We start from the raw sequence: 119,959 nt of genomic DNA, 5'->3' as shown, positions 1-119,959 counted from the left end.
CACCAATGATGAAGAGCTCCTACCCTTCAGGGTTTGCAAAAAGACAAAAAAAGAAAGAAGAAGAGGAAAAACGCCAACGACACAGCGGTAAGTATTAAGTAAACCATTGTTTTCTCCAAATAGGCCACAACTGTGTGATATGTTTGAAAGTGTGCGAACAAAAGCCCTCACATCAGTGACCAAACACACAGATAGATGTTAGCATGAGAGGGGGAGGATTCAGTTCAAGAACTAATCATATACACACAACACAACTGTGTTCTGTTGGAAGAATTTAACGATAGAATAAACACAACTTCTCCATCGCCCTTTTCTACTGTTGTACAGCGTTCCAAAACTTCTTTTGAGCTAAATAATTTGGATGTGGAGGACCGAAGTACGACAGCATTAACAGTATTTAGTCCTGAAAAGCCAAAGCTAAGCCTACTGAAGTGTTTTCACTTACTCTGGACGGTTGTCTGCCTCCTGCTGCGGTCACCCACACAACTTTATTCCAAACTAAATCGTCTGGCCCTATGAATCCCATCCAGTTTGGCCTAATAATCCATCCAGTTCAATGGACAGTTTCGGTTAGCTAGCAATTTCCGTTGGTGATCTGTCCATCCCATTAGGAGAAAAATGTCCCTTTTCCATTGCGTTTGTCCGTCTCATCCATACGTCTGTTCCTTGTGTGTCAGCTGGTTTAGGCACAGAAGAGGACTAGAGGAGGACTGCAGCAAAAGTTTGTATTTTCAAGCCAACATTTGTTAAAGTCCCTCACATCAGCTCTGTGCCCTCACTGCGTTTTTTCTTCACGTTCAAGGAAAGCACACGTAAACAATACATGAGGCGTTCAGGAACAATTAGAATAATTAGGAAATTACAACACTTTTCAAAATCGTCAAATATTCAGAATATTCAAATACAACCTCAAAAAAAATGAATGGCGGTGTCTGTGAACCATGTCTGTGAACCATGTAATCACAATCATCAATCACAATCACAATACATTTTAAACTCTGTAATTATCTATATTTCTCACACTTGCCCATCAACACATCACAACACTTTGCACCACGTGCTCAGGTAGTTTTGCCGATGAGGTCTGACGTTACATTTTGGTGTATTATGGGAAGTGAAGTTCTTCTCCTGCAGAGTTACTATCAAATCCTCTGCACTTCAATCATATGCTTCTAGAATAAGGACAAAAGTATGCCTACTCACCAAATGCCTTTTTTTTTTCTTTTTCAGGCACTATGCTTAAATTTCTGTCAGCGCCAATTGATAGTGACAATTTGTTTCATTCCCATCAACAATGCCTAATTGAAGACACTGTGTCCTTTACTACACTCTGGTGGATACTCTGTGTTGCGTAATACAGAGTAATTCATGACTCATTAAATGCACCAGAAAACAGGAAATCGCATCTGGATTTTATTTTTCTTCTTCGGTGATTCAACCACCACATCTTTGTGTATTAGGGGCCTCACTTTACTTTCTTGCCTAGGGCCCCCAGATATCTTGAAACGGCCCTGCACAAGACATACATGTAATATATGTAATTTTCCAGTTTCTGTATCTAGTTTGTAACCTACAGATATATACATTTAGGCTACAGGATGTTTTCTTTGAATATTTACATGTAGTCATATTTGAAGATTCATTAGAATGATATACACTGCCTGGAGAAACAAGTTCCCACCTGGAAAACAAACAAAGCAAATAGTCCAGATCTTTCCACTGAATTATTGTTTCAGTGCTTAATATGTTTCAGCTGCTACCAGTTTTGTAACCCTAACTGATGCAGTGAGTAGCTTCTCATTTCTTAAACAACTGTCAGTTTGATAGAGAGCATAAAGATGTCTGTGTTTCAATGGAAAAAGGTCATGTGGTCTGATGAGTCCAGACTGACCCTGTTCCAAAGTGATGGGCACATCAGGGTGGGAAGAGAGGCAGATGAAGTGATTACCCATCATGCCTAGTGCCTACAGTACAAGGCTGTGGGGTTGTTTCAGTTGGTCAGGTCTAGGTTGAATAGCGTTATGTGTCTATAAAATAAGGTCAGCGGCTACCTGAATGACCAGATCTGAACATCGGTGGATTTTTTCTTCCCCGATGGTCCAGGTTATGACAACACCAGGATTCATCAGGATCAAATAGTGAGAGAGTGGTTTAGGAACATGGGACATCATTTTCTCACATGGAGTGGCCACCACAGAGTCCAAACCTGAATCCCACTGGCAATATTTGGGATGTGATGGAGAAGATTTCACACTGCATTCTGAATCTCCATCGTTAATATGAGATCTTGGCCCATAACCGATGTAATATGCATGGAAATTAACTTGCATGAGCATTGCACAGCATTGTATGGGTAATTGGTTGGACTGTGTTTATTAGCATGAAAGTAGTTTGGGAAAAACTTAATTAACCCATAAAGACCTAATGATTTATGTAATACTTTTTATGGCAGTTTCCAAATAAATGTTTCCACTCTATTTAACCTTCTTGAGTGATTCATCACCACTTATTATAATATTATCTTCTATATTTTGTATTTTTAACTGTAAATCATGTATTTTCCTATATTTAACCCTTTCATGCATACTGGTCACTCCAGTGGACAGTTCTTCTCCAGCTGTTCTGTTGTATATTCATGGATTTTATTGTTTTAGTTCCATATCAGTCAACACAGTGGACACTTATACATCATCCCATACACTGACATTCATACCATTAGTGTAACTTTGCTGTTCTTGATGAACCTGATTTGCAGTAACATGTTTGCGTGTTGAAGGGGTGGGATTAAATAAATTATACTTCCTCCACTCCTTTTAGAATGTGCAAATGAAGTCATGTATAAGTTTGGTTTTTGTTTTTTTGTTTTCTTCCATGACCTCTTACTACCTGTGTTTTTTTCCTAAGGACTAAGTAAGATTACTTTGTCTTGTTGCATATTCAAAATAAACTAAACTAAAAAAGTAAATAAATTTTAAAAAATTGCTTGTTATTGTTAATAAACTGCAATTAACTTTTTTTTTTAGTTGTTTTTTTTTTTTTTTTTTTGCATATTATTTCCATGAAGTGAGTAATGACTAGTATTAGAGTATGTTAAAATGTGAGAAAACAGCAGATTAGCAGCATTAAAAAGGTTTTTATTTCATAGTTTTCACATGATATATCAGTAAATCCATGTTTCTTTGCTTCCAAAATTAAACGCATGGTGTCAAGCGGACATTTTTTTAACTCCATGAAAAATAGGTTCATAAGAAAATTTTCTGTTAAATTGTTTTTTTCATGCCTAAAGAGGAATAAAAACACTCAGGAAATAAATGTTGATTAAGGTTCTCATAATTCGTGCATGAAAGGGTTAATTTCATATATTTGATTTAAGTGTTCGTGAAAACTCAAGAGTTAATTCAAAGGTTAATATATCAAAACAGAGAAAACCAAACAAAAAGTTAGTTTTTCAGCAAAGATACCAATAACTAGATACTAGATATGTAAAGCCCGCAAAAACTTCACCCTGACCTGGAGTCCCTTTATAGAATTTGTCGAAGATTTTCCCTTTCATACATACATACATCTTGATGGTTTTAACTTTTTACAATATGCTGAAAACATCAATTCACCCATGATATGATGAGAAGTTCCTGTCAGACTATTTTTTTTTATATTTGTTCTTGTATTTTTTTGGTTTATTTAATTTTATTTTTTGTTTAAGAGCCTTGAGGGTGGGGGTGGGGTGGGGGATACATTTCTTTTTGTGTCTATGTTTGTAAGTTGTATATGTGTTAAAGAAAAACTGCAAAATAAAGTTAAAAAAAAAAAAAAAGATATTAATAATTGAATATAAAACAAATGTTTATCCACTGTCATTTATCAAACTCCATTGATTTTACTGGTGAATTAATGTTGTAGAAGATGACAGTGTTTCCATGTTCACTCTGGAGCCTCTGAACATCCAAATGGGTCATATCTGATGAGCACGACAAGATGACAAACTGCATTTTACACCAATTATGTACATTAATTGATAGGATTAGTGGATCAACAGGTATTAAACAGTTTTTGTCATTAGGTGGTTGTGGTCACCAGTGGAGGTTTGGGTCTTTATGGGTTAAAACAGTAAAAAAACAACAAAAAACAAACAGCTTAATAAATACAAATAGAGAAAAAATAAGTTCAGGAGTATATGAATCTTATTTCTACAGAAGAGGATTAGGGATACTGGAAAAAAATAAAAAGGTCCAATATTTTATTATTATTATTATTATTATTATTATTATTATTATTATTATTATTATTATTATTATTATTATTATTTTAAAAAAGTCAGAATTCTGAGATTAACCCTTTCATGCATAGTGGTCACTACAGTGGACATCTATTCTACAGCTGTTCTCTTGTATATTCATGGGTTTCTTTTTGCTTTTTACCTCCATGGAGTAATAACTAGTATTAGAGTATGATAAAATGTGAGAAAACATCAGATTAGCTGCATTAAAATGTTTTTATTTCATAGTTTCCACACAGTATATCACTTTCTGATGAGGGGTTTTAAATACATGTTTCTTTGCTTCAAAAATTAAATGTATGGTGTCCAGCTGAGCGGACATTTTTGTAACTCATGAACATGAAAAATAGGTTCACAAAAAATTTCAGTCGGATTGTTGTTTTAATGTCTACAGAGGAATAAAAATACTTGGGACAAAAATCTCGACTAAGGTTCCCATAATTCATGCATGAAAGGGTTAAAGTCAGAATTCTAAGAAAAAAGTCAGAATTCTGAGATGAAAGTCAGAATTCTGACTTTCATCTCAGAATCCTGACTTTTTCTCGAAATTCTGAATTTAATCTCATAATAATAATAATAATAAAAAATATTGGACCTTTTTTTTTCCAGTGGCCCTAATCCTCTTCCATAGATTTCTATTCATGATAATAATGAAACAAATAACATTTAAGATTTAGACCAGAGGTGTCAAACATGCGGCCTGGGGGCCAAATCCGGCCTGTCAAAGGATCCAGTCCGGCCTGCGGGATGAATTTGCAAAACGCAAAAATTATGCTGAAAATATTAATCATTTTAGTTCAGGTTCCACATTCAGACCAATTTAATCTCCAGTGCATCGGATCAGTAAAATACTATCATAATACCCTATAAATACTCACAACTCCACATTTTTCTCTTTGTAAATGTAAACATTTTCATGTCATTTTACTGTATTTACACTAAAACAAACTATAATTTCACAAAAACGTGAAAACCCCGAAACAAATATGAACATTTCGTAATGTCTGAAGTGCAAGTTTACCAATATTCTGCCTTTTATTGAATGTTTTGTGTAATTGTAGATCCACTGTGATCTGTAAATTATAATTCACATGTGTAAATGATTAACTGAGACAGAATATTGTTAAAATTGCACTTAGTTTTCTTAAGAAATTTCAGTTCATGTTCGTTGTGTTCACATTGCTTTAGAGGCTAGTTGGTAGATGTAAACATTTTCATCATATAATTTTACTTTTTCGCTCTAAAACGTAGAGGAAAGTTTGGAGCTGACATTATTTATGTATTATTATGCTATTATTTTACTGGTCCGGCCCACTTCGGATTGAATTTGGCTTAATGTGGCCCCTGAACTAAAATGAGTTTGACACCCCTGATCTAGACATTTACTCACACCTGGTAACACTGGAGTTGAATTCCCTGTGGTGTTTTGGCGCCACCTGCTGGACATTTACATCCTGTCTTTACCTCGGGAGCGTGTTTTTTTTTTTTTTTTTTTTTTTAACCCTGGTGGTGTCGTGACTGATGTCCCGCTTTAAGCCTTCTCGGGTAAGGTACGAGAAGTTACTTTTAAATTGATCCATAGATGTTATCCGGTGAAGACCTATATGATTAAATATAAAAAGAAATATTGATACTCTTTGTTCTTTTTGCAGCAACGCAGAGGAAACAATATATCATTTATTTTGAGATTGCACCTACACACATATATTTTGGATTGATTTAAATAATTTTATAAACACAAAAATTGACTCTTCGTGTAAATTGAGCTTTCAACACATTTTATTTGACCTATCACACAGTGATAAAATAACTCCAGAAAAAAGATATACTATCGACCTTTTGATTATTTTTTGCCAAATTTCACATTCATTGCTCCAAATTTGCACATCAACGTCCAAACATCACTGTTTTCAAAGCCCTTTTTTCCAATTACGTGGACAATTTGAGAAACAGTATAAATTCTAAAGCAAATAAAACAAACAACAACAACAACAACAACAACAACAAAAAAGTCAAATATATAATCTTATACAATTTGTATAATTTCTATTTATCCCTCGAGCAATTTTTTTTTTTACATATCTATCTATCTATCTATCTATCTATCTATCTATCTATCTATCTATCTATCTATCTATCTATCTATCTATCTATCTATCTATCTATCTATCTATCTATCTATCTATCTATCTATCTATCTATCTATCTATCTATCTATCTATCTATTTTCTTTCCTCATATTTTACTTACATGTACTTCTCCATATAATTGAGAAGTCCATGTCGCCCTGAAGTTGTGGAACCAGTTGCCCTTAGTTGTTAGACAGGCTCAGTCTCTGCCTGTCTTTAAATCATGTCTAAAAACGCACTTTTTCTCATTGGCTTTTAATCAATGAGTGACATGTCTGTCTTTTTTTATGCTGTTTTGGACCGATTTTAATTTCTCTTTGTTTTTATGATGGTTGTATTTTGTTGTTCTTAGCCCGTTTAATATCTTGTGTTATCACTAGTTTTATTTACTTATTTAATCCCTTGTTTTATGTTTGGTGTACGGCACTTTGGCCAGTTGTAACGTTCTTAAAGTGCTTTATAAATAAAATTGGTATGGTATGGTATGGTATATAATGTAAAAGATTTTGTGAATTATGGAACTTTCTACCCTTGTTGTTGTATACTATTATGTATATTTACCGTTCAATGTTAATTGTTCAAAAAAAAAAAAAAAAAAAAAAAAAAGCCCTCCCGGGTAACTGTAACCAGGCCAGATGGTACAACATAGCCATTAAACGATATATTGATATTTCCTTATTGTCCGTGACTCCACATGACCCACTGGGGGGGTCACCCGACACCCCAGTGTGCTGGAGTCAAACCCAGACAGCTGAGAGTCACGTGACATGACGTGTAAGCAGCATGGCGGCGTTGAGCTGAGGTAGCGACTCACTGACACAGATAGCACTGGATTTCGTTAGCTTTCCGTGTCACCTGCCTATTCGCAGGGCCGGGCCGAAGATGACGGCCTGAGAGCGGGACGGGAACGTCACCGAGAGATGCATCAACCACCACAGCGGCCACCACCGCAGCAACAACACGCACAGTCGAAGGCGGAAAACAGTAAAACCAAGAGCATGTTTCTGTCCAGGGCGCTGGAGAAAATCCTGTCCGATAAGGAGGTGAAGAGGAGCCAACACAGCCAGCTGCGCAAAGCCTGTCAGGTGGCGCTAGGTACGTGGGGTTGTTTTCTATCCTGTCTATCCGAGCTGGGTATTGTTGTGCTTTATTGGCTGAGTGAAACATTACGTTCGTTTGTGGCTCAAAAGGAAACAGTTAACTACTTAGCTTAGCTAGCGATAGCGTTAGCTCTTGAATGGCCTTCGTCGCTTCAGCTGTCTGTTGTCGTCTACACGTAGTTTGCTTAAATGTGTGTCTGTATCACTTTCACGGCTTCACCTTATTTCTATATTGTCAACGTGTTGAATTCACAGCAGCACCATCGCTGTCACTAACAAACAAGCTAGCAGGTATCAATGGTTAGCTTGTGAGGGCTCGGTTAGCTAGCCAAACAGACCTATCCCTGCGTTGTACGTAGCACTGTCATCCAGCCAGACAGCCCAGTCCTGCTCTGCGCCCACACAGGCTACCTAACTCCAGGATACACTGACACTCAGGCTTTTCCACACGGATAGTATTACACACACACAGGTCTGTTCACCTCTTTGTGCTGCTGCTGTTTACTTTAGAGTTAACTCGCCCTGCCCATAGCTGTCAGACTGTTATTGTGAACGACTGTTATTGTGGGGACTCAAATGTGTGAAAAGATGGTGCCCTAGTTCCTGGTCTTATACACTTTTATTCACTGATGATCATTGTCTGCCCCCCCCCCCCACACACACACACACACTTTCAGTCATATTTAAACTGACACATTAATTGTCCCTTGTCATTAATGTAAACATAATCACCACAGAAAGATGGAGAAAGAGGTTGTGTTATTTGCTTTGTCTACTGTCTTTTTCTACTGATGACCCTGACTCATTATTCATGATACCAGGAGAACACAACACCACACTTTGAAACTTTTGGACTAGTAACGTGGGCTGTTTTGTTCTCTGTCTGTTTGTTGATGTTGAATACAAGTTGTGCTCACCAAACTTGACATATTTTGTGTAGAGCTCTGTCGTTACTCACCTGTACTTGTTCTTACCATTAAATTTGCAGCTGTGTCCATTTTGGATCTGCAGATGAAGTCATCATCTTCCCATACAATAGTAACTGCTTGTTTTTATTGAGGTTTTTCCTATTCTGCTGATCAGCTGTTTTTAAAGAGAATTATCCGGTCAAAGGATGTATCGTCTGTTCCAAAACAAATGTCTCTGTTCAGATAGCTGCACTTGTTGCTTGATGAATAATCAGACACGGAATGGCATGAGCAATTAGGCTAGACATTGAAGATCTATGAAGTAAAAGGAAAAACCCAGCTCATGTTTTGTTATAGTTGAAATTGTAGATCATGCATTTCTGATAGTTTCTAATAATACATTAAAGTCATCACTGTACCGGTGGTTTTGACACTTCTTGTGAGTATTGCACAAGTTGATTTCCTCTATAGCTCCCTGATATGTCACTTTTTGTGAGAGTTGAGTGTAGTGCTTTTTTCTCCTGCACCTTATGTGTGAATTGAGTCCATTTCGTTGATTGTCCGGACCTCAACAGACACTATTACTCACTGTGTAGTAGCTAAGGCGGCAAGATCCACTGATGAACAGGGTAGTGTTTCAACAGTTTTGTCAAGATCAATTTGAGAGAGAAAATATCATGAAAAGAAAATCGATTTAGAGAGAAAGAAGCAGCTATGGCATTAAACTGACAGAAAAGATCTGTAGTGATGCAAGTAATTAGAGATGAAGTGAAGATCAGGTGGAGGCTGCAGGTTAAAGGCTGCTCTCTGTTTACAAGGATAATTTACCTACTAATATTGCCTTTCTGCCACCTTAAATGCAAGAAAGCAACAACCAGAACAAAAGCAGTCCTGTAACTGTCAGATCTACTGTCAGTTCATGCTCCACTGCTTTGAGCTGCAAGGGTCAAAGTCCAGACATCAATAACATTGGATGTCCTATCTCTTCTTTCATAGATGAAATCAAGGATGAGCTTGAGAAGCAAAAGTAAGTCTGCTTTTTCACGCATTCATTCCTCCAAGTGACTACATGCACACCAGTAGATTTCTTTTTCTTTATCTTTTCCTTTTCTTGTAATGCAAGAAAAGAAACTGTGGTTGGACAGTTTGTTGTAGATATCAGCTTCTGCTCACTTTGCTTCACTGCTTTTCTAGAGAAGTTTCAGGCAATACGTGTGCTGCCTGAAAACGTATCTGGACTACACAATAAAAATGTACATTAAAACATTCCAGTTGGTTTTATTATGAACCAGACTTACACAGGACTGTTACTGTTGCTTGATTTGCTTGTGTTCCTCACGTCTTTGCAGAGATGGTACCGTGGTTCCGCCCAGAGCCAACTACATTGAGGCGGACAAATATGTGCTGCCCTTCGAGTTGGCCTGTCAGTCCAAGTCCCCCCGGATAGTTAGCACTTCTCTGGACTGCCTGCAGGTTCGTATTTATTCAATCATATACACTGACTTGTGCACATGCTCTTAAATGAACCCTGCATGCCACCCTGCCTTGACTTTCTTACAGCCTCAGGGGGGTGAGGGAGGTGGATCCGTTTGTAATCCTGCTTTACCCGTTTCATTCATTCCATGCATGTACAACAGTGGTTGTACATTCTTTAGACACACACCTGTTTATCTCCTTTTACAGTTTTTTTAATGATTTAATTATTTGTCTCCTTGTAACTTCACTTATGTCCCCTTTTTAATCCTTAATCGTCCATGTTTGTTCGGAAAATTTTTTAAATGCGTGCTCAGATAAATTAAATGAACCTTAAACAATGCAGATAGAGTATTTAAATTATAAGTAGGGATAGGAATCTCAGTGGAAGTCACCATATAATACGTTTACCATGATCATGAAAGTATTAACAGTACAGCCTTTCTGTGATACTTAACATTTGAAGGCATCATCTATTGTACATTATAATGTCTGTGGTACTGTAGAAGAAAAAAAACAGCCTTAAAAAGAGGTATTTATGAATAATGCACTGATATATCAACTAGTATTGACTGATATCTGAAATACAGTAGATCTTGGTTTATTAAAGGATATTTCATAAATTTGTATCATTGGATTAGCCTTCATTCAAAGACAGTTAGAAAGACGGTTAGAAAGACGCAAAAGCCGTTATTGGGGTTTATTTTTTGTATGTACATGAAAGAGTTCACTGGTGAAAATGGGGCATAAATAACAAAAAACACAAAATAAACATCAGAAATTGACATTGGTATCAGTATCGAACCAGAATTTTGCAGTTAGTTAAATTGTATTTATTCATTGCATTGTTTGTTTATGAAAGCATCTTAAATGATTTAAATGTTTGGTGTCTGTTTAACACACACCGACTGCAACTTCCAAGTCCATACGTGGCATCAACATTAGTAGTGACCAATTATGATTATTTGCAAAGAACACCTGCATGTTTTGGCACTGAAATATACTGCCACTGCATGGTTTTAAACAATAGCATATATTCCTGTATTAATGTTTTTGCCCATCACCATTGTTTTCTTATATATTATTGTTTTAGTATTAGTTTAGCTGAAGGTGGTCAGATTTTGTTATTAAAAATTGATTGTGATTTAATTGAATCCAAATGTGAGGAATATTCTATAATGATGTAATATATAACATGTACTGAGGTGTGTGACATATTTCATGATTTGGAAAAAATACATACTAGATTGATTTATTTTTTTGTTGTATTAAATGATGAAAAGATATCTGTAGTAACAGAGAAAACTGATGAAGGTATTGAAAATCCCTGAAAGGTAAAGCTTAATCAAATCAAACTGCGAGGCCAGTAAAGATTAAAACACTCAAATTTACACAACACAGCATTTTATTACTCACACATGCATCCGTTTCTGTGCATCCACATCCCATCGAGTGACTCCTGAATGTCCTGCAGACCTGAAACATCTGTCTGTGCTGCTCTGACCTGTGCTCTGTCTCCTCATGATAGAAGCTGATCGCGTATGGCCACATCACAGGCAACGCCCCGGACAGCAGAACCCCAGGCAAGAGGTTGATCGACCGGCTGGTGGAAACCATCTGCAACTGCTTCCAGGGCCCGCAGACCGACGAGGGGGTCCAGCTACAGATCATCAAGGTATGTCCCTCTGCAATCTGGCAGCCTTCAGATCCTCCAGCTGTTACTGTTTTTGTTTATTTCGGCATCAGGCCAATGAGTACAACCTGTCAGAAGATGTAGATACTCTATGGCTCCACACAGAAGAAAGGACTGGGCCAAGGAATTTATTTTTTGCAGTTTTTAGCAATGAAAAAGGCCATATTTCCTGGTTATAATTGAATACCTAATGACCTTTCTGAACAGGATTATCATGGTGAACATTTTTTAAAAACACCTCACATTCTGAATTTCCAGTTTTTCAAGGTGGAGATTGAAATGACTAGCACAGGCTTTAACTACCTGTTGGAAAATGAGTTACATTTATGCAATTTTCTCCCCAGGTTTCCTTGATTAAATGCTTTGTACTGTCGATTCATTACCTGGCCTCACTCATGTTTTCACGTATTGAATGAATGGAACCACATCCTGGTTACGTGAAAAGGGCAAAGTCTCTGCTGGAGCACACAGTTTTATCACTGTTGACAAAAGATTTATAGGGCAGATTGTCTACATCTGTTTGGCTTCCATTTACTGTTAACAGAGAGCCTGAATGTCACTTCAGCCTTTTTGCAAAAACCAACACAATAATAATAATAATAATAATAGAACTGTTTATGTGATGTAGCCCTGTATTCTCCTCTGAAGCCTACAGCTGCAGATGATGACCACTATTATAATTTATGTGAAAAGCAGAAACCGTTGTGACTCAGCAGGTGCAGCAGCTACATGTGCTTTTGCAAATCACCCTTTCTCGGTAACTCTTTTGCTTCCTGTTCTCCACGTGTGCAGGCCCTGCTGACGGCGGTGACCTCCCCCCACATAGAGATTCATGAGGGCACGATTCTCCTCACCGTCAGGACCTGCTACAACATCTACCTGGCCAGCCGCAACCTCATCAACCAGACCACTGCTAAAGCCACGCTCACACAGATGCTTAATGTCATCTTCACACGCATGGAGAACCAGGCTGTTAGTCCCGTTTATCTGCGTTAATTACATCATTGTTTGTGCAAGGAGTCTCCATGTCTGTCCGTTAACATGGCTTCATGTTTTTAGAGTTTTAAAATTCTAGATTTGATTTCTACATTCAAGGCTGTATGGCCCAAAAGGGAGTTTAATTTAAAGTCGTAACCCTTTAGGCACCAGTAAAAAAAAATAAATAAATAAATTTTGATATCAAAATTTCAAAAACCGTAGCTTGGAAGTGGTTAGAGATAAAGGCATATTGTAAATGAGAAAAATATTGGATATAAGCCAAAGTTAATGATGGAAGTAAATGTACTCATCTAATTTGCATATTGTGACATCACAGGGTGGCCATATTGGATTGTGTAACTTTTAGTAAAATTGAACTTATACATATTTACATGGAAGTTTTCTTTGTGTTTTTTTGTCATCTTATCCTAAAAATAAATTAACTTAAACATTAGTAGAAAGTAAAATGCAGTAAGTTTTAGTAGCTTTCTAATCAAAGCAGCAGAGTAGCCAAATCGGTCCTTATCTATCAAAACAAAAACTAAATAAACTTTACTTACTAAACCAGCTCGGGACCACACCTTTCAAACTGGATTCTTTACTTTGAATAGAAACATGCCCTGAAATGGTGTTAGGATTGAAGGGGCGCATGTCCGTCATTTATTGGTGGGTGGCGATGACAAGATTTGGCAACTCTATCTGGAGCTATGGTCTGTTTCATTCAGTTATTTTGCTTGTCTCAATATTGCAGCTTTGTCGCTTAAAAGGTTAATATGTGGAATCATTAGTCTTTGTCGAAAACCTGCTCTTATTTCCTGTAATTTATGGGTTGGTTTTCTGCCTCTTTAGGCTCTGGAGGCCCAGGAGCAAGAGAAGGACCGTTTGCGTTTGCCTCAGCAGAACCCATCCCCAGTCCCGAGTGGACGGAGGTCTGGCTCACCCCGGTCTGATCGGACGCCCACCCCGGAGCCCCAGAGTTCCCCGTCCCCAGCAGCCAGCACTCCAGACCTCACAGCTACAAACACCACTAGCTCTTCCACCCCCCCACCCCCAGCCCCAGACCAGGACAGAGCATCAGAGGCGCCATCCATCAATGGGGATCCTGAGTGCAGCGGTACTCCAGTAAATGGAGGAGCAGAACAGGTCACACCATCGAGAGGTACATCAGTAGGGCGTTTAGATTTAATCAACCGTTAAAGGTCTGTGTCCGCATAGTGAGTGTTTTTTCTAATTACCAGCCAACTGTGGCAAAATAATAGAAAGTCAAGATAAATCATAAATGTATAAATAAGTGCTGAAATACAACCTAAAAATAGTTACTGTTTCTTAGCAGTTATCAAATGAATATCAAAAGGTCATGTTGAAGGAATGTTATATTTTTTCAACAGAAAATCACAGATGGTCTAATATTTTTTCCCAAAGCTGTGCAGTATTTAACAACATATGGTGACTTAGAGAAGAAGCTCAGCATCCAGAAACATTTTTCACAGCACTCCAACTTTTTTCTGTGTGATCCTATTCGAGTAGCTCAGAACATTGTCACTATTTTTACTTGTAAATCTTGTCTATTCATTATTTTGCTTTTGTGTTTTTCTTTTTATTTTTTCTTGTCATTTTTTTATAGTCTCACATGGTTGAAATAAAGGATCAGTCGATCAATCAGTCAGCTTTTCTGAAAGATAGTGATGTTACTACTGGTAGTCCTTTTAACCCTTTAACAGCGGCAATGTTTCTGGCGCTGCATTTTTCATGTTACAGCAAAAAAAATTACTGTAACTGTTGAATTGTTTGCACTATCCATAAAATTCAAACTGCATTGGAAAGCTGAGACCCTGAGGTTTCTGACACTATATAGGGCAACAGTGTGGGACTCTATTACAAGCAGAAAGGAACTGTTTCAGACTAAAAAAACTTGCCTGGAAATAACAAAAAATATGAAGCCATAATATGGATACTGAATGTTCAAGACCAAAAAGCATGTTTGAGCAGATGTAAAATAGTTGAAAGTTTATTTCTTCAGTCTCAAAATGTTCCATTATAGACATTTACTGTAGTTTCGGATAATAAATATGCTAAAAACTTCAAGTCCGTTTTTTTTCCTTTTTACTAAAACGCACTGTTTTAAGTATTTATTATTTAAAATAATGATAATTAATGGCCAGATATTGAAAGTTAAGTTCTTCCTGAAAACAAAGGTGCAAAAGAATTGGCAAAAAACACACTTTCTGACACTTTTATTACAAATAAAACACCTAGGTGGCCTGTTATGGCTTAAAAGGGTTAAAGTAGCCAGTTAGATTAGGTAATACCTTAGTAACAAGGAAATTGAAGGAGAAGCTGATTCTGGTTGTATCAGTTTTCCAGAGCTTAAAAATAATCAGGGACAGAAAAACTAGTTTGTGGGAGGCAAATCAGCTCAAGACTGTACGCTGATGGTGACTTGTTCTTTATCCTACTAGTCGTCAGCTAGTCTGTCAAACAGTGTCAGTCAGGAAATCTGATGTTATGGTTATAATTCTGTTTTTTTCATTCTGGTTGGAGTAATAAAGCCTTTGTTCAGTGCTGGATGCTATGTGGACGCAGGCCTTAAATGTTGATCTTGTCATTTTAATTGAAAATCTGTGTAAATAAGATCGTCCAGCTTTCCTAGACTTGATGTTTTTTGTGTTTTATGTACATCAGACTCCGTTTTTGATGATGAAGGTGCAGACACGCCTTCAACAGTGTCTCAGGCAGCTAAGGACGTGGATAGCAATCAAAATCCAGCTGAGTCAGCGGAACCTGAAGGGCAGGGGGATCCTGCACAGATGAATCCTAACCCAGGTGAAAACCTAATCACCAGTGCTGTTTTTTCGTTTGATTGTATCTGTCTTTTTGGCAATCTAAATGTTAAATACTAAAATATTTATTGGTAGCTGTTTATTTATATATGTATGTTTGTCACCCAGCCCACCCTGTGACAGAGCAAACCGAGGTGGCGCCTCCAAGAGTTAGAACAGAGGGGCAACAGATGAACGGCATCATTGAAGACCGCTCCTCTGTTTCTTCAACTGATATGCTGGTGAGCCACATTAATAACATTATAAGACTGTTATTAATGTCTTATAATGTAACAGTCTTATATAACATTATAAGACTGTTATTAATGAATTACAGTTTAGCTGATGATGTGGTTTTTGCTTTTCATAACTGGTAAAAAAAAAAATGCAACAACAGACTCCTCATCTCAGTTCACAGATTCGTACATAAAAACAGTGGTGTTGAGAAATTGTGCCACAAATTTCCAAATTTTCTTTTAATGCTCATGTGTTAATTGTATTGAATGTTATAATCATCAGGAATTGGACGATGAAGCACATAACAGTGGGACTTAATATGAATATAGTCTTTTTTTGCTTAATCTGTCCTGAGCCTGTCTGTATTTTATTTGTCTAAAGGTTTAACCTCGACGCTCTAACAAATGTGTGGATTTTTTTGTTTATTTGTTTGTTCTATATACTGTAAAATTTGTGTATATGAAAATAAAGCATAATTAAAGCCGCAAGCGGCATCTAAAGGCCCTCGCCAAGGGCACGTCCAGTGGAAGTATGCTCATCGTTCAGCAGGTGGCACTGTAGCCCCAAATTTTGTGTCTTCTAATGAATGGGTTTAGGCCTGGGACATTGACAATTGATTTGAGACAAATCAGTGTTCGTATGTCCGAACTGAACAAAATTTTGTATATATAAATCTGTAGGGGGCGCTATGAGCAAAAATTCAATTTGTTCCATTGAATGGGTGTAGGCCTGTGAGATGTACCACTGAGTCAAATTTGAGCCAAATCGGTGTTCGTATGTCTGAACTGATGCAATTTTCGTGAAGGTAAATTTGTAGGGGGCGCTACTGAGCGAAGTGGCAATTTCTTTTGATAAATGGGTGTAGGCCTGGGAGATTGACAACTGATTCAAGTTTGAGCCAAATTGGTGTTCGCATGTCTAACGTGAAGTAATTTTCGTAAAGGTAACATTGTAGGGGGCGCTATGGCGCTGAATTTAAAATTTTTCTGATAAATGGGTGTAGGCCTGGGAGATAGACGTCTGAGTGAAATTTGAGCCAAATTGGTGTTCGTATGTCCGAACTGAAGCAATTTTAATAAAAAATATTAAAAATTTTTGTAGGGGGCGCTGTAGTGCAAAATGTCAGTTTCTTTTGATAAATAGGTGTAGGCCTTTGAGACAGATGTCTGAGTCAAATTTGAGCCAAATCGGTGTTCGTATGTCCGAACTGATGTCATTTTTGTAAATGTACATTTGTAGGGGGCGCTATAGTGTGAAATTTAAATTTCTTTTAATAAATGGGTGTAGGCCTGGGAGATAGACGTCTGAGTCAAATTTCAGCCAAATCGGTGTTTGTATGTCTGAGCTGAAGCAATTTTTGTAATGGTAAATTCACGGAGAAACTTTGCAAAGTTTGCGACGTTGTCACACAAAAACGGTGACACCTATCCAAAAAATTCAGCTAACTTTTGATGCCCCACTTCTCTAGATACTGTACACCAATTTTGAGCTCATTTGGCCAAACGGCCAAGGAGGAGATAGTTAAAATACAACGTCAGCGAAAACGCTGACTCAGCATTTTGGAAATTTCAATCCAATATGGCCGACTAAGGGTTGGTTTAGGGGCATGGCCATAATAATATTTTTTGTTTGTCTCCTCATGATGAATCTGTGTACCGATTTTCGTGGCTCTACGACAAACTTTATGTTGGACGCGCTCCCATTGGCGCAATGCATTTCCACTTTTCAAGGGGGCGCTGCCGCAACATTTCTTTACCGACATCTACGAAACCTATATGTAAATTCAATTTCTCACTCTTCTGAATTTTAGGCAAAATTTGGTGAGTTTTCGTAAATGTTCAGAGGGTCAAAATTGAGCTCAAAGCGCAGGAGAAAGAAAAATAAGACAAAAAAAAAATTAAAGCCGCAAGCGGCATCTAAAGGCCCTCACCAAGGGCACGTCCAGTAGAAGTATGCTCATCATTCAGCAGTTGGCGCTCTAGCACCAAATTTCAATGTCTTCTGATGAATGGGTGTAGGCCTGGGAGATTGACAATTGACTCAAATTTGAGACAAATCACTGTTTATAAGTCCGAACCTAACAAATTTTTATATAAATAAATCTGTAGGGGGCGCTGTGGAGCCAAAATTCAATTTGTTCCATTGAATGGGTGTAGGCCTGCGAGATGTACCACTGAGTCAAATTTGAGCCAAATTGGTGTTCGTATGTCTGAACTGTTACAATTTTCGTCAAGGTAAATTTGTAGGGGGCGCTATTGTCTGAATTTTCAGTGTCTTCTGACAAATGGGTGTAGGCCTAGGAGATTGACAATTGATTTGAGACAAATCAGTGTTCGTATGTCCGAACTGAACAAAATTTTGTATAAATAAATCTGTAGGGGGTGCTATGAGCCAAAATTCAATTTGTTCCATTGAATGGGTGTAGGCCTGTGAGATGTACCACTGAGTCAAATTTGAGCCAAATCGGTGTTCGTATGTCTGAACTGATGCAATTTTCGTGAAGGTAAATTTGTAGGGGGCGCTACTGAGCGAAGTGGCAATTTCTTTTGATAAATGGGTGTAGGCCTGGGAGATTGACAACTGATTCAAATTTGAGCCAAATTGGTGTTCGCATGTCTAACGTGAAGTAATTTTCGTAAAGGTAACATTGTAGGGGGCGCTATGGCGCTGAATTTAAAATTTTTCTGATAAATGGGTGTAGGCCTGGGATATAGACGTCTGAGTCAAATTTGAGCCAAATTGGTGTTCGTATGTCCGAACTGAAGCAATTTTAATAAAAAATATTGAAAATTTTTGTAGGGGGCGCTGTAGTGCAAAATTTCAGTTTCTTTTGATAAATAGGTGTAGGCCTGGGAGACAGATGTCTGAGTCAAATTTGAGCCAAATCGGTGTTCGTATGTCCGAACTGATGTCATTTTTGTAAATGTACATTTGTAGGGGGCGCTATATCGCGAAATGTCAATTTCTTTTAATAAATGGGTGGAGGCCTGGGAGATAGACGTCTGAGTCAAATTTCAGCCAAATCGGTGTTCGTATGTCTGAGCTGAAGCAATTTTTGTGATGGTAAATTTTCGAAAAAACTTCGCAAAGTTTGCAACCTCGTCACACAAAAACGGTGATGCCGATTCAAAAAATTCGGCTAACTTTTGATGCCCCACTTCTCTAGATACTGTACACCGATTTTGAGCTCATTCGGCCAAACGGCTTAGTAGGAGATAGTTAAAATACAACTTAAGCGAAAACGCTGACTCAGCATTTTGGAAATTTCAATCCAATATGGCCGACAAAGGGTTGGTTTAGGGGCGTGGCCATAATAATATTTTTTGTTTGTCTCCTCATGATGAATCTGTGTACCGATTTTCGTGGCTCTACGACAAACTTTATGTTGGACGCGCTCCCATTGGCGCAATGCATTTCCACTTTTCAAGGGGGCGCTGCCGCAACATTTCTTTACCGACATCTACGAAACCTATATGTAAATTCAATTTCTCGCACTTCTGAATTTTAGGCAAAATTTGGTGAGTTTTCGTAAATGTTCAGAGGGTCAAAATTGAGCTCAAAGCGCAGGAGAAAGAAAAATAAGACAAAAAATAAATAAATAAATAAAAATAAAAATAATAATAATCTGAGCAAGAACAATATAGCCGTTTCTATGGCAACCACGTATTTGCCCTTTTTTGAAAGTTCTCGAGGTCCCCCACATGTCTGTGGGGTCAGAGGTCACGTGTCGTGCACTTACACCCACATGACTAACCCCGAGTGGGCGTGTCCCATTGACTCCCATTCATTCTGAGCAGGTGTAAATATGTGATTTGTGCACATGTCATATACATCGTCGGAAAGGTCTCAGTGCTGTGAATGTGAAAATGTGTGAGAGTGGCGACAGTGGCGAAAGGCGACCGCGCCACTGGCGATTTTGTCCCCATGCGCCCACTGCAGACTCAATAGGCCCTGCGCCGGCTTTACTCGGCTCGGGCCTAATAATAAAAATAAAAATAATAATAATCTGAGCAAGAACAATATAGCCGTTTCTATGGCAACCACGTATTTGCCCTTTTTTGAAAGTTCTCGAGGTCCCCCACATGTGTGTGGGGTCAGATGTCACCTGTCGTGCACTTACACACATGTGACTGACCGCGACTGGGCGTGTCCCATTGACTCCCATTCATTCTGAGCAGGTGTAAATATGCAATTTGTGCACATGTCATGTACATCGTCGGAAAGGTCTCAGTGCTGTGAATGTGAATATGTGTGAGAGTGGCGACAGTGGCGAAAGGCGACCGCGTCACTGGCGATTTCGTCCCCATGCGCCCACTGCAGTCTCAATAGGCCCTGCGCCGGCTTTACTCGGCTCGGGCCTAAAAAAAGAATGTAGATAGGAAGCAAATATGGTGCCAGTGAAAGAAGCAATAAAATGACGTGTTTACTCAGCTAACCACGTGTCCAATCCCCCCCCCCCCCCCCCCCCCAAAAAAAAATAAATAAAAAAACCCAGACTATATCTGTCTCTTTGATCCTGATCCTCTGCTTCAGTTGTTGCTTTTGCTTCACCGTATTTGCGTCTGTTCTGGTGCTGTGACCTTTACAATGTGACATGGCACTTCAAGTCTTGCCCTTGCATTCTGTGCACTGGTACTGGGTGGGAGCCGCCCCCCCACACACACACACACTGTCTAGAATGTTGCAGTGTAGAAACATCCAACAAAATATGTAAATACAAGAGGTGGGTAGAGGTGGTCTGGACAGATAAATACACCATTTACTTCTGGTCAGTCATCAGTGATGACTAAGAAGGATTATTATTACTTGAATCTGACATATAATTTTAGGGATATCCTGCATGGTATACATTTTAAGTGAGACTGACCTGTTTCTCTTCTGCTTTAGGATGCTGAGACCCTGCAGGGACCCCACAGTGCTGCCCGATTCTCTCACATTCTACAGAAAGATGCATTTCTAGTGTTTCGCTCATTGTGCAAACTCTCTATGAAGCCCCTCGCTGATGGACCCCCAGACCCAAAGTGAGTTTTATTCTGTCTCCACCTGTAAACCCACTTATATACACACCTTATTTCACTTTTACCACCTTTCATCATCATCATACTATAACAGTGTTTCATAGTATGGTTGTTGTATTCATACAGCATAAAGTCGTGCTCTTCTACGTCATATCTTCTGATTTTGTATTAACATTTTGCAAGGTAAATATAGCTGCCATAAGCTCATGTTGGTGCACGATGCTTCATGTCAGACTCCACGGGTTAACTTGCCCTTTTCCATCCTGGGGTGGCCGTATCATCTCTAATTACTGTAACATTAAACTCTGGGGCAGACAGTGTGAATAGACCTGAGAAATCTGAACCCAGGAAGAACCTGCCAGAAAAGTCTGATTGGTCTACAATGATAAAACATTGTCCTACCATATCATTTGTACTCTTCAGCTCTTAATCGACCGAAGAAGCTATTTATATGTGACATTTAACATGACTTGTACAACATCTTTTTACTTCTATGTTCATATACAACCTAACTGGATCACCTCCTCCCCCTTTCTCCTGCAGGTCCCATGAGTTACGGTCCAAGATTGTTTCCCTGCAGCTGCTTCTTTCGGTGCTGCAGGGCGCTGGGCCAGTGTTTCGTACTCATGAGATGTTCGTCAACGCCATCAAACAGTATCTGTGTGTGGCGCTGTCCAAAAACGGTGTGTCCTCTGTGCCTGAAGTCTTTGAACTCTCACTGGCCATCTTCCTCACTTTGCTCTCTCACTTCAAAGTTCACCTGAAGATGCAGATTGAGGTACAGAATGAGAGCAACAGGAAAGACGTATCATTTGTTGAGTCAGATGAACTACCAGTAAAAATGACTAGGGAATAATGTTGCTGCCGTGACGTTAAAAACAATCTCACCTGCACTGCATCTCTCCTCTTTTATCTCCTGTTCTGTGCACCAGGTGTTTTTTCGAGAGATTTTTCTGACTATCCTTGAGACATCGACCAGCTCCTTTGAGCATAAGTGGATGGTTATTCAGACTCTGACACGCATTTGTGCAGGTACATAAGATAATAATAAGATAACATGTACTTTATTGATCCCCCAAGGGGGAAATTCAAGTGTGTACAGCAGCACAAGATAGTATGCATCAATACAATAGAAAAATAAAGAGATAAAAAATATAAACAAGTTTGTTAAAGTGGCAAAAATAGCAATAATAATAATAATAAAGTAGCATATTTTCATGTCCTTTAATATTAGGCCAAGCATTCATCATATTTTATCGTGGGAGAGTCTCCCATGACTTAATTAGTGAAGCTGTATATCATAATGAGTCTACTTTAATGCAGGGCTTCCTTAGTGAAAATAAATATAGTAAATGTCAACAGTTCCCTGAGGACTGTTCGAGCCCTTCAAAATATTGGAACCTCTTTTGTTCAAGTACCACAATTCACACACACCAAGAATACAATACTGATATTAAAGTTGATTTTTGTAACATCAGCTGTTGGCTAGCACGTGTTTTAAAAATAGCTAAAATGTGGCTTTTGTTGGTGGTACTAGCATGTGATGGCTTTTCTATTAGTGCTCCGTGTTTTGTTTTAGCTCAATCTAGCAATTATTGTGATGGATTTACATCCTCAGTATTATTTAAAAGATTACTTGTGTGTTAATTGGATATCCAGATTTCTAATGCAGCTCTTCTTCTTACCCAGATGCCCAGTGTGTGGTCGACATCTATGTGAATTACGATTGCGACCTAAATGCTGCTAACATCTTTGAACGTCTCGTCAATGACCTCTCGAAGATTGCTCAGGGTAGAAGTGGACAGGAGCTGGGTATTACTCCTCTGCAGGTACGAACATTTTAGTTTCCACGAGGTTTATGTCCATGCGGTATATGAACAGACGTAGATGTAACCTAACTAAAAATAAAGTGGAAATCTGTGTCATCTTCGTTGCCCTTGCTTTTGTCGTCTTTGTCAGCAATTTCTTCCAACATTTTCTCTGATGAAACTACTGGTTGGATTCAGTATCTACAAAGTTTGTTCTCAGTTTTGAGAAATTTTGATTTTGTCATGAATTTTTGAAACATTAAAGAATTACCTTTACTTATAATGGTCCATATCTTGATGGTTTATAAAATGGAAATGGTTAGAAAGGTACAGGGACATTGGTCCTATTTTTACATTTTCATTTTAGCACATCTTTGAAATGACTGAAACATTGTTAAAATTTCAGTTTCAGAGCAGCATACATACATATACCATATGATGGATTTTCGTGGAAAAATTACAAAATAAGGAATAGGTGTACAGGATCTTTCTTTTTACATGTGAGAACCTTTGTCTGCAGTCGTGGAAAAAAATTATTAGACCACCCTTGTTTTCTTCAATTTCTCGTTCATTTTAATGCCTGGTACAACTAAAGGCATATTTGTTTGGACAAATATAATGATAACAGCAAAAATAGCTCATAAGAGTTTAATTTAAGAGCTGATATCTAGCCATTTTCCATGTTTTCTTGAAAATAACCAAAATCACTTAAGTTCTTACATTAATAGCTATGGAATTGTACTGCCAAAAACAGTGCTGTTAGGAATTTCATGTTTTCTGTCTGTTTTAGTCACATGGTACACACAGGAGTTAGTACTTGATGGCATAACCATTATTTTTGATGACTTTTGATGGTCTGATAATTTTTTCTGCGACTATTTGAATTCGATATCTGTTTTGAGTCTAAGTACATTTCTAAATTATAATTTGTGTAAACCCAGTTTGTCCTTTTAATATCTACAGGAGCTGAGCCTACGTAAGAAGGGTTTGGAGTGTCTAGTGTCCATCCTCAAATGTATGGTGGAGTGGAGTAAAGACATGTACGTCAATCCAAACCTGCAAGCTAACCTGGGTATGTGTAGACCACTGTAGTGTACACCACCGCTGGACCACTTTTTAGTCGAGCTCATTATAGCCTTATTCATGTCATTTGATGAAGTAAGAAAATGTTTTAGGGGTGCATGTGTAATTACCCCGTATAAATTATTGACTGTGTGTTTTCAGGCCAGGAGCATCCGTCTGATGGCGAGGGCAGCGAGCTGAAGCTCCCAGAGCCGCTAGCGGGACGTCGAGACAGCATAAGCTCGCTGGACTCCACCGTCTCTTCCAGTGTTCCGGTTTCTCAGGCGGACCACCCAGAGCAGTATGAGGTTATCAAACAGCAGAAGGACATCATCGAGCACGGCATTGAACTGTAAGCACTTTGCTCAGCTTAGCTTGGATTTATATCAGGATTAGTTAGGATCAGCTTGTCAATGGTTCTAGGGGAGTCACCAAGTGTGAGATGGGCATTTATATACACTCAGCATCAATGAAAACTTTACACTTGATTTATTTATTAATTGTTTTTTTGGGGAGCTTAAATATATTTTTTTCAAATCAACTCTGCTTTGTTTCATTGGCTGTACAATTCAAAACATGAAATTTAATGAAAGCTGTGTATTTATTGCACAATCAAGGCCAAAGAAAACAATACAAAATTGAAATCACTGCAGTCAGTATCTGGTATGACCACCAATGAGCGCACCACATGTCTGATATTGTCCTTGGCGATGTTCTGCCACTCCTGCTGCAAGGCTGTTACCAACTTTTGGTGATTTGTTGGACTAGGAGTACGTCTGGATACACATAGTCCCAGCTGATCCCAGATATGCTCAATCGGACACATGAGGTGAAATGGGTGACCATAGCAGAACATCAATGTTGTTTTGTGTCAGGGAAGTGTGGGGACGCGCATTATCCTGTTCCAGGATCCAGGTTTCTGGGTGGTCATTGTGGACCCAAAGCATGGTAACGTTGATTCTCAGATAAGCATGGCGTCATTCTTGAGGTCTGGCTATTCTTCACTTTTGGGGGCATTTTATGGGCAATATCAGTCCCAGGATTATAAGGACAGGATTGGCACTGACCACTGAGGAAAATCACCTTATCCATTTTTCAGCCAATCACATGGCAGCATACCAAGGAGGTCAAAAATGGTCAGAATTCAGTGGTCATCAACATGCCTTCAACTGTTACAGTTAACTCAGCCAGAAAGCAATTCTCAAATAAGTATTTATAAAAAAACAACAAAAAAATAAGTGTCAAGTTTTCGTTGATGCCAAATATAGATTCAGTTCTTCTTTAGAGAAGTGAAAATGTTTTCTTCTGATTGCGCCATAGATTTAATAAGAAGCCAAAGCGAGGTATCCAGTACCTGCAGGACCAGGGCATGCTGGGTTCCACAGCCGAGGACATTGCCCAGTTCCTACACCAGGAAGACAGACTGGACACGGTGAGGGTTTTTAAATGCTTATATGATAATAAGTTTATTCTTTTATGTTAAGTCTTTAGCTTTTGAGCCAGATTAGATTTTAAATGAGTAAATCCAGATTAAAGTTGATCTCTGTTGCACATCAGTAGCAACATCAGTCATAAAAAATCTTGGTATGTTGACTTAAACCAAAATGTACTTTAGAGTGTTTTCCTAATAGACACATTTAGAGAGCCACTTCCAATAATACATCCATGGTATTCATCACCAAAAATTTGCAGTGTTCACCTGTTTATTATTACTTGGGCAAAGAGGCTCTAATCTCATCTTCTCTGAGGAAAAAACTGTTTGAATACACTGATAATAAGTTATAATAAGATGGGCATTAGCTTTCAACAGAGCTTCAAAACTGAGCTTTAAATGTAATGTTTCAGAGTAAAACTATGATCTTATGTTGTTTAAAAAAAACTAATCTGATTGGAGCAGCCCCAGCCTTGATTAGTAATGACCCTGCCTGCTTTTCTTTTTCATCCACAGACTCAGGTGGGAGAGTTCTTGGGTGAAAACATCAAGTTCAACAAAGAAGTGATGTACTGCTATGTGGACCAGTTGGACTTCTGTGGACGGGACTTTGTCTCAGCACTCAGAGCGTTTCTGGAAGGCTTTAGGCTCCCGGGTGAGGCCCAGAAGATTGACAGACTGATGGAAAAGTTTGCTGCCAGATACCTGGAGTGCAACCAAGGGTAAATTTTACACTCAGACAGTAAAATAAAACAAGGAAAAAAGCACAGATGTTGCCAAATGTCATCTAGCCCTTAATAATTGTTGTGATGTGTCTTCCTTTGCAGTCAGACTCTGTTTGCCAGTGCAGATACTGCTTATGTGTTGGCTTATTCAATTATTATGCTCACCACAGATCTACACAGTCCTCAGGTGAGAAGTGTTATTTAATGTCTGATCATCATATTTTGCTCATTGTTTTGTATAATTCCTTCTTAAATATTCATTTCTACTGTCTTTTTTCATCACCTTTGTTTACATAGGTAAAGAACAAAATGACAAAGGAGCAGTACATTAAGATGAATCGTGGTATCAACGACAGCAAGGACCTACCTGAGGAATATTTATCCTCTATATACGATGAGATCGCAGGCAAGAAGATTGCCATGAAGGAGAGCAAAGAGTTTTCTATCACTCCAAAGTCCACTAAGCAGAGTCAGTTCTCACTTCTTTCACTTCATTCATATGCATTTTCTGTTAATGAGGTTCAGGCTCAGAGCCATTCTAACTTTTATGGTGTTCCACATTCAGACGTAGCCAATGAAAAGCAGCGTCGCCTGCTGTACAACATGGAAATGGAGCAGATGGCAAAGACAGCTAAAGCCCTGATGGAGGCTGTCAGCCACGCTCAGGCTCCCTTTTTCAGTGCTACACACCTGGAGCATGTCAGGCCCATGTTCAAGGTATGATAACACAAGAAGTTATGATTATTTGCACTGAATATTGCACTTATTTATTGCACTCATTTATTTTTAGCTTGTTTTTAAAGTTATATAGACTATATTTTAATTCTGTGGAATCCGGAAGCCAAGCAACGACATTTCGTTGCCAAAATCTCACTGCTGTGTTTCTTTTGTGCAATGACAATAAAGGAAGTCTAAGTCTAAGTCTGAATAATGTGTCTGATAGGCTCCTAAGGTCACAATTACTTTTTTTCAAAAAGTACAAATGTAGATGTAGTAGATTCTGCAGGGATGGTGCCAGGAGCAAAACTGGTAGTAGTACATGAGGTCAAAAAAACGTGAACAAAATGAGATTTAATTTATCCAGTTTCAGACACATCAGAACTTGACACCTGAAACAGCCAAGCTGTATTTCAACACAATAGTCAATTCACACGACCTACTGCATGACCAGCTAGGTAATGGCATGCAAAACTAATCTAAAACCAGTAGAAACAGCATATAAACGAGCTCTGAAAATTTAAGATTAAAAAACCAAAGACTCATCATCACTGCAGTATCTTAAAAAAAACTTAAGCTATTGAGCTGGGAAAATTTAATCAAATATGCAGACTGTATCTTGGTCTTTAACCCATAAAGACCCAAACCTCCATCAGTGACCAAAGACACCCACTGAACTGAACTGTTTAACATCTGTTGATCCACTAATCCTATCAATACATGTAAATAATTGGTGTAAAATGCAGTTTGCCATCTTTTCATGGTCATCAGATATGACCCATTTGGACATTCAGAGGCTCCATAGTGAACGTGGAAACACCATCTTCTACAACACTGATTCACCAGTAAAACCCATGGAGTTGGATTAATGACAGTGGACAGAGACGCTGACTTTATGTTCAGTTGTTGATATAATTACTGAAAAAAAAAAACACTTTTTCATCAGATTTCTCTGTTTTTAATATAATAACCCTCAACTTTAAACTGAGTTTTTGTAAACATCTACATGATCAGTAAATTAAATATAGGAAAATTCATGATTTTCACTTAAGAATGCAAAATACTGAATATAATATTAGAATAAATGGTGATAAATCACTTAAGAAAAGTTTGAAATACAGAAAAAATAATTTGGGAAGTGCGACAAAAGTAGCACTGGGTCTTTATGGGTTAAAATCCTTTGTGGGTTAGCCCTTTTATATAGATAACTCTAAACAGCTCGACCAGGGCTAGTTCCAGAGGTGACTGTATATTTCCTCTAGAAGAAGCGCCTTTGGACAGGCTGTGTTTTCATACTGTGCCTCTCAAATCTGGAGCACATTACCAACTGTTAACCAAGACCTGCTCACCCTCAGCTCATTCTCTAAACATCTAAAATCATGGCTATTGGACAATCAAACCTGCCTCCACAATCTGATATAAAGTCATCTGGCACTCTGTAATTTTGTTTACACGTATATATGTGTGTGTGTGTACTCTAGTATAAATGTATAATATGTTTTACTTGTCTGTTGAATGACTCTGGACTGAACTGTTTTATATGAGCTATGTTGTTTTATGTAGGGACTACAGATGGAAATTAGCCTTGGCTATAATCTTGTGTATTGGCACATATTGTGTTAATTAATATGCACTGTCCCTGGGAAAAAAAACCCAACAACGTCTTTAACAGTCAAAGTAAGAAGGAAGGAAAATAACAGGGTTGTTTGTGTGTTCCAGCTGGCGTGGACCCCACTGTTGGCAGCGTTCAGTGTTGGACTGCAGGACTGTGATGACCCAGAGGTGGCTTCACTTTGTCTGGAGGGCATCCGATGTGCTATCAGGATCGCCTGCATCTTCAACATGCAGGTCTGGGGATGTTTTGTACAGAAACGTTTTAAATCGTCTTTAACTGTCAGTGTTCATCTTAGTTTCTAGAGATCCTTGGTGCTGTAATCATGTTGGGGGGAGTCATAGTTTGGGGATTTTAAAGTATTGTCATTACTGTATTTATTAAATAGACACACGCAGGTTGTAGATTTTCACAAAAAGTCAAGGAATTACACTCATCGAAAAGATAAGAATGACATCTTTTATTAGTCTGTTCAGTTTCTGTGAATGTGTGCAATACAAATTGAGTTGATTGATGTCTTAAATATAAATTAATATTGTTTCTAAAACTGAGAGCAAAGCCGCTATATACTCAATAATATCTCAGTGAAGTTCCCTTTTGTTCAGTTAAGATTCTGCAAAAGGATGATTCTGCACCAAAATGGAGAAAATTCTGACATTGTAGTTACTTCTTTAATTTTAGTTAAACCAGTACTTCACATGTAGGCATGGCTTCCTCTGTTTGTTATTAATTTGTTGGCTGTTTAACTGATCCGCAGTGTTGAGTACAGGCCAACAGAACCACGATGCCAGTAATAACAACATGTTTGCGTTCACACTATCTGTTCTGATGGTGTTTCTCTGTGTAGTTGGAACGGGACGCTTATGTCCAGGCCTTGGCCAGGTTCACCCTGCTGACAGCCAGCTCCAGCATCACAGAGATGAAGCAGAAGAACATCGACACCATCAAGACTCTCATCACTGTGGCGCACACTGATGGAAACTACTTGGGCAACTCCTGGCACGAGGTGACGACAATATTTTTTTTTAATCTTAGTTCCCTCACATACCCTGATATGCTTTTATTTTAACCCTTTGGAGTCTGAGTGGATTTTGACCATTCTTGCATACTGCTGATTTTGCCTTTATAGTTCTCATTATAAAACTATCTACCTTGCCTTGTTTGGTGTCATTTTTTTCAGCACAGCCTCACCTGTGTGGCTTTACAGTTATGTTTTTTCATTTGACGTGTGTATGAACATGCTGAACCTAAAATCACACAAAAAACATGAAATCCGAGTTGGAAAAAGTTACATTCTGTACTGTTTTTCATGAAAGACATGTTTAACGAATCGTTTTGATAACTTTGAATGAACACATAAATTGAAAACTTCAAACCGAACACGCACAAAATGTGATCGCACTGTTGCCGAAAATTATGGAATTATATTTGTGCCAGTTTCTTGAGCGAGCAATGATAGATTCTGAGCACACAATTAGAGATTTTGAGCACATAAAAATATATTTTGCGAGCACATCAGTTATATTTCAAGAAGAAATTACGCTTGAGCAAACAAATATTGATATTGTGCTCCATAAATGCGTTTGCATGTTAGTTTTACTCATAATGTTCTCTCACAAATTCTTTCAATTCCATTCCAAACAGACCGCTGCGCTCGCTCACTTTCGCCTTCCTTCTCTCACTCAACCTCCCTCTCCCTGCGCGCTCGGGTTGTCATGTCCGCATGCTCAACTTGACACGCACGTTACAATTGTGCCACAAAACCAACCAATCGGAGAGCTTGCGGAAGTACACTCTGATTGGCTGTTGGCTCTCCAATTAGCTCGCTAGTTACATTTACCTGAAAAAAAAGCACTCGATGAGACAGACACGGACCGGAAGGGGAGGAATTGATTCTACACAAACTTATACAAATAAATAGATATAATGTAAACCCAGAAAACGCAGCCCTAACGTTACGGCACTATAGTACAAAAACTAAACAGAGTAGTGGTATGACATGAGACAATAATCATAATAATAATAAATACTGACCGAAATTTGTATAGAATCAATTCCTCCCCTTCCGGTCCGTGTCTGTCTCATCGAGCGCTTTTTTTTCAGGTAAATGTAACTAGTGAGCTAATTGGAGAGTGAACAGCCAATCAGAGTGTACTTCCGCAAGCTCTCCGATTGGTTGGTTTTGTGGCACAATTGTAACGTGTGTGTCAAGTTGAGCGTGCGGACACGACAACCCGAGCGCACAGGGAGAGGGAGGTTGAGCGAGAGAGGGAAGGGGAAAGTGAGCGAGTGCAGCGGTCTGTTTGTGCGCCACGGAAATAATTTGTGAGAGAACATTATGAGTAAAACTAACATGCAAACGCATTTATGGAGCACAATATCGATTTTTGCTTGCTCAAGTGTAATTTCTTCTTGAAATATAATTGATGTGCTCGCAAAATATATTTTTATGTGCTCAAAATCTCTAATTGTGTGCTCAGAATCTATCATTGCTCGCTCAAGAAACTGGCACAGATATAATTCTATAGAAAATTATGTTTTTCTTGTGTCTCATAAGTTTGGTTTTACTAGGCCTTCCAACACAATTGACTTCATAGTATTAGTTTAACATCTGCACTTTCCACACAAGTTGAATCAGACTCAGTGAGGCTCCATCTTGCTTCTACATCATCATAAATTGGTTGTGATTAGGACACACCGACGCATCCAGGGACTCCTAAGGGTTAAATCAGTTAGGGTGACCTTATAGGTGGAATAAACAGTGTATCCATTATCATTACTGTATAAATGGCTATAGTTAAAGTGTGAAAAATATCATGTCATGGGTTTTTCGTTTTCTTTTGTGTGCTATAGATTCTGAGGTGCATCAGTCAGCTGGAACTTGCTCAGCTGATCGGGACAGGAGTGAAGACACGCTACATCTCAGGAGTGGTCCGGGATAGGGATGTGGGCATCAAGGGCCTTCCCTCTGGCACAGAAGAGTTCATGCCCCTGGGACTGGGTAAGAAAATCACACACATGTCCTTCTGAGCTTCACACATAACATCTATTACCATTATAATACCCAACACCTCTACATGAAACATCTGTTGAATCCACACTTAGAAGACACCTTTAAGACTCCCTATGCACTGCTGTTGTCCTTGTTCAGTTTTACTCAGTGTCAAATTTAACTAAATTGCTACAAATTTAATATAACATCTTAAACTGTATGGGTTTTTTTTGTCAATACTTTTGGTGTTACAGGGAACCTGGTGGGAAGTCAAGACAAGAGACAGATGGCTCACATCCAGGAGTCTGTAGGAGAAACCAGCTCTCAGAGTGTGGTGGTAGCTGTGGACAGGTGAGATGACATACTCAGTCCACCTTCAGATCCTTTAATAACACTTTTAGACCATGCTCTGACTTTATATTTTTTACAATTGTAAGTAAGAATAGAATAGGACTTTACTGTCACTGTTACAGGAACCATGAAAATCAGTTTAGCAGCTCTGTGCAACCAACTTATCAGTGTATCTGTGGCCTTCAAGTACTAAACATACTTTTATTAATGCAGGATCTTCACTGGTTCCACCAGACTAGATGGAAATGCAATCGGTCAGTATACCATTTCATAGCATCTCCTCTTCAGCGTTTTTTTTTTTTTAATGTTTTTTACTCAGTATTGTTGTTGTGTTGCTTGCAGTGGACTTTGTGCGGTGGTTGTGTGCCGTGTCCATGGATGAGCTGGCCTCAGCGCACCAGCCGAGGATGTTCAGCCTGCAGAAGATTGTGGAAATCTCCTACTACAACATGAACCGGATCAGGCTGCAGTGGTCTCGAATTTGGCAGGTCATTGGAGACCACTTCAACAAGGTCAGTGGGGCATGAGTCTGTGCCTCCTAGAAGGTGATAAAGTGTCTCTTTCAGATGTGATGTCTACAGTCCATTGGTTACAGGTGCACTGGTTTGGGTCCTATTTTAGTGAATTCTACTAGCACCATTGAATAAAGACACAAACTACCCTATTGCACTAAAAAACAAAATTGTAAAGTGGTGTTGACTGGGGTTTGTAACAAGCAGCAGCTGAATGACACCATTATTTTTAGTGGTGCTTCTTACCACTCAGGTCGTTTTATTTCACTCTGTATTTATTATTGCTACAGAGACAACTGAAGGCCTGTTATTTACTCTGTCGCTATTTCTGTGTGTTCGCTGTGTACTGCCAGGACATTTACTTGAGTGTTTCTAATGTAGGGTGTGTTGTGTCTGAAATTCACTCTGCCTTCCACCAAAGTTTTCTATTAACAATGCTGTGTAATTAAAAACACAGATGGATCGTTTATTATGTATTAAAAGCAGAAAAACTGTATTTTGTCAATATATATAAAACAAAGATATAATCATCTGTCTACTTGTTCCAAAGAAGTTCATGAAGTGCTTTTCAGACTTTATGAATTCTGCCCTGGTTTTCATTCTGTACATGACCAGAATCTCACAGCACTAAGTTAATAATAGTTTCAAATGGTATAACTTTGCTCTATTTATGAATATATTATGTCTCCTGCAGGTGGGCTGTAACCCTAATGAGGATGTGGCCATCTTTGCTGTGGATTCACTAAGGCAGCTCTCTATGAAGTTCCTGGAGAAAGGAGAGTTGGCCAATTTCCGCTTCCAGAAAGACTTCCTTAGGCCTTTTGAACATATCATGAAGAAAAACAGGTTTGCAATAGTGGAGAAAAATGGATCACTGTACTTTAAAGATAAAGTATCTAATGTACCAGTAGATTTAAAAAAAAAAAAAAGGCAACTTTTGCATGTGTCTGTATTTACATTGTTGCAGTCAGATACGTTGTATAGCACCTCATTAACACCAGCCCCTCCCCTCAGATCCCCCACCATCAGAGACATGGTGATCAGGTGTGTGGCTCAGATGGTAAACTCCCAGGCGGCCAACATCCGTTCAGGTTGGAAGAACATCTTCTCGGTGTTTCACCAGGCGGCGTCTGATCATGATGAGACTATAGTGGAGCTGGCCTTCCAGACCACTGGGCACATTGTCAGTAAGTAGTGACTGCAGCTGCTTCCCTGTAGCTTAGCTGAAGTGAGTCATTTTTAGGCTGATTTTTCCTCTGTACACTATGCATTGTAAATTTAAAAAGCTTGTCAAAAATTGGAAACAGATTGTCATTGTAATGTCAGTTCATTTTTCATCTTTTTGTATTTTATAGTCTGGGTGATCTGAGGCCTGTTAAAGCAGCCAGACAACATATGCAGTCTGGGTTCCCACTTCATTTTCTGTCTCTTTTCCTGCAGTGAACACCTTCCAGGTGCACTTTGCAGCAGCTATCGATTCATTCCAGGACGCAGTGAAGTGCCTGTCAGAGTTTGTGTGTAACGCAGCTTTCCCTGACACGAGCATGGAAGCTATCCGACTCATACGACACTGCGCTAAATATGTCTCTGAAAGGCCACAGGTAGGAGATACTCCTTTGTAAGAATTTGTTATAATGTATTCTGTACTTTCATATATCACCAAATATCATACTGTGCCTCTTGAACAGGCCCTGAGGGAATACACCAGTGATGACATGAATGTTGCCCCTGGTGATCGGGTTTGGGTTCGTGGCTGGTTTCCCATCCTGTTTGAGCTGTCCTGTATCATCAACCGCTGCAAATTGGATGTCCGAACCAGGTAACAAAAACTTAAAGTGTCCTTTCGATGGTAGGATTTTAGGGACCTTCAATTCAAAATCACCATAATTTGCTGTTACTATTAACCCATAAAGACCCAAACATCCACTCATCTAAACGGTTTAATACTTGTTAATCCATTATTTCTATCAATACACGTAAATAATTGGTGTAAAATGCAGTTTGTCATCTTTTCATGGTCATCAGATATGAGGCTCTGTAGTGAACATGGAAACACTGTCATCTTCTACAACATTAATTCACCAGTAAAACCCAAGGTGTCTGATAAATGACAGTGGATGGAGACGCTTGTTTTTTGATCAGTTATTGATATCTTTGCTGAAACTGTCACTTTTCTTCAGTTTTCTCTGTTTCTGATGTAATAACCCTCAACTTTAATCTGAGCTTTTATGAACGTCTACATGATCAGTGTATTAAATATAGGAAAATACATGAAAAAATGCATAATACAGAAGATAATATTTTAAGAAATGCTGATAAATCACTTAGGAAAGGTTAAATAGGGAGAAGGATTAATATGGGAAGTGTGACAAAAAGTAGCACTGGGTCTTTATAGATTAATTATGTTTACATGCACAAAATATCCCTGTTCTTTCCCTCATATTTCCTAAAAAGACCATGTTCGTACAGTCTGTTTCTATGCCTAATGAGAACAATAATGCTACATGCTGCTAATATTCAAGTTTACATGCAGCTTTGCAGACACTGATTAACAGACTTACTCAAACTTGTGAATACAACCATCATCTTTAATCATTTTCATCATTTTGAAAATGTTCCTATATTTGCTCATATCTAATAATTTATTAATATCTAAGTCTTTACCCCAGCTGTGTAAAGTGTCAGCTAGTCTGTTTATGTCCAGTGCAAAGATTTGTCTGTAAACAAAGAGGCTGTCATGAACTTAAGTAAATATCATTAACAGTGAGTATCTTTGTCCTGCTTTTTCCCTTCTCATAGAATAGAATAGCCTTTATTGCCATTGTGTGTATAATGAAATTAGGAGTGCTACTCCAGTTAGTGCAACAATATAATAATAAAAAAACAAACAAACATAAAATTACAAGTATAAAATTACAAAAACTAAAAACAAGATAAGAAAATGGAATATACAATTTTACAAAAAGTAAAATAAAGTAGAATAAAAATAAAAATAGATGTCAATTATGAAAAGACACAGTAGTAACAGTATGTATATCTATGAACTCAAGTCTATTAGAAATAGTGCATTTATGATTGAATAAATATTGCATTGTTGTTGCGAGGGTGATTATTGCATGACTTATGGCACATAATTCACATTCTACAGAATTATGTGCGATAATCCCCCTTGTCTTAACCGTCTGTTTCTTTGTCTCACAGGGGTCTCACAGTTATGTTTGAGATCATGAAGAGCTACGGCAACACGTTTGAGAAGCACTGGTGGCACGACCTCTTCCGAATCGTCTTCCGCATCTTCGACAACATGAAGCTCCCAGAGCAGCAGACAGAGGTCAGAGGTCACCGTTGAGAAGCCTTCCACTACTTATGTCTTGATAAGCTCTGTTCATACAGTACTTGCATGGTGTCCCTCTGTAATGTGCAGAAAGGCTCACAGCGGGGATTTGTCTGCCTCGTCAGAAACGTCAATATTGAAATGACTTTATTTACATCTGCTCATGTTTCTTTGGCACCCTTGCGTTTGCTTCCAGAAAACCGAGTGGATGACAACAACTTGCAACCATGCGCTCTACGCCATCTGCGATGTTTTCACCCAGTTTTATGAGCCTCTCAGTGAAATCCTGCTGGCTGACATTTTCACACAGTTACAGTGGTGTGTGAGGCAAGGTGGGTGCCCAGATCATGTTTACAGGTTTATTCATGCAAAGAGCAAACAGTGTCTATAAACAGAGAGTTTAGGTGTTTCATCAACAGAAGATCCTTAATATTAATTTAAAAGTAACAATGTCCACATGCATTACACACCGGAAAAAATCAAAATCTTATCTTCTTATTTCTAGTCAGAATATCTCATCACACTTAAAATAAGACATAATCACCTAAAGAGTAACTTTTCAGGGAGATATAAGAACTTATTTTTAGACAATAGATCTTGAAAATCTTATTTCAAGAAATCTTACCAAGGTAATTTTCACTTTTTCCATTGGCAGATCTTTTTTTTGCTTCATTCAAAATTTGTTTTTTTGCTTCATTCAAGCAAAAAAAGTCAGCAAATGGAACAAGTGAAAATTATTTTGGAAAGGTATCTTGAAATAAGATTTTCAGGATCTATTGTCTAAAAATAAGTTCTTATATCTCTCTGAAAAGTTATTCTTTAGGTGATTATATCTTATTTTAAGTGTGATGAGATATTTTGGCAAGAAATGAGAAGAATACACTTGGTAAGATTTAGATTTTTGCAGTGCAACATCATAATCTGAACTAGGGATGTAACGATTACCAGTGTAACGATAAATCGTGGTACAATTCCCAATAGTTAGTATTACCGTTTAAATTCTAATTATCATTAAAACGGTCTTCAATTACCACACTTTGAAAACTCATGGTGGTACTGCTCATTTCCTGGAGAAACAGCAGCACTCCAGGTACACATGCGCTGTTTGCAGTGTTTGGCCTGCGAAAACATGGCTGAAGGCACCTGCATGGACAGAGCTTCAGAGATTCGGGGATAGCGGGCTCCAAGTGCACGGATCCAGTCTAAGTGCACCTCCGTCCCATACATCTTTCTCTCTCTCTCATTGTGACATTCAGAATGATTTGATATGGAAAATGGTCAAAGAAGCTCCACTATGACCTGTCCAACTACTATTTTTCCCACTCAAAAAACACTCAGGAATCAACAGGAGAATTGATAAGGAATTGGATTGGTAAGCAGAATTGACAATGGCATTGATGTTGATAAATTCCCACCCCTAGTGCAGATATCTCTTATGGCCATAAGGTACTATCTTTAATGCACATATATATGTTTGATGTTTACATGTTAATATTTTAATGTTTCTGCCAACAGAAAGTACATTGTGTGTCTAATTGTATTTGTTTTTGGTTTTTTATTTTCAAAATACAATTTGGTTAAATTATTTCAGTGTGTGTATAAGTACTTTGTGAACATTTCAAGCACATTTCAACAACCGCAATAATAACTGTGATAATTTTGGTCACAATAACCGTGATATGAAATTTTCATATCGTTACATCTCTAATCTGAACATTTAGATTTTTATTTTATCAAGAACAGTTAATGTTCGTCATTGTTTGCCTGAATCAGTCTTTATCTGATGTTTTTCCTTTTCCTCCACAGACAATGAGCAGCTTGCCCGATCAGGAACAAACTGCCTGGAGAACCTGGTGATTCTGAACGGGGAGAAGTTCAGTCCCGAGGTCTGGAACGTCACCTGCTCCTGTATGCTGGAGATTTTCCAGACCACCAGCCCTCATGCGTATGTGCTCAATCAATGTGTCAATCTCCTCTATGTAGCTTTTAGAGGGATTCTTGGAAAGTTGTTGCTGTGACAAAATGGTGATTCCCAGGCTTACTTTGTTTGCCTTTCATATCAGCTTATTGACTTGGCGACCGGCTGGGCAGGAAGAGGAAGTGGCTGATGGCAAGCACTTTGTAAGAAGATTTTATTGACACTTAAACACAGCAGCTCAGCAGATGCTTCATGTTTTGTTTTTTTTTGCTCATATTCTTTAATAGCTGTGATATTGTATTTCCACTGCTCTTAATGTTTTCTAGTGAAATACAAAGTCATTGGTTAATAATCACCTTTAAGTCTGTAATATGCATTCTGGTAATTTACTAACCTGTGATTCTTGTTGCTGTGTGTCTACAGGATGCTGATTTTGACAGCCAGTCCCAGAGCAGCTACGACAGAGCTCTGTCTGAGAGAGGACACAGCCAGATGTCAAGTGACGACACCTGGAAGGGCAAGTCCAACGCAAGTAAGCACACAAAAAACACATAACATTAGATGCCATTGTTTCCACCATTTTGATCACTGTGATGTTTTTTAGTTTGTCTTGAAATTAATTAAAGTTAATTACTCCCATCAGGGGTTTCAGACCAGAAGCTGTTTGCTGGGCTGCTGATTAAATGTGTGGTACAGCTCGAATTGATCCAGACCATAGACAACATTGTGTTCTACCCAGCAACCAGCAAGAAGGAAGATGCTGAAAACATGGCTGCTGCACAGGTAGATCACAACAACTCTCATAACCGTTTAACGCAGTGTCTTTCAATCTTGGGGTTGGGACCCCACTTGGGGTCGCCTGGAATTCAAATGGGGTCGCCTGAAATTTCTAGTTATTGATAAAAATAATAAAAAAAAAACTTACTAATAAAAAATGTATGGTGAGTTGAGAGACACAATCATAATCCATAAAAGACATGACAAACTCTGAAGCTGAAACTGAAGCACTGTGGTACTGTTTATCTTTCAAATGTTCATTGTGGTCGGTTTAAGATGCTGCAGCTCTTTCATAATTCATAGTTGGAGCTATTGTTTGTTCAGTATTAAAAAAAAAAAATCACATTGTGCCGTAATCTCAACCTAGCTTTTCTGCCTCCGTTCATAATAATATACATTATATAGACTGAATGTCATCTAAAATTAACATTTATTTGCAACATAGTATAGCAAACTATTACATGATCAAAACAAATTAATTTTAGAAAAAAATGTCTCTGTTCTGAATGTCTGGGGTCACCACAGATTTATGACATTAAAATGGGGTCACGAGCCAAAAAGGGTTGGGAACCACTAGTTTAAGGTCAGATTTTATTTCAGCAGGATACAGGATCCTGTGCTGACTTATATTTGAAGAAAATACAGTATTACAGTCAAAATGGAAACATAAAACAATGAAAGATATGAGTTTTATTTATAATGTTGCTCACTATTCTGAATTACAGGGAAAGAAATCATGCCGATTAAATGTCAAACCGCTACTGACAGTATTAAAATCCCAAATAACGCTCCTGTGTCACTGTGCTTCGTCAGCGAGATGCTCTGGAAGAGTCGGAGGCTGAAGGAGGCGATTCGGCTCCAGAACAGGGTATGTACAGATACCTGACCTCTGCACACCTCTTTAAGCTGCTCGATTGTCTGTTGGAATCGCACACCTTCGCCAAGGACTTCAACTCCAACAACGAACAGAGGACAGCGCTCTGGAGAGCAGGTAATCGAAAAGTGATATGTTCTGTTGGGAGTTCTTTAATGTTGATGTGTTGTCTGTTGTATTGGACACTCTCCCAGGGGGGGCGCGAGCACATGGGGTGGGGTGGGGGAGCAGGTCGTGAGTGACATTGTCATGTGTGTGGGTGTGTTAGTGCCTACTGTTGTACATCACAACATTATAAATCACTCTGCAAATACTGCCCCTGCTCACATAATTAGACTGAGGTCCGTGAGTAGGGGGTGGACATATTGTCTGGCACATTATTGAGTCCCCACCCCAGTCCCAAATTTGTTTTCGAGGGGCAGCAGATAATCAATGATAAGATGAGGGGAGTTCACTTTCACTTTCTCACAGCTTTATCTACACATCCTCCACATACAGGTCTGTCGCATTACTTGTAGAATTACGTATTGAGGTTCTGGACTGAGGACAGATTGAGGTCCATGAGCGGGGAGGGGGGGCATATTGTCCGGCACATTGTCCCACTCCATTGCAAATCAGTTTTCAGGGGGCAGCAGGTAGTTAATGATAAGGTGAGGGGAACTCACTTTCACTTTCTCACAGCTTTATAACCCACCACGTCCTCCACACACAGGTCTGTTGTGTTACTTGTAGAACTACTTACAAGGCTTTATACCAAACATTGACCAAATCTACTTCTCAGAGGAAATTAGAATGGAAGCTTACATCTACTACAACCTCAAGTCAAGTAAATGGCTATTTACTTCTTCTCTCTATTTATAGCTGACCTGTATAAAGTCCTTTGTCACTATTTAATAAAATATACTATGATCTAAAGTCCTAGAGTTGTATTAAAATCATTGTTTTAGTATTGTATTGTATTGTATTGTATTGTATTGCATTTATTTATTTAGCAGAATAAAAACAGTGCAGGGAGAGAACGAAGCCCAAAGGGCTTGTACAGAGTTCCACTCCCATCATCTACTATAAATAAAAAATAGAATGTACAAACATAAGAAAACAATAATTAAACAACAAATAACAATATAGAAAATACTGAAAAAGTCAGGACAGGAGATGTTTTTTCAGTGAGTTTTTGAAAGATGTAAATGACAATATAGACTTTAGAGACATGTCTAGATTGTTCCACAATTTAGGACCTCTAAATAAAATATTAAATTGATGTCCAGATGTTCGACAGAAGGGTAAATGAAGATTGTCGCTATGTCTAGTTGAGTATAAATGTAAATCGGATGAAAAACTAAAAAAATTATGCAAAGTGTCCAGAAGATCTTGCTTATTATTGATAAACTTGTGCACAAATAAACATGAGTGATAAACACTGAGTTCATGAACGGGTAGTATTGAATATTTCCTAAAAATTGGTGCAGATAGTATTCTGTATGTCTGTTAAATATCTGTTATGGTGCCTTCAGGTTTTAAAGGGAAATCAAAGCCCAACTTGCTGAAGCAGGAGACCAGCAGTCTTGCCTGCAGCCTGAGGATCTTGTTCAGGATGTACTCAGACCCTAAACTGCAGGACTCATGGCCTGACATCCAGACCCGCCTGCTGCTGTGAGTACATGACCATGAGGATGTTCATACACTTATTACAATACATTACATTTGACACTTACATTTATATATGGACAGTCAATAGAAACTTTGAGGTAGAAATATATGCATATTTCTACTTGTAGGGGGGTTGTGGATCTACTTGTAGGATTCATTGTGGATTTATTAATGACTTAGTGCTCGGGTAGTTGAGATATTGATGAGTTTTCATGTTGTCACGGTTCATTGCACATGGGTTGGTCTCTTTGCAAAAGTGGACCAAATACACATTGAGCAATACTCCGTGGGTATCTCTACAATTTGAGGATTGGTTTTGAAGGCCTATATAAGGCCCAAAAAAGGCCACCATTGTTAGTCCCGTGAACAGCATCATGCCACGTCTGTCACGTGAACAACGTCTCCGTGCACTGGGTATGGTGGAGGCCGGTTTGAGCTACAGTGATATAGCCAGGCCTATGTATGGGCTGTTCCCAACCCACAATCAGAAACCTGGTTGAATGCCACAACACCACAGGCCCTGTTGACGATAGACCGCGTCCAGGGCGAGAGAGAGTGACAACTCCTGACCAGGACCGCTACTGTTGTGACTTTGTGTTTGGCAGGTGCCATTTTGTTTTGTTAAGTTTTTTGTTTTGAAATTATTCTTGAAACTTTAGATTTTTGTTTCCGTATGCCAATATCCTAAACAAATGATTCATATGAAAAAATGCCAGTTTAGGGTTACAAAATAAAAATTATGTCGAAAAATATGGTCTCAAAGTTTTCATTGACTGTGAGTGTACAAACAAACATGCAGATACCTCTCTGTTCTCCCCACATCTATGACACTGTTAAGTAAGAAACCTGCTATGATTAATGGGCCCTGAGCCCTCTTCTCTTTTGTCTTGTTCAGCCTTGTTTATGGGCTGTATTTTTTTTTTACTACTCCTGTTCTTATTATTGTTTTTATTTGATCTTACTTTTGTTCCTATTGCTTCTATTCGATTCAATTGATACACTGCATATCGATGTTATAGCTACTTGATTTCTTGTATCCTTGGCCCAGTGAAAACGGAGAAATGTTTGTTTACGCTCATCAAATTAAATTAATTGTTTTATTGTATTTTATGTGATCCATTTTACCTTGGAGAGGACAGTGCAATATGTAGATTAGGTGTATTACATAATTGTGATTATGCTGATTCCAAATCCTTGAGACTTAGTGTGTTTTGTTTATTATATGTGTCCGAATGTGAATGTAGTAACACGCAGCACAGTTGTCCAAGGCAAATTTCCAACACAGGACAATAATAAATCCCAAATGTCATAACATTAGCTCATTTCTGCCACGTCAAAACATTGCCATCATGTCTTTAACTAGTTAAATGTTAAACCTTGGATAAATAAGCACCAACTGTTGCTGTAGGTTCCATCCTGGTGTTTGTTCCTTGGTGTTTGTCACTGAGCAGCTGACTCATATATCATAATCACAAAGTGGATGTGTTGTGTTTGTTATTGAATGACTCCGATGCACATTAAGTGTTGTGGATACATCTGTCGGTTGTCGTCTAATGTGTGTGTATTGTGTTTATCTTTTTCAGGGTGTGCAGTGAGGCTCTGGCCTACTTCATCAGTCTGACCTCAGAGAGCCACAGAGAGGCGTGGAACAGTCTGCTGATGCTGCTGCTCACCAGGACGCTACGGCTGACTGACGACAAGGTAAAGACACACAGACCTTTACACAAATGACTATTCTCCACAGATGGTACTGGCTCCACCTGACCAAATCATGTGGATAGTACAGGGTGTCCATCAAGTCTCTTTACAATTTAACACATTTCTTACAAAAGCAAATGAAGAGACAAATGTATGGAAATTATTACAAAATGAAAAGTAGATATTGAAGTTTTTTTTCTTCATTTAATCCACCTCTATATGGACACCATTAATTACATGAAGCACACTCAGAAGATACTGGATTTGTTTCCATGTTAGTTGTATCATAGCCTTATCAATGGTGTCAGTGACTTCAGTGATCTTTTACTTCAGGTCGTTGATGTCCTGTATCTTTGTCAGATACACGATATCTTTAACATAACCTCATAGAAAGAAATCCAGGGCAGTGATATCTGGTGAACAAGGTGTCTAGGGAACTGGACCATCCCTTCCAATCCACTGGTCTGGAAATGTTTGATTTAGGAACCCACCAACATGCAGTTCCCAATGTGGTGGTGCACCATCTACCTGGAAAATGCTGATTGGTTGAAGGTCATCCAGTTGTGGTGGTGACACATATTCTTCAGTCAAAAGGTCAAAGGTCGACATTTGCACTAATTGATCTCTCATTGACGAAAAACGGACCAATGATTGGTTGGTTGAAGGTCATCTAGTTGAGGGGCGAGTGACATCGTTGGGCTTGCATGTGGGTGCGTTAGCGACCACTGCTGTACATCACAACATTATAAATCACTTGGCAAATATCCCCCCACTCACAGATCAGATTGAGGTCTGTGAGCGTAAACTGAAGTAGGTATTGCCAAACTTCATTTCTTTGTCATTCACTGAAAAATTGTGATTTTGCTCTTTATCATAACATGGAAAGTGACAGAATGACAGTTTGATGTGTTTAATGGACTCAGGGACGTAATACTGCAACAGACTGAATACAGAGGAATGAACAGGATTGGAAGTATGGAGTGACATCACCACTTAACCTGATTGTTTCATTCTAACATCATCACACAGTAACAGATCTACTTCTCTGCTATTTTGGACAGAAAGTGACTCACAGAAGCACAGTTTCTTCTCCTTGTCTATATTCTTTGCTACCGTCCAACAATTTCTATTGACAAGGAGTGAAAGCTACTTGTTTGCTCCAGCATCAGTGCATAGCAGCAGAGCTCAGTCTCCACCCTGTCAAACTGAAAGCTGTTGTCAAAAGAGAAACTCTGAAATTTTGTCTTTGTGCCTTCACAATCTTTAGTATTTCCCCAACTCTTGTTTTTTTTCCCAGTTGTCTGTCCTTGTACTGTCTGCAGACTCTTCTGTTACAAAAATGTACCAACTTATTGTAGCAAACAGCTATTTGCCAAAAATTAAGAACATCTTTCCTTCAACATACTCTGTTGTTTCTATTTGTGTCAGTTTGAAGATGATATCACTGCAGTTTCATGTGCTGTTGCTATGACAATTATTACATTAAGGGGTGTGGCTATACTAGAAAATAAAGTGTAGAGTAAAGTAAACTCACTAGTCAACCTACTGGACAAAACATGAATGCAAATATGAATCCAATCCAACATACATCTAAAACCTGTTTTCATCTTCCTTACTCTATTATAAGATGTGTTCCTTATTCCTATGTGAATTAACATGAATCATACAATATGAAGTGAAGCCACAGTTTGGTAAAATGAGGAACCTTTAATATCATGTTGTGCAGTTTTCCTTTTTTTTTATTTTTTTTTTTTATCTATTTCACATTTTTCTTCTGCCACCTATGAGTCATACTCTCTCTGTGAGTGCATGAGTCATGGTGATTCACAGGTCCATGACTCAGGGTTTCTCTGCAGTGCATCTTGGACCCAAACTGTTGCAATTACAGTCAGAAAACAACCCTGTACGAAGCCCGAAACAGAAGGAAGTGTTGGCGCCATGCTGTCAGCTTTAGAAGACAATGCCAGCACCACACAAACCACTACATCAACAAAAATCTGAACAGTGTTGTAAAAGCCAGACCGGTCAGCACAATTTTGTTGTGCAAGGCTTCTGGTGAATTCTGTATAGTGGGAATTTTGTTAAATGTAATCTTGGTGGTACAAATAGTTTATTTATCTGAACAGAGTTTCATGCTGTAATGAAATTGGCCTCAAAAACACTCATAAGTGACAGACGTGGCCTGTAACAGAATATTTGACCAGCCCTACCACTGGTCTTCCAAGTGGGCCCCACACATCCTAGAATAATGGCCCTTTTACCCCCGCCAAGGAGGTTATATTTTTGCTGGTGTTGGTTTGTCTGTCTGTTCATCCGTGTGCAAGATAACTCAAAAAGTTATGGTCGGATTTGGATAAAAATTTCAGGAAATGTTGATACTGGCACAAGGAACAAATAATTAAATTATTGTGGTGATTGGGGGGGGGGGGGCACTGATCTGCCTTGGCGGAGGTCTGCGTTCTCTGAGTGCTTTTCTAGTCATATATATATATATATATATATTTTACTGAGGAAAAAACATTACATACATGTAACATCAATTCACAGTTGTCCCCTGTGTTTTTTTTCCCCCATCGTTTTTCAAACCAACAAAGATGACGTAAACAAATAATAAACTAGAAGCACTCGGAGAGTGCAGATCTCCGCCAAGGCCGATTAGTGGGCCCCCCCATGGGCCCCCCCACCCCCAATCACCACCAAAATTTAATCATTTGTTCCTTGTGCCAGTATCAACATTTCCTGAAATTTTCATCCAAATCCGTCCATAACTTCTGGAGTTATCTTGCACACAAACAGACAAACAAACAAACCAGCGCCAACAAAAACATAACCTCCTTGGCAGCAGTAATAAAGATGGGATAAGGTAAGATATGACTTTGTTTATCCCACCGTGGGGAAAATTCACAGTCAACAGCAGCAACATACAACAAGCAAGTGCAGAGAAAAAGGCAGGAAGAAAAACCACAAGTGAAAATGAAAAATAAGAGATTTGGCATTTATATGAATACAGAATTAGAATTAAAATTAAATATTTACATTTTTGCATTATATTAAATAAATAATAATAATAATAAAGAATAAGAATATTAGCAAGAATAGTAGTAATATAGTAATAATAGTAATAGTAGAAGAATAATACCTATGTTGAGTAATCCTAAAATAGAAAGAGAGACAAAAAAAAGGTGTGTTTAAAGTTTTCAGTGATTTACTGTATCTCATAGAAGTGCCACATTTCTGATCGAAGGCTGTCAAGTTGCCCTTGGTTGTTTTTAAGTGTATTTTTTCTAATTTAATGAATGATGACACATCCCATAACCAGGTACTTTAGAGGATTGAATAATGGCCTTTCCTTCTTCTGTTGTTGTTACACTCTGGTTCAAAACACTCCAACTACATCTGGGACGATTACTTAAGTCAGTCGAATTTATCACCTGGCTCAGTTTTGGTTCTAATTGACATTTTTGTATGTCTTCATTCTTTTCCAGTTCAAGCCCCATGCGTCCTGTTACTACCCCCACCTGTGTGAAATGATGCAGTTCGACCTGATCCCAGAGCTGCGGGCCGTACTCAGGCGCTTCTTCCTGCGCATCGGCTCCGTCTTCCACATCGCTGCCCTTGAAGGAGGCCTGTGTCAGCTGCCTGCGTCCTAGACTGTCTTCATGCAGGGACGGGCGGAGGGAAGGACAGAGGGGACAGAGATGGAGCTGACAAGTATTAGACTTTTCACCCCCTCTTTTGGATTGAAGTGGTTTTTCGAGGGGATACGACATCGAGGACGAAGATGATGAAAACTGTAGCTTTTCTGTCTCAGTTCAGGACTGTGGTGTTGAGCTTTTCTACCAAATGATTCATGATGTAGAAAAGTCTGTTTCCTGTCCTTCCTTTCCTCTTTCTCTCGGGGATGAACAGCACTGTGATCGGCAACCTCTGCTGACTGTTGTCATTCATCACCCCCCACCCCCCCCATGACCAGAAAGAACTGTAAACAAATAATTTATTGATATTGTTCAAACCCTGTACCTAATTCTGATGTATTTCTGTTGATCTTTTGTTTTTTAATACTTAAAAAAAAGTTTATCTGAATGCAGAGAGTAAATTATCAATACCATTGAATTGAATGAACCTTATCTTTGCCCTTTGAGTAAATCTCATTTGGCCACCTGTGCCTGTTAGAAAACCCCCATACGACACCCATATTGTGAGTTTGGTGATCTTATCATTATCTGTTATATTAACTGAACCCTCTGAGAGTAACTCCCTCTCTAAAGCATTATTTCACTTAAATTTTATGTTCCCAGTCCTGTCTGTGTTGTTCGATACCCAGTTACAGCCACTGTTTTAGAGACTAAAACTCTCTGTGCAGGTGACCACATCGTGCTCCTGTTACAACACATAATATCAAAGATCCAACACACCTTTGTGGCGTCTCTGCTCTTGGGGACACGACCGTCCTGTCATGTTTATTTTTGCCTGTGGATGAGATTTTATGTATTTATTATTTCGCTTATTTGCTTTAATTTGTTTTATGATTATTGTTTTCTAATTAAGTGCTGGTTTACAATGGAAGGGTTGATTCAAAGACGGTCTACTCTGCTTCTATCTTGCATTCCTACACGTGTTGACCCAGTAAGCCTTACACTACAGGTGTAGAAACACAGTCGACTCTCCTGCCTCCCCCCCCTTCCAGCTGGCTCATAAACCTTTAAGTTATCCATCACTTGTCCCCGTATAATGACTTAGCGGGTAACTATCTCTTTGCACATCTGTTGCCATCTGTGTCGAGACAGTTTGCTCATGTATTAACACCGCTCAGTGTACAAACTTACTCTGGATGGCTGGAATGCCTGTCAGTGTTGTGTTGCATCAAACAGTAGACTTCAACCACAGAGGCTTTCAGGAACGGAGCAAAACCAAAGCTCACCTCTTCAGAGATACCACCACAATCTCTGCATCCTGAATCCTTTGTAGGTTAATTCATGCCTTTTTTAAAAGAAGGATGTATGTAGTTATTTAAAGTGCATTTAAATATTTTTTGAGAAGCATTCCTTCCCTTGCAACTATGGATGTCTACTTTTCTTCCCTAAAGCTTAGGGGATATATAAATATATATATGTATACAGTAAATGAAAAAAAAATTACAGACTGTAAAGTTTTCAATGTAAGATACATAGAAATGAAAGTGCTCTACAGTTCTATACATAATATTGTGCTGTAATATTCAAAGCATTTGGTGAAGTAATCAATAAACCTGAATTCTGATCCACGCTGCTGACTTCTGATTAATTTATTGTTGGTGATGCTTTGCAGGTCAAACACAGGTGATCATGTGTATGCTGACTGGTAGGGCTTACTGGGGAAACTAAATGGAATGGACTATAAAGCCTAGTGATTCATCCTGCTGTCAAAACACATAATATCTCCTTTGAGAAGGATGTTTGTTATGTGTCTTTTGTTTGATCACATGCTACCTCATGAGCTTAATTGGAAATTTTAGTCAGTCCTATTGTCAGTCTGCCTTGACTAAATACTAGGGGTGTGTATTGGCAAGAATCTGGCGATACCATACAAATCACAATAGTAGGATCACGATACAATATATCACGACCCTGTTAAAAAGGCAATTTTTTGTTTCTTTTTTTTTTTTAACAATTATTTCCTTGAAGAATTGAATTCCACCAGAAATATGCCCAAATACTAAAGACATTTTTATTTGATCAGAACAGGATCTAATGCTATATCACCAAATGTTCCTGTGTTCAAACTTAAATTATGTTTTACAGACATTACAGTTTAAGATCCTGTTCAAATGGTCATATTCTATTAGTTCAGAACTAATATCAGAACATTATTTTTGTGCAATTCCAACAAAGGAACCAACATTATTTAATAAGAGTGTTAAATAAGAATAAAAATATAGACTCAAGTCCAGACTCAAAACGCATCTGTTTAGGACCTCTTTGTGAACAGAATTGCATTGTCCAATTTTTTAACCTGCCTTTTATTTTTTACTCTGCTTTATTGCTTGTTTTATACTCTCCTGTTTTACTGTACGGCAGGGGTCACCAATCCTGGTCCTTGAGGGCCGATATCCTGCATGTTTTAGATATTTCCCTCTTCCTGCACACCTGGCAGTTGTTATCAGGCTTCTGCAGAGCTTGATGAAAGGCTTATGGTTTGAATGGTGTGTTGGAAGAGGGATACATCTAAAACAAGCAGGATACCGGCCCTCGAGGACCAGGATTGGTGACCCCTGCTGTACGGTGTCCTTGAGTGCCAAGAAAGGCACCTATAAATAAAATGTATTATTATTATAAACAAAAATAAAAACTAAAAAACAAAAAAGAACCTCCACACTATCTGCATTGGAAATAAATACCTAAAAATATTGATACAGTACGTTTTAATATCGATACAGTATTGTGAAATTAAATATTGTGATATACTGCAGAACCGATATTTTCTTACACCCCTACTAAATATACTAGTCTGCAGTATTTTTTTTTTTTTTTTATTATCTGCTTCAGAGATTGAATGTGTTAAATCTTACACTCTTTAATAAGATGAATTGGAAAACAAATGACAAAAGTGCTGGTTAGCTGATGTTTTCAGTGTATATGATAAAGTGTTAATAACCACATATATTAGTTTATATACATTTATATGTTAGCTTTATAAATCTTCCACTAGTAAAAACCTGAAAGGTGAATGTATTGAAATGCACAAACAGTGTTTTGTTGTAGATCTGGAAGCTCTGAGACAAACACTCCTTTTGAGTAAAACATATTATCATTAATTCCCAGAATTTCACCCTTTGACCCAAGACTGTCTGGGAAACTACAGCCAACCAACAATTTTGACTTAAGTTTTCTTTTCTTTATTAGAAACTTAAAATTGGTGAAGTTTCACTGCTTTTATTCTGGAGGTATTGTACTTGTAAACCAGTGACATTTACGTACAATAGCAATGCGCTTTTCTTCCATGTAGTTCACACAGATGTCCACAGGGGGGCACTCACAATGTACTCAACCTATTAATGAGCACGAGACGCGCTGGATTTTGGGGTAACCGTAACAAAGGTTACCATGGAGACCTCTCACATCCTTTGTTTTGGCAAGTACAGTGTGTAGCTACCTACAACCGGCTGCAGCATAGATATGGCAAATCTCCATTTAAAGAAAACATAAAAATTATAAACCAAGTAACTAGATAGGCAGACATTCATGAAGGTGATAACTGAACTCAACCAGCACTTGAATAATTGATACACTTCTCCAAAACGACGCTCAGACAAACATAAAGTAGCTCACTTTAGCTAACTAGTTAGCATTAACATTAGCCAAGCGAGCACCTAGCTAAACTCGTTTTTACTAAACTACTTCTTAAGTCAAGTCAGCCAGTAACACGCCAATATCGAACCACGACAATAATACTTCGTATTTAACACGACTGCCAAAGACTTTCCACAGTAGCTGAAGCTTTTGTGCGTTTATCTAGAGCGAGCAGAGTCAGCTGGCACAGCGGACTTACGTAGCTAACGTAGCTGTGGGCGGATCTGAGGTAGCCAGTAGCTGGATAGATGATCTCCGGCGTCGTTAGCCAGGCGGGCTAGCAATGACGGATACGATTATTCCAGCCGGGGTCTGGATTTCAAGATACCAGACATGATTTTATGGACACAAACCTGCAAGTAAGAGCTTTAATAACGCAGTTCTAATGTGTTGTGCTCGAAAATTTGGTGAGTTTGTGTGAAAAGGTTGGTAGAAAGGGTGGATTTTCCTCCTCTGAATCTAGCTGGAGGAAGGAGGTCGGCAGATTGGAAAGAATGCGTTGCGATAATTTTGCTTCCAGCTCGCGTTTTTCGCCTTTTTTCCACCAGTAATAGTTATATCTGTTGAAAATTATGTCGCCATTTTGAAAACGCGTTTGTGATTAATATTTTATACTAATACTTGAAGCTTGTAAATGACAGTGACAGCCATATTCATAATGTGTCCAGTGGCCGTCTACAGTAACGTTGGTATAGGCGGAGCTGTGTGTGTGTGTGTGTGTGTGTGTGTGTGTGTGTGTGTGTGTGTGTGTGTGTGTGTAATGCTTTGCTTAAGAAATACCGTTAATTGTATTTTGCTGAATGTGAGTGTGGGGAAATATATGTCCAGAGCCAGAACAGAGGGTGGTGTCTCAGGGTTCCATTTAAATGCTCTGATTAAAGGTCCTAACCCATGGTTTATGACAGCAGTACGGACTAGCTGGTGCTGCCTTCAGGTACACGCACTAAACCGGTTTATCTAATTAAGTGAATTACATTCTGTGAGTGTTCATTTAATTGGAAATATCTATTGAATAAAGCAACCGGCGAACTTCATTTTAAGAGCACTGACCGTGACAGATAAAGCCTACACGAAATGCAAATACTCCTGTATGTATGTATGTTTCCCTATCAGATATGGACATGCTCTGTTTGTAGATAGTAGCTCAGGCTGGTGGAAAAACCCCCAATATTTTTGCCTAAGGTTGGATAGTATCTTATCGTAGCCTGGTATGTGAGCACACAGGACGTGATTGTGGATCCCAGTGATATTCATGAAGGCGTCTTGTTACGTAATAGAAAAGAGGGTTGGGCGTGAGAGGTGGTGGGAGGGGGCGACGTGGGAGGATACGTGCAAACATACACTCTCCTGCACACAAAGTGGCAGTGTGACATTCGTGGATTTTGACAGCTTTTGTGCGGAAAGATCGACACACGAATTCGTGGATATATTTTTTGTTAACAGGGGAGTTAAAGGGAAACCGGACAGAGGATTGATCACAGCTGTTTCAGTGTGGTTATCCTAGTATAGCTGGTAAGAACATCATTTCCCGTTTATTTCAGTATCAGAGAGACTATATAGTACATAATGTGATTTAATGTGAAATTTGGATGTATATCGCTATGCAGATGATGTCGTGCTGCGTTCAGAGGCACCACAGTATATAATCGCCTGTTCCCTTTACAGGCGATAATATACTGTTGCTTCATATTTAATAAGTTACAGTCCAGATTCCACTCGTATAATCATTTGCACGGCTTTAGTCTTTGGCTTATTTGAGTTAATATTTGATCGGATCGTGTGTTGCGTTCAAGTACCACATTAGGTGGTGAGACGCTGTGAACCCAGAAGGATCTGGTGTTTACCTCAGCGCTGGGCTATTAAAATCCGAGCCACGTGCTGGTAGCTTGGGACCATGTGGCCATTGTAAACACTGCTGCCTTACGAGGATTTATTCCCTTGACCGACTATGCTTTTGGTTTTTTAAGAGCGACTTTGAGGCGAATGTCGTACTAAATGTGCCACTTTGACAAGAAAGTTGTGCCTGTTTGGTTTAATGATCAGATAGAGGCCAGTAGAAACAGTCGGGCTTCCATTGTGCTGGGAGGGACTGTACTTATGTTCATGACATTATGTAATATCAGCTCCAGTATTTTGCATGAGACTTCCAGTCTGTCTACCCTGCACACAATCATAACAGCCTTCCATTTATCAGCTTTTCAAATGTCAATATTGTTAAGGAAAGGTCAGCTTCCCACATGATAAGTAGCAGACAGTTTGGGATCATCGGCGGGTCATGTTCCTCCTACGTGTTCTGGGGTGCTATTTAATGGGAAAAGACAACAGAAGATGAGGAAATTGCTTTTTTCCCATCCCAAAGTGTCTTTTGTTTTATCTTTAAACTAATTTCACTAGCCACAGAATACTGATAAAAAAAAAATACATTGTGACATGGGTGTGTCCCCTATGTTAGATCATTACATATTTGTCATATCTAGACCATTGTTCTGTGTTGAGTCAGTGTTTCAGCAGATACAGCGTTCTAAATGTGTGTATGATTAACGTACTGTATATCTGTACAAAATTCAAAGCACGTTATTCTCATGCACTTGCGGAATGAGTAGCCTAGGTATACAATGATTTTTTATTCTCTCCTTTATTAGACTTTGCATTATTAACAAAGTAACTGAAAAGTATTTAGATGACATTTTAATTATTTAAAGTGGGCTTAAATTGGAAATGTCAACTGTTTTCAGAGTCTGGCTTGACAATTATGTGTGCGCTGTTGTTTTTTTCTGTAGAATTTCATAGTGTTTTCGGTCACTTGTTTCAGGTTGTTATCACACAGGAATTGATCATTTTTTCAGAAGTGTATTTTAAATGATTATCGGATTAAATGAGCATGTAATTATCAGGTTGCACATTGTCATTAGTGAAGATCCTCTACCCGTCATTCTTTAAAAAAACATTTTCAGATGTTTAATTTGACGAGGGAGTCATCAAGTCATCATGTAATTTTGTCTCACAATATCATCACAACACTCTGCATTCAGTCATAGTTCATACATGTGAGATAAGCCAGTATATCAGTATTCTATATACTTGGGTCTCAACAGGAATTACAGACATTGAAGGAAAACAATAGCTCAACAGAAAACCTGGATTTTGCACGGCTAACATCCAACTTTGAGCTTATTCTTCAGTTCAACAGTAATCTATTGGCCACTATCTCAGCTACTATCAACCAGCGTTTATTGTACACATTGCTTCAAAACCACAGAATTGCTCAACCTTTTTGTAACGTACATTTTCTAAGAATCTGAATTCGTTGAATAGTCACTGTAATGCTTACACTGGAAATTCACAAACTGTGCAAAATGATTGGTGTTAATGCCTAGTTTTCCCTTTTAAAGTTATTAAAACTGTCATGTTAACACCTCTTAACAGACAGGATTTTGCTCTTCAAGACCCAGGGCAAAAGCAGTGGAACTAAAGTTTTTATCCTGTTATGATAGACCGATAGTAGAACAGTGTCTGGGTAGTATGAAACCCATATGTAAGACATGATGTGAGGCCTGCAGGCATGATAATAAAGCTATAACTTTTAGATGGTGGAAGTATTCATTAAGTCAGATTTTCATGGCCACTAAAGGATTTGTTTTCTTGTGACTGTATGCAGATTAGTGTGGATATCGCAAACAAAGTGCCCAATAGGCTAGACTCAAAGGTCAAAGAGCAGCGATTAGGACATGGTAGCTGTCTGTGTGGAGCTGTCCCTCTGATCTTTACTCACCTAAAGCCTCACTCCCCTCTCTCTTTGTCTCTCTCACCATCTTTCTCTTTTACACATACACACTCATTTAGTCTAGTATTGTCTCATGAATATCCTAGCCATCTGCTCCATATGTAGCAGCCCAATTAGAGGTGCACTTTGACCCTAACTGTCTAAATTTAATTTGAAAGTCTTCAGCCCCTTCCCACACACTCTTCCTTCATCGCTCCCTCTTACACACACATAATCACAGCACACTAAAGGCTATCCACACTTTGACCTTTCATTGTTGTCCCTCTACAGGACCTGAGCTGAGTTGTCAGCCTTGTGGAGGTTTGGTTTTTACCCCCTGAGTGTCCTCTCTGGATATCAGCTGACCATGGTGGTCTGAACAGAGGGAACAGCCCGGCACAGTGTGTGTGTTCACTCTAACACAGCAAGGCTCGACCAAGAGAGGAGCGGAGGCGACGGACAGCAGAGCAAAGAGAAAAAGCCCATTTAAATTGACAATGTCTCAAAACAGAGAACTGGTGGTTTTCTACATAAACTATAAACTCTCCCAGAGAAACTATCCCATCAACCACATTGGACTCATAGAACCCCCCAGCAGGACTGATGGTGGAGAGGCGGGGTTGGGTGAGGAACAGCGGGTAAGTACGCATGCCAACGGGACTTTTAATGGCACAAGTCCTGGGACCCCTCCAGCATCTCCTGTGCGGCAGCGTTTACCGTCAACGACAAACCTGGACTCGGTGAAAGAGGCCCTCCGGGACTCGGCCAATGAGTTTGAGCTGCGGTACGCCCGCGCCTTCAGCGATCTGCACAACCAGCTGCACATCACACCAGCCACTGCATACCAAAGCTTTGAAAATGTGATGGATGAGGTGTTTCGGGACGGTGTCAACTGGGGCCGCATCGTAGGGCTTTTTGCATTCGGCGGGGCGCTCTGTGTCGAGTGTGTGGAGAAGGAGATGAGTCCACTGGTGGGCAGGATCGTAGAGTGGATGACGGTGTACCTGGATAACCACATTCAGGGCTGGATCCAGAGCCAAGGAGGATGGGTGAGTCTCACACACACAAACACATGGACACACACACTCTGAGGAACATCCTATTGAATGTCTGTAGTGTAATGTTGTTGCTTTGTGTAGCCTTCTTTCTAGGGCTGTAAAGATTCTCCAAATCCACAATTCAGTTTAGACCTCAAATTTTGGGTTCTGCTTGGTTCATATCACTTCACACCTTGTTGTTTCAATTGCTTTGTTCTTATTCATTTATTGGTTTTGGGTGGGATTGAATGAATAAGATAAAATATGGGCATTTTATTGTAATCAGCTATGGTTTGGACCTAGATCAAAAATATGACAGAACCATGACACAGAAAATGGAATCAAATGTGAAAACCATGGGTGATTGTGTCATGGATTTAGTCTCGGTTTGGTTCGACAACTGCTCTGTTACACTCAGGATCTGAATGAATAATCAAAGAAAACTGAATGCAGGTCAATAAAATGCTATTCTGAGAGTCTCGAAGACAGTTTGGGGGAAAAAATAAAGCCTGTAGCAACTGTTAGGCTAATTAAATTGCTTTTATGTTGCAGCTTTTAGGAGTAAAGGCTGCTTCAGACTAGATTGCCAACCACAATGGATCTAATAAACGTGGATGTGATATATAAATAGACAGTGTGTGGATAACACATAATTGTCAATGGTAAAGCTATGCTAATGACTACACTGCTACAGTAGTGGAGCTTATGTGTTTGGAGAAAAATCCAGTCTGTAAAGGTATCGGTGCAAAGGACGAAAGGCAATATAGGACCTTATTATTTTTGTCCAGTGTGTATAGAGACCTGTATGTTTAGCACATAGAAGAAGAAAGCTCTATGAGAAAGGGAGGTTTGGTGATAATGGAGTAGTAAACCATATCAGGATTAAATGAAATGTAAGAAAAGGGCTTTGGTTTTGTTTTGGCTGCTTGGTTGGTGGATTTTTTGTCTAATATTATCCTTGACAGTGAGTTAAAAAAAAAAAAAAAGTTAATCTCACACATCCCTACTTCTGTCAAAGAAAGATCCTTCATAACTGTTTCTAGTGGTTTAGCAAACTGAAGTCACTTGTGTGGAAAATTTCCCTGTCAGCTCTTCAGTGTTGGCATGGCATACCAGGCATGTTGTCGATTCTGTAGTCAGCCAAGGAGAAAAGAGACCAGATTGGATGTTATGGGGAGGAAACAGATGCAAGGTGGCAAACAAACAATTTTTTAAAAAGTCTGTTCCTTAAAACGGTAAAAAGAGAACATTTGTCTGGTCAGCAGCTGGTTCAGCTGTTCTCTAATTGATCAGCAGCATGGAGCTCAATGAGCTGAATCGAAGAGGGGGCTTAACAGGCTCCATCAGGGCTTTGTAGGCTCTCTGCAGCCCGCCTGCCTGGGGATCGAAGTTCTCTCATCAGAGGCCGGGATGAAGTCCGCAGCTTTTACAGATAGCCCTTTGTTTTACGCGGGTCAGTTGATTGGTACTGTGCTTCGCCCTTTGTTTCTTCCACTATCTGCCCATGTTTTCCTTTGTAGCTCCACTCCTCTGCTCTGTTACACTCTTCACCAACCCAGCTGCCTCTCTCTGTGTTTGACTAGAAGTCCTGGTCCTGACATGCAGAGTGTGTTAATGTATATGTGTGTGTGTTACGCCTGGGGTCGGTTGCGGTCAGCTCTTTTCCTTTGTGATGCTCTACTGGCCGTTTGATGGTATGAGGCAGAGCAGCAAGGGGAGGGGTTGTTTATATGCGTGCTGGCACTGTATAAGTCCAGGTCGAAGGTCGATCCTATGGAAACCGACATCTTGGTGACTGAGTGGTGTGCCTAGACGAAAATCCCATTGGACACAGCAGACCTTTAATTTATATATTGATGTATTTCCACATGATCAGGCTGAAACCTGGAGGTAATGCAGAGGAGAGGGGGTGACCCATGATGAAGTCACTGAAACTGATGGCATGTTGAATGTGAGGCTGGTTGTTCCTTTGTTAAAGGGAGGCTGCGGCATTGGCACCGACGCTGCTCTCAATTAAACACCTCTGGTCTAATTGTGGTTGCTGATTTTTTTATTTATTTTTTCTGCATAGGGCTGAACAACATACAAAACATTGATCTCAAAAAATTTCCTGCAATTATTTTGACAAATATTGCTTTAATTTTTCAGGGGAAAAACTTTTTTTCACTTCTATACCAGACAAGCACCTTCTGCTGTTTGGTGAGTCTAATTTGTAGACTAGGCCATCTGTTTGCACTTCATCAAGAACTTTCAGCTCCTGTCATGTGAGTATTACACTTAGGTAGAACTACATGATGTAGAAAAATATTTTGGACAAATTTTTGATTTCAGGACTTTCCCTACCATTATTACCTTTAGGTGCTACACCCAAGACATTTTGGGAACCACCTAAGCCAAATGTATGCAAAGTCAACGCAGAGCGCCTGATACCAAATTAAATAAATAACTTCAATAAGTTTCCTTTTCAGCCTTTTTGGGGGGTTTTTTTGCTCTTGTGGTGCCACTTTTTTGGCTGCAGATCTTGTAATAATAGTGGTTAGCAATTATACAAATTGTAATATAATTAAGTAATAATTTAATTAAAAAATATAACACATTCTTTCCCCACTCATGCTGTCATGTTGGTAGCAAACTTAGTGAAAACCCAGAATCTGAGTCTGTTTGCTTGGTTATAAAACATGATCTTTTTTTAAGAAAAAAAAAAAACATTAGAGTCAAACTATAAATAGTGCACCCTCCCACCCCCCAGCCCCCCTCCAAGAAACCCCAAAAAACAAAACAAAAAACTCATGTTAAGAAATGTAACCTTCAGCCTTCAGCTACAGTCCTTTTTTGATTGTATAATTTAACAGTCTGACATTATTGTGATTTGATTAATTGTGGAGCTCTACATTTCACTTCACTGCAGTTTCAATAATACTTTGATTAATTGCTCAGCTCCACTCTTGGGTAAGTTCTTAAACTTACAGATACATAATCAGATTATTGCCTAATTACATGTTTTTACATCTAAAGCACTATTTTTGGAGAATGAAGTAAATACTGGACTCAAATAGAGAAGCTGATGTAATGAGCTATTCTCACACTGTTTATGTAAAATGTTTTGGTTGTCATTGTCATCGATGCAGTGTAATCAACACTGGTCATTAGGTTATTAAAAGTATCAAGGCACCCATGTATACATTCACAAACATTCACAAACTTGCACCAGCTAGTTTGCTTAGCAACAGTGTGCTAGAACAACACAGTGTGTAACATGCAGTAGCTGCCTGCAGTTACCAGATTGCATGTCAGTGTAACCTAGACATGGAAAAATCAGTGACTTCATCTGAAATGTTGAATGGGTCAGCTTGTTTAAAGAATCCGCTCGTATGCTTTCACTTCTCCTGCTGACAGAAGGACAACACTGACTTGAGCACATGATGCCACTTCCTCCCTCTCACTGCTGAACCAGTTCCCTGTCTTTTTTTTTTTTTTGTTTGTTTTTGTTTTTTTTTTTTGGTTATTGAGAACAGACTTAGGTGTATTTGCCATAGGGGTAGTCCCAAGCTGCAGTGAAATTTACAATACCGTAGGTGGTTTACCGCTAGAGTCCTAGCGTGTTTTCCCGTCAGCCTGCTGCTTTTCCCCTTTTTGTCATCACATGACTCTGTGTCACTTTCTCTCTTTTGTGGTGTATCTGTTCAAAACCGACCTACACATCTCCCTTGAAATCAACTATAGTCTTAGAGTCTAAACCCACTTGAGACTTTTCTTGTTTTTCCTTTTTTTTGTCTTCTCTTTTTTCCTGTCTTGCCTCCCCTGATGCCTGCTCACAGGGATGAAGCACAGAGCCGTTGGCAGATGTGGGAACCTGAGTATAGCTGTGAGGCAGGTGTGCCCTCTGTGTTAGCTGATGAAATATTAGTCTGCTCTAAGCAGCCGCAAGGTCACTCTCTTCCAGTTTATTGTTTCTCTGTCTCAGGCTTGTATTGTTGCGTCCCACATTTCTGCATATTTGTTGTCTAGAAGGGTTGGGACTGAGATCGAGGGAAGACCAAAACGACTATTTTTGGATGGCAGTATTCCAGCAAATTCTCACCCTGATGAAAATGGCAGTTTTTAATATTTATAAGGTTAAGTGTCATCATGTGATGAATAATAAATATTATTTAAATACACAGGCAGTTCCTAAAATGTTGAATATCTGTCCTTTCAAAATATGATGCATGAGCCATTATTCTTATTTGTACACATAAACTCCTGTTCTATCTGACATTTCTTTATTGTCTATTCTTTCAGCTTCATTTTCATGCTGAGATGTTTAATATGTCATCTCCTATTCATATAACAATACATACATAACAATACAGCTCATTTTCTATTGAATGAATAGTATACTATTTCTTTAACAAATAAAAAGTTCTTACCTCATATTTTATTATTTTCTCAACATTAATTTAGAACCTTTTTACCATTTTTTACAAAATAGAAAAAGGAAGATAGGAAACATTTCAGCTACCAAAAAGAAAGTCTGTGCTTATTGTTTGACATGATTCTTGCATAGATGGTGAAGGTTGATGGTGGTTAAATCTGTTGTGGGGACCAGTCTGGGTCTGTGGCATTGTTTTCAAAATGCAATTTCCTACAATGTCCGTGTCAGACATTTCTTGCCAAAATTAGGTCTAGCCTGTGTGATACCATGCATCATCCAACTGAAGTCAAATTTTACCACTAAGTGTGTTATTTGCCTACAGTAGAGTACAATAAGAAATGACAGATGTTTATACATACATACATACATACATACATACATACACATATATATACATATATATGTATATATATCACACATCTCTATTTTCATATTTTTATAGTGATTTGTTTGAATGAAGTACACATGGTTGTATTTTGATAATATTCTACTGTAAGGATAATTATTGACTGTTTTAATTTAATTCACTGTACAAAAACCCTCAGGCACTTGACGTTATCTACAGCGAATAATATAGTATTAAACCAGGTTTAAAGGGGGAGGTTATTCCACTGAAAACCTACTACCATTATTCTCTGGAGGCATGCGAGTGCACCCATACTGTAAGGCATTTCAACTGTGAGGCTACTGAGGTGACAGCTAAATATTGCAAAGTGAAAGGTGTTTTGCACAACACCTTGAATCCTGCTGTCATAAAAAAGTGATAAGACGTAAGCTTAAAAGATCCCAGCAGAGCTTTTTTTGCAGCCTCTGCCGTCCAGGATGCTGAGATATTAGATAGTAGTAGGGGAATACGAGATAACTACACTCCAGCCAGATTCACCTTCCACAGCCTGTGGTTTTAAAAGAAGCACAGCAGTGAAGCCATATATTGTAAGATAATAAACCTCCTTGGCAGACAGCAGAGGTAGAGACAGTGCCATCGACCTAATAATGCTGTTTCCAGCAGAGCAGGCGATGGCAGTGATTACTCAGTGGAGATTGAGCTGCCTTGGGGTGGGGGTACGAGGTTATTACCAATTATAGATGAATAATATCTCAACCTGCTACCGGGGAAAACAACGACACCCCCCCGACAGACTAATAAAGGCTAAACTCATTTAGAAGAAGTGTGCTGCCACGGTCTGGGGAAGCTTGGCTGGGGCTGGACGGAGATAGGGGGTGCTTCTAGAAGAGAAATGAGGAAAAAAAAGAGACCATTAGCCTGTTGTTGTGCTGTTGATGGTCTCGGTGAGGTCAAGAAAAAGTTAACTACAAGAAAAATGCCCTCGAGCAGCCGAGTCTGTATTGGCTATTTTTCCCAAGCCTGTTTTTATCACCTTTGACACTTAGAGCTGTGCACATGTTTTTGTGTGATAGATAAACTGTATGTTTATCCTTATGTCTGAATGTATACAGGCTGGCTCCATTGAAAAGTGGCTCATGCTGTAATTAAAGGCCTGTGGAGGGTAGGCCATTGACTTGTTTTGACAAGAGGAGCACCTGAGCTTCCTTTGTGCCATTCTCCTTGGCAGACTTTCTCTCTCTCTCTCTGTAATTAACATGCACATAGGATAGGCGGTTAGATCCACAGAGTCGTCTGTCAGGCCGTCCTATCGTAGAGGAGTAGGAAATCTCACCCTTGGGACCTATCTACCCTGCCTCCATCTCTCTTTCCCCCTCCTCTGATGCCCCGCCACCCTTCATCTTCAGTATCTACCTCCCTGTGTCCTTCCATCCCCTTCCTTCGATTGATTTTGTCCCTTATGGTCTTTATGTGTACGCCCCTTCCTCCTCCCCCCTGCTCTATTCATCTTTTTTTTTTTGAGTTCCTTTATTTCCCCTCGTCTGCCCTTCCTCCACTTCCCTCTTTCTTCGTTTCCTTCCATCTCCACATCCATTTGTTTCTCCTATATCTTCCAGTCTGTAGCGGCTAAACACATAACAGAGCAGACGTGTTAGCACACTGCCACGTTTCGTCAATCTCGTTTAACCCTGTGTACCCGTGTTGCATTGCTTTCTCTCATGTTTGTCAGTTTGTTTTTCAAAAACACACGCACATTCCCTGGAACATCGTCATCAGTGCTATCGATTCCCTCCGACTTTATCCCCGCTCACTACCCCCACACTCCTGCCCACACAGCTCCTACCATCCCTTCATCTTTCCTTTTCCTTCATCCCATTTTCCCTCCCTCGATATCTTATGTTCCATCTCATCCCTTTATCACTAATGGCTCATGTATGACTAATTAGAAAAGATGTTTTTGTGTATTTGAGGAACAATGTTTCTCCCATCAGACAAAGTTTGTACGTCTGCTTGTTTGTTGCTAATTAAACACATGGCATGTTTTGTTGTTGTCTTATACATTTAATTCTTACATTGTTTGGTGGCGTGCTGCACAGGGGAGGGGACGGCGCCAAGTCAGACTGGTCATGTGACTACCTCAGACAAAGGACCTGCGGCCACATACACACACGCAAGAATTTGCTTTATTGGCTTTTTCGTTGTGACCACAGGTGTGTTGTTGCTTTGCTGACAAAATCAGAGCTGGACATGAAATGCTGAAGTAAACCTGACTTTGTCACTGTCTCATTCTTTAACTTTTGTCACACGTAAAATTCGCAGCGAGACACAATAGTCCAGCAAACCTTTTTTGCTTTGGATCAATGGATCACTTTTGTTAGCGCGCCGTCAATAAATGCCTTTGTAAAGAGACGCACATTTAACAGTGGTGGGCGGCTCTATGCAGATTGATCTGTGATTGTTTCATATGAATGCAGCTTTTTGGCCACAGATGCGTCTTTGTTGTTTTTATATGCATATGCGTCTGCGTTTTAGCTAATGCATTTCATGATGTGTGAGATGTGTCACATGGGCGATGGTGTGTCTGCTTAGATTCAATGGTGTGTGTCAGAGTCACAGCTTGAAAATGGCAGTAAACAGATTGTATGATTCAGTTGCCTCTAGCTCTGTCAAAAGAGCAGCAGTGACATGTTGTCTGTGCTGGTTGTTCTTATGTATGTACTTGTGTCCCACATGTTTAAGAAAAACGACTTTCATGTGCAGTTGTGGGATACATTTACATGCTCACATTTGGCAAAAATTGGGCTGTACCATTCCCGCAGGGTTATCTGGTCTGCCTTTTGCTCTGGTTTGGAATTGTCAACTGGAAAGTACAATAGAACCAGGACATCACAAAAATGAGTGAAAAAATTGATGTAGAGCAGTTCATGTGCAACTCATGTTCTGTTATGAGCAAGTTTACTCACTTTGTTGTTTAATACAAAGTAAAGGAAAGGAAAAAAATGCCTGTACAGTCAACATATATGTATGAACAATTGCCCCCTTCTGTGTATATTTACAGCTTCTCTCAGAACATGTGTTGGTCTTGTGAATGACCTGTAACCGCCCTGAAGCATCCCACAGCAGAGGAAAACACACAGATCAGCATACACCCAGCAGAAAGACAACAGCACGCTCTCTAATGAGTAAATTTGTAACACACAGACGGCATCTGACACTCTGTCTCTCATTTAGAAAAACACACTTTTAAGTTAACAGCGGCAAGGTGCCTTTATATTCAACACACAGACTGTGTTTATACATCCACAGCACATATCCAGCTGTGAAGATAGATGAGTGTGTGTGTGTCTATACTGCCAGCTCCACTGCAGAGCACAGAGCTATTAGAGCGCCTTTGGCAGACTGGAAGACATCAGACTTTCACTGTAGTGTACCATTAGGGTGCAGTGAACCCCCCCACGGATGTGTCTGGCAGCACAAGGTTAGGAGGATGTGGATACAGAGGCAGAACGGTGCAGGCTGGTGACTCAGCTAGAGGACACCAGTATGTAGGTCAATAGGTTACATGTATAGCAGGGTTGGGTTTTTGTGCACCAGGTTACATTTAGTCTACGAACAGCTGTATGTCTGTGGAGCACAGAGAAGACATTCATTTAGTTGCCTATGTGCTGCTCCACTTCTCTGAGACTGAGGCTTAGTGGTAAAATCAGGTCACGAACAAGTCTCCCCCCCCTTCCTTCCATCTTCCTCTCCACTCTTCCCTCTCCTCCTCCTGTCTGCTTGTCCCCCTCATTTCTTGCCATTTCTGTTCCAGCCCACATCCCTACCCTTTTCTCCTGCGACATTTTCCCATTCTAATGTCTTGAGTGCAAAAGCATGAGCATCTGCCTGCATTCGCTCTCCTCTCTGATTGCATTTCATCCCTCTCCATCTTCTCCTCCTTCTCACTCTATCTGCTCTCCCTCTGTGTTTTCTCTCTCTATGCTCATATCTGTGATCAGATTATGAGGCATATCATGGGATTAGTGAGTCTCATGGCATGTATTAAAAGTGGGAGAGCTGCGGGTTGGATAGAATGGCTTGATGAGTATTTCATGGTAATGTTGTGCCCAATCTCAAATAGCACAAGGACTAAATGATGATAAAGAGCATCAAGGCCATCGACGTTATATTCATCACAGGCTTGTTGGAATGGCCAAGGGGGCGAGGAAATAAAGACGAACGATATCTGTGCAATGAGAAAAGGGAGATAATAGAAAGAGAGCAGAAAGTCGAGTAGTGCAAGCCCCATTTATATTCATCCACGCTGAAATGATTCTGGGGAATCCTGAATCTGTGTCTGTCATATTTTTTAAGATTTTATGAATATGTACAGTATGTGAGGGGAGTGTAGTTTTGCCCTAAGCCCCCAGTTTTGTAGTGATTGTCAGTATGGGAAAGGTCATAACATTCCTGCTAGTTGCTCTCCTCTCCTCATGGGTTTCCCCCTTTTCACTTTCCAGTTATTTTCATCAGCCTTTTTGTCCTGCAGCAAGCCTCGATCTTGCTCTCTTTTGTTCTAGTTTTTGCTCGTTTTTGTTTCATTTCACACTCTCGCTTTCTTTGTGTCTTCCATTCTTTCTTTGTGTTATTATTTCTCTCTCTCTCTCTCTCTCTCTCTCTCTCTTTTCTATCTTCTAGCTTTCTTTTTTTCTTTTTCTTTTTCCAACAGATGGCAGGTCTCTAGGTCATGGTGAGGTGTTTTGGCGGGGTGGCGGCCTACAGGGCGGAAGGTGATGTCGCTGACATCCAGTCAGATATACTTCTCTTTGCTTTGATTCTCTCTCCTTTTTCTCCTTCATGCTCTCTCTGTACCAGACAAACACACCGTCCCGAGTCCTTGGCCTTCCCGGTGTGTCTCAGTGGCGTATACATATGTGTGTGTGTTTGCTGACAGAATGGGGTTTTTTGCAGAGAGACAGCCCCCAGAGTGGGGCAGGGAACAGATTGGAGTCTGAGCCTTCATGTCCTGACTCATTAATCTCCTCTTTAATTCATGGCCTCACCGCCGGCTCAACACGTGCCCATACACACACCGTCGCACACACACATATACACGGTAAGCTCCAAGGTCTAAAATGAGTGGAAAGAGTACATACAGTCACAGTGGCATTGGCACCAGTTAGTGTGTCACTGAGGGACAACCTAATGATTCAATTTCCTCATTCCTTGCTTCCTGTCTACTGCTTGGAAATGATCCATTACATTTTACAGAACCCGTTGTCTTGAACACCTCGTCACCCCACAGCAATGCCGGCATTGATCTCATACTTTCAGTGGCAAGTGATCGAGCCAAGAAAACTTACCACACAAGTTGTTGCTGATCTTTGTGCTTCGGGCCTTTTTAAAACTCCTGCTTTTTAGCTGACCTCTGGGTTTCCATACACACAACATGGAAGATTGACAAACATCATGACTCTCTTGTCTTTCACTCTCTTCAGTATTAAAACAGCAGTAGTCCAGTCCACTGTGCTTGGAGCTGCTGTCTGTCAGCTTGCATTTAAAATGTCATGTTTTCTTTTTCTGGGCAATGCATGAAAAATAAGTAGAGAGGAGCAACACACAGTGCAAAAAGAAACCACTTATTTGAGTGAACTGCAGTGTAAAATTGCTACATAAGTCAAGGAGCTTCAAAGATCTTTGTCTACTGTATATGAAACATGCACATTTTAAACAAGTCGATCCAAATGGATGCACTCCTCCTGCAGAATCAGCAAGTGTAATATGTGTTTTCCATATTTTCCTTACACAGCTAGTGCACTTTCATCTTTTTTGACTTTTAGGACAACCTGTCAGTTTTAGTTGGATGTGATTCCTATTTTTCTTGTGTTTTTCCCTGACTTTGTCAACATATTATCCAGTGTCTGCTCTTGTCACTTGACAAGAGAAGTAAAAAAAAAAGTTAGTCCTGTTCCGTCATTAAAGTCCAAGAAGGAAAGATGCGTTACATTTAACTTAGCTGTAGAGTAGTGCTTTTCAGTTTTAGTCATATGTGTTCTTTGGCAGCCAGCTTGTGTCCTTTCTGGCTCTGCAACTGCCTTGACCCTTTATGATAAGGATGAAATATGAGGGAAGGCCTCAAGGAAGAGAAGCAAACGCAGATTAAACTCTTGCCACTGATGACCACAATGATAAACAGGAATAGGCGTTTACATTGTTGGCTAATTTTTCAAAATTGACGTCATTCAAAAGCCCATTGATGCCCCCTACCAATATAGTCCTAGTGATGCTAGCGGTAATTATTTATCCACTAAAACAGTCATGTGATGTTTGATGTTATGCTGTATTTGTGAGACAAGATTGTTTTTATCAAGATATGCAACCAAATTCAGACAGACTGGAGACTAGCACTGGTACAGCAACAAAGAACTATAATTTGGTTTAAATAAATGTCTCAACAGTGTTGGATCCTAAATTTCCCACAATGCCCTATAGTAGGATAATTATTTAGCCCTAATCAGACCTGATAATCTGCAGTTTTTATGTTTTTATGATTGTAGGTGTCCTTTTCTTTTTTTTTTTTTTTTGAGATAGCCATTAACAAATTAATGCACAATAAATAATTCTTCCCATAGCACTATCTGTCCTCAGCAATAGTTCATTTACTTTTGATTAGAATACTTATTATTTATAATCCCTTCTGTGAAATCTGATAGTAAATATTGTATAAATACAGTATTATTGAATAGTACTCTCTTGATTTGGTTTGACAGCTTTCTACCAAAATTTATGTTGAGTTGCCGTAAAATTTGACACCAGGATCTGCATTTTTACAGCAAATGTATAGTTGTTACAAATATCAGTTATTTTTCCCATTGATCATTAATAATTGGTATTAATGTCAGGCTTGATTTCAAATAAATAAATGAATAAATAAAGAGGTCTACCCCTAGTTTACAACACAGTAGTTTTAGTATTTCTATTACTTTAACATTAGAATGATAATTCAGTCATTATGTCATAAAATACAGTATTATGTGTGAACTGGGGGTTTGTATCATGAAAGTTAATCTGCTCTTCCTTTTGATCCTGCCATGTCACTGTGGTCCTCTGATGCTCTCATGGACTCTTAGTCACAATGTAAGGCAGAGGTCAGAGCACAAACACATTCACTGTACCTGGAACTATCTACACACACTTAGCCTGGATGACCTCATGTTGAGTTTCACAGTCCAGAACACCGTGTCACTTTCACATGGTGTCGCTCTTCAAACAGGATTTCATCCGTCAGCTGGATCATGCAACAGTGAGTTTACCTAATAAACAAAAACACATGATGTTCCGTGCTCCGTACTGTAGTCTGGGCAAAGTTTCACAACTAGCAGGAAGTGTTGCTCACCTCCAGCAATGACGTATGACATTTGTTAATGTACTAAAAAGCCAGCTCTTTGTCCTTGTGACTCTGTTGGGCCATCAGACTCTGGGTGACAGGCACCATGTGAACTCCTCAAATATGATCCAGCTTTCTGTTCACTTTTCAGACCAGTTTAATCATCCTCTTCCCCTCAGATCCAGTCACAACCAGTTAGAGTTTCAGCCTGTTTCAGCTTTGAAAACAAACTGTCGTTTTTGCTCAGTTCCTCTTCAGTCCATTCATTGACTGATTGTGCAAATGTGGCTTTATTGTAACTTAGCCATTCACTTATAAAGCACTTAGAGATGTACAGATAGGCCCTGAAAGTATCGTTATAGCTGTGAAATGGTATTTAAAGCATGCCGACAGTGACCTACACACAGGGTTTATGCATGCTTATCATGCTGAAAGGCTTTGTCATCATAGATTAGATATTAAGATGAATTCATGTGGATTGCACTTCACATATACAAGAAGTAGTTTTAATCAGGAAACTGCCCTTCAATTATTTATCGTTATATATTGGTGGGAGCAGAAGTCAAGATTACCTTCATCAAGACGTTCGGAGAAGGTTAGAGAAAGAATAAAAGTTTTTGTCTATCTCTCTATTCTGGGACAGATCAAAGCAATGGAGGAGGTTGGCCTCTGCTCTAGTGCATGCATCACAATGTAAGGAAACATCTTGAGCGCATGTTTGATTTTGAGTAGTATATCTGTGGAGAACCTGAAATTGAAGGAGGTGATAGAATAGGCGATTTGTATCACCAACCCCCCACTCCCAGAATTGAAGGTAAATCTCTTGGTAGGAATAAACCCATTAAATTTTGGAACAGATCCAGAAAAAGAGGACAGAACAGTTTTTTTTTCCCTTTTCTCCTCTGTGTGTAAGATAGGGCCCTCTAGTTTATTTAGTTGTTTGCGGTTTTTTCCACCATGTTTAGCACTCCACAGATCATGACCTCCTTCTGATTTGGTAACTTTCCACTTCAGCTCATGCTCTCGTTCAGCCCTAGTCTCTGGATGGGACTGGTTCAAAGCTGGTTCATCTAGATTGTTTTTGTCAAGTCATTGCTATTCAGTGGGAGTGTTGTGCTCATTCACAAAGGCCCTTATGTGACCAGAGGGAAGAGCCTTTGTCAGCTTTCTATGAACGCAGAGAACTTTCTAGTTGAGCAGAACTTTCTGGACTCCACTCTGCTCCTGAATGGGGGGGTGGGCATGAGCTTGCTGTTCAACTGCAGCGTTGTTTTATCTCTAAGTCTTACCACTAGTTTCCCGCCACTGCATGTGGTCAACAAAGCCTGAGCGTCACATGAGATGAGAGTTGCTAGAAAGCGATCGTTGTGTGCTGAAAGGAAGCTGTCTAGAGCAGATGTCAGAGCATGCATACAAAGACACTGAGACTATCATATTAAAAGAAGCCTGCTCGTCTGTTGTGCATACACGTGCAGTTTAAAAGTGACAACAAACTCAATGCCTGCACTACGTGATTGCGCAACTACATTTTTTGTCTATAAAATTTAAAAACGTGCAAATCAAGTTTCACAACCCAAAGGCAATACTTTTGAAAGTTTTTTTTTAAGTCACATATCCCAAAATATCCATTTTACAAAGATGAAAATAGAGAGAAACAGCATTTACAAATTGTAAACAGTCAGTTGTTACATTCTTGTGTTAACAATTCATTAATCATTTCAGTATTTTCCACCACATTTTTCATCCTATTATTTAGATCTAAATTAAATCCATCTTTACATCTAAAGTATGTTTATCTATAATTTTCTCCATCACTAAAAAAGTTTGCCTTTGCTTTGGGATCTTGAAATATTTTTTATTTAATGAAATAATGTGTGAAACTGATCTTCATTCTGCTCACTTAGCACACATTTGCTAACTTAACATAATGACATTCCCTCGCTTACATTATTGCCATGTGCATTCCCTAACTTACAGGATTTCAATCTGTCTCAAGCCCTGTTTTGCCTAAAAGGAACAGAATTTCCAGTGTTAACTGAAGTGCGTGTGTGTTGTGTGTCATGGTCAGGGGCTTTCACCATCGGGGGATTTGAATGTTGCAACTTGTTATGGTGCAACACCAGAGCAACAGACAAGTCAGAGCTGATGAATGGGAAGCTCCTGCTAATGATCGTTAAAATCGTCCTTTCTCCACATGTCGTATCGGGCCATTTATCAGCCACAGAGATGGACCTGCAGGACCTGACACACTCGCACACATCACACGCCCTAATCAGCTGCCTCCTGGTAGCCGTGGCAACCAACTGCAGAATCTCCTTCCTCTCCTTCTTTCACTATTTCTCATTTTCTCTCCTGTTTCTCTCTCGCTTATATCCAACCTTTTGCCTTTTGCTTTCATGAGCTAATCCTTCTCTCATCTCTCTTTCTCTTTTTTTTCTCGCCAGCTAACAAAGAAAGTTAAAGACTTAGAAAAAACACACAGACACGGCCTTAAAGCACTCACCAGGCCGCTGCCTAGCACCTGATTTCCTATGGGAGCACAAGAGAGATAAAAAAATAAAGGCGTGACCGTGTGAAAAAAAGAGGGGGAACACAGTAGAAGGCAGATAAAGACAGGGTTTACCTACTAGGTGGGACCATGGAGGATTGAGTGAATCGAGCTGTGCTATCTTAGTAATGCTAATGCTGCTCAAGAAATAAAGAAAAGGCCCTTGTTATAGTTTACTGAAAGTACAACTGAGATCCAACTCCGTGCATTAATAAACCTGGACTGTCAAAGTGCCCATCAGTGCTGTAGGAAGGACTCAGAAATATTACAAATGTGACCTTTGTGTTCCTTTAAACATTTAAGCTGTTGGGACAGTGCAGAACACTAACAGTTGATGCATCAGCTATATTAAGGATGACAATGTTAGGACAAAAGGCAGAGACTACAGGAAATGGCTCCCGGTGTCAGATAGAAAAGCGACACCCATGGAAAAGTGACCTGCACGTCAGTTTTCTATTATAGAATTCTGACCCCCCTTATGGAAAAGTGACCCACCCCCAGTAAATCCCCAAAGTTGTAAAAAATAAATAAATAAATAAATATACACATATATACATACATACATAAACACACACACACACACACACACACACACACACACACAATTGTTATACAGTAATATACAATGTTCAATGCAACATAAGTATGCATTTACAGTATATGCAATGTTATGATTATAACTATCATATTAAAAAAGTATTGTGAGATATTGTTATTTTGTACCTAGGTCATAATAAAAAACATCTTACAACTACAGTACACAATAAAGCATAGAAATAGGCAAAGGGTCAAAAATCTATAGAATGGAAAAGTGATCTACATTGCATATTACAACTACATTACATAATAAAACAGAGTAAAAATTCTACAGCATAGAAAATTATTATTCTTTTAATTAATATTTATTTTAAAAATTTGATTTATACATTAAAAAATAAATACATAAAACCTTTTTTTTTTTTTTTTTTTCAGTTTTTTCATAATTTAGGGTAGATTTCATGTCTATAATGTACAGCAACTATAAAATGAACACAGATTATTTATTTCAATGGCTATCTGAGTCAATTAATTTTGTAGTTTCTGTTGAAAATTTCAAATTATACACATATATTTAAGCTTATTATGATATAGAAATGTATTAGAACATTTTATTAACATACAGTACAAATTCATATAAAGGATCAAAATTCTGTGGGGTGGGTCAGTTTTCCATACTAGAACAGTGACCCGGGGGTCAGATTTCCATGGGGTCAGAATTCTATATGACACCGGCAGTGTCACTAACAAGACGGATGATTAATATTTAAATCATTATAAGCAATGATGTGATTGTATCATATTCTGTTTGAATCAATGAAATGTCATTCATCCAATTTGAAAAGTGATTGGAATAGTTCCAGGGGAAAAATAGGAAATGTTTCTTAAAGGTTCAATGTGTGTAAGATTTAGGAGGTACGGAACATTATTATTGCAGGATATCTGGAAAATACAAGTCATTTTGTTTTTTCCCCCTTACACTGCTGGTTGACTTAAACAAGGGTTATTTGTGTTATTAGCGGCCCCTGTAGGACACTGTGATGGGTGGAGGTTCATTCGGCTGCAATATACATCTTTGCCACTAGATACCAATAAATACTCTGCAGTGAAACTTAAAGTCTCTATCTCCGAGTGATCATTGTTTGTGCTTTTTTCTCAGTGAGTCCATGAGGCAGGTTTGGGCAAGTTTTTTAGAAGTTAGTGTGGGAAACACAAGAATGTCACCAAGCAGTAAAGAAAGGTTGTACCTATGTTTACCCAGCCACAATGGTAGAATAGAGTACTCAGTACAAATGGAGAATACAATAAAAGAGTGGGAGGCCGATGAGGGTGGTGTTTTTGTAAGAGCACACCTGTTACTATCATTAAGGATATGTGAAAAACTTATTTTGGTAACACAGGAAAGCATTACATTCTTTTTTTACCACTTAATTTTTACTCCTAAGTCTGTAAGCATGTCAGCTTGATAGTAATTAACCGTTTGTAAGAACAGGTATATAACAACATAACCTCAAATTCACACAGAGTATCAAGACAAACACCTCTCTGATATCTCAAAATGTACATGTGTATCCAAACAATTAAAAAAACATTAACAACTGACTAGCTTTAGCATAACTTAGGTTTTTATTTAGGCCTGCATGATATTAGGAAAGTCTATGATAATGTTCAATTTTGAAATGATGACGATGACTTATGTTATGTTGGTTAGAATTTATTTTTGGCATGTGTAAGATTTGTTCACATACTTTGAGGAACTGACATGGGACTTTGTAATCAGTAGAAAAAGGGTAAGGGATGTGAGTATATAAGTTGTACTTCATCCCACTCCTTTTCTAATATATATATATATATATATGATATGTATGTATTTTCTTTTTTTTTTTTTTTTTAAACTGTTTTCTCTTGTTTTTTGATATTCGGAATAAAAATAAATAATTATACAGTTGCAACCAAATTATCAGGGGTTTATCTGAAGATAACTGATGACTAGCAGCAGCAGCATCTGATTGGCTAGATGGTGTCAAATGTAAATTATGTAGGTAAAATGTTTTATTTAACTTAACCTGTACTTAACATACAGACATAATGAAGGGTTTACAAGTAGACTAACTGGTGCAACCAGATCCAGAATATTAACACCACACTATCACATCCCACTCAAGAGTGAGGACATGTTATTTATGCCCCTATTGCAGTCACACTGCAGCATTCTTTTATTACCGGTGTGAACTCCCATGGAGGATGACTTAACTCCAGATCATTTCCCCACTTGTGTACCAGCATTTCAGAGCTGTATAGTTGAATTTTAATAATTGATAAATACATTTTAAACTTCATCATCATGGTGATGAAAATGCACACTTAATCGATCAGTCCTGTGTCTTGATAGATTACCTCCAACGCTGAATGATAACATGTCTGGACGCATCCACTTTACAGATGTCAGTCATCGTCACAGGGTGCATTAGTGCGTCCTCTACACCCACATTCCTCACATTGTTTCACACGCAAGGAATAGGCTGAGGTCAGAACGGCCCTTTATTAGGCAAGACAAAAAAGACTGCAGTAAAACATTGACTCACATTACATGATGCACACTATCTACTAATTACACTACGTCATTATTTACTTTTATACCGCTCATCACTCATCAGTATCCCTTGTGTCTAATTCTTGGTGCTGTACTTTAATGCAGTGAGTGTTGCACTTAAGAACAACTTCACCCATGTACATATTTCAGACTGCCTGCATCTATTACACAATACACCCTTCATTTACATGCAGTCTGTGGTATGCTTTTGTCTCACTTTGACTCGTGTGTATCCTTCCTAAAGCTCTTGCTATATTACATATTTGTCACAGTGATAGTTTAGATGTGATAATCACTCTCTTTCCTTAAAATGTTGTCCATGTGCCACATCAAGGACTGTCGGAAGTCAAGGTGAGATTGAAGATAAATATTTACATTCCTGTCCACTGTGTCACGTGCAGACTGTGAAGACTCTTCACGGTCAGAGGGTCAGAGGAAGGAAGGCCACACGCTTCCTCCAAGAGAAGTGGAATGGTGTGGGTGCAGGTTGAAATGTAACAACAGGGCCTCTATGTTGAATTAAGTTACATATTTAAAAGGTTTACAGCCCACTGATTCATTGGAAAGCACACACTCATGAAAGCACCTCAAGGATGTTTACTTTCTATGTTTGTATTTTACAGCTGAAGTAGTGTGTGTTGATTCAGAGCTAAAGCATGAATGAAAAGACCTTCTGTAAAACAGCCTGGCTCACTGACAGTGGTATGTATTTGAAGCAGTGAATCAGAGGAAATTGTCAAGAGTTGTGTAGTATTTCTTTTGAAAAGGTAACTTGTAGCTAAAATGACATAATTCCAACGAAAACGCACAGCTTCAACTACATTAAATGTGCTTTTCCGGACTTGTAGCTGATAGTTGCTGTTTAATGGCATGGTCAGATGGAGGGTTGAGGGACTGACTTATAATACATTTTGTGACATTTCAAAGGAAAGGAAAGAAAACTGGAATGATACTGTTTTAAACATCAATAGCATCTTAGGATTGAGGTCATCCCTGTCCACTCCCTCCTTATCACTCACATTCACACCCTACATGTACTCAGACGCACGCACACACATACGTATCTTTTCTCGCCCACCTAGGCGGTGTCTCCTTCAGACTCGGGTCCTCTACCAGAGGCCTTGGAGCCTGAGGGTTCTGTGCAGGCTCTTAGCTGTTCCTAGGACTCTGCTCTTTTGGACAGAGATCTCTGATGTTGTTCCTGGTATCTGCTGGAGTCATCCTCTCAGCCTTGGGGGTTACTGCCCCTTGTGCCCCAATCACTACTGGTACCACTGTTGCCTTCACACACACCCTACATACACACACACACACACACACACACACACACACACACACACACACACACACACACACATAAATAAATATATATGTGAGAAAACACATACACACCTCAATGTGTGTCATCAGGGGGTGTGTTTCCTGAAAACTCCAATAAGTTTCAGGTTTCTGTTTCTGTTTTATGATGTCACCATATAAGGCAGCAGTGAGACTTAAGGCATTTCAGATACTTAACACTCTTTTTGTAGTCAAACCCACGTCTGAATGAGTCAGTAATGGTGCCCTGATGCCTCCAAACCCTTTCCCCTCTTAGCTTTGTTTCACTTCTGCCCATTCCATTCTGCTCTACTAATATCCTCCACTTTATCATTCTCAGTTTTCAGTACCAGCCCCCCCCCCCCCCCCATCCTCCCCAAAACATTCTTTCACTTTATTCCCGTCTCCTTCCAAAGCACAGATTCCAGTAACCTCACACACACACACACACACACACGCACACCCCATAAATGACCTTCTGTCTGGGCTGAATCCACCTCTGACTAAGAATCCGATGAACAGCTGAAGTTATTTCACATTTGGTTGAATAACATCCCTAATTATTTTCTCTTGAACATTTCAGGACATTGTGATTCATGAGATAATTTTATTTTTGTAATATGGACAGTATTGAGTTTATGATTGGCATGTTGTTGTATTAGTCTGTGAGATCTAACTCTCAGCCCCATGTATTGACACCTCCTTGTGGCCAGTTATTAGAAGTGCATGATTTTTGGTGGCTTTCTCTTACAGCTCATTTCCAGGAAATGATTTCAGTGGGCGGCAATGTAGGCTTGGCAGTCTGAGGACAACAGTGGGGAAGAATGTCAGTAACAACAGCAGTTCTGCAGAGATTCACTGCAGTTCCTCTGAACTGATGGGGTGCAGTAGGGGAGTGGGCTTGCTTTGGTGGAAAATTTTTTAAAAGCAAAGAGTGTTGTGACTGAGTCAAAACACTTAGTTACAATCAGTTGGAGTTTCCCATTAACGCATAAAGACCCAGTGGTACTTTTATGGCAGTTATTAAATTATTTTCTCTCTGTATTTATCCTTTCTTAAGTGATTTATTGTCATTTATTATAATATTATCTTCTATAGTTTGCATTTTTCAGTAAAAATCAGTTATTTTCCCATATATTAATTTATTGCTCATATAGATTTTCATGAAAGCTCAGATTAAAGTTGAGGGTTGTTATATCAGAAACAGAGAAAACTGAAGAAAAAGTGGCTTTTTCAGCAAAGATATCATTAACTGAACATAAACCAAGTGTGTCCATCCACTTCATTGATCCAGCTCCATTAGTTTTACTGGTGAATCAATGTTGTAGAAAATGATGATGTTTCCATGTTCACTACGGAGCCTCTGAATGTCCAAATGGGTCATATCTGATGACCATGAAAAGATGACAAGCTGCATTTTGAACCGATTATTTACATGTATTAATAGGATTAATTGATCAGAAGTTATTAAACATTTTACTGTAATAGATGATTTTGATTGCCAGTGGCTGTTTGGGTCTTTATGGGTTAAACAGTTTATATTGTTGTTATTGAGTGCGCTGCCGCTGCAGGTGGCTTTTGGGGATTTTTTGTGCTGGTTTGTGATGTTGCCTACCTGTATGATGGTTTGCATGGTTGGAAATTTCCACATGTGACAGTGTGGGCTGTGACAGTCATACAGATACCTGTGGGTGGCTCAGCAGTGATCTGGCTGCTTTAGGCCCAGAGACCTTTACAGAGAATCGACCTGCCTCATGGGGGAAAGAGGACAGTTTTGGGAAGTGTGTATGTGTGTGGGTTTTTTCCATATCTGAACCAGTTAACATTTCATAAAGTCAGCAGCTCAGTGTTAACCCTTTACTCTCCCCTTGTTGTTTTTTTTTTTCCTTCACAGGAGCGCTTTGCCGAAATCTTTGGCCAGGATGCAGCGGCAGAGGGCAGGAGGTCTCAGGAGAGTTTCAAGAAGTGGCTGCTGGCGGGGATGACCCTTGTGACCGGGGTCGTGGTGGGGTCACTCATTGCCCAGAAACGCCTGTGAGGGGACGGCGAGACGAGACGACGACCCTCTTACCAATCTTCTCCCACGCCTCCTTCAACACCTTCAGTGTCCAAAATAAAGGTCCTGCTTGTCCACTTGATTATTTTTCACAAACTGCCGATGATGTTTACTTTTTTTTTGTCACACATCCCACAATGGACGGAGAATGGACTCGCCTTGTTGGTCGTTTGATTCAGCAACAGACAGCTGGTATTTAAAGCTGACGTTCACCTGACTAAATGTGTGGTTTATACAGAGAAAAGATGTGTTCTGCTTTGTTTTTGTTGATTCACTTAACTTCTACTCCTTCCTTCACCGGTTCCTGTATCATCATGTTTGTATGTATGGTATTAGTTCTAACAAATTTTTACCCCCTTTTTCGGCCTAATGTTCCTACACCCACTCCCGGTCCTTTCAATTAATCCAAACTTGTCCGATATACATGGTCAGTGTGTTGTCGGGTCTGTACCGCACTTCACGTCTCGTCTTGAAGCTTGTTTTGTTGCTGGGCTCTTCATTCCACAGACAGCTTCACAATAGCTTTGTGTATGTGCCATATGGAGAGTGAAAGCAGGGGAGGATGTAGCACCTGCCTGATTTTTTTGTTTTGTTTTTTTCTGTTTTTGTTTTTTTTTAATGAGCTTTTGTAATTCCTATTTCCTGCCAGCCATCCTGATCACCAACATGAACACATCACGCTCCATTTCTCCACACACCGATCACTTAGTTTTGTGTCGCCCTATCTTCCATTCTTAGTCGTTTTATATGAATGAAACCTAAAATAAGTCCGGCAGATTGAAATGAACGTTGACAACCTACAGGGGGAAACTAAACTCTGTTTGTTTATGTTTGTTAGTGAGTTGGTTTTGGATTTGTTGACCCATTAAAATCCTCTGTGCTCCTGCTGATTTTGTGGTTCGTACTTGGTCACACTCGGCCTTGGGTTTTTTTATTTATCCTGTTTATGCTTCGTCAGCCCTGTTGACTGCCAGACCGCTGTGTGTGGCAACCACTCACAATCACTGTAACTACAGTTCACCCGAGCAAGGCGCCCTGGCTCATGCTTTCTGCTCTGTAGCTAAAACAAAGAAGCAAATATTGTAGCACCACGTACAATGCAGAGGGCAGCACCAGTCACAGCAACACTCAGACGTGTTAAATGGTAGTTGGCTTGGACACGAATGACAACGGGCCAACAGCATGAGACATTGTCAATCTTAAAGGTTGAACATTTGGATGTAAAGTTGTCATTTTTAGTTATTTTTGTTCTGTTTTTTTTTTTTTTTTTTTGCAATAAAATCATTAAAACACATTTTTTGCTGTTTTGCCACTATATGCTAATCAAATCTTACTAAGTTTAAGTCAAATCCTAGAAGGAGAGAGTAAATATCAGAACATCTGGAGGGTTTATGTAGCAAACTGATGCAGATAAACAAAGCCGTCTTAAAGAACTCATTGTGGTTTTGCATCAGAATCCTTCACCTTGATTAGATTAGGCTTTAGTCATATTGTGATGGTTCATAATCTTAAGCAAATCAACAGCTGTCTGTGGCTGTTAGGACCGTAAAAGTAAACACTCAAACCTTCATCTCTCATCTTTCACACACTTCAGTTCAAGTTATCCATGCATCGCTCTCCCAGTCCGACCCCCCCCCCCACCACCACCACCACCACATCCACCTCCACTTCTCCTCCTCTGTCCTCCCCAGACACCTCCAATCTGTCAAACCCCCATCCATCTCCCCTCCCCATTTCCCCGTCTCCTTCCAGCTCCTCCTCCCTTCCTCTGTGGTCTCCTGGCTGTCATTGCACCTAGTCACGTGTGTCAGTCACAGCTGGCCCACCTGCTGCTTCACACAAACACACACAGTTGCATCTTCATGTACACACCTGCCAGTCAGATCTAGTCCACAAGAGACAGGGGAGGAAGTAGATGAGAGCTCTTCTTGGATTACAAACATCTCTCTGTCTTTAGTGTGGACCTGGCGATGGAGGAATGTTTGTCGCCTGGTGTTTGGCGTCACGCACCGAATACTGGCAGCTCGATTAATTTACTGGGACGGCGAGGAAGTGGGTGGGGTGGGGTTGGGGGGTACTCTTCCCAAGTCCCAGTTATCCTCCCACTGCTTCAGTCTAGATCTCATTCCAAATACTGTCTCCTTTTGTACACTGCAATATTTCCATTCATGTGTGTCAAAGCAGCAGAATACAGATTTGCAGTCGAGCCACTTTCCTCATCAAAGCGATACCAACCTGCACAGCGTGCAGGGTTCTGGATGGAAATGCGTGGAACATCCATCACTGTGTTGTCAGTCTGAGGGTCCGGCTGCCAGCTGTGCCTCCAGCACTCATCTGCCTTTATCGATGCTGGCTTTGAGCTCATGTTTCTCTTCATCCACATCACATTTACATACATATATTGAGTTCATTTCTCTTTATGAAGCCCTGATTATTATCCTTCAAAGAAATATTTCACCAAAAATATATAACAAAGAAGCTATTGATGAGCATCTTCATCTAAAAGGCTTGTGCCCCGAGCGTCTTATTAGCCAAGGTCTTTTCTCATACATTCCAGTACAGTATATTTCTATTTTCTAGTGTAAGCCCCACCAAGAAGCTGCTCGCAGGTTTTATTCTGCTGTCTGGGCCCTCACTGAAACAAGTTCCCCTCCTACACATATTGTATGTGAGAGTGTGTGTCTGTGTGTATTTTTATGTGTGCATGTGTGTGACTTCTGTCTGGCAAAATGTTCCTGAAGGAGGCACAAATGAAGGAAGTGTGACAGCATTGGCACGACCCTATATATATATAAATATATATATGCTAGTTATTTAAACTGATTAGAATAGTACATTAGCTTAGTAACATATTTAAGAAAAACAAAACTGATGGCTCTCAAACATTATTTATATTTGGTGTAAAAAGCATAATTGTGCCCCTTCTAATGGCCTTAAACTCCATCTTTACATTCATGTACATTGTCATCTGCTGTGTTTCTTTTAATAGGATTATCAACAGCTAATAGAAAAAAAAATTAAACGAGGAGTTGTCAAAAAAAAAAAAAAAGTGGTTCTGATACATTCTTGTCCTGTGACAAAATGTTGAGATTGAAAAGATAGGATTGCAACCATGTTCACCATGTCTGTTTCTATGTCTTAGAATGCCATTGTAAAGTTTTAAATTACATTGAACTTAATAAAGCCCATGTTGAAGATGTACCGACTCTGTCTTGATCTCTTTGTTCAAATGTGTGTTCTTACTAAGGAGTTTGTTGAAGAAATCAAGAAATAAAAATAGGCCCTATGTCCCGGTATCTCACCAGCATGTTCGATCAAGAATCAGTAAGTTGAATATGCGAGGTTGTCAGGTTCTGCTACTATGTTAGAGTCCTGTGGTCATCATGCAGGAGATCAATCTCCCAATTGAAGTGGGTGGTACTTTCACTGGAGGAGAACTTAATTAAATGAACGTTTATATATGACTTCCTGTCAGTGCTCAATAGTAACTACATTGATATCTGTAACCATTTTCATGCTATAAACCATCCAAATATGGACCATCATAAGTAATGGCAAATGTTTAACAATTCAATAGTCCATCAAATTCCAAAATCAAAATTTGTCAAAACTGGAGAAAATCTCATGAAAAACCAGGGAAAATGGCTAACATTCAGGGATAAATGTATCTATTAAAGGACCTAAACATTATTCTGACACCAACACAGGCTGTTCTTTTCATTTGTTTTTTGTTGTTCTTTTGTTTCTTTTCCTGCTCCTCAACCTGAGGAGATTGTATTGTACTGATAAAAATGAGGAATAAAAAATTGTAAAAAAAAAAAAAAAAAATCTCTAAACTGTAAAACTTTGTAGAAATTGTCCAAAGGAAGCTACATATAAAATTTGAAATAAGTCCAAGCAATAGTTTCATCAGAGAAGATGTTTGAAGAAATTACTAACATAGACACAGCACCTTCACAACAGCCCATGGCCTACAGGCTGATGAGCTAAAAACTAAGAAATCCATGCAAGAGAAAGTGGAAGTAAAGTGTTTCCGCTTTTGTTTGGTAAATAAATTGGCTGTCAAACTTGTTCAGTGGTGTTTTATTTTATTACTTGTTTAAATATTTTCTTCATACAGTCACATTTTATCCATTAATTTGTCAAAGCAATATTGATTTTTCCTCTAGAGAAGCAATCACATGAGGCACTGATCAGACATATGACAAAATAACAGAAAAGTGTGGTTGGAGAAATAACCAAAACTTTATTATGGTTACAAGAGGACGGATGGTTACCACCACGATGACGGTTTCAGTGATTTGATATTATAGACTGAGCAGAAGTGACACAGAATATAAAGTTACCCCAGAGATGAGGACGTTGGATTAGCTCAGCATATATAGTGGTTACACTGCTAAAACACACACATTTTACTACGTTAACAGCAGCCTCGGAGTACAAATCCATACTGGTCTGGTGTAACGGGTCCAAATGCTGTGCCACTTCTGCGGCAGCCCCTCTGCTTTTACTTCCACTGGCCCTTCTCATAGTCCCACTTGCCGGCAAAGCCTTCGACAGGGTTGACCCTCATGTCTAACATCCTCTTAACCTGTTTGGCCTGCCACTCTGGATCAAAAGTCCTGGGGCGAGGAGGGTAGACTATAGAACAAAAAGAAAGAAATGCTCAAATTAATATTCATATTCAGCATTGCAGTTAAAGCATTTGACTGACGCTTGAGTTCTTTTAACCCATAAAGACCCAGTGCTACTCATGTGGTAGTTCTAAAATAGTTTTATCTCTGTATTTAACTTTTCTTAAGTGATTTATCACCATTTATTCTATATTATCCTCTGTGTTTTTACAGTAAAAATCTGTTTTTTTTGTAATATTTAATTTGTGGATCATGTAGATGTTCATAAAAGCTCAGATTATAGTTGAGAGTTATAGCAGAAAGACAGAACTGAAGAAAAAGTGAGTTTTTTCAGGAAAATATATCATTAACTGTAAACCAAGTGTGTCCATCCACTGTCATTGATCAAACTACATGGGTTTTACTGGTGAATCAGTGTCGTCGAAGATGATGGCGTTTCCACAGTAACTACAGAGCCTCTGAACGTCCAAATGGGTCATATCTAATGACCATGAAAAGACGACAAACTGTATTTTACACCAATTATTTACATGTATTGATAGGATTTGTGGGTCAACAGGTATTAAACAGTTTAGATCAGTAGATGGCTGTGGTCACCAGTGGCTGTTTGGGTCTTCATGGGTTAATATGACATTTTCATGGCTGTTATGACCTTTCAACAGGCGCAACTATTAAAGCAGGGGTGTCAAACTTATTTTAGTTCAGGGGCCACATTCAGCCCGATATGATCTAAAGTAGGTCGGACCAGTAAAATAACAGTGGAAAAAAAGCACCTTATGAAAATGTTTACATCTGCAAAGTTTCCTTAAAATGTGAACAACATGAACCTGAAATGTCATAAGAAAAATAATTGCAATTTTACCAATATTCTGCTTCAGTTTATCATTTACACATATGCATTACATCGTACAGATCACAGTGGATCTACAAATACAAAAAAACATTTAGTAACAGGCAGAATACTGGTAAAAATTACACTTACTTGTCTTAAGACCAGTCATGTTCCTATTTGTTCCAGTTATTCACTTTTTTTGAGAAAGGATAGTTTTTAACTGCAAACATTTTCATATGCTTTTACTTTTTTGCACTAAAACAGAGAAACATTTGGAGTTGTCATCATTTATAGGTTATGATAGTATTTTACTGGTCTGACCCACTTTAGATCATATTGGTCTGTATGTGGAACCTGAACTAAAATAATTTTTACACCCGTGATAATATCTTCAGTGTAATTTTTGCATTTCACAAATTTATCCCACGGGCTGGATTGGACCCTTTGGCAGGATGATTTTGGGCTGCGGGCCACATGTTTGACACCTGTGCACTAAAGGCTGCAATCCATTTAGATGCATCAGTGCTCTGGTTGACTATCTGGTATGGAGCTTAAAAGCAACAGAGCCACTGTTAATCTTATTTACAGCTCTGCTTTTTGTGCCATGACGTGTCATAGTATCTGGTTTGGTTTGTAGTCTGAAAAAAACCAAGAACAAAATGATGGACTTGCCGTATATTGATTGCCACCAGACCACCAGACCAGTAAAGCCCAGAAAGATGAAGATGCCACCCATGACGGTCTTCCACTCTGATGACGGCTTCTTCATCTCTGCGTAGGTCTGACAGAACATCAGCCGATACACTGCAGGGGGCCAGAGGAAAAGTGAAGGACATCCAGTTATATAGGGCAAGATGAGTGACTACAGAAGAATACCATTAAATCTAGAATCTTTCCTTCTCTTCATTTGTATTGCGTCATACAGTCCAAACATCTCTAGTGGGTTTTTGTGCCGACATACATATTCGAATATCATGGATGAAGTTTGCCATCATACACACAACATTATACTAGTGCAGGGGTGTCAAAGTCACTTTAGTTCAGGGGCCACATTCAGCTAAATTTGATCTAAAGTGGGCTGGACCAGTAAAATAATAACATAATGATGTATAAATAATGTCAACTCCAAACTTTTCTCTACGTTTTAGAGCAAAAAAAGCAAATTTACATTATGTAAAGGTTTACATCTACAAACTATCCTTTCAAAAGATGTGAATAACATGAACAAAGTGAAAAAATAAGTGTAATTTTAACAATATTAAGCCTCAGTTTATCATTTACACAAGTACATTATAACTTACAGATCACATTGGATTTACAAATATACAAAACATTTAGAAACAGGCAGAATCTTGTTAAAATTGCACTTCTCTTAAGACATTTCAGGTTGATCATATTTGTTCAGGTTATTCACATTTTTTGCAAAATTATACATTGTTTTAGTGTAAATACATGAAAATATTTACATTTACAAAGAGAAAAATTTGGAGTTGATATTATTTATATGTTATTATGATTGTATTTTACTGGTCCTGCCCACTTGAGATTGAATTGGTCTGAATGTGGAACCTAAACTAAAAGGATTGTTAATATCTTAGTATAAGTTTTGCATTTCAAAAATTCATCCAAAGAGCCGGACTAGACCCTTTGGTGGGCCGGATTTGGCCCCCGGGCCGCATGTTTGACACCTGTGCACTAGTGTTACCCTGTATCCTTAAATGTTCTGATATCAACAGACCAATTCCACCAGAAAACCAGCTGAATATTTTCAACTTACAGGCAATCTTCTCCTCTTTGGTCAGCTGGCTCCAGGGTCCCTTCTCCTTCTGTTTCAGACTCTTGTCAGCAGCAGACACAATATCTTTGAAGGGTCTGTCAGGCAGTGGAGTGTCCAGACGGTCCCAGTACAATGGCTGAGACATGTCCACAGTCTCTGACACCTCTGCAGTTACAGAAACAAAGGAGATCAAATTTAAAATCCAGAATGTATGTGCATATTGTCTACGAGTTATTTAGAGCTACAGCTGAAAATACAGTTAAAATGCAAGATTAAAGCACTGTCTTAACTCTTTCACATACAAGTATCGTTCAAAAAGCTTGAATTTATTGTTGTTTTGGCTGCAAGAGTCAGAAATCATACTACAAGTGAGCAGCAGCTTTGTCTCACATGTGTCCTGGACAGTGTACTCCAGATAAAGCATAATAAAAAACATAGCTCATGTGTCTGAATTATGGCACAACAGCGCCACCCTGTGTTTTAAACCCCTCCTACAGAGGCCTTTTGTCCTACAGTCCTAGAAACCATCACATGTAAGTGTACGAAATCAGACGGATAAGTGGTTTATATGTTGTTGTTTTTGTATAGGAGGCCATTTCTACTCATCATTAGTTGTGAACGTCACTTCAATATACAGGGGGATGGTGTAGGTTTAATAAATAAGATAAGCTTTGTTTAAGGTTAGAATTCAACTTCAACCCTCAAAAGGCCTAAACAGCAACCAAAAGGATCTACTGAACTCAGATGTTTAATAACTTTTAAATTACAAATCCTATCAATACGTCTAAATCATTCAGGTAAAATGCAGTTTCTCAGCTCTTCAGTAGCATAACATTTGTCTTTTTGGACATTCAGAGGTTCCATAGTGATGGTGGAAACAGTCATGTTCTGCACCACTGAATCACCAATGAAACCTATGTATTTTTGACCAGTGACAATTGTACATATTTTGTTCAGTTTATGATGTATTTTGAAAAAAAGTCACATTTTATTCAGTTTTTTTCCATTTTGATATAATAATCTGTGACCTTCCATGAATATCTACATGGTCAGTAAATTAAATATCGGAAAATACCTGCTTTTCCCTGAAAAATACAGAGGATAGTATTGTAATACATCAGGGGTGTCAAACTCGTTTTAGTTCAGGGACCACATCCAGCCTACTATGGTATAAAGTGGGCTGGACCAGTAAAATAGTATAAATAATAGGATAATAACTTTTGGGTGAAAAAAGTAAATTTCGTGATGAAAATGTTTACATCTACAAATTGTACTTGAACATAACATGAACAAATATGAACAACCTGAAAATTATTTAGTAAAATAAGTGCAACGTTGACAATATTACACCTTAGTTTATCATTTATACATGTGAATCACAACTTACAGATCACATTGGATCTACAAATACACAAAACATTAAATAACAGGGAGGATATTTTTTAAAATTCCACATACTTCTCTTAAGACATTTCAGATATTCACATTTTTTGTTAAACACTAGTCTGTAAATGTAAACATTTTTGTGTAATTTTACTGTTTTAAAACTAAAACAAAGAGGCAAATGTACAGTTTTCATTATTTAATGGTTTTTATGATAGTATTTTACTGGTCTGATCCACTTTACATTGAATTGACCTAAAATGATTTTAACATCCTTGATTGTTTATATCTTCAGTGTAATTTTTGCAGTTTCACAAATTCATCCCAGGGGCCGGATTGAACCCTTTGGCGGGCCGGATTTGGCCCCTGGGCCACATGTTGGACACCTGTGTAATACATGATAACAAATCACTTAAGAAAGGTTAAATAATTGAACTTGTCATTTAGAAGTCACCACAAAATAGTTCTTCTATGTGTGTTACAAGTGACAATATTTCTCCTTCATTTTTTCTCAGAAACATGTATCTCCACACAGACCTTCTTTTGAAATGGTCTTAAAAAAATTAATTAATTAATTAATTTGAAAAAAATTAAAGTTAGGCGTCACCGTGACCGTGGCTTGCCATCCTCGCGCTACTAGTGGATAAGGCCGCGGTCGCGCGCCTGGTCAGGAGGCTTCCCACGCGCCCTGCAGTCAAGCGGAGCATCTGTAAAAACAACACAGGTAAAACACATAGAAATAAAAATGTTAACAACTTTATATTAACAAAACATAATTTGTCTCATCACCCTTATTATTGCCTGTTACCATTTTAGTAATTACAGTGGCCTCTACAGACAATGTTAAAGGACAAACACTGTATGTCACTAAGGCTTTTTAAAGTTGTACCAGACAGGCTGGGCAGCACCGACTGAATTATTGTGAGGTCTATATAGAGATAATTAAAAAAGAAACGACCTACTTCTAAATTAGGTCGAGTGGATTCAGTAAAAGGTTTCCAAAAGACAGATTTTACCCTCATTGTGACTCTTTTCCAGACACTTCTGGAAACAGGTGTGTTGTTGTATTGGTAAAGGCGCTAATGAAGTCATTAATTTCAGCTGCTGCAGTTGCCTTTAAGGGCTGCCGGAAACAGTACGATTGTTAACGATATGCGCTTTGCATAATGATATTCTACTGAGTGAACGTACATGAAATAATTTGGGATTAGCTGGACACAATGAAAAGATGAGGTGTTTTTATTTATTTATTTATTTATGGTTAAGTGTAGGGGGAAATATCATTGATATTAAGAATTCATCAAGGCAACACAGTAATATTCCTATTCTACTAACTATATTCTACCGGGTTAAACACACTCTGAAAAGGTATGAAGATATTATAATTATTTTTATTAATTAAATTCTTTTTGGCTCAGTGTAATGGGAAATTATATGGATTTGACATGAATGATTCATTAAAGAAACAGAGATGTTAAGGCAATATATGTATTTAAAGTACATACAAACAAGCACAAGACTCTTCAATTAACATCTGCTGTCCATTATGGGTTTACAGTGCACCACATGAATATGTAATTGGCCACTGATTCTTTTCTAGTAGTCAGTGGACACAGTTATGTCACTCTGTGTTGTTATTCACAACAGTAAGTTAGAAGATCTCATTAAGTGCTTTAAGAGGCGGCTGGGATAAATCCCAAAGCCCCTCTTTGTCAGTCTGGTCACCTCATTATCTTTTTCTGTTATACCATAATAGTGGAAACAGCCACCATAACTGAATCACAGTTTCTGACCTTTGAGTGTTATAATTTGACCTGTGAAAATTAAGTCTTTCCAAAATATATTTAAAAATATCTGGTGCATTAAATGAAAGTATGAAAGCTGCAGTGCACCAGTGATAAATGACAGGTGTTTTTTTTTAGTGGGATACAGGGATCAGCTAATGAAAGAGATATTACAGTAAATTTAAGCTCATTAAGATGCTTTTTAAATGTGCAAACACTATATGAAAGCAGACATAAACTGGTGTCCTGTGTGCAGTCTAGATGAGCTTTAGGCTTAGTGGTTTGCAACAAATCATATCATGGCACTCAGCTCTGCAGTAACATGGCACTAATTTGAGAGAAAGAAAAAATAATCTGCACAGTCTTAGCAAAACTCCTTAGCAGTGAAGCATTACATTTTGCACTAAGATTTTTTTTTCATGTTTCATATTTGCTTTGTCTGTTTTTCCACGTGACAATCTGTGGCCTATCACTCACAGACGGCAAGTGAAAATGGCGGAAATTGGCAGTCTGTCAAGAGTCCGAGCTGACCTTCTCAGAGGGGCAGGAGACAGTACAAACTTTAGATGAACTTTGAAAATGAATTTACAGAAACATTAGAGTCTCAGTTTGAGGGAAGATTCATGTTTAGCACCATTTGGTTGTTTATAATTGTGCTGGGAAAACCTGTTTACCTCCAAATAAGGATTCTCTCACTCTGCCTTCATTTTGTTTAATGCTTTGAAGAAAGAGCAAGAGTTTTATTTCTGCAAAGTCAAGATTATAGTATTGAAACATATAAATGCACAAATCTTTTTTAAGAGTGCTAGATCCTATATGCATCGAACCTTTTTAAACTTAGCACCATTAGTTTCACTGTACGTGATCTGTCAGGCATTCTCAGATGTCCATACAGCTGCACATTAAACCCATTATGCATTTTTAGCTTTATCTGCCTGATCTGTGTCATGGCCCACGACTGTTTCTGCACGTCCACCACTCTGTGTGACGTTAGACAGGGGGGCGTCTGTCTCTATCATCCCTCTAAGTATCTCTATCCTACTTTGATTTGATGAAAGAGAAGTACTTACGGTTGTCCTAAAGCAGTAAAACTGCAGGCTCAGAAGATGCAAAAAAAAAAGACCAAATCTATTTAGGCTTCCTTTCTCGTTTTGCCTCTGCTCCTATCGCCACATAAAAGCGAAGGAAGAACCAAATGGTGGGAGGGTGAGAAAGGCTGTGTAGGAGGAAGAGAGAGAGAGACGGAGGGAGGGAACTGAGAAGCACTGACCAAACCAGAACAAGTAAACAATCTAGCTAAGCCTGTGATAGGACTGATAGAAACAGAGCGTGGGTTGAGCGAGGTGAATATCATAAAATGGCTTTTACCCCTCATGTATTTCCATCTCCTTCACTGTTTTCCTCTTACTTCTGTGTTTCCCATGCAGATCACTGCGCAGACAGACTCCATGCAACACAGTAGCTGTATGTGAGGTTACATAAGGACACAGTGGAGACGATATTTCACAGCAGTAGAGTGAACACGTGTGAAAATTGAGGCGGAGGTTTGTAGAAAACAGAAAGTAAAGACGGAATGAGCGATAAGTTTTCAAAGTGTTGCGCATGTTTTTACAGGTACTACAAAGCCACCATTATTCCGTAGCTGTTTGGCTGTCAGCCTAGGGGTGAGTCGCCTGTGGGTGGCATGTGGAGTACAAGACTAACAGAAGCACAGCAGAAAGAGAGAGGCGGAGAAACGGGGGCAGAGGGAGGAGAGATACAGGGGTCGCATAAGGACAGTAACCCTGCACGAGCCGATTATGGAAACCTCCCAAAACACATGCACACTTTAGGAGTTAATTATGACCACAGTTAAAGTAGTGTAAAATTACCAATCAGACATTTCAGACATTTCATTCAGACAGTAAACACACCAGTTTTCCTTGCAGCTCAAACTTTCTGACACGCTTAAACTTTACTTTAAGCATGACTGAATCTCAGAAACTCAGACAAAACTCAAACACTATTATTGAGTCTGATAGCTAGTGACTGATTCAATTAGCTTGTGTAATGGTGCTTTGTTTAGAGATGATAAAACTGTCTGGTGTCATGAAGTGCAAGCGTCCTGAAAAGTAGAGGGTTGAAGTAGAGCATAGCTTTTGTGCGGTACAGTCAGGTGATCTGCTGCTCATTGTGTTATTGTTACACACTAAAGCTGGATTATATAACCACAAGAATATGTGACATTGCTCACTTACTCCACCTGGGTTCACAGTCTGCATGTTCAACAGCAGGTCAAAGTACATCTAGAGTAACAGTGCTGGCAGGAAAAGATAGGATCGTACACTGCAAAAATCTAAATCTTACCAAGTGTATTTTTCTCATTTCTAGTCAAAATATCTCATCACACTTAAAATAAGACATAATCACCTAAAGAGTAACTTTTCAGTGAGATATAAGAACTTATTTTTAGACAATAGATCTTGAAAATCTTATTTCAAGAAAACTTACCAACATAATTTTCACTTGTTCCATTGACAGTTTTTTTTTTGTTTTTTTTTTTTGCTTAATTCAAGATTTTTTTATGCTTAATTCAAGCAAAAAAATCTGCCAGTGGAACAAGTGAAAATGATCTTAAGATTTCTTGAAATAAGATTTTCAAGATTTATTGTCTAAAAATAAGTTCTTGTATCTCACTGAAAAGTTACTCTTTAGGTGATTATGTGTTGTTTTAAGTGCAATGAGATATTTTGATTAGAAATGAGAAAAATACACTTGATAAGGTTTTGATTTTTTCCAGTGTATATAGTATTTATGCCTTATTTAAGGTATTATTGTGTTCAATTGATCAGGTCATTCACAGAATAATTCAACATTTGTTTTCTACTCAAATGACAATGTCTTTGGTTGCTTTTATTTATTAACGCTACAACTTGGAGTCACTGACAAACACAGATGTATGCCATTCTGTACAAATAGTTCAATCTGTGTCCTACCTGAAACAGGATTTAGGTCTGGACTGGGATTCGGCCATTCCAAAACTTTACATTTCTTCTACTCCATTCTTTTGTCAAACAAGTTGCGGTTGTTGATCCTTGCAGAATGACCTGCTTTCTGTTGTTCAGTTCACAGTTAGAGACTTTATGACATTTTCCTGTAGAACACCCTGGTACAACTCAGAATTCAGTCGTCCTGGTCCTGAGGTAGCAAAGCAAATCACAAACATATTTCCACCACTGGTCACAGGGACGAGGGTATATGTGTGTCCTTTATTTAAACAAATTTTTCAAGTCTCTTTTTTGACCTGGCCAAGAGAGCAGCGTGTTCTGATGTAAACGAGCCAAGTGTTGTTGCTGACAAATATAGTACTTTGATTTAAGCCAAACAGTTCTACTTTGCTTGACCAGAACATTCCTCCATTCCTTCTGCTTTTCCCACATGGTGTTTAGTAAACTGTTGGCAGACATTCCTTGTCCTTGTTGGCAAGAAGCGGCTCCCCCTTTTCAATGTTGTTGAATGTTCTCTTGATAGTGGACTTCCAACATTAGCCATGATAACAGAAGCCTTTAGTTCCATAAGCTTAGCATGAGATTGATTCTGCTGTCCTGAACCATCAAACATTCATTCAAACTTCATTCATCGTCTGCTTGACAGTCAACAATTGGAGTCCAGACTCTTTAGAAATTCTTTTGTAACTTCAGAATGTTCAGCATCAATCAGCTCTTCTTCTAAGGTCTTCAGGACTGTTTATTTGTTCCAGTCATGATGCATTTGATAGTACAGTCACAGATTCCTCCTTTATAAATATGGTAGGGACTTGCTATTAACCCTTTAAACCCTAGCCTAAAATAATCCACCTGGACTTTTTTCTTATTTTGACTATAAAAAGGTTAGAAAATATGCTGTGAGTGAGTTTGTTTGCCCATTTTTGCAGAGCACATTTTTCACAGATCTGTCAAAACCTAGCAGTTATTTATTTATTTATTTATTTATTTATTACAATTTATTGCATGTTATAATACTGCTAAATCAGCTTCTTCTCCAGCTTCCAGTACAGGTATGAGTGAAATGACCCTAATGACTCAATAAAACCTATAAAGTGTAACATCGCAGGTTTCAGAAACCGTTGTAATTTTCTCAGTTGCACAAACAACCATCCAAACTGCATATGTGCAGGGTCTGTCAGCGATGACACGTCAGGTTTTAAAGAATTAACATAAACAATATGATACATGCGCTATAAATTAGCTGATCTTCACATAATTTGCAAATTCAGATAGGTAAGATAATGATATTAGATAGATAACTGCATAAAAAACTTAAAATGTTTTTTTTTTAATGTATTTATTTTGCATGGGTTACTTTTATACTGCTTGCCTTGTGTGAAAATCTGATCATGTCTTAGACCCAAAAATTCTAAAGTATTCTCTCACTTTTATTTACTATGTCATGATGTAGTACTTATATATGTGAAATGACATGTCATGACATAAAATGACTTGCGTATCTTGAGGGTCCTTAGTGATCACACTACTTGTTCTTCACTTACTGTTGTTGTAATTCTTTGTGTTCATTTTTTTTGTTTTATGTCCATGGTTTGATGTTGTCTCAACATTTCAAAGCATCAAACATTGCACCGGCCATTAGAAAATATTTTGGTTTTACAGAATTTGGGTTAACTGACCTTTTTAACAGTGAAGTAGTATTAGTGTATGTGACCGCTAGATGGCAGCACTATGCAGACTTTAGAGTCAGCAGCAACCTGCTCAGAAGAATCAGATCAGAAAGTAAAAGTATTTAAAAGAAGTGAGATCTTTGACTGTTGAATCTCACTTTGAACAATGTGTCTACCAGTGTTTATGATGCTGAAACTCCTTTAATGCATTTCTCACTGCAGTGGAACATTTTCGTTTTTTTAAATTATGAAATCATTTTTAAAAATCTTCAATGGTAACCGCAATTTTGTCATGATCAGCAGTTTACAGTCAGCCTGTTACACTCACCTGAAGCTCACAGACTTTAAAATGTGTCTGCCTGTGCACCTTACCTACAGCTGCCCCTGGAATGGAAAAAAAAGTTGCAGGAATTGAAAAAGACTGTGTTGTTGAACAGCCAATTTAAAAGAGCATATCAGATCTTTCACATATCAACATCTGATTTGTAAACTTTGATGATGTGCATTTAAAATTTCTTAAATTTTTTCTTTTAATGGGTAAGACAGACAGTAAACGGTTGACCGCTTCAGCTTTTTATGAGCTCTCTCTCTGTCAATATCATTAACGAGCCACATTCTGCACAACTGGCTGCCGTTCAGTTCTCAATTCTGGAAAGCCATCTGAAGCAAACGACCGCAAATATGACTGGCGTGCAGCAGATTTTCCAGAAATACATCCGAAGCGACCGCACAGATGATTAAGTGATTGGTAGTCAAGCTTGAAGAAATGCATCTATCCGTGCAGACAGAAATAAACGTGTTGAAGCTTTTTCCTCACTGACATGAACCAAAGATGTCGTGCCTATCAAACAAGACAGCAGCTGCCAGTACAACACAAACACGTTAGGGCACGCGTCCCTGATTCATTTATGGAAATTAGGTGAGGACCGTGACAGTGCAAATAACCCCAAATTTACCCAGCTCTCCCCTCCTATGCACACACACATTGTCCTTTATCCCCAGGAGCTTTTCACCCCACTCTGACCCCTAGCCGCCCTCTCCTGTCCCATTAGAATTGGAGACGTTGCTTCATCTCTCTTGAGGAAACGTTTGCCATCCGTCATTTCTTCTTCAGTCTTTGTTCCAGGATCAGCCTCGTCCCTTTTTATAACAATAAAGCAGCAGAGATGAGGATCGAAGAGAGGGAATCAGCTTGGAGGCAATCTGGCACATTAGCCATGCAACGCCCAGTGATACTCTTCCATGCAGTGGCCCATGTTTCCTGTTTGACATCCTGATTTCAGACAGTTTCAGCTAACTGCTTGATGACAGTGACACTAAGGTCTCGTAGTAGAAACGGCAGCTAAATCTGAAGTGTCACACTGAGAGCATTGTCGTCTTTTACCGTCTCCATTTGTCAGGATGAATGCCTCGTCACATCTTTGCACTGATTTCAACTCAGTTTACCCTGCAGAAAACTGAGTCTTCCATTGGCTTGCTTCTCTCATGTTATTTCCCTCTGTTCACATAGAGCATATGTAACAGCGCTTCAGCGTTGGGGAGACCTCAGGGCAGAGAAACAGAGGGAGAGAACTGTGTATCTGCTTGTCAGTCACGAGAACACGACTGTAACAAACCCTTAATTCCATCCCTGACATGGCGAATGTAGGTCACAGGGAGCAAAAACCCACTTTGATGGTGTGCGACCTCAAATCTTCATGTCACTGCTCGGCTTCTGACTCGTGCCTGTTTGTATCCGTCACTGCTTTACCTGAGCATGTTCAGGCTTGTTACATTTGTTATATTTCCTGTACGACTTATCTGCACCTTGGTGGAATATGACTGTGTGTGTGTGTCTGTGCTGGCACGTGAGTTTGCACAATTTAGCCCCTTCCATCTAAACCCTTGAAGCATTGTGTGTAACTGGGTCATACTCCCATCACTCCCATGGCAACTCCCCCTCTTCCTCATCATTCCTCCTAATTCAGCTCTGATGCTTTGTATTGTGTTATTGGTGGCCTCTCTACCATTCGCCCCTTTATTGGCATCCCCTCAAAGATAACGCCAATGCATGACTAAGGATGAAAGGGACTGGAAAGTGGCTATGATCAAGCGCTTGCCCTGCATGCATAATCCATAATAGTATAACCAAACATGCAGCCTACATCACTGTTTGATCATTCACTGCAGTGCATGAAGAGTACTTACTGAGCTGAAGCAGGTCTTTTTATTTTTCTTTTCCTGGTGTGTGTGTGTGTTTTGTAGATTGAATTTTTACAAGATTGGTGCAAAAATAAACACAATTGTGTGAATACATGCATGATAGTTTGATGTTATGTCAAAGATGTCACTGTATTGTGTTGCAGTGATATCTACAGCAGATTGGAAGATATTTGGTGAGCTACTTCCTCTGTGACCCGTGTCATTATCACACTTCGTATCTCTAGAGGTTTGGTGAGTCACTCCATCTCATTTAAGATGCTTCTCTACAGGCAGTACTTACACTGCACTCACTTTTAGTGTATGAATTTTACAGAGCAGTCAGAATCCGTTATGTTAAATTAAACAGGCTTTATACACCAGCTGGAAATGACTCGCAGCATGCATCTTCTTTTAATTTGGGATTCACAACTAAGCAAATCACAAATTTAAGTTAATCACCAAAATTTGACTGTGATTATGCTCTACAATATCTGATGGGTAAACTAAGCTAACAAACCTACTTGTTTGGTCTCTTATTCCACCATTTTTGTGACGATTGAGGGTAAGAGGTGTCCAGTCCATGCTCAGTTTATAGACCATTGTGATTGTAGCATCTGGGTGCATACAGTGCTCTGCATTTTACCATATTTACATTGTGAATGCAAAATAGTTAAAAATAGTATCTATAAATATGGAATTATGCAAACTGAGATGCATGAGAAAAAGAAGTAGCGCTGTTTAGAGAAATTATTCGTCTATGATTGTTGTTGGATTGGATTACCCACAGTGATGACTTGTCTAACCACACAGCTGTGATTGGTTTATTAGCAGCTACAACATTGAAATATGTGCTAATAAAACTTGTAGGCTAATTGTAATTAGCATCGTACTGTTTTCTGTAAGGAAAAGTGATGGTTTTCGTCACAGCCAGAGGTGTCAAAAGTATTCACATTCATTCCTCAGAAGTACAGATACTAGAGTTTAAAAAGACTTCTGTAGAAGTTCAAGCATCAACTCAAGCTTTTTACTCGAGTAAAAGTGTAAAAGTACTGGTTTCAAAACTATTTAAAGTATAAAGTAAATGTAAGGAAAAAAATGCCATCAGGACAAAAGCTTAGGCGGTGCCACAGGGGCCTATAGTGCACTACCCTACCTCCCCAAAAAACATTTTTCTAAAGGTCATAATGACTATAATGTTAAATTAAAATGATAATGTTGAAACATTTGGATGCACTAGTCTACCTGTTTCAGCTGCATATAAGCCCATTGAAAACGAACACATTTTAGTCCAATACAAATCTATTAAAGAACCATATATGTGTCCTACTGGGTATTAACATGTGTTTCATGGAGCGGAAGATATGATGACTAGGAATGGTGCAAAAAGTCAGGTGCGATGGATTGCATACAAATTAATAGGGTGTCGGAATGGTATATGTTTGTACTCCTTATCCAACCACAATCAAATTCAGTCTATCCAGATGGCACGATTTATCTGGATAGGTTTTTTTTATTTGAATGATGACAAGCCAGAATGAAAACACGCCAAAATTAAATAGGAGCAACGAGGCTATTTTTAAAATATAAGGAGTATAAGTAAAACGTCGGCTGAAAAATAATTATTCCAGTAAAGTATAGATAACCAAAATTTCTACTTAAGTAAGGTAACAAAGTATTTGTACTTTGTTACTTGACACCTCTGATCACAGCAGTCTGTTGTCTTTGATGCTTCAGTTTCTCTGTTGCCTGACTGACTGCAAAGTCATGAAAATACTCTAAATATAGCCTATATTATACTTATATTGACCACCTCACAGACTTTTGACAGAAAGAACCAATACTGTAGTAGTAGTAGGAGGAGGAGGACTGAATTTCTCAATCTTACAAATTAACTCTTTAGGTTCTCAAATGAAGATATTTTCTTTCTTTCTTTTCTTCTAAAACCAGATTTGGCATGTGGTTCGTCTTTCCACACTGAGAGCCAGATGATAAATCGTGTTCATCAGTAGGTTGTTCCCTAACCCTCCCTGGCACACACTATGATCATCAAGTCATCTTCCATATGCCCGTTCAGCCGTTGAAAGAGTTCCACTGTTTGTTTTTCTGATGCTGACCTGGATAAAGTGCCTAATCAGCACAGAAGCTTCACCTCTTTTTTTTCTCCCTCTCAGTTTTTCTCCCTCTCATTCCTCCTCTCAGTTCCTCTTTTGATAGTACGTTTGTAAAGTTGAGGTCTGCTGAGGTGTGATAACATTGTTTTTGTTACTGGCTGGCACTGTCGCATTTCCACCGGGCAAAGATTCTCCACCTCAATCACTCACTCAGTTTTAGTATTCCTCCTCATCCAGGAAAGTGGGGTTAATTGCTGTGGTTGAAGAAGCAGGGCGACACTGTTCTTTAATCACTATTGTTCTGTGCACATGAAACTGTTCTGTTATGGAGGAAAATCTGGTTAATGACGGAAACTACATGCAACGAGGGCAGCCTGATGTTAGGTTAACCAGATTTTCCTTCACTGACATATTTTCAAACCAAGGCATGAATACAGTCATATAATACAGCATACTGAGGAACAGTTTTGATTAGAGCCTTTGGATAAAGCTGAGAGGGCATTTACTTTTCCTAAATGTCTCAATTTTACAAATAGGCTGATGTTCAAGTGGAAATAAACCAGTTTATACAGGCTCCTTTTGTTCTAATCAAAAGTCAGACTGTGAACTTATGTGCTTACTATGCCACTCCATTCCATTTGTACATGTTATAATCCTGTCAAATACCTGGTTAAGCAAAAAAAAAAAAGCTGATGAATTAAAGGTAAAACCAAGCTAATCCTCCATAATTCCATCACTTCTTGTCATTTTATAGTGTAAGTTTGTCTACTGAAGAACTAATCATCATTCTTTCCTAATTATTTTCTCTTTTGGTGTTTTAATAATAATTAGCCCAACTCTATCATGTGAATTATTATACTCATCAAACCATTCACTGACTATGAATAAGTGTCTGACTTAGTTCTTTCAGCCCTTCTGTATTGTTATGCAGTTTGTCCAAGTAGAGTTACCATCTCGCATGCACAAATGGGCAGTTGATCTGGTAGTGACAGGCAGCAGAACCAACCCATAAAGATAGAAGAGGCTAAACAGCACGTTGGCCTTCTGAATGGAAATGTGAGTACAAAAAAACCCAACATGGAACAGTCGATCGACATAAAGTATTATGTACACTCAGCAGGAAGTTTTCTTTTCACCGAAGCACTTCTAGTTTAAAATACCACATTACCGCAGAGCATACATTAGTCAGGGATTAATGCTAGCACGTCAGCTAATGCATTGCCCATCTTGCGACAGACAACTTAAGAAAGAAGGGAATAAATATGTACTTAAGTCTGTTTGCTCATGCAAAATGAAACGTGATTAATATAGATTAAAAATGAAGGATATTTAATCGTGATTAATCGAAATTAATCCACAGCAACCCTGTGATTAATCTGATAAAAAAATCTTAATCATTTGACAGCACTAAATTTTATGTTGTAATAAATAGGAGTCATTTTGTTTTCAGACACTGTTCTCTTTTTATTCCTATACACATCAGTAATCACCTTTGACCTGGTGCAATGATTACATACTGAGTCCCAGTTACACTTTATTTATCAAGAATAAATCACATCACAAACATTTCACCAGAAGAGGTATAAATATTTTATACCAACATAATGGGCAACTATGTACTGTTGCAATAAACATTTTTATTTCATCATTGAGGCTAACTTGTAAATCGTAGTCTATGGTTACAAAATGCTGCCTAAAACAAATCAACTTGCTGCTTGTTCAGGGTTGAATACACCACAAATACTATATATTTATGATGAATTATTTTTTTTATAGGAATTGGACCTTCATGGAGTGAGAAAAGATTGTAAAGAGCAGAAAAGTATAAAAAACAGATTTAAGAAACTAGACAGATACTTTCATGTATTATACTATTTATTATTTAAGTATCTTGCAAAATTCTGTTGCAGAGATGAGAGAACAGTCTCATATGAGTTGAGCAGACATTTTGTAGAGGGTGTTTTTTGTCTGAAAGGGAATGTTTTCTTGCACTCTACACTTATGCTTCAGAAAACAATAGTTTATACGTCTTATTTTAAGCTTCTCAATATTACGGTTACACAGACTCAATCTGCAGGTTTCTCCACGTGTTACTTTAATTTTCTAAGCTTTTCATTGTCGCTGTTTTCGTTTGCTCTGTTAGTATTCATGTGGGGTTGTTTTAGGTTTCTTGTGGTGGTTACCATGGCAGCGAAGGGTCGGTTTTGTCCATGCCCTGAAAGCTGTGGGCCTTCCTCTGTCTGTCAGTGTGGGTTCAGTTCTCATGATGAATCACCTGTGGACACAATCCCAAGGTCCTGACCCACCGGGGTTCCCAGCTACACCCTAATTAACTTAAGGCCAATTAATCTACAGAACTGCGCTCCCCCTTGTCACCTCTGTCTATTTTGCTGAGGGGCTAAAGCACTGAGGGCCTCGAACAAACGTGACAGGAATGAGTCAGCCCCTAATCTACGTAACTACTGATAATGGTTTTCTTTTAAAGACAAGAAGCAGACAAGGGAATGTTGGTCATTATTATCAGATGGGCAGATGACTGGACCCTGGCTACCGACGTGTCTTTGTATTTGTTTCTTTGTATTTAAGAATCCAGAGTAGTAATAGTGTTCACTTCAAAAATTAAATGAATGAAGTTGTTGTATGTCAGAGATGCTAGAGGAAGCAGGACACAACACAATAACATAACAACACTCTCAAATTAGATGGGCATTGTTGTTGTCATTTTTATAATAAAAACAATATACTGTGGTTTTGAAGGAAATTGGAATACACTTTACAGATGTGAAGCCAATGTTCAGAGCTACATTTTGTCTGATTTGAAAAGAAAAAGTCTTTCACGGCAGCGTTAATATATTTGTCTTCATTTAGGATCGGTGTAAATGTCAGATGTAATATTCCCTTTCCTCAGAGCATGTTTTGATGTTTACTTTTTTTCTCAAACTTTGCCTCTGGTGTGAAAAAAGTCACATGTCATTATTGTATTTCCTGTTTGATCAGCTTAATTACGTAGAAGTACTATTTGCATAACTGTAACTCATTTCACATGAATCCAGAAATCTGTGCTTGCAATAAGTGATGCCTGGGAAGTGTGGTTTAGTCATTAAACCAACACAACCATGTGACAACAGTGTAAACATGCACAGTTGATGTTCAGGTTAAAACGAAAACCGTTGTTGTTTTGTTAGTTCCTGGAGTCACTTCCATGAAACTGGAAACTTGACATAACAGGTTTTATTGCTACATGTTCAACCAGCACAATTACATTTCACCGTTAACAACGCCCCATATTACTGCCTTCTTAAAGTAATGGCCTAAGTCAGCTGAAACAAATAGGTTTGATATTTCTTTGTTTTTTGAAGAACTTGAAAATTATGAGGGTCAGTATCACTATCACTATAAGGTGCCTTTCACACTCACAGCTCACACACTTTTACTAAACAATTTTGCAAGAAGACAAAGTACAAGCAGAACACAAAATTTAAAACAATTATGTTCACCCTGTCACAGACAAATACACGTAAAAATGTGTGACAGGGTGGACAGTCTTGGCTAAAGGAAGCATTAATGACCGCATGTTGGACCTTGAGTTGGTCAGTAGGTCATCTTTGAAGAAGACTATGTAAAGTTTGACAAATATATTTAAAATTTCTGAAAAGTTTAATATTAACCCATAAGGACCCTGTGTGACAATTATTTTTCTCTATTTTTAACCTTCCTTAAGTAGTTTATCACCATTTATTGTAATATTATCTTCTATATTTTGTGTTCTTTTCAGTGAAAATCAGGTATTTTCCAACATTTAATTTACTAATCATGTAGATGTTCATAAAAGCTCAGAGTGAAGTTGAGGATTATTTTATCAATAATAGAGAAAACTGAAAAAAAGTGACTTTTTCAGCAAAATCTATCATTAACTGAACATAAACTCAGCGTGTCCATCCACTGTCATTGATCCGTCATGGGTTAGTGAATCAGTGTTGTAAAAGATGACGGTGTTTCCATGTTCACTACGGAGCCTCTGAACGTCCAAATGGGTCATATCTGATGACCATGAAAAGACAACATACTTTATTTTACATCAATTATCTACATAGATTGATAGGTTTAGTGGATCAACAGGAATTAAACAGTTTATATCGGTAGATAATTTTGGATAATTATCTAATAATCGGTAGATAATTGGTGGATGTTTGGGTCTTTATGGGTTAAAGGATATTTTGTGGTGACAGGGTGGACATGTTAAGCCTGACCACATCTAAGTACAAACACAAATAATGAAAAGTTTGAAATGTAAATGTAAATACTAAATGCCCTGTAGACTATGTTTCCATTCAAAATGATGATGATGTCATCAGTGGTGTCATCAACCAGATAATTAAAGGGGCGATTCCCCCAAAGTGACAGAATGTATAGCAATCTCAAGGACACATGTAGAATCTTAAATATTATTATGTAAATAAAATACAAATTATCAAATTATTTTTACTCTATTGAAAAATTTGTTGAGTATAATGACAACATCTAAAAACTGTTTGTTTTTTTCATTTAAACACTTACTGTATCAAACTCCCTAAATTTAGAAGTGCAGTGTGAGAGATATGTACAAATCATGTACATCTCCTCAAAGAAAATTGTATAAAATCATAAAATGACATTTCAGGAGGTTTCATATTGTACTGATATATGTGTAAGTGTTTGCCCACTGATAACACCACCCAACAACAAAAAAAAAAAATTCTCTTATGCCGGCGATTTTTTAATGGATTTAGGGTAATTCAAGAGCACTGATTTCAAAAATGATATCAGTTTTGCTGAATTGGCTCTAGTTTTCGAGATATAGGGATATTTGCATTGTAAAATGTGATGTAGACCCTATATAAAGATCGTTTAGATTAGAAGTAATTCGCTCATCCAATGCAGTGTTGTGTGCATGTAGTAGTGCAGTTAATTTTCCAATAGCACTGCCAAAAACATTTTCATAACTTGTTATCAGTTTCTAGGGAGTTAGATGGTAAATATATGAGCTGACAAACATGTATGCAATCGCTCCCAGCAGCTGTACTCATCATCCTCAATTGCTGTAACGCTAGATTTGATACTGCTAATATTCAACAATATGCTATGTTGCAGATGCTTTTAAATTACTAAATACCAGTATAAAAGGATCTACATTATTTAAATTCGCAGAATTTTGTACGACGTTTCAATGTTGTAAAATGTCTGCTGGACGCCGCTGTAAAAATAGTCCTGATATTTTTTGTTACATCTGTGGAGAATATACTCCTGAAAGCAAAAGAAAAAACATCACAGAATTTGTCAAGCGAGCATATCTTGCATATTTCGGTGTGAAGCTTGGTGACCAGGACAAGCCATGGGCACCTCACAAGGTTTGCAAAACTTGTGTTGAAAACCTGAGACTATGGAAGAATGAAAAACTGAAGGGACTGAGATTTGGTGTTCCTATGGTGTGTAGGGAACCACAAAACCACCATGATGATTGCTACTTTTGCATGGTCCATGTGAAAGGTTTTAATAGATACAAAAAGAAGAATTGGGAATACCCTAACATAAATTCTGCCATTCGACCAGTTCCCCACTCTGACAGCATTCCAGTGCCTGTATTCACCTCACTTCCGCAGCTTCAAGAATCTGATACCGAAGAACCTCAAACCATGGAATGCAGTGGATCCAATGAAAGTATTGATAGTGACTATGAGGAATAATCTTCTTCACTTCCACAGCAATTTTCCCAGCAGGAACTGAGTGATTTGATAAGGGACCTAAATTTGTCCAAGCAAGGATCTGAGCTTTTAGCATCGAGATTGAAAGAAAAGAACTGTCTTCAACCAGGTGCTAAAATTACCATTTACAGAAATAGAGAAGCTGAAATTCTTCCATTTTTTAGCCAAGATGGTGAATTAGTTTTTTGCAACAACATAGCTGGACTTCTTCTCAAAATGAAAATCCATAACTACAAGCCAGAAGACTGGAGGCTGTTTATTGATAGCTCAAAAAGAAGTTTGAAATGTGTTTTGTTACACAATGGCAATCGTTATGCATCCATACCAATTGCTCACTCAACAAAACTCGAAGAATATGGCAATATCAAACTAGTTTTAGAAAAGATTTGTTATGCTGATCACAAGTGGTCTATTTGTGTTGATCTCAAAATGGTGAACTTTTTGCTTGGTCAACAAGGTGGATATACTAAACATCCATGCTTCATGTGTTTGTGGGACAGCAGAGCAAAGCAACAACACTGGACAAAGAAACAATGGGCCAACGAGGACTGCTCTTACAGATGGTGAAAAAAATATCATTAGGGAACCACTTGTTGAAAGAGAGAAAATCATCTTGCCACCTCTCCATATCAAACTTGGACTAATGAAGCAGTATGTGAAGGCTTTAGACAAAAATGGAGACTGCTTCAACTATTTGTGCTAATTTTTTCCTGCTTTAAGCATTGAAAAACTAAAAGCAGGGATTTTCGACAGTCCACAAATTCACAAGTTGATTGCAGATTCAAATTTTTCATCACACATGAATGATGTGGAGCTTTCTGCCTGGTCCAGCCTTGTCGCTGTCATTCACAACTTTTTAGGGAACCGCAAGGCACCAAACTATGCTGAGCTTGTGGAAAATCTTCTTAAAGCATATGAAAACATTGGTGCCAACATGAGTATCAAAGTACACTTCCTCTACAGCCACTTGGACAGATTTCCGGAAAATTTAGGTGATTATTCTGAGGAACAGGGTGAGAGATTCCACCAAGATATAAAGACCATGGAGGAGAGATACCAGGGAAGATGGGACACGCATATGATGGCTGACTACTGTTGGAACTTGCAGCGCGATTGTCCCGATGATCCTCACCATCGGAAATCCTACAAGAGACGTTTTGACATGGAATGAAGTTGAAATAAATGTAATTTATTCTCATTCTTTATTCTTGTTCTCATTCATATTACAAATTCTGTTCATGAACCATTGTGTTGATTGGTTGCTTTACAAAATCTGAGTCGGCGGATAGGCTGTATTTCCGAAATAGTGTATGGTGATATCGCAAAAACTAGAGCCAATTGGGACAAACCAATGTCATTTTTGAACTCAGTGGCCTCATATTAGTCTAATTCCATTCCAATATTGCTGGCATAAAAATTAGTGTATACCAGTGTAATAAAACCCCATAATTTCATTGTTTTGCAACATGTTCATGGTTAGATTCTGCTGGAGGACACCAAAGGTACCTGATAGTCATATTGACACATGACTTAGGCCATTATTCTAAGAATGTGACAATATCATAAACTTTACTTTGTGTTTTATCAACTATCATTTCACATGTAGATGTTAGTGCTTCATGTAACAACCCTGTACTTAAAAAAAGCTCCAAATCCACAGGAGACACGTGTCAGCGCTCAGCATTCACTGACATTCACCCAAAACCCACACTGGGAGAAGACCCAGGAATTCTCTGAAGGAATGCTTTCATATCCTGGTTTCCAAACAGGTGACCTGTTGAAAGCCAAAAGTGAAAAATGAATTTCCTCTGAACTGTTGAGACTCACTTTGATTCAAGCTTCAACACGTTACACTGTTCTTGCTTTATATCAACCTACCCAAGATGGAATCACACCAGAGGAGCATGGATGACATGTTCACACTAACCCATAAGGACCTACACAGCTGCCAGCAACCACTAATCTTATCAATACAATGAAATAATTCAGGTAAAAAGCAGTTTATCAGCTTTTCACTGGCATCAGATGAATCTTATTTGGATGTTCAGAGGCTCACAAGTAAACATGGACACACCATTATCATTAACTCACAAATAAAACCGGTGTAGTTTGACAAATTCCTGTGGTTGTAGGCAACAGTTTTTAATGATGTTTGGCTGAAAACGTAACTTTTTCTTCAGTTTTCCCTGCTTTAATATAATAATCTGTGAATTTTCTCTGCGCTTTTATGAACATCTTCATAAATAATTACAAATCTGTAAATGAAACATAGGGAAAAACCAGATTTTCACTGAAAAATGTAAAAGGCAGAGAATAATATTATCATAAATGGTGAAAGAAAGAGGCAAAATGTAAGTCCTCACGAAATAGTTCTAGGTGTTTAAGCGTTAAGGTGCTAATGAGGTGCACCTCTATACAGCTGAACAACATTGTATTTATTATGTGTACATTTATCAGCAGACAAATAAGAATTAATTTCAGTAGTTGCGTGGAGAACTTTTCCTGCCTGTGTCTTATTTTGACTTAAACTGACCTCATTTTTTTCTGCTTCTATGTGTATTATAATGTCTATGATGTATTTCTTCTCTTTCTATTAAATCACTGTAGCATACTTTACTTGTTCTGGTTTTGTGCAAAGCATCACCTTGATTTACTAAATTATTATTGTGGATTATAGAGACCATATTAATATTTGATATATTTACCATAACAGGAAATGATTTATGATCACTGTCAGGCTCAGTGAACAAGTTTGAAAAGTGGGGTATGTTAAATGTTAATAAAAAACACAGGGGATTTCTGTTTTTTTCTGATAATGAAATGTCTTTGTCTTACACTGGCAAACCCACTGACATCACAAACATTGTATTGACTCTAATCACCATCTCTGTGGGATGATTCAGCGCTCGAATCTTATTCCTAGTTGCACAACTTCCATCAGCAGCTAGGTATATTATCTTTGTTTCATTATTCATTTTCATATGATCCATAATTCATGTTTTGGTATAGTGCCTCTGTACAGCAGAGTCTGTGGGGGGTTTCACACTGCAGCAGGCTGGCCCATGCCACACATCTGCATCATCTGTCCCACATTATGAGAGCGGGAGTGGGATGTGGAAGGTGGAGGAAACAGGAGAAGGGTGAGAATGGAGGAGAGGCGTGTGTGATGAGCATTGATTCAGTGACGGGAGACTGGAGAGTGTTAGGGTCTGAGAGGGCGTCCGTGATTGAGAATAACTGGCAAGAAAGATATTTTTAAATGTAAATGATAAAGATTAAAAATGAGATTAGTGTGAATAAGAGAATTAAAATGGAAAGGTTAGAAAGAAGGTCCCTGTTGATGTAAGTGCAAAGCAGAGTTCTGCACCAGGTCGGGTACCTCGCAAAAACATGTGGGGACAGGTAAAAAAAAAATGAAATGAAATGCGGGCGGGCAGCAGGCAAGGAAGTGTAAAAAATAAAAGAAGATTCATGGACGAAAATAATTTGCAGGACATTTAATGATGATGATCATCTAATTCCACTGTGGTTGATCCACAGCCAGTTTGATTTATTGTGAAGTGAGCCTCATTTCTGTTTACATCCAGCCAAAGACGTCACTGAGCAGCACATATTAGAGCAGTGTTTCCCAACCTTTTTGAGCCACGGCACATATTTTACATTTGAAAAATCCCAAGGCACACCACCAAACAAAAATGTCACAAAAAGTATATTTATTGAAATATAATGCAAATCTAGTCTCAATTTACTTACTCAGTGGGAGACCTGGACCTGTTTAGTTGAACACAAAGATGATATTCTTACAGGAATTGAAGACAGACACACACAAATCTTCCTCAACAGCTCTGAGTCTTCCTTTTTTTTTTTCGAGGGGGGGGGGCACATGGGGGGTGAATGGGCAAGTCTTTTGGAACAAGGAAGATGAGAGGGGTGTATCAGTTACCCTTCAGACAGACCCCCAGATTGAGGTCCATTGTAAAATAGTATTGGAAGGCAAATCTCCCCCTCTCCAACCTGATACCTGGGGTTCGCAGGTAACTCGTTAATCCGCGCATCACTACTGAGGGGGGCTTTATCAACAGAATACACTGCATCATGGCTGATTCACTTTCACTTTTATTTTTCAATGGGAAACAACTGTTGTTGTTGTATGGATCACTGGTGCGTGTAGTCGTATGTATCTATATCACGTTTACAGTGGTGAAATCAGGTGAAATTAGATAATTTTCCACAGCACACCTGATGATTTCTCACGGCACAGTTATGTTCTGCGGCACACTGGTTGGGAAACACTGTATTAGAAATTTAAGGTGTGCGTTTTAGCCAAAAATAAAGCCCTTAAAGGTGAGTTACTGTGTAAACAATGTGTTTAATTACGGGTCGGGTTGTCGGTCTAATGTACATGGGTATGGGTGAGTGCAGATTGGACTTGGAAAAAAAAATGTGGGTAGCAGGTTGGGTTGCGGTACTCAGCTTTGCGGGTACAGGTGGGTGCAGGTTTGGAAAATTGGGCCCGTGCAGGACTCTGGTGTAGAGTTTTATAAATAATCTACAAACATTCAAACATGCCTGAAACACATATAACTGATATAACTGCACTCTGGACATCACAGATTCCATACTGTTGTGAATATAATCAGTGTACAAGATATGTCTTGTGGTTGCACTGGGATGCATCATCAGTAATGTAACCTGGGGTCACTGGGTGTTTCGGGTCTTTCAACATCAGACACCCTCGCCCATTTGATCCGGCTGAGGTTGATCAGACCCCAGCTTGCGTCCCAGCATCAACCGCCCATGGATCAGCCCTCTTTATCCACAGCCTTGTGGCCTTCTCTGCAGCTTACAGAGCTTACAGTGCAACATACAGATCAGATGGTCCTTTTCTTAGCCACTCCTGTTCGGCCCAGTTGGCTGAGGACTTTGCATAGTGAGCGGCCTACAAAACCTCTACAGCCCACCTCTATTGGCTCACAGGGAGTCTTCCAGCCCCCTTCCCACCACTTCTCCACTAGCTGCTGGTACTTTGAGTGTTTCCTTTCATTTGCTTCTTCCATTCTTTCTTCTCAGGGCACTGTGTGTAGTAGCAGTATAATGATAAAAAAAAAAGCAGAATTTAACCATATATCAATGACTATAGTGATGGAAACACCTGTAAATCAGTATCCATGTTGAACTAACAGCTGGCTTTTGAGCCAATTTCTTGCCATGTTGGCTGTATCAATCAATGTGGCCTCATCAATGGTGTCAATGGCATCAGTGATCTTTTGCTTCAGGTCATTCAGATCCTATTAATTTGTTCAATACCCCATAGAAAGAAATCCAGAGCAGTGATATCTGGTGAACGAGGTGTCCAGGGAATTGGGCCATCCCTTCCAATCCACCGGTTTGGAAATATCTGATTTAGGAACCCACCAACATGCAGCCCCTAATGTAGTGGTGCATCTTCTACCTGGAAAAGGATGGTTGGTTGAAGGTCATCCAGTTGTGGTGACACATATTCAGTCTAAAGGTCAAAGGTCAACATTTGCAGTAATTGATCTCTCATTGAAAAAAAATGGACCAATGATTCAATCGCACATGATCATAATGTGATTAAAAACTTTGATAACCACTGAGTACATAGAACAAATCTGATTAATGTAATTTTTTTAAATTGTAAAGAGCATTTGAGGACACTGTATAAACAAAAGTTGTAATCTTTAAAAGAAATTAATGTGGACTTAAACTCATAAGTAGCAAGTTTAATTTATCCAGCAAAATAAAGATAACACTGTAAAATAAGAAAAAGCAAAGGTAAGTTTTAGGTGTGTGAATATTAATTGACAATGGATCTGATACTGATCCTTGTGGAACGCCATTGCCAAATTTTAGAAGACTTGATTTGAAACCATCAGCGACCACTATTTGAACTATAAGACTTACACAAAAGGGTGCATTCATAGTCTTAAACATATTTTTGTAAAAATACAGGGTCCTTTTTTAACCACCATACATAAATGATCATGTCTGTGTTCCAAGTACAAATTGCCCAACCCATTTCCTGTAATGCACTAAAACTTTACTTTGTAGATACAAAGTAAAGTTTTGTGTGACCTGCTTTTCTTTAATTGCATAAAATGTGTTTGAGGCAGCACTTTTCTAAAAAAGGGACATGAAATATAAATCTTACACAGGGAAAAATTAGAAGGGAGAGAGAGGTGAATGTTTCTGTTGAAGGGTGTTTAGAGATAGAGGAAAACAGAAGAGGGCGATTATGACTTATCTCTACCCATATGCCTGTGTGTATGTTGAGGGTGGAGGTTTTTTCTTCCCCTGGGCTCTGACCCCGACTCCGCTGTTAAACTCAAAACCTACATCATACGTGCGTTGTTAAACCCCATAATGAGTGTGTGGGTGGAGGTCTGTTGGACTGGGATCCCCTGAGGCATTTAGAGGGGTGTGTGTGTGTCACATAAACCTCCAGAGAACTTTGTGTGTGTGTGTATGGAAGTGGAGGGGGGGTCCAAAAGTTCACCCCAGCTGATGAGTGATGTATGCTAGAACAACAGTGGTGTCAGTGGTGAACGGGGGGAGTTGACACAAAAGGTCCCGACACATGCAGGTCTGACCTAAGACCTGAAACGTCTAGTCGCACCCATCCGTTCCCTCCCTCCCTCCATCCTGCCAGCCCTCCATCCTTCTCATCTCACCCATCTCCATCCTCTCTCTTCCTCTCTGGGGAGTCCCGTGCTCAGATGGAGGTGTGGGGCAGCAGCTGGCTGTCTGCAAGAAAAGGGAAGTGGAAGTGGATGGAGCAAAAAAGGGAGGGAAGCATGGAGAAAAGAAGAATTGATCTAATTTCTGCGTTTTCTATGACCTTTGGCACAGATTAACGCTGTTGTCAAGTCTCTTGAACTTCAAGTCTTTCTAAGAAATTAGTTATCGATATATTACCATGCAGTGGATATTAAGATTGGTAGAGTGTGAGGGCAAAGTGAACATTATTTCAGGGATACGTCATTGATTGCTCAAGGTGTTAACATAACATCCTGTTGTTATGAGCATGTAGTATCTGATTTGGGGCCATTTTAACCTTTTCATGCACCGTGGTCACTACAGTGGACAGTTATTCTACAGCTGTTCTCTTGTATATTCAAGGGTTTTGTTGTTTTAGTTCTGTATCAGCCGACACAGTGGACACTCATGCATCATCCCATACTCTGCAATTCGTACCATTACTGCAATTTTGCTGTTCTTGATGAACCTGATCTGCACTAACATATTTGAGTGTAAATCAATTGCTTGTTATTATTAGACTGTAATTAACAGGTTTAAACAGAAAGTTGTTTTTTTTTTTTTTTTTTTTTTTTACATATCTCCATGAAGTCAGGAATGATAGGTATTAGAGTATGTTAAAATGTGAGAAAACATCAGATTAGCAGCATTAAAAATGTTTTTATTTCATAGTTGTCACATAGTATATCAGTGAATACATGTTTCTTGGCTTCAAAAATTAAATGCATGGTGTCCATCTAAATGGACATTTTTGCAACCCCATTAAAAATAGGTTCATAAGAAAATTTTCAATCGCAGTGTTTTTTGTTTATTTTTTCATGCCTAAAGAGGACTGAAAACACTCAGGAAAAACATCTGGAGTAAAGTTCTCATAATTCATGCATGAAAGGGTTAATATCAGATTTCCAATCAGATATAGTAGTTTTTTCTGTTAACATGGAAACGGTGCCTAGAGTGCCTGAATCCGGAAACTTTTGATACCAGGGTCCAGGGTGGAACGTTATCGATACGCTCCGCATTTCAGCTCCGTGTTAACGCGAATCGGAGCATTTCGGGGTAAAATATGACGTCACCGCATGCGCGCGCAGCCAAGAACCGCCAGTTAACCCACTCCAGGCCAGTTGGTGGCGGTAATGCGCCTCCAAGCTGGTTTGCCAGCCTCTATGACACAATAAAGCTGCAGAAAAAGAAGGAACAACCACAACAACAATGGCCGGTTTCAGAACAACATACGTGCTGCTAACTGTGCTCAGTTTGCTGTCGCTTCTCCACCAAAAGTTAGACTTACTGCGTCTACACTCTTACCAGCGGAGACGCATTTCTTATATTCGCCAATGCCTCTTCTTCTTCTTCTTCTTCTTCTCATTTAAAGGCTGTCTAAACCGGAAATCATTTGTGCGCAGGCGCGTGTTTTACCGCCACTGTTTCACTATAGCTCTACATCGCCAGCTACTGGTCTGGCATGGCCACTACAGCGTATTCAGCTGTCCTCGCGGACTCATGTTAACGCAGATCGTTATCATAGCGGCTTCGTCTTAACGCGGAATGATTTTATAACGCAAAGGAGAAATCTTTGCGGAATTAGATCCTAGTGTTGCTGTGTAAACAGTGTGAGGTCTGTCTAAACCAGGGGTGTCAAACTCATTTTATTTCAGGGACCACATTAAGCCAAATTTGATCTGCAGTGGGCCAAACCAGTGAAAAAAAAAACATAATAACATATAAATAATGTCAACTCCAAACTTTCCTTGATGTTTCGGAGCAAAAAGGTAAAATTATGCAATGAAAATGTTTACATTTACCAACTATCCTTTAAAACAATGGACATTTCTTAAGAAAACAAAGTGCAATTTTAACAATATTATGTCTCAGTTTATCATTTACAAATATAAATTACAACGTACAGATCACAGTGGATCTACAAATACACAAAACATCTAATAACAGGCAGAATATTGTTAAAATTACACTTCAGACATTTCAAAATGTTCATATTTATTGAGGTTTTTTGTGTTTTTGTGAAAAGTTAATTTGTTTTAGTGTAAATACAGTGAAATGACATGAAAATGTTTCCATTTACAAAGGGAAAAATTTGGAATTGTGGGTATTTATAGATTATTATGATAGTATTTGACTGATCTGACCTACTGGAGATTAAATTGGTCTTCTTGTGGAACCTGAACTAAAATGATTAATATCTTCATTGTAATTTTTGTATTTTACAAATTCATCCCAGGGGCCAGACTGGACCCTTTGGCGGGGCGGATTTGGCCCCTGGGCCGCATGTTCGACACCTGTGGTCTAAACAGTCAACAGTATTAGAATTTATAGACCTTTTACATCATTCTATATCAACATTTGTCACAATACTCCTCTGGCTAGACTCACACATACTATAAAGTAGTGCAAAGGAGTATAAACCTGACTTTAAACATCTACAACATACACCTTAATACACATAAATGAACTAAATGACAGAAAATAAATCTGAGCAGTAAATCAGGATTAACCACTAAATCTTTCGGCCTTGTTCTTTTTCCCTCATGTCGTCATGGCTGTTGACTCATGCTTTACCCAACGGTGTCTGTGACACCCCCAAGGAAATCTGCTGCCAAACGGTGCTAAATCACCATCTGTCTAAACTCTCTGATAATCAGACACAAAACAGTCAACCTTGACCTTTAACCTTCCACCCCCACACGTGCCTGCTGGCGTGTTAGCCCGTGCACACGCTCACAAACTCACAATATGTTGAACATTTAAGGCCATTCATGAGCACAAATTGTACACTTAACATTTAATTATACTGGCACAGTAAGTAAGAGCTGAACTTAAAAAGCTACATTCAGTGTTATGTAAGGCAGCAGCGTTCTCTGAGGGAATAAAAGTTCCCCATGCTCATTGGCTTTAGTCATTGGCTTACTAATAAGTGAGTATGATACAATGATATTGAATCGTGTTTAAATCAACAGCAGCCGCATTTGTGTGGTCATTTAGAAGTGATATGCAATTAAATTGATTTTTACATGGTGCACAATGCTAATGGGGCTGCAGATATCCATGTGGCAGATCTTGATTTTTATAGTTTAACGATAGTTTCCATAGCACCCCTGCAACAACACATGGATTTATTGTAATCTATGGGAGTCCCATGTGTCCCCACATTAATGATGTTTACATTTTCTCCATTCATCACGTGAGCGTGACAGTGTTTTATTTCTGCGCAGGTGCCACATTTGTCTTCATTTGTTTCACTATGAAGATGTTTTTCAGTGATAAAAGCCTTTGATAGATGTCTGTATATGTCACGATAAAGGAAAGGATTACTTTTCCAGTCTTCAAAATGTTCTGCATAGTCTTTGAGATAAACGATCCTGAACCAAAACATAGCTGAAAATTAAAATGTCATTTCTTGCTGTCCCTGGAATGTATTTTACATTTCCTGCATTGACCCGGACCTGTAGTATAGCTGCAGAGGTTAAGTTTAACCCATAAAGACCCAAACAGCCACTGATGACACAAACATCTACTGATCTAAAATGTTTAATATCTGTTGATTCATTAATCCTATCAATACATGTAAATAATTGGTGTAAAATACAGTTTGTCATCTTTTCATGGTCATCAGATATAATCTATTTGGACGTTAAGAGGCTCTGTAGTTACTGTGGAAACACCATTATCTTATACAACATTGATTCACCAGTAAAACCCATGGAGTTGGATCGATGACAGTGGATGGACACTTGGTTTTATGTTCAGTTAATGATATATTTTGCTGAAAAAGTCACTTTTTCTTCAGTTTTCTCCATTTCTGATATAATCATCCTTAAGTGTAATCTGAGCTTTAATGAACAGCTGCATGATCAGTGAATTAAATATAGGAAAATACCTCATTTTCACTGAAAAAACACAAAGTATAGGGGATAATAGTACAATAAATCATGATGAATCACGTAAGAAAGTTTAAAAATCATTTGGGAACTGACACAAAAGTAGCACTGGGTCTTTATGGGTTAAGCACTCGGTTATTAAAAAAAAATATTGACATTTTTTGTATTAATGTGACTAATTAGAGCATGTAAATATCACTACAAAACTGTACTTGTCTTTGTCTTGAACAAAATTGACTATAAACGTGTTATAGACCTTTCTCACAACAGGCGTTTTGACTTGTTAAGGCAGAAAACACTTGAGTGTAATTGGTATCATTATGAATAGCTGCAGCCCATTTAGGTTTATCAGCTTCAGGCGTTGGGACTGTGCGTGTTGATGCACTGGAATGACCTCCTGGGGAAACTAAATGGAACAGAGACATAGTTAATGTTATGGGTAACACCTGTGAATTTACAAGCTAAAGTATCTGCTGTAAATGGTCTATTGTCCTGAACATGACAAAACACTTGGCTTTAATGGTTTTTGGGCAGCAGACATATGCTTTAGAGGTGAATAAAACCAAAAGTAGCTGCTTGGTTACATAGCATTACTGGCAAATGAGACAATGTAAAGAAGGTTATTTGGAATTTGAGTGAACTGACCTTTGAAAGACCTGTTTGGCAAAGACCATGCAGGGTAATCGAAAAACTGTTTTTTGCAATTAAGATAAATTTAGCTGTAATCATAGCACCTAATGAAGTGTGTTGTCTGTGCAGTAAATAACAGGGACCATGTGCCGTGCGGTTTTCTGCCACATGTTAGTAGAAATTTGTTGAGTTTATTATGAGCTCATGGAGGACTTGAATGTTGCCATTTTGTAACTGCCTTTTTTATAATGTGTGTGTCAGTTTTTCCGCTTTTCTCACATTCCAGTGAGTGAAGGTAACACAGCTGAACACTACCATTATAAAACCCAGAGGGACGCTGTGGTCGACTCCGCTGGAAGTCTCGTCTGCTGCCGGGGCAATTTCTCTGTCCGCAACTCACGTTTTAACCAGAGCGCCAAGGCAAACCAGACTTGTCCTGCTGCTTGAAACTTCAACTGATTGTGTTTCTCCGACTGCAACATTTTCCTGTCACATTTTGCAGGATTTTTCATCACACTCCACACCACATATTCCCTTTTTGGGTTCTCTGTTTTGTGTTTATGCATTCAAGCTTCTCATATTTGCCACTTTTGTATGAAATCTGAACATATTTGCCTCAATATTTTCCTCAGTATGGTTTAGACCTTCAATGAACTACCAAAAAAAAAAAAAATATTGATAACTGTTGTTTGTATATGATTTATAATGTGTCAAAGGAAAAACATCATCACAGTTTCCAGGAAAAATACGTTGCACTGTTGAAATAACATGATTACATGAATTCCAATAACAAAAGCGGTGTTATTTTTGACCATCTCCCCCCTCCTTAAAGACATCCATAAATAGTTTTTGTGAAGGAAATAGCTTAGTGTTGATGAGGAGTGAGACAACTGGTCGGACTGAATGAGGCGGAAGGCTTCGGACAGTGGATGTGTCAGCTGTGACAGACTACCTGTATCCAGGCCAGACCTCTTCCAGAAGCAGCCTCTCTGCTGCTGAGAATAGCAGGAAATGTGCCATATAAATAACTCCGTTGCTTTATGCCTGATGGAGAGAGCTGATAGAAGAAACACACATCACAAAACATACTGTATATGGTCAGGGTGACATGGAAATTAGTCAATGTAACAACAGAGGAGTGTTTTTTTTTTTGTGTGTTTATTGATTGCCTTTCTATTGCACAGGTATCCTACAGAATTGCCAAAAACTTATATACATGACCCAACATGGATTTTGGAACTGTTTTTAACCTTTTCATGCATAGTGGTCACTACAGTGGACAGCTATTCTACAGCTGTTCTCTTGTATATTCATGGGTCAATATACACGCAAAAGCTTATAATGTCGTACAGATAACACGCCAATTTACCATAAAAAATGACGTGCATACTGATGCAAAGTCATGATATCACGTTGCATGGATTTTGTTTTAGTTCCATTACAGCCAACACAGTGGACACTGTTGCACCATCCCATACACTGACATTCATACCATTACTGTATCTTTGCTGTTCTTGATAAAGCTGACCTGCACTAACATGTTTGAGCGTAAATCAATTTTCAGTTACTAGACTGTAATTAACAGGTTACTTAAACAAAAAGGTTTTTTTAAAAAAAAAAAAAAAATATTATCCCCATGAAGTGAGTAATAACTAGTGTTAGAGTATGATGAAATGTGAGAAAACATCAGATCAGCTGTATTAAAAATGTTATTTCATAGTTTGCACACAGTATACCACTTTCTAATATTGCGTTTTAAATACATGTTTCTTTGCTTCAAAAATGACACATAACACATGGTGTGCAGCTAAGTGGACATTTTTGTAACTCCATGAAAAATAGGCTCATTAAAATAATTCTATTGCATTGTTTTTTTTCCATGCCTAAAGAGGAATAAAAATCTTGACTTTGGTTCTCATAATTCATGCATGAAAGGGTTAATGTAATGCCAGTTTGAAGAGGAAAATACTTGATAATGCAATGGCAAGTAAAGTAATTTTCCTGAATTAAACATAAACTAGTACGTTGACCCGTGGGGAACCACAGGATGTGGTAGTTTTGATGCTGGGGAGAGCTGACTTTTGGGAAAAGATCTTCCACCTCCTGGACGTTATTATTGTCAATATCGAGGGTGGGATACAAAAAAGGGGGGTGTTTTTAAAATCCACCCTGAGGGGTAACATCCCGGTCCCTCTGCATGGATATTTGTTGTGTATTCACACATGCTGTACCACATTTGTCCAAGTCACCACCAAAGTGTAACGTTACCCCATTGTTCTAAGTGTAGGCAACGCGATTCTGGACATAGCAACGTGATTGTAAGGCTATTGTATTCCAGAATTAGAAATATCTCCCAAAATATTAGTCCTATCAACTTGTCGTTTTTGTTAGTCTCTTCCTTGACCAAAAATACACAAGTGTGCCAAACTGCAGCAGTCAAGCCTTTCCGAATTTTGTGTGATGCCCAAGACACACACATACACACAAACACACACAGATACAAACAGAGTCCACTTCCCTTTTAAAATTTAATAAGTGTTATAAACTAAACAAACTAAATATTGGAACAGTTTACCGCTCAACATAAGAGACTCACAATCATATGCCTCCTTCAAATCACAACTTAAACATAGGATGAAGGAAAACCAAGCCTGTGACTATCAGTAGATCATCTTCACTGTGTTGTTCTGTGTGTTTTTAGGATGTTTTGCATTTCTGTTTACTGTTTTTTATGATGTCTTTTACAATATTTTGCCTTTTTGTCAACTGTCTTTCTTGTCACCTGCCTAGGGACTAGAGATGGAAATTAGCACTGCTGCTACAATCTGGCATATTTACAGCTGCAGTTGTTGTAGATGTTCATTAATATGCACTGTCCCTATTAAATAAAATAAATAAATAAATAAATAAAAATAAATAAACCGACTACAAATTGAGAATTCCATGTATCTGGAAAAGTCAAGACATGTTTTCTCTCTTTGCAAAACTGATCCTGCTGTGTTTTGATGGCAGAAAACTTTGTCATCTCAACATGTACATTAACATTTGAACTATTTATTGTGTCTTGAAATTGGAGGCTAGTGTGTTGCTAACTGGCGACCATTACTTTTCAGTGTTTGTCAAAATTGCTGACATTTTTAATTTTTATTTTTTGCTGTGAGGGACATTTCAGCCTTCTGTCCCTGACTTTCAGGCTTAGTTCAATATTGTACTGACTGTGGACGCTTTAAAAATTAAGACAGCAATTCATTATATCCATTTTAGAGGTTTCATCATAGGATAACACCAAATTTCTCTTTTCAGTCTCTTGCCTTAGAAGTATCTGTCTGTTTTCCGGACACTAGTAATATTTTACGAGACTCAAAACCACACTTTACGAAAGACACAACATACACTGTTGCCCATAAAGTTGGCAGAAGTTTGTTTTCAGACACCTTACTCTTTTAATTCCTGCTTATACACATCAGTCATCACCTTTAACCAGGTACAGTGATCACATTCTAAGTCCCAGTTACACTTTATCTATACAAAAAAAAAAAGAAAGACACATTGTCACAATCATTTCATGAGAAGAGATAAATGTTGTCTGCCTGATACATAAACTGAATAGCCAGAGCTTTTTCTATTTGAAATTAACATGTACTTAATTCTGAGTGGGATATTGTTTGCATATGAGCATTTTGTACAGATTGAGTATTTGGTAAACTTTTAAATCCAAAAGCACAGATACAGTGAGTGCCTGAAATAACACATTTAGACAATTTAGCAAAGAAGAAATTTAGCAAAGAAGAAAAATAATGTGCTTACTCTGAAAAATCATTAACCGGCTTTGAATGGCTGTTGGCAGTACTTCCAAAAAAACTTCTAGTGCAAATTGTAAATGTATGACAAGCAAAATAAAATTAAAAAAAAAAAAAAAAAGAAAGTGTCCCTCCTTTTTATTTGTTCTTGAAAACAAGAAAGAAACCCAAAGGTAATTGATGAAAGTTTTATTACCCAAATATTTTTAGTCTAAGATTATTATTATTTTTATTATTAAGTGCTTACATTATTTTTACTTACATACTCATATTATGTGTATATCATTGTTATGCTACTGTTACTGTTATCACGTTATTATAACTTTTCTTCTGTGATTATTTAACTATATAGATATTTGTGCATACTATAATATTATGTAATATTATAATATTATAAGCTGTGTATTATTATTATTACTTTGCCACTTGTTTCTACCAGTACTTTCCAATGTGTAATTGCAATTTTCACTACTGTTTTTTTTAATAGTTACTGTTTACAATTTTCTTGTGGTATTTCTTGTGTGTATATTTAGTGTTTTGCTGCGATCTAATCTAATCTAATCCAAAAGTAGGAACCAGAAGTTTAAGAAAGTCCACTGTGCACTGTGATTTATATGTGATGTGTATTAATGATTCAGCAGATACTGTAAGAGGCTCACTTGCTTTCCCCTTGGTTTACTGTTTGTAACACCCAGTATATGACGATAATAACAATAGCAGCTGATGACGCCGTGTTCTCCCGGGGCCTCTGAATGATTTCCTCCTCTCTGAAGTTGGACTGAGGGTCAGAGTCTGAGCCTGCTTGAGCTTCCGTCTTTGTTAACTGGAAGTCACTGAAAGGACAGTCTGCCAGCACAGGTGGAGTCTGTCTGCTGTTAGACTTGGCCTTTATTGAATGTGAAACAGTGGATAATGTGTTCGTCTGTAGGAAGTGGAACTGCTCTGTTGCATAACAGCGAAAACCGGAATGTTCATGAACGCTACGAGTTTAGTAAGCTGAATAGTATTAATAAGCAAAATGAGCTGTTTTGGCGTGTGAAAGTTGGTATTTTTTAGGTGTGGGAATGTCAGGGGTGTGTTTGATCCCCAAGGCTCAGGTATCAGATAAAAAAGATAAGACAGTTATGTAACCAGTAAAAAAATGAGCACCCCGTCATCCTCCGTAGCACTCAAGTTAGATCCAAGAACACATCCACGCTGTAGACTTACTAAAAGAGACACAATTATGCAGTCAGACACCAAAGCTTTTGTTTTGTGACAAGGCAGAGACAAATAAAAATAGTCCTTGTTCCTTACTTTGAAGCTCAGTCTCTTCTGGTACAAGGCAGCACTCACTTTTTCAGTTTCTCATCCTCATCCAGCTTTAACCGTTGAAGACAACAACAGGTTAAGTTATTTCTATATACTTATTGTTTCACTTTCTCTTATAATTGACAGGTATTTGGATTGATTACTGGTTTTGTTTCACAAGAAAATGTACCGGTAAGTCAAGAATTTCATGCTCAGATAACAACACAGCCAACATTTCTACGCAGTGGAGACAGTGAACTGCTGTATTTACTTTCCCAGAGGTCCTTGTCAGTTCAGTTTATTAAGATTTATCAGATCCATCATTGCAGCAGCTCTTCTTACATTATGTATCCTATGTTAGTATCATCGATGTGTCATGTGTCCACGAACAGAAGATTTAGACTAATCTGAAAGACATTTACTGTGAAAAGTCATATACATTTTAATGGAATTTAGTGCAACGTTGCTGTTTTTATCTCTTTCCCCTTTTTTTTTCTTTTTAGTCCTGCTTCCTTCAGATAAACTGATGAATATATATATATACATTTTAAGATAAACCGTTGCCATAAGCATTGCACTTTACCATAATGGATGAAAGGTCACACTGTTTTTTACATTTTACATAACACAAACATCCTCGTTTAATTTTTCCACATGCACACACATGCACACTGTACAAACTAAACATTCCGTACCAAATATGCACTGTTGTAATGTGATTGTGCTAGAATTGCCTCGTGCTTAGCTTTTGGCTGCTCTTTGATGTGAAGTAATCATAGTTTGTTGCATCAGTTTCACTCTTATCAGCACTTATCCAGACTTTTTGCCTCTCCTCATTCACTCAAAGGACATGCAAAGGGATAACCCGAAGGTTTCTGGGGAGAACAACAACAATTATTGTCCTCAAGAGAACAGCATGGTTAGTGTTTGCACCCTCTTTTGATACACGTGGAGAAAGAGGGAGAAAAAAAAACAAAAAAACACCCTTCTCTCCATAGAGCTGAGGTCATCCTGATTTAGTTAATTAAAGCAAGTTGTTGCCAAAACATTAGATCATCCCCAGCTTGTTTTGTCATTAGTTGAACCCAAGCCCTTCTCTGGCCCCTGGTCTTTGAGGAGAACATGAGCAAGGCACAATTTACATCATGCTCACATTTTGGAGAATCTGCAGTGCAAATTTTATGGAAGTAACCTTTTTCTTTTTCCTCATTTGAAATCCTCGGATACATTACAGGGAACATGGGTTTTGTTGTAACACGTAACAACTGTATGTTAAGACAAAAATATTACCATGTTGTAAATGATTGAAAAGCTTTACCCCTGAGACCCAGCAATGCATTTTTGTCCTTTGTAGGGGACAAAAGTTTGACAGTATTTCTTTAAAAAAAAAGGCTGTCCATTGCTAATGACATTCCGTTAAATAAATAAATAAATAAATAAATAACAATACTTTTAAAAATGTATCTGAAAAAACTGTTGCATTATGCAGTTTTCAATTAAGACAATTATTTAACATAAAAAAAGCAAAACATTTTCACTTTCCTGGGTCTCAGGATATAGACTCAGTTGACCCACATTCATCCATTCTATTACACAGAAAACACCGGTAGCCTTTTATGTAAAACACACACACAATACACTGCCCCATTAGGACATTGAGTTCTGTTGGACTGATAATAGTTTTTCCCCACAAGAAAAGGAGGGGGAGTTTAACAAAAGACAGCTCAGCGTTCAAGCCATGGTACGAGCTCTTTTAAAACTGTCTTGTATTTGGTTTCCTGTAATCTCGCGAGAATTGGTTACCTAGTAACCAGGAACGCAGCATCGTCCAAAATTCTGAATGGCCCGTGCTGACCAATAAGAAGCACCCCGACTGTACCAAAACGGGGATCCGGGCGGGGAGGTGCTAAGTTAAACTATTAGACATACCGTTACATATAAAAACATTGTCAATTTTTTCACATATGTGTAATGTACGGTGATTTAAAGAGGTGCATATTTTGATCTAATATAAGCTTTTCACGAATGCGTTCAATAAAACTTTTTCCTGTGGTGTAACTGGTGCTTCAGTTATGGTTTCATCCGCGCCAACATTGAAACTTTAGGTGAAAGTAAAGTCGGACTCGAACTTTAACTCAAATAGTTGCTTAAAGTTGACTCTAGACCATCATATGTACAGTGTTTGAACAGTATACACGGTGAGTAGATGTTTGTTTTGGTTTTTTCCTCAAAATGACGTAGTTTGGTGGTTGCACGCGGCTCATATTAGTGAAGGTTTTTACTGCGCACGTGAATAAAGCATGTGTTTTGTTGACATTGGTTTTTATCTAATTTCTGTTTGGATTTCCACAGATAAAGAAATATGAGCCAACTGTAAGAGTTACTCACAAAGGGTTTGACTCTAAAGTGACGGGGTAATATTGGATTAGATACGGTTTTCCATGTATGCAAGGTGTCTGACGTCTCTATGAATAATCAGTTGCATAAATATGAATCATGAAATAATAAAATACTTAATTTAGTTAAATAGAGATCATGATAAGCAGGACTACAAAGAGTTATTGTGTTAAAGGCAGTAAAGTAAAAGTGTCCTCCTTGAGTTTAATGTGTCTTTATCCCATTCACTGAACTTTATTGTTTCAAGATACACAGAATGATAAAGGTTATATGACTATCCTGTTGCTGTATTGTTCCTTAGGTCTAATGTACTGTGGACAGGATCTCATTGCTGAAGTGAAAGCCTTTTCTTACCAGACAGACAAGAAGAAGTGTCGAGGTAATTTTCTGACTAACTTTTACTTGAGCTGAACATGGTTTAAAGGTTACACAGGACCAGGGGCGCAGTGGGCCCCTTTTTCAGCCCAGGAGTTTCATGCCCAAACTGGCCCATTTTTTCCATGCAGGAGGAATTTGAATAAATAAATGAAACAGCAGCTAGCTCTTACAATGCCTTTTTATTGGTTATAAGTTCAGGTATATGTTGGTAAGTTAACAGAAAACACTTCACTTTAACAATACGTTAAATTCAAATTAAAATCAGATAAAGATTTAAAGGGTAAATAAAAATGATAAAG

At 38.6% G+C, this 119,959-nt stretch overlaps 3 protein-coding genes and 2 long non-coding RNA genes across 8 annotated transcripts; 4 read left to right on the top strand and 1 right to left on the bottom strand.

Annotated features, from left to right (window-relative positions):
* The first annotated feature begins 7,166 nt into the window (after positions 1-7,166).
* On the top strand, positions 7,167-47,357 carry arfgef2 (ADP-ribosylation factor guanine nucleotide-exchange factor 2 (brefeldin A-inhibited)). 2 transcript variants are annotated; one of them, XM_030138671.1, is made up of 39 exons: positions 7,167-7,500; positions 9,410-9,440; positions 9,763-9,886; positions 11,415-11,561; positions 12,372-12,551; positions 13,407-13,716; positions 15,240-15,380; positions 15,521-15,618; positions 20,501-20,634; positions 21,175-21,409; positions 21,564-21,663; positions 22,321-22,460; positions 23,403-23,511; positions 23,664-23,853; positions 24,822-24,933; positions 25,450-25,655; positions 25,761-25,845; positions 25,956-26,127; positions 26,224-26,375; positions 28,095-28,223; positions 28,835-28,993; positions 30,841-30,988; positions 31,234-31,330; positions 31,544-31,584; positions 31,673-31,842; positions 32,537-32,688; positions 32,857-33,029; positions 33,283-33,443; positions 33,531-33,661; positions 35,044-35,173; positions 35,373-35,508; positions 36,983-37,121; positions 37,240-37,297; positions 37,518-37,626; positions 37,738-37,877; positions 38,685-38,862; positions 40,260-40,398; positions 41,979-42,096; positions 45,579-47,357. In XM_030138671.1, the coding sequence occupies exons 1-39, from the start codon at positions 7,326-7,328 to the stop codon at positions 45,741-45,743; spliced, it is 5,514 nt and encodes a 1,837-aa protein (XP_029994531.1). In that variant the 5' UTR covers positions 7,167-7,325; the 3' UTR covers positions 45,744-47,357. The 2 variants fall into 2 exon arrangements, with proteins under 2 accessions (XP_029994531.1, XP_029994530.1); XM_030138670.1 differs by having other exon boundaries at positions 15,506-15,618.
* Positions 47,358-49,641: 2,284 nt separating this feature from the next.
* Positions 49,642-78,597, top strand: bcl2l1 (BCL2 like 1). Its single transcript, XM_030138710.1, is given in 4 exon segments — positions 49,642-49,780; positions 53,476-54,233; positions 75,237-75,350; positions 75,352-78,597. Coding segments are annotated over 3 exon segments (774 nt in total). The 5' UTR covers positions 49,642-49,780; positions 53,476-53,681; the 3' UTR covers positions 75,460-78,597.
* Positions 65,805-69,930, top strand: LOC115422393 (uncharacterized). Its single transcript, XR_003935840.1, has 4 exons — positions 65,805-65,819; positions 66,904-66,908; positions 67,275-67,282; positions 69,868-69,930. It is a non-coding gene; the product is annotated as an uncharacterized LOC115422393 (long non-coding RNA).
* An 872-nt stretch (positions 78,598-79,469) lies between the features above and the next one.
* Positions 79,470-87,036, bottom strand: cox4i2 (cytochrome c oxidase subunit 4I2). Of its 3 annotated transcripts, none has more exons than XM_030139610.1 (5): positions 86,879-87,036; positions 84,638-84,731; positions 82,642-82,806; positions 81,537-81,668; positions 79,906-80,039 (listed from the first exon to the last, which is right to left on the bottom strand). In XM_030139610.1, exons 2-5 carry the CDS (start codon positions 84,729-84,731, stop codon positions 79,906-79,908), a joined length of 525 nt encoding a protein of 174 aa, XP_029995470.1. In that variant the 5' UTR covers positions 86,879-87,036. The 3 variants fall into 3 exon arrangements, with proteins under 3 accessions (XP_029995469.1, XP_029995470.1, XP_029995468.1); XM_030139608.1 differs by having other exon boundaries at positions 84,632-84,731; positions 86,879-87,035; XM_030139609.1 differs by lacking the exon at positions 86,879-87,036 and having other exon boundaries at positions 79,470-80,039; positions 84,632-84,731.
* LOC115422956 (uncharacterized) lies at positions 80,138-98,541 on the top strand. The gene is made up of 3 exons (XR_003935897.1): positions 80,138-80,199; positions 81,719-81,722; positions 98,479-98,541. It is a non-coding gene; the product is annotated as an uncharacterized LOC115422956 (long non-coding RNA).
* Positions 98,542-119,959: the final 21,418 nt, after the last annotated feature.

Source organism: Sphaeramia orbicularis, chromosome 7 (assembly GCF_902148855.1).
Source record: "Sphaeramia orbicularis chromosome 7, fSphaOr1.1, whole genome shotgun sequence".
Taxonomy (NCBI): Eukaryota; Metazoa; Chordata; class Actinopteri; order Kurtiformes; family Apogonidae; genus Sphaeramia; species Sphaeramia orbicularis.
This window is presented reverse-complemented; position numbering and strand designations above follow the sequence as displayed.

Bases quoted from the DNA above. Each gene is read 5' to 3' on its own strand.
- arfgef2 (XM_030138670.1), top strand. From the start codon at position 7,326: ATGCATCAACCACCACAGCGGCCACCACCGCAGCAACAACACGCACAG. The intron at 12,552-13,406 runs GTTAGTCCCGTT...CTGCCTCTTTAG, and splicing joins CACGCATGGAGAACCAGGCT to GCTCTGGAGGCCCAGGAGCA. The intron at 37,298-37,517 runs GTAAGAAGATTT...GTGTGTCTACAG, and splicing joins TGGCTGATGGCAAGCACTTT to GATGCTGATTTTGACAGCCA.
- cox4i2 (XM_030139608.1), bottom strand. From the start codon at position 84,731: ATGCTCCGCTTGACTGCAGGGCGCGTGGGAAGCCTCCTGACCAGGCGC. The intron at 81,669-82,641 runs GTAAGTTGAAAA...GGCCCCCTGCAG, and splicing joins CAAAGAGGAGAAGATTGCCT to TGTATCGGCTGATGTTCTGT. The intron at 80,040-81,536 runs GCAAGTCCATCA...TTTGTTCTATAG, and splicing joins CTGGTGGCAATCAATATACG to TCTACCCTCCTCGCCCCAGG.